Genomic DNA, 144,179 nt, shown 5'->3' on the forward strand with positions numbered 1-144,179 from the left:
GGTGAATGCGAAGATTGTTGCCACGTGACTCGCCCTCAGAAGAGGTCAGAGTTCCCACGATAGGTGCATGATCAGACGGTCCCTGAGGCATATAATAGGGGCATTAATAATGCTGGGTGGCACTAATGGGGGCATTATTAATGCTGGGTGGCACTAATAGGGGCATTACAATTACTGGGGGGCATTAAAATTATTGGGAGCCACAGTATGACAGCGACTTAACACCCTGTGTTAATCCACGCCCCCCACAGCCATACCCCCTTTGGGGTATGACTTAACTTGGCCAGTATTTTTTGTTGGGAAAGGTGGCAATCCTACGTGTACCCCACAATGGTGCCATTACCCACTACAGGACCGCCACATGCAGGATTGCGTCCTGGTGGCGGCCCTGTTATTCCTCCTGGACGCGCCGGGGCGTCATCTCGCGAGACGCGAGATTTCCTGTGAACGTGCGCACACAGGCGCGCGCGTTCACAGGAACTGCAGGTAAACTAGCTGATCTACAGCCTGCCATCGGCGATCGTTCGCTGGCAGGCTGTAGATGCGATTTTTTTAACCCCTAACAGGTATATTAGACGCTTTTTTGATAACAGCGACTAATATACCTGCTACCTGTTCCTCTGGTGGTCCCTTTTGCTTGGATCGACCGCCAGAGGACACAGGCAGCTCTGTAAAGTAGCACCAAACACCACTACACTACACCCCCCCGTCACTTATTAACCCCTTATTAACCCCCTGATCACCCCATATAGACTCCCTGATCACTCCCCTGTCATTGATCACCCCCTGTCATTGATCACCCCCCTGTAAGGCTCCATTTAGACGTCTGTATGTGTTTTGCGGATCCACGGTGTCCGTGTTTTGCGGATCTGCAAAACACATACGGACGTCTGGATGGAGCCTTACAGGGGGTCATCAATGACAGGGGGGTGATCAGGGAGTCTATATGGGGTGATCACCCCCCTGTCATTGATCACCCCCCTGTAAGGCTCCATTCAGACGTCCATATGTGTTTTGCGGATCCGTGGATCCGCAAAACACGGACACCGCGGATCTGCGAAACACATACGGACGTCTGAATGGAGCCTTACAGGGGGGTGATCAATGACAGGGGGGTGATCACCCCATATAGACTCCCTGATCACCCCCCTGTCATTGATCACCCCCCTGTAAGGCTCCATTCAGACGTCCGTATGTGTTTTGCAGATCCGTGGATCCGCAAAACACGGACACCGTGGATCCGCAAAACACGGACACCGCGGATCCGCAAAACACGGACACCGCGGATCCGCAAAACACGGACACCGCAATGTGCTTTCCACATTTTGCGGATCCGCACATTGCCAGAACTATATAGAAAATGCCTTTTCTTGTCCGCAATTGCGGACAAGAATAGGACATGTTCTATAGGCTCTACAAAAAACGCAGTGTTCACCCGATCACGCCTGATCTTGTGCGCACACTTGCGTTCAGTCCGCCCCACCGCAGTGACAGAATTTTTTTTTTTCGGATCACTGCAAAAACACCGTAAAATCGCTGTGGCGCTATAAAAAGATCACTTTTGAGGGCATGGCGAGTTCATAGAAGATTTTTTTTTTTGGGCACAAGTTAGCGGAAATTGATTTTATTTTATTTTTTTTTTTTTTCTTACAAAGTCTCATTTTCCACTAACTTGTGACAAAAAATAAAATCTCACATGAACCCACCATACCCCTCACGGAATCCAAATGAGTAAAAAATTTTAGACATTTATATTCCAGACTTCTTCTCACGCTTTAGGGCCCCATAAATGCCAGGGCAGTACAAACACCCCACAAATGACCCCATTTCGGAAAGTAGACACCCCAAGGTATTCGCTGAGGGGCATATTGAGTCCATGAAAGATTGAACTTTTTGTCACAAGTTAGCAGAAAGAGAGACTTTGTGAGAAAAAAAAAAATCCCCCCCCAAAAAAAAAAAACTTCTATGAACTCGCCATGCCCCTCACGGAATACCTTGGGGGTGTCTTCTTTCCAAAATGGGGTCACATGTGGGGTATTTATACTGCCCTGGCATTTTAGGGGCCCTAAAGCGTGAGAAGAAGTCTGGAATCCAAATGTCTAAAAATGCCCTCCTAAAAGGAATTTGGGTCCCTTTGCGCACCTAGGCTGCAGAAAAGTGTCACACATGTGGTATCACCGTACTCAGGAGCAGTTGGGCAATGTGTTTTGGGGTGTTTTTTTTACATATACCCATGCTGGGTGAGAGAAATGTCTCTCTATAATGACAACTTTGTATAAAAAAAATGGGAAAAGTTGACTTTTAGAGAGATATTTCTCTCACCCAGCATGGGTATATGGAAAAAGACACCCCAAAACACATTGCCCTACTTCTTCTGAGTACGGCGATACCACATGTGTGACACTTTTTTGCAGCCTAGGTGGGCAAAGGGGCCCAAATTCTAAAGAGCATCTTTAGGATTTCACAGGGCATTTTTAACACATTTGGATTTCAAACTACTTCTCACGCATCAGGGCCCCTAAAATGCCAGGGCAGTATAACTACTCCACAAGTGACCCCATTTTGGAAAGAAGACACCCCAAGGTATTTTGTGATGGGCATAGTGAGTTCATGGAAGTTTTTATTTTTTGTCACAAGTTAGTGGAATATGAGACTTTGTAAGAAAAAAAAATATGAAAAAATCATCATTTTCCGCTAACTTGTGCCAAAAAAAAAAGAAATTTCTAGGAACTCGCCATGCCCCTCACAGAATACCTTGGGGTGTCTTCTTTCCAAAATGGGGTCACTTGTGGGGTATTTATACTGCCCTGGCATTTTAGGGGCCCTAATGTGTGAGAAGTAGTTTGAAATCCAAATGTGTTAAAAATGCCCTGTGAAATCCTAAAGGTGCTCTTTAGAATTTGGGCCCCTTTGCCCACCTAGGCTGCAAAAAAGTGTCACACATGTGGTATCTCCGTACTCAGAAGAAGTAGGACAATGTGTTTTGGGGTGTCTTTTTACATATACCCATGCTGGGTGAGATAAATTTCTCTGTCAAATGACAACTTTGTATAAAAAGAATGGGAAACGTTGTCTTTAGAGAGATAGTTCTCTCACCCAGCATGGGTATATGTAAAAAGACACCCAAAACACATTGCCCTACTTCTTCTGAGTATGGCGATACCACATGTGTGACACTTTTTTGCAGCCTAGGAGGGCAAAGGGGCCAAATATCTAAAGAGCACCTTTAGGATTTCAAAGGGCATTTTTTACACATTTTGATTCCAGACTTCTTCTCACGCATTAGGGCCCCTAAAATGCCAGGGCAGTATAACTACCCCACAAGTGACCCCATTTTGGAAAGAAGACAAGGTATTTTGTGATGTGCATAGTGAGTTCATGGAAGTTTTTATTTTTTGTCACAAGTTAGTGGAATATGAGACTTTGTAAGGAAAAAAAAATCATCATTTTCCGCTAACTTGTGACAAAAAATAAAAAGTTCTATGAACTCACTATGCCCATCAGCGAATACCTTAGGGTGTCTACTTTCTAAATAGGGGTCATTTGTGGGGGTTTTCTACTGTCTGGGCATTGTAGAACTTCAGGAAACATGACAGGTGCTCAGAAAGTCAGAGCTGCTTCAAAATGTGGAAATTCACATTTTTGTACCATAGTTTGTAAACGCTATAACTTTTGTGCAAACCAATAAATATACACTTATTGCATTTTTTTTTATCAAAGACATGTAGAACAATAAATTTAGAGAAAAATTTATATAGAAATGTCGTTTTTTTGGGAAAGTGAAAAATGTCATTTTTTTGCAAAATATTCGGTAAATTTCGATTAATAACAAAAAAAGTTAAAATGTCAGCAGCAATGAAATACCACCAAATGAAAGCTCTATTAGTGAGAAGAAAAGGAGGTGAAAGTAGTGTAGTGCAGAAGTGTAAAAAGTGCTCTGGTCAATGGAGTTGAGGTGGTTAAAAGATCTACAATGTGTCCTGCAAAAAACCTGCTAAAATGATGGAAAAATAAAAAAAGTTATAGCTCTCGGAGTGGGACAATGAAAAAAATTGCTTGGTCGATCATATAGAAAAAAACTGTTTATTTTATATAGGGTAAAGGTCGCGATTTAGAAAAGTATTTTAGTTGCACTTTGTGTTATAAAAAAAATGAAAATGTGAAAAAAACACTTGCTTTCCTAAAAACCACAAAAGGTGCCTGGTCAGCAAGCTGGTTAAAAACCAGTTCCACAAAATCCGCAGCGCATTCAATTTTTCCCCCTCACGTGACCTAAACCTCCAGGGAGCCCATACACTGTACTCTACTACCAACATACAAAGTACTGCTTCCTGTAGACGGGACCCGAGGATCACATGACTACTCAAGGTCAGCTGACTGTAAAGGCTGCGCTTCAACTCACATCCAGCGCACGCCCCATATTAACCCTCTCCTTAGAGGCTTGCAGTACTAATGGCGAACACACGAGACATGCGCACTACTGTTCGCCATCATAAGCATACGTATAGTGTTCGTGCTCGCACTGAACGCTGCTGGAGGCCGCTAGGACCCAGTACTCTCCACAGCAGAGAAGGGGCGGGGCGAGCAGTACAGTCTCTTCCGCTGTAAACAGGAAGTGCTCCGCTGGTGAGGTCCTGGTGCCCGGAGTGCAGTTGGTGCCTGGCCGGAATGGACATTCTGAAGGCTGAGATAGCGCGGAAGAGGAAGCAGCTGGAGGAGAAGCAGCTGGTCGGGGTGAGGCGCTGCCTAGGCGGCCATCATTACAGGCCAATGTGCTGTCAGGTGTCCACTCTGTGATAAGTTCAAGAGTTCAGATGCCCTGCGCCTTCTGTGGGTTCCTGCAGTTATGTGCACTGTAAACATTAGGGGGGGGGGTGTCTTAAAGGGATTGTCACACCTCAAACATTGTGTCAGATAGGTGCTGGTCCGTATCTAGCTCACCGCACATGTTCGGCTGCCCTCAGTTTGTTTCTATGGGAGTGCGGGCTCAGTTTAGTAGCAGAGAATGGAGCGTGGCTGTGCATGCGCAGTGTGCTCTTCATCTAGGATTTGTAGCAGGTAAAATAAGAAAAAAAATTGTTTTCCATCAAACCTCAAAGCAGACCCTCATCACACCCCCAAAGCAGACCCTCATCACACACCCAAATCAGACTCCAAGCTCCATCAGCCTCAGATAAGACCCCCCCCCCCCAGCCTATATCAGCCGCCAATTAAACCCCTCAGCCTCCATTAGCCTCTCCTACCTCTATCAGCCTCAGAGCAGACTCTCCTCCCAGCCTCCATTAGCATTAGATCAGCCACCTATCAGCCTCAGATCGGACCACCCAGTCAGCCTCAGATCGGACCACACCCCATCAGCGTAAGATTAGACATTACACAAAAAAAAGTATGGCATTGCAAATCCACCGCTCGCTGCACTGCTTGTTTCGGGTCTCTTTGTGACCTCATTTTTGACTATAAGATGCCTTGTCACTTGCGTCTTATAGTCTGAAAAATATGGTAAACTTTTTTTTCTTCATATATATATATATATATATATATATATATATATATATATACACACACACACGCACACAGTACAGACCAAAAGTTTGGACACACCTTCTCATTCAAAGAGTTTTCTTTATTTTCATGACTGAAAATTGTAGATTCACACTGAAAGCATCAAAACTATGAATTAACACATGTGGAATTATATACATAACAAAAAAGTGTGAAACAACTGAAAATATGTCATATTCTAGGTTCTTAAAAGTAGCCACCTTTTGCTTTGATTACTGCTTTGCACACTCTTGGCATTCTCTTGATGAGCTTCAAGAGGTAGTCACCTGAAATGGTCTTCCAACAGTCTTAAAAGAGTTCCCAGAGATGCTTAGCACTTGTTGGCCCTTTTGCCTTCACTCTGCAGTCCAGCTCACCCCAAACCATCTCGATTGGGTTCAGGTCCGGTGACTGTGGAGGTCAGGTCATCTGGCGCAGCACCCCATCACTCTCCTTCATGGTAAAATAGCCCTTACACAGCCTGGAGGTGTGTTTGGGGTCATTGTCCTGTTGAAAAATAAATGATGGTCCTAGGGTTGGACGATATCAAAAATATTCAGACGATAACGATATAAAAAAATGTATTGCGGTAACGATATATATCGCGATAAATACCCGTTTTAAAGAAAAAAACACAAGGAGATGTTATACTGTATGGGGGGCCACAAGGAGATGTTATACTGTATGGGGGGCCACAAGGAGATGTTATACTGTATGGGGGGCGGCCACAAGGAGACGTTACACTGTATGGGGGCGGCCACAAGGAGACGTTACATTGTATGGGGGCGGCCACAAGGGGACGTTACACTGTATGGGGGCGGCCACAAGGGGACGTTACACTGTATGGGGGCGGCCACAAGGGGACGTTACACTGTATGGGGGCGGCCACAAGGGGACGTTACAGTATGCTGGCAGCGCAGCCGCAAGGAGACATTACATACAGTATGGGGCTTTTGGGGGGCAGCAGCTGCCCCCATGTCTTATGGACACCTGTGTGACTGTGACTTGCCACCTGCCTGCCACCACCATAATTCCTCCTTGTTCATCATGTCATGGGGGAGGTACTGGAGGGACTCATGATGGCTCACTGCGATTAGCATAGAGGCAGCAGCAGGCAGTGTAATAGGAGCCGACAGTGGAAGCTAGCCCCGCCCCTCCCCGCCCTCCAACCAATCAGAGGCAACGAGCAGTCCAGCACTGGAGACTAAGAGAATCGTCTGAGAGTTTATTAGTTAAAAGAATCGAATGAGTCAGACCAGGCTTCCTGCTCTGCGGCTCCCTGTCTCCTTACAAGTCCGAGGGGGGGAGTGTGTATAGGGTGCATGTAGCAGAGCAGGAAGTCTGGCAGGGACTCGGTGACACAGTCTCTCTGACTCATTCGATTCTTTTAACTAATAAACTCTCAGACGATTCTCTGAGTCCCTGCAATAACTATACATTGTAAGTCCCTCCTGACCTTCGGATCACTGGAGACTGAGCCGACTCTGTCCTGTACTGCGCTGCTCAACTCAGCCTGGGGGCGTCACCTGATTCCGACGTGAGACGTCAGTCGGTGGGCGGAGGCAGCACATTCGGAGCAGGAAGGAGGAGCGGCTGCTAGAAGAAACTGGTAGATAATGATGGGGGAGGGCAGCCGCGGACCCAGTTTTAAAAGCGATGACGTTACGAAATATACCGCGGTATTAAGGAAACAGTGATATCGCCATATCGCCGTTTTTTTAATACCGCGGTATATCGTGATACCGGTATATTGCCCAACCCTAGGTCCAACTAAACGCAAACCGGATGGAATAGCATGCCGCTGCAAGATGCTGTGGTAGCCATGCTGGTTCAGTATGCCTTTAATTTTGAATAAATCCCCAACCGTGTCACCAGCAAAGCCCCCACACCATCACACCTCCTCCTCCATGCTTCACGGTGGGAACCAGGCATGTAGAGTCCATCCGTTCACCTTTTCTGCGTCGCACAAAGACACGGTGGTTGGAACCAAAGATCTCAAATTTGGACTCATCAGACCAAAACACGAATTTCCACTGGTCTAATGTCCATTCCTTGTGTTTTTTAGCCCAAAGAAGTCTCTTCTGCTTGTTGCCTGTCCTTAGCAGTGGTTTCCTAGCAGATATACTACCATGAAGCCCTGATTCACAGTCTCCTCTTAACAGTTGTTCTAGAGATGTGTCTGCTGCTAGAACTCTGTGTGGCATTGACCTGGTCTCTAATCTGAGCTGCTGTTAACCTGCGATTTCTGAGGCTGGTGACTCAGATGAACTTATCCTCCGCAGCAGAGGTGACTCTTGGTCTTCCTTTCCTGGGGCGGTCCGCATGTGAGCCAGTTTCTTTGTAGCGCTTGATGGTTTTTGTGACTGCACTTGGGGACACTTTCAAAGTTTTCCCAATTTTTTGGACTGACTGACCTTCATTTCTTAAAGTAATGATGGCCACTCGTTTTTCTTTACTTAGCTGCTTTTTTTCTTGCCATAATACAAATTCTAACAGTCTATTCAGTAGGACTATCAGCTGTGTATCCACCTGACTTCTCCACAATGCCACTGATGGTCCCAACCCAATTTATAAGGCAAGAAATCCCACTTATTAAACCTGACAGGGCACACCTGTGAAGTGAAAACCATTTCAGGTGACTACCTCTTGAAGCTCATCAAGAGAATGCCAAGAGTGTGCAAAGCAGTAATCAAAGCAAAAGGTGGCTACTTTGAAGAACCTAGAATATGACATATTTTCAGGTGTTTCACACTTTTTTGTTATGTATATAATTCCACATGTGTTAATTCATAGTTTTGATGCCTTCAGTGTGAATCTACAATTTTTATAGTCATGAAAATAAAGAAAACTCTTTGAATGAGAAGGTGTGTCCAAACTTTTGGTCTGTACTGTATGTATATGTGTGTGTAATATATATATATATATATATATATATATATATATATATATATATATATATATATATTAAATTCCATAATCATAACCATAAGTATGGTATTGCTGTAATCGTACAGACCCGCAGGATAAAGGTAATAGGGGTCATTTATCAAAGACCAGTCTTTGATACCCCCTGCTCCACCAGAGGGTGTGTTTAATTTAGGACGAGGCACAGACCTTGTTATAAATCGGGCAGATCCTCGAGCAGTCTGTGCCCCTAAACTTCTCCAGCCCCTAGGTGAGTAGATCTTAGTCTTCATTCACACCAGTAAACAACCTTCACAGAGCAGCTGATAATGGCCGTCTGATATCCTCTGCTGCAAAGGAGGAAGAACGAGGCAGATTTTCTACATAATGATAATAGTGAAAGAGCTGCTGGGCTATTAGACGAAACTTTAAAGGGGTTCTCCAGGAATTTAAAAAATGAAAATACTTATTTTATAATAAATATATTCACAAATACTTTTCATTACTTAGAATGGCGTCTTTTGTCTGGGGAGCAATCATTAGGAGAAATAAAATGGCCGCCTTCCTATCAGTACACACAGAACCTGTACTAATCACACAGGACAAGTTACTTCACAACACTGAGCTTAAGAGCTGCCTCATCCTCCTCTCTGCTCTGCTTCCCCAGAGATTTGGCTAAAGTTCTTATCATCTGTATTCAGGATCATCATCCCTGACGAGCAGAGAGCAGAGATGGGGCAGCTCTTTATCTCAGTGCTGTGAAGTAACTTTGTCCTGCTGTGTGATTAGAACAGGTTCTGTGTGTATTGGTAGGACAGCGGCCATTTTGTTTTCCCCGGTGATTGATCCCCAGACAAAATGGGCCATAATAAATAATGAAAGGTATTTGAGAATATACTTATAATAAATTAATATTTAAGTATTTTCATTTCCTTAATTCCCGGAGAACCCCTTTGAGGGTTCCTGCAAACCATGTATATAACAGAAAATCATTTTTTTTTTTTTGTGCATTTCTGCAAACAAAATGCAATTTGTAATTGTAGATTTTGGTGCGAATTAGATGCGGTTTTGCCGCATATGTGAAAAGGGTGAAATGCACACCTAAAGCCGCAAGCATAATTGACATGCTGCAGATTTCTAACTTCGCACAGAAATCAAATCAGTAAAGTGTACATGAGAATTGTCTATTCTCATACAGTTTGCTGGTACTGTATAACGATTCGGTTTGTCCACACGTAAATCGGCAGGGAAAACCGTGCAGGTACTTGTGAAGTCTTCAGTGTTCACGACGAGGGAAGCAGTTACCCGCTCCTGACACTAATATGGCTGCTTTGTACATGGGACAGCTAGCTGACTGTAGTGACAGGCTGTTTAGCTGTAATGTATTTCTAAGACCATTCCATTATTGCACATTTATTTTTTTAAGAATGTTTTTTTCTTTTATATATTTCAGGAAAGTAAGAAGTATTTCAAGCGCAGTGAACTCGCTGAAAAAGAAAGGGAGGCTTACTTTGAGAGATGTGGCTTCCAGGTATAAATGTCTTGCTTCTGTAAATCCCTTTTTTGTCTTGTCTTTCTGTCCCGTTTTAATATAAGATTTCTCTTTATTCATCCGTCACAACTGTTAGCCTTTAAGTGAGAAGCCAACACAAAAGGTAGGATTTGGGAATGCATGCTTTACTTCCGGGTACATTTTCCAAATGGTTTCCAGTTCTAGTTTACTTTTCTAGAAGGCAAACCATTTTGAAAATGACTGCTGTCGGTAGTGTGCTTTCATTTGGCTTAAGGCGCTGAGCATGTGATGTCTTGATGTGCCTGGCAGCATTTACTTGGACACTGGGTCAACTTAATTCCGCTAGGTCAAGACCATTTCAAGTAAGTTTGTTAGAAAAATGATATTTATAATTTGGCACATTTAAAAAAATCTTACACTTTGACTTACCTGCTAACCACATGGGGTGTGCAGATTGTCGCCCTTTTTTATAGCATGCCATAATACAGTACTTCTTTTAAGACTGCCCCATTTGTCTTCCTTGCTGAGCACCCTGGGTGCCGTTCACATGAATGCTAATGATTTCCACTGTGTTGCTAATTTAAAAAAAAGCCCTTACTTAAGGGTCCATTCACACGTCCACATCCATTCCGCAATTTTGTGGAACAGGTGCGAACCCATTCATTTTCAATGGGGCCGGAATGTGCTGTCCGCATCCGCATTTCCGTTCCGCAAAAAAATAGAACATGTCCTATTGTTGTCTAGATCTGCAAAATACATACAGACGTGTGAATGGACCCTAAAGAGGACCTTTCATGGATTTTTTTTTTTTTTTTTTGTTTCATTAAATACCTTTCCTTGCCGGGTGCTGATGCTGCCACCCTACCTGTTTTTTTTATTTTTTTTATTTATCGTTCCCGCTGTGCCCCCCTGCTGTTTTCCCCACCCAGTATGTTAATACTGAGGATCAGTACAGGGAGGAGGAGATGCCAGGGTTTCTCAATGGGCGTCTCCTTCTCCCTGGCTGTGACGCTCTCCGCTGTGAATGAACTGCCTCACAGCCAGGGAGAAGGAGACGCCCATTGAGAAAACCTGGCGTCTCCTCCTACCTGTACCGATGCTCAGTATTAAAAGGGTTGTCCGGGTTCAGAGCTGAACCCAGACATATCCCCATTTTCTTTTTCACCTACGACAGCACCCCTGGAGAGACCATCTCCTCCTCCGGACAGGAACCAGAACCACCTTTTAAAAGAGGGATCCTCCTCTCTACCTCCAGTTCTGTTTCCTGTCCTAAAGCAGGAGAAAATCTGAACTGCTGTATGCAGTTGTTCTAGAGCTGCGGGAGGCCCTGGCAATTAATGTGGTGAGGAGGGTTACCCCGGGCGGCGTAAGTCTTCATAGGGAGCTGCTGCTAAAGTCTGGGCTCCAGTCTCTGTCCCTCACCTTCTGCTCCCCTTTCCGGAGCCTGGGGAGTTTTGACCTCTCTGGGATTCCTGCGAACCTCTGCGGTCGTGTTTGCATGTTCGGCCACCTGCCCGCGTGTGCAACTACTTCCGGATTCAAGAGGTGGGAGGAAGCCGTCGCTGCGGACCGGAAGGGGAGGGAGCCGGCAGCGCGCGCCGAGGAGAAAAAGCCCAGCCAGCTTACTGCCATGCCGACTAAAGAGCTGTTCGTTTCTCATTCTGGCTGATTGTGCTGTGTGAAAGAATGGAGCAGGTTCAGCGATGCATCGGTACCAGGGTGGGGTAAGAGGAGTCATTCCCCGGCAGATTTTATTTTTAGTATTGCTCATGGGGTCATGTTTATTTGTGCCTAGGTGTCTAAGGAGTCTTCCAGGAAGACTTCCAGAGCTAAAGAAAGGGGGTGTGCTGTCTGTAAAAATAAGCTACCCTCTGCATGGGCTAAACCCCTTTGTCAAGGATGTGTCAGCAAGTTAATGGAGGAGGAAGCTCCATCTTTGATGAGCAGCATTAAGCAGATGATCCAGGATGAGGTCAGAGAGTCGGTTAGTGGATTAATTAAATACCGCCCCAGTACTTCTGCTGCTGCATCTAAAGATCCCCCCTCCTGTGACAGTGATATCCTTTTCCCCCTCTTCTATGACAGAAGAGAGACCGTCTCTTACTCCTCAGGACAGCAAACGGGAACCAGAAACCGCTTTAAAAGAGGGACCACACTCTCCACCTCCAGTTCTGTTTCCTGTCCTAAGGGGACAGGAGGGAGTCGGAAACCGTCAATAGATGGAGTTGCGGCGCCCGACTATTTGAAAGTGTGTAGGAGGGCTTACCCATGCGGCTCAAAGTATAACTGTTGTATTTTTTTTATTTGTATTTTTATTTTTTTTTGGAGTATTGGATTGTGGCGATTAATACCTCCTTGGTGGCCCTATTTCAACTTTTCACTGTGTATTCAATTACCCCTTAATTCCACATTTTTGTTCCCTGTACTGCCTAATTTTACCTGTGCTTAAAATAGGGTTGCTAGGCAGGGTTCGTACGCTACGTGCAAGGTCAGATTACTGACAGCCAGGGACTGTAAGTAAATTATTAAAGCCAGGTCCTCCCCAGCAGATGATAACAGTGCCTGGGCTGTGTGCACTTCTCCCTGTCCCTGCGCTTGGCAGATGCTCCCTCACTCAGCAGAGCTGCACAATGCAGAGTTGAAGCAGCGCAGACCAGGGAAGGGAGATCTGCCATCTGCTCAGTGTATAAATGAAAGCAACATATGGTAAGAGGACCCCTTTGTGCTGCAGAAGATTATCCCTTTAGGGAGAGGGCTGTGGTTACTGACACTTTTGAGGGGCTATTGTTACTGGCTAGTGAGGGCAGGCGCTATTAGCCTCAGGGTGAGGGCAGTGGCGGCCATCTTAACTGAATAGTGAAATTGCAGTTTTATGCAGACTGGTTGCTAAGGGCTGAATCTTATTAAGTCTGGGGTAAGTCAGTCTAATAGTAACTGATTCTGGAATATCTTGTTAGTAACTACATATATGAAAATTGAAATTGGGGTCTAAATGTGACAGTTATCCTTTAAGTCTCATTTAGGAGATGCTGCTAAGTCTGGGTCTCTTTCTCCCTCCTCCCCGCTCCTTCTCTGCCCAGGGGGGTGTTTTTACCTTCCTGACGCTGCGGGCCTCTGCGGCCGTGTCGCATGTCTGGCTGTCAGCACCACGAGTAGCGTGCGCACGGACGCCGAGGCATGGACGGTGACGTACTTCCGGTGCGACAGTGGAGGAAAGCTATCCCTGTAAGCCGGGAGGGGGGAGAGTCGGTGTGCGCTCCCGGATGAGAAAAGCCCAGTTCCTCCATTTGGAAGATCCAGTCTCTGAACATGGAGCAGTCTCAACACGCAGAAGCAACTGAAACCACCAATGATACATTGGTACCGCGGTGGGGTAAGAGGAGTGATCCGCCTATGTGCATGTGGTTGTTTACTCATGGCGGTCATCATCTGTGTCTAAGGAGTCTAGGAAGGTCTCCAGACCTAAGCACAAGGGCTGTGCTATATGTAAAAAGAAACTACCCTCTGCCTGGGCAAAGCCCCTTTGCCAGGCTTGTGTGAGCAAGTTAATGGAGGAGGCGGCTCTGTCTCTGATGGGCAGAATCAAGCAGATGATCCGGGAGGAGGTTAACGAGTCGGTTAGCGGTCTGCTAAAAAGCCGCCCTAGTACCTCTGCAGCTGCATCAAATATCCCGTCTAGCGACAGTGATGTTCTTTCTGGATTAGAGGAAGAGGGAGAATGTTTGTTTGTTTTTCATCAAATGACTCCTCTGATGAGGCAGCCGCTGGGAAGCCCCTTTTTCATACAGAGAACATTAATTCCCTAGTAATGGTTGTGTGAGCTACTATGGATTTAGATGACCAAAAGCCAACGCAGTCTGTTCAGGTCTGGGCCCTAAAAAAAAAAAAAAGTCCTTGATGTACATAAAAATATTCAGGCTGTTATTGCTAAAGAATGTAAAACCCCTGATAGTAAGTATTATTTTTTTTTTCTTCTCTCCTCTGTGAAACGTAAATACCCCTTTGAGGCGGAGGTGACTGCCTCTTGGGATAGAACCCCTAAGCTAAATTCCCCTGTGGCAAAAATAGCTAAAAAAAAATGTGCTTCCGTTTGAGGATATGGGTTCTCTAAAGGACCCAATGGATAGAAGGGCAGACATCTATTTTAAAGAAAAATTGGGAAGCCTCGGTGGCAGCCTTTAGACCAGCTATTGCCGCTACTTCGGTAGCTAGATCCCTTAAGGCATGGACGAAGGAGTTGGAGGATCACATTTAAGGGGGTACCTCTAGGGAGCAGTTGTTATCCTCTTTTCCAACTTTTTATAATGCCCTAGATTTTATGGCGGATGCTTCGGCCGACTCCCTAAGATTATCTGCCAGGGCTTCCGCTTTATCCAATTCTGCCTGTAGAGCTATCTGGTTGAAAAGCTGGAGCGGAGATGCTAGCTCTAAGGCCGAATGCACACAGCCGTGTGTGGTCCGTGATATCCTGGCCTGGCATCCTGCTGAGAGCAGGAGAGCACGGCATCATTGGTTGCTATGACGCTGTGCGCTTCATGCCGCTGCTGCACTACAGTAATACACTCATATGATCTATACGAGAGTATTACTGAAGTGCAGATGCGGCATGAAGCGCACAGCGTCATAGCAACCAATTAATCCGTGCGCTCTTGCTGTCAGCAGGAATCCGGGCCGGGATACCACGGACTGCTCACAGCCGCGTGCATTCGGCCTAAGGCTAAGCTTTGTGGCATTCCGTGTCGAGGGGAATTCTTATTTGGCCCGATCCTCGACGATCTTCTTGAAAAACCCTCTGATAAAAAGAGGGACTTTCCTTCCATCAGTCAGCCACCTAAAAAATCTTTCCGCCCCAAGCTTAACAGGGAAGTTTTCAGGGGAAGAAAAATATCTAGACAACATACAGGAGCGGCAAAAAAGTCAAAGGGGTTTCTTTTTTCCGGGGCAGAGGCCTCAAAAAAGCAGCCCAAATGACGCCATGCCTCCGCTCTAGTGGGTGGTTGTCTGTCTCGCTTTTCAAGTCAGTGGCAAAAAATCTCCAACAGCCCATGGATAAATGCTATTATAAGAGGGTTTAAAATTAAATTTTCATAGGCTTCCAGAAGAATGATTTGTGTTGACAGACCATCGTGCAGACCCCACAAGGCAGGCAGGCAGCCATTATTTCAGAGGTTTATTCCCTATTAGCAAAAAAAGTATTGGAGGTTTCAAAGCAAGAAGAGGCAAGAAGATTTTACTAAACTCTTATTCTTGTGAAAAAGCCGAATGGTTCTTTTCGTACCATAATAAACGTAAAATGTCTGAACCATTTTTTGGTGTACAAAAATTTTCGGATGGAATACATCCGGTCAGCAGTGAACTACCTCTTCCCAGGTTGTTACATGGCCACAGTGGATCTCAGGGATGCTTATAATCATGTTCCTATCCATCCCCACCGCCAAAAGTTTTTGAGAGTAGCAGTTCTCTTAGGGAGCAGAATTATGCATGACCAATTTCAGGCCCTTCCCTTTGGACTGTCTCAGGCCCCAAGGGTTTTTACGAAGATCATTGCAGAGATGATGGCTCATGTGAGAGAGACTGACTTAGTGATAATTCCCTATCTAGACGATTTTCTGCTCCTCGCCCAGTCAGATCACATCTTGGAAGTACAGATTACCTGGTTGAGAGAGGTTCTGGACAAACTAGGATGGGAGATAAACTTAGAAAAGTCCAGTTTGCAACCGAGTCAAAAGTGCACTTTTTGGGGGATGATCTTATATTTAATGTCCCAGAGGTGTCTTTTGCCCTTATTCAAAGCTCTGTTGATCTCATCAAGGGTTCAGAACCTTCTTTCTCGGCAGGTAGTTTCCCTAAGAGAAGCCTTGTCTGTGCTGGGGCTGATGACTACCGCACTTCCAGGAGTGAAATGGGCACAGTACCACTCAAGGCCCCTTTAGATTCTGGAGATTTGGGACAGACGTACTCTCTCTCTGGATTGGGAGTTTCAGCTATCATCCCAGACGTTGCTTTCTCTGGAGTGGTGGATGAATCTTCAAAATCTACAAAAGGGTGTTCCCTGGCACAGAGATGCAATTCTCACTGTGACCACGGATGCCAGCCCCTTTGGTTGGGGAGCCCATGTAGAGTCTCTGCTGCTGCACGGAACCTGGGACTTCGGTTCCTGTACCCAGTCTCAAAATTTCAGAGAACTAAATGCTATCGGATTAGCATTGACTCAGAGTCTTCTGTTAATCAGGGGAAGAAATGTCAGGATCTACTCCGACAATATGACAGCAGTTGCCCATATCAACAAGCAGGGTGGTACCAGAGCTCAAAGTCTGAAGACCCTAAGCCACCAGATTTTCAGGCTAGCGGAGGATTTTCTCTTATCTCTTTCTGCAGTGCATCTAAAAGGGGTAGACAACATAGAAGCAGATTTACTCAGCTGTCATCTTCTATGCCAGAGTGAGTGGTCCCTAGATCAGGGGGTTTTCAACAAAATCTCGGTCTTAAGGGGCGTCCCGGAAAGATCAGGGAAGATTGTGCTACAGTTATAGTTATAGCCCCCTTTTGGCCAAGGAGGGTGTGGTTTTCAGAGCTCTGCAGAATGTCAGGCACCACCCCCAGTTTTCTATGGTCTTCTAGCTCAGGGACCAATCCTTCATCCAGAAGTGGAGAGTCTTAATCTGACTGCCTGGCTTTTGAGAGGGAAATTTTAAAAAGGGGCCTCCCTGATGAGGTCATCACTACTCTGTTGGCTAGTTGTAAGAAGGTAACTTCTGACATTTATTTGAGAATTTGGAGGGCTTTCTGCAGATTTGCCGACAAACCAGTGGATGTTCTGGAGGCTCCAGATATTCCTCTTGTCTTAAATTTCTTACAGAAAGATTGGAGGAAAAAACTTAGACCTAGCACTTTAAAGGTGCAGATCTCAGCCTTAAACGCCCTATTTGAATTTAAATTAGCGGCTCATCCCTAGGTAAAAAGATTCATCATTGCAGTTTCAAAATTATCCCCAGTTTGCAGAAATAGGGTTCCTCTTTGGGATCTAAACTTAGTTCTTTCAGCCCTTACGTCAGATCCTTTTGAGCCGATAACCAGCATTTCCACTAAGATGATCTTCCTAAAGCTGGCCTTTCTCCTAGCTATTACCTCTGCTAGAAGGGTTAGTGAGATGGCTGCTCTTTCCATTGACCAGCCTTACTTAATGATCTTGGAGGATCGGGTGGTTATATCTCCTGATCCTTCCTTTTTGCCAAAAATGTCTTCCTCTTTTCACCGTACCCAAGAGAGAGTTCTTCCCTCCTTCTCTGCTTCTCCAAAAAATAAGAAGGAATCGGAGTTTCATTGTTTAGACGTGAGGAGATGTTTAATTCAATATCTGCAGGTCACACAGCCATGGAAGTCTTTCTCCTGTCTGTTACTTTGCTTTCAGGGTAGTAAGAAGGGCTCCGCTGCAGACTATCGCTAGATGGATCAGGTAGGCTATTTACTTGGCATACTCTTCCAAGCGAGCTGTTCCACCATCGGAATTCAGGGCACACTCTACTAGATCAGTCTCTACTACTTGGGCAGAGAGGGCTTTTGCTTCTATAGAGCAGATTTGTAGGGCTGCCACATGGAGTTCCCTGCATACGTTTTTCAAACATTATAAAGTTCAGCTGCTTTCTAATGAAGGCCTGATATTTGGCCATAAAGTACTTCAGGCCGTTGTCCCACCCTAGATAGATCACGCTTATATCTCCAGGGGTGCTGTCATAGGCGAAGGAGAAATATTGGACTACACTTACCAGTAATTGTTTTTCTCTGAGCCTATGACAGCACCCAGTTAATATACATAGGTTGAGAGTGATCTTATTTGAGATGTTATGTTTTCTTAATTCTTGAGAAAGGATTGGAGGATCCCTCTTTTAAAATGCGGTTCTGTTTCCTGTCCGGAGAAGGAGGCGGTCTCTCCAGGGGTGCTGTCATAGGCTCAAAGAAAAACGATTGCCGGTAAGTGTAATCCGATATTTCACCCAGGCAGGCAGCCCCCCTGACTTGAGCATCGGAGCAGTTCATGCTACGATGCTCTCCTTTGCCCTGTGCTAAATCGCGCAAGGCAAAGGCACTTTCGAGAGTTCTGGTGACATACTGGGCTCTACATGGGGCTGCCAGGCGGAGGCTTCCGCTCAGCAGTTAGCCCGGTGTCGTCACCGGCACTTATGGGCGCGCTTTAGCGCTGCCCTAGCCTGTAAAATGGCTGGGGCAGCGCTAAAGCCCGCCCATCAGAGCGGATGACTTCACCAAACACACTGCTGGACGGAAGCCTCCGCCCGGCAGTGTGTTATTGTAAATAAAAGAGCCCTTGCCCTGCGCGATCCTGTGCAGGGCAAGGGAGAGCATAGGAGCATGAAATGCTCCGATGCTAACATCAGAGGGGCTGTCTGGGTGATATTTTGGGTATGTCTGGGTTCAGCAGGGTGGCAGCATCAGCTGAGGGTACCCGGCATGGAAAGTTTATTTAATTTAAACAAAAAAAAAAAAAAAAATCAATGAAAGGTCCTTTTAAGTGTAGCTGTAATTCAGGGTCAGATAGGAGCTGTCCCAGAGGTGGGACTCGTATCTTCAGAAAGGGGCTCCCAAAGTGAAGGGGAGCACACTGCTCCTGCTAGTAATAAAGGCACCCGTATACAAGGATGCGCTCACTTGTCCACATCTTGAAGAAGAGAATCTGCAGCAACTGCCTTGCATTTTTGTGAGGGCAATAAAGCGAAGTATAATTTCTGGAGTTTTTTCCGCAATCTGCTAAAGGTGGTTTCATCATTGGATGCAATACTGTAACAGAATTATGGAAGAGAATGTACATTTCAACATTTATTTGTTAGTATTGAGATTTGTTATATATACTGTAGCTTGTTTAGCATTTTCATACAACTAGTGACCAAAGCTTCCATCATGGGTTTTGAAGACCATTTTGATCCAATGTATATGCGCGCCATTTTTTCATTTAGTTTTTTTAAATATTGCACAAGATGTAACTAAAATGCTTTTTTTTTTTTTTTTTTTAAGTGTAGGTGTAGAAGCTGTGGTGTGGGTTAGTGGTGGCATCGTGTTTTTTTCTAATTTTGTCTTGTCTTTATTTTATACATTGCCCCAGTTGCAGGAAGAATACATCCTCTGGGGCCCCACTGCAGAGCTGATCTGTGTCAGCTAAGACCAAACAGATTGTACAGTCACCAGGACCAGGGGATCACGTGACCACTGGGACAGGAAAAGGAAGCATCATGGCCGCTTCCTGATCCGTATGTATAGCGCTCTTTAAGCGCTGTACACACAGTGATAGAAAAGGAAGGAACGGTAATAAACCTTCTGTCCATGCAGAGCCTCTGTCGCTGAGAACTGCCTTCCTGCAGCTGCTAACACTGCATGGACGGTCAGAAACCTGCTTGCATTTAAAGTCACCTGGTAATCCGCAAGTGGTTATTTATGTAACTAAAATTTATATAACAGCTTCGATCAGTTCCTAGTGTTGTTAAAAATATTAAGAGCTAAATTTTCTTCTCTTGAACAAGTCCTAACAGAGAGGCAAATGGTTCTGCCGAGCCTTAGCACTGCCATGACTCTGGAACACGGCATACAAAGGTTGAATGATGCAGTGCTATTTTTCAGTCTGCCCAAAATGAAGGAAATAATTTATTCCAAACATAATCCTCTCTTCTGTATTGATGCTCGGTGGTCCTCTATTTTCCTTTGCTTTATATAGTGTCAACCTATGCTGCAGCTCTGTACAGAAGTTATCTTACAGTCACAGCACATATCATTACTAGTGATCTCTAGGTACGAACATGCAAACTGTCTATTCATGCCCTTTCACCCCCAAGCATGTAACATCATCATGGCATATGAAAAAGCCGAGTCACACTGCTGGCCATGTGGGCACTGACTTCAAAGCTGTGCCGTGGTGCAGGGTCGTCCTATTTTTTTCTCGCATGGGGCATAAATTGGTTAAATATATAATGTGAATTATCTTTAATCGTGTGTGCATAGCCACTTTGGCTTTCTCCTAGGTTTCTGTACTGCAACATGTGCAGATTTTCAGATATAAATTCTAAGACTACCTGGAGTTACATGGTACGAGTTAGTATGAGTGAATTTTCAATTTATTTTTACTATTAGGTTCAAAATACAGATGAAGAGGAAAAGCCGTCAACGTCAAACAACCCTGTACTGGACTTAGAGCTGGCGGAAGAGAAATTGCCTATGACTCTGTCTAGGCAGGAGGTGAGCTAGAGTTACACACACAAATTAGAAAGGGTTTTCCGAGATGTAGTGTGTGTGTTTTTTTTTTTTTTTTTTTTTTTTTACACTGATGACTAGCTATCAGGGGTGTAACTAACATAGTGACAGACCATGCGACTACTATGGGGCCTAGGGCAAGAGGCGGCCCAGTCTTAGTTGGGATCATTCTACTGGGGGGTGAAAACTTGGTCAAGACTCTACCCTCTAAAGGGACAACTTTTAGCAAATGAGTGTGTTAAGAAATGGCCCAAGGGTCATGGAAAGGGGTTTATGTGGAGGGGCCTGGTTTGATCCTTGCTATGGGGCCCTTACTTCTCCATGTACGCCACTGCTAGCGATCCTAATTTCACAATAAATTCGGTTCACAGCGACGCCGAATTTCCTCATGCTTCATGTTAGTGAATTGATTTACCCTGAAATAGTGTAAAATGTAAAAAAATTTAAACAAATCATGCCTGATACATTTGCTCGCAATGGGCTGGCCACCGCCATCTTGCTTGAAGATCTCACACAAACTCCCGTGCGCGGTGACATATGACGTCACCACTGGCCATGCGAGATTTCACGCCACATCTTCAAGCGAGATGGTGGCGACCGGCCCATCGCAAGCAAATTGATCAGGTATGTTTTCTTCTTTTTTTTTTTTTTTTTGGACACTTATTTATATCAGATGCCGCGATCATGTATGAACGTGGGTTCTGAGGTGTACAATCACAGGGAATGGCGCAATCGCCGCTCCCCATCATTGCACCCGCTACTTACAAAGAAATGTGTAAAATTTGTCAAAGCGGCCAAAACAAACTTTTGAATAATTCGCTCATCACTACTCTAGATAGGTCATCAGTTTCCAATTGGTGGGGGTCGGACACCTGGGACCTCCGCTGATTAGCTGTTTTGAGAAGGCACCGGCGCTCCTGTGAGTGCCACAGTCTTCTTGCAGCTTACCAAGCATAGTGCCGTACATTGTATAGCAGCTGTGCTTAGTATCGTGCTCAGCCCTGTTCCAGAGGATAGGTCAGCAGTTTAAAAAAATCTTGAAAAACTCCTTTAAATAATCATTTTGTGACTTGAATCTTCTTGTTAGATTGTGTGAACACTGTTCATAGTGGACGAAAGTTAATAGCCCTTAAACTTTCAAGAACTCTAATACTTGATCTAGGGACCTATGAAAGTACCTGGGTTTCCACATCCACAATATTGCTGTAAGGGATTAAGCCTGGCATGTACAGACCAATTTCAAAATTTTTACGTTGATGTGGTTCTCCTATGGAGCTTGTAACCGCTCTCCAACAATAACATTTTGGTTACTTAGTCAGCTGGTTGCGTTCAGCATGGCTGTGGAAAAATCTCCTCTGCTTTTAATAAGGCTACATTCACACAAACGTATTTTGTTTCCGTGCCCGTTCAGTTGTTTTTTTTTGTGGACCATATGCAGTACCATTCTTTTCAATGGGTCCGCAAAAAATGCAGACAGCACACTATATGTGCTATCCGCATCCGTATGTCCGTTCTGTAGCCCCACAAAAAAACCAGAACATGTCCTATTCTGGTCCGTTTTGCGGACAAGGCTAGGCAATGTTACAATGGATCCGCAAAAAACCACGAATGCCATACGGACGCCATTAGTTTTTTTGCAGATCTGCAATTTGTGGACCGCAAAACCCATATGGTCGTGTGAATGTAGCCTGAGCTGCAGCATTTCCCAGGACAGCAGTATCCATAGTTGTCATTTTAGCTATAAGTGCACTGCGAATTTCAAGTGCATTTGCTAACTTGTAAAAGCTTATATTATTGTCTAAAATTAAATAGATGGCAAAATGATTTTTTATTTTTTTCTCCTTTCGAAGTCAAATGGAGTATGAAACATGTTTACATTGTCATCAAACACCATTACAGGTTGTGCTGAACAATTTAGGTCGTATATAATTACACATTTCTGAGTTTACAATTCATCAGTGTGAGTTTAATTTGGAGTTGGCGCCATATAATCACTTTGCTGCCAATACTGTAGAAATTGTATTTTTCGTACCGATAATTGTAGTAGAACATAAGCATTTCAGATCTGCACTTCATCATCGCTGAACGCTAATAAACGCCAATCCGCTGTCATCCTGAATGGTAATCGGATACGCTGAGATTGGATCAGCAGTTCTATAAAATTGCCTCTGTTAATGGGATGCCTTTAATGAAGTTTGAAGGCTCAGAAGTCGTTGGCCTTAGCGCAGAGAACACAGTGGAGTAAAATGAATATTTCTATTCGCCAATTAAAGAGTCCTTAACACCAGTCTGTAACACCATTATATATTTCACATAAAACCAGATGAAATCACTCCCTGGCAGCCGCATTGTTTGTTTTAGCTGGCCATAGCTATTCCTGCTGTTTGAACCTCTCTGCACACTGTGAAGTACGTGTATGTCACAAACGTATGAGAAGTGTATACAGCGACGTGTGGTGGCTGTGTTACACCTGCCGTTGTTGGATAACTAGATTCATAGCTGATTAACCCCTCAGATGCCATGGCTAGACAGGCATTATAACATTTTATAAAAAGAAAAAAGATAAACCTAGTTGGAATTACCATGTCGGTATTAATGTATTGAATTGCGGTAATATTCAAATATAACATCCCAAAATAAAAAGAATGACGAAAAGGTTCTATGCATCCCAAACTGGCCCCTGAAGAAACAGCTCACCCCACCAAAAATAAGCCCCCATGCGGCGGTCTACAAAAAATAAATGGTATGGTGCCAGAATCTGGTGTCACAATGCAATATAAAAAAATAAAATTAAATAAAAAGTTTCTAAAACTATAACGAACTTTAAGAACATGGCAGATTCGTAATTGTACCAGCCCACAGAATATTATCATGTCCTTTTACCACACTGTGTATGTCACAAATGTAATGCCTAAAGTCCTAAGTCCTCATACCTCCATGTCGACAGAAAAATAAAAAAGATATGACTAGGAGGGAACAAATAAAAATATTGACACCAAAATTGGCTTGGTAATTCTAAATGTCTGGATTGGCAGACCAAGCTTATCTAATGTATGGTGAAGGGCGATGCTAGTGTTTTATGTGATCCCATGTTCTCTTTCATAGAATCACTGATTCTATCATAGAAAATGTTGCAGATAATTTCTGATATTTATTATATTCTTGCATTTGTAGCTCCATGTGAACTAGAGTCTGGGCTGTGTTTTAAGTATAAGCAGATTTATGAAGGGATCTAATGTTGGGTTAATGGTTAAGCTCTTTTCTTTTCTCTCTGTGCATTTTAAAATACCATCAATAAAAGTAAAAATTACCATTCAGGAAAGGAGTTCAAAGACTCACTCTTCTGTCTCCGTCACTTTCCCCCTGGATTTGGTTGTATATAGAATAGTGAATTAATTAGAATTTGCAACATGTTCTCTACTCTTTAGCTGTCAGCTAAGCTCTTCTCCTGACCCCTATTGACCGCCATACTTAATGCAGTGTATATACACTGCTCACAAAAAGTTAAAGATATTTGGCTTTTGGGTAATATTTCACGCTACAGTGATATTATATCATGAAAGAAGAGCATTTCAGTAGAAGCATGCAATGGTGATTTCCTCATCTCAAACTATTTATGTAAACAAAAGCCAACAACACTGGTGGGTATACCCCCCCCCCCAAAAAAAAATATGTCTGCCTCAGAAACGTATGTGGCCTTGAGCATCATTTACAGCTTGACAACGACGTCTCATGCGGTTTACAAGTCTACTTATAGTCTGCTAAGGCATGGCATCCCACTCTTCTTGAAGGACGGCCCTCAGGTCCTTGAGGTTCTGGGGTACAGAGTTACGAGCCTCTTCTACATGGCAACTCAGCTGATCCCATAGGTTTTCATTGGGATTCAGGTCTGGAGAAAGTGCAGGCCACACCATTTGAGGTACCCCAGTATCCAGCACCCATTTCCGAATGATGCAACCTCAGTGAGCTTGCGCATTATCATCTATGAAGATCAAATTAGGCCTGTGTAGTTCATGCAGAGGCACAATGACTGGATTAATGATGTTACTCAAATAGTATGGGCTTGTCACTGTACCATTCACCAAGTGTAGGATAATTCTATATTGACTAGGCACACCTGCTCACACTGTAACACCACCAACACCAAAGGCTCCTCTGCTGACAACAGTGGCTGATGCATAATGCTCTCGATGTCTCCAACATCGTTGGCGGCCATCATTTCTACTCAGTATGAATAGACTTTCATCGTCCAGCGTAGATGCTCCCTGGCCCATGCAAGACTATGACACCTGTGCCTGGTTATGTGGTCCGGTACCCTTGCAGGTCATCTAGCACACAGACCATGCTGATGTAAATGGTTTCCAATGGGCTGACATGACACTTGGGTGCATCTCACATCCCTTAGGGCTGTTTCACACGAGCGGATGCCGTGAAAGAGTGCCAAGACCCGATGCAGACTGCAGAGGCACGGAGCATTAACATGACTGATAATGCTCCGTGCCTCTCTGTGACCTCTTTACTACGAAATCACAGTGACAACTTTATCTCACAGAGAGGCACGGAGCATTATCAGTCATGTTAATGCTCCGTGCCTCTGCAGTCTGCATCGGGTCTTGGCACTCTTTCACGGAGCGGATGCCACGCACGGCATCCGCTCGTGTAAAACAGCCCTTATAGTTTCGTTTTTTTATAGGATATGTTTGTATAAAATCAGCACTTAATTTATCCACATAGAAAACAAAATAGATTGAAGTGAAACATGGACTGAAAACAGTGTTGTGCCCTTAGTTTGATTAAAATCAAACGTGATTATGAATGGACATACATTTTTGTTTTGTTAAAGTGGTCTTCCTATTATTAGTAAGGCGTATCCCCTGTTCTCAGTATTTGTACTCCAGCAGTCCCATAGGGTGGATGGAACAGCAGCGTGCATGCATGATCACCGCTCCATTCAAACAGGGAACTCGGGGGGGGGGGGGGGCGGGAACAACTTATATAAATAGCTAATTTGCTCCATAGGTTTGGCATACACATAGGTATAATAAGGAAGTATACCAGCATATATTGTAATTTACTCAGGGTTTTTGAGGCAAACATATACCAAGAATGTCCTTTAGGCATATGTGTGACAGGTTTGTTTGGATACCAGGCAAAAAAAATGTGCCTTATGAGCAGAGATGATTGATGTAAAATGTGAGAGCAGCTGCAAGGAAATCAAACTCCCACTCCTGCTTTCCCAGCCTGTCAGCATGTCTCAAATAACATTCAAAGAGCCTGTATCTATAGGGAGAGAAGAGCAGCAGTAATACCCATCAAGCATTGCCACAGCCTCTCTCCTACGAAGCCTTAAAGGGGTTGTCCTGCCATATATAATGATGACCTATTGCCAGGATAGGTCATCAGTATCAGATCGGCGGGGTCCGACACTCGGGACCCCCTTCGATCGGCTGTTTGACAAGGAGTTGGAACTCCATGTGAGCGCTGCTTCCTGGTCATTACACTATGCGTTGCCCCCTTTGGAGCGGTTGAATAGTGTAATTACAAGCACTTGCTCCATTCACTTGAGTACCTGTCATTACGTTGCACTTCGCATAAAGAGCCGCTCTCCCCTTCAAACAGCTGATGAGCTGGGATGCCGGGTGTCAGACCTCCGGCAATCTTCTGTTGAGGACCTATCCTGATGATAGGTGATCAATGTATTTAACAACTCCTTTAACCTTCCAAAGACAAGTCCTACCAGCATTGCAAGTAATAAAACCCCTGTCGGCAATATGCAGTATGCCCCGAAACCCATTCAGATGTTTCCCAGTACATGCAGATTAATGTAGCAGCCGTTACACAGGTAGTGCTGTTATATCTGTCTTTTATTGTGTAGGTCATACGGAGATTACGAGAGAGAGGTGAACCCATCAGACTGTTTGGGGAAACAGATTACGACTCATTTCAGCGCTTACGAAAGATAGAAATTCTTGCTCCAGAAGTGAATAAGGTACCTTGTGAAAAATGCCTACATGTATTCCCTATCCTATGTGTTTATTGGTGAAATCTGAACAGTTCCGTTTTACTTTTAATTTACAGGGATTAAGGAATGACCTGAAAGCTGCTTTGGATAAGATTGACCAGCAGTATTTTAATGATTTGGTGGCTGGTCAAGAACAATCAGAAGAAGATGCACAGAATGACCTAAAAGTTCATGAGGAAAACACCACAATAGAGGAACTAGAGGCATGTATCTTCCCTCAAAGGGGGTATGGAATTTAAAGGGTCACTAACTTAAAAAAAAAAATATTTTGATATGTCTCTATGACACATCATGAGTTTAGATCAGTCTGAAGGCTGAGATCCCCACTGATCTGTAGAATGAGGGGGAAAAGCATGTGCATCTCTCTGTCTGTCTCTCTCTCTCTCTTCCCTCAGGGAGAGAAGGGCCTATAGGCTTCTATGGTGCCCATATCGTGCGCCAAGGAGAGAGAGCACGCTTTGGCTTTTTAGCTCCTGTTCCTTATGACACTGGGTCTGGGTCCTGAGAGCCTTAATGATCTCTGAGACAGTGCTCTGCCCCTTCGGTTGTGATTGGCTTTGGGGCTTTCCTCAGGGATGTGAGCAGAGTAGTGTACAGACTTGTATACAGATGTCCTTCCTTGCCTTTTGCGTTCCGTACAGCACCCAACAAAGTAACAAAGTTGTTCATCAAAGGCTCTCAAGTGTGACATGTATGTGAGCAATGACAGGCATACTAAAAGCAGTACAGAAGTAAGGATTGCTTAAATAAATAAATAAAAATGTAAAGGCTAAAGCTGCACATAACTGGTATTGTCACAACAGTAATGAACAACACTTTACAATGAACATAGTATTTGGCCATGTCGCCATTTGCGGGTACAGCAGCTCCACTCCCATTCACTTTTTATATTGATTACCTATCCAATGTATAGGTCACCAATATGCTAGTGCAGAAAGATCTCTTTTCGGTGCTTTGACACAGGTGTTTTCTGGTGTTTTTCTGCACTTTTGCATTTTAGTTTTTTGCACCTGCTAAGAATAGGTCATCAGTATTAAGATCTCAGAAAACCCTTTAAAGCAGTAGGTTGTATGTACCTCAAAATGGTGCAAATGAAGACTGCAATAACTAAGGCCCCATAAATAAAAGGAAAACAATTATGCTTTTTGGAATACACTGACACAAAATAAAAAGTTATTGTGCAAAAGTAGTAAAACCTAAAAAAAAACCTAGATACAGTGACCTCGGAATACAATATTTTCAGCATACAGTTGTCTTTGGTAGCAGCCCTGTGTTGGTTGTCTAGTAGTTGCTCTTTACAGTACAGGGCAGTACTGATACTATATGTTCTGTACTGCCCTCTATCTGTGCCAGCCTGAGCTGCTCCTATGGATGTCAGGTAAAGGCGACTCCAATGTATTATTCTGGCACACTGTATAAGATACTGAAGCTCCTGTTCTCATCCTAGAAAGTGATTTACAACTTTCGGCATCTATTCCTGACTGCTGTCATTTTAATATCATTTTTTGTAATGTGTAGGGGCAGTGATGCTCTAAAGTGGCCCATTTTGAGCCTTAGTGACGCTCCTATGTCTTGTGTTACATAACAGGGGAGACGTGCTCAACACTAAATGTTATCTGATCAGAAGACAGAGGAGCGTTGCTAAGGATTAAAAGAGGCCACTTTGGGGCTATTTTCTAATAGAAATGTGCAATTTCAGTAATTAAAGTACCGTATTTTTAGTCGTATAAGACTCGCTCCCCCCCCCCCCCCCAAAAGTAGGGGGAAAATAGCAGTGCGTCTTATACGGCGAATGCTGCTGATTTTTCAATGATACACCTGCCGCGATGCCGCGCGGCGGGTGTATCCGCTGTGAGGGAGGAGGGGCTGGGGGCCGGCATCTGCTTTTATAATGACAGCGGGGCCCGTGCAGTGACTGTATTCTACTACACGGGCCCCGCTCACTGTATAATCGTATCTCTAATAGTAAATTGTTATGCATATAATCGCATAATGAGCGCTGTGTATTACTTACAACTACAAGCGCTCGCCGCTCGGTAGGTAGCAGAGAGGAGGGAGGAGGCAGACCGGGAGGACGGGCGTTGGCAGTGTGAGTCATACGTCACGCGCCTGCGCCGCCCACTTTATGAATGAAGCAGGCGGCGTGGGCGCATGACGTATGACTCACGCTGCCAGCGCCTGTCCTCCCGGCCTGCCTCCTCCCTCCTCTCTGCTACCCACAGATCCCCCGTCACGGTGTCGCCCACAGATCCCCCGTCACGGTGTCGCCCACAGATCCCCCGTCACGGTGTCGCCCACAGATCCCCCGTCACGGTGTCGCCCACAGATCCCCCGTCACGGTGTCGCCCACAGATCCCCGGGTCCCCACAGATCCCCCGTGACGGTGTCGCCCACAGATCCCCCGTGACGGTGTCGCCCACAGATCCCCCGTGACGGTGTCGCCCACAGATCCCCCGTAACGGTGTCGCCCACAGATCCCCCGTAACGGTGTCGCCCACAGATCCCCCGTGACGGTGTCGCCCACAGATCCCCCGTGACGGTGTCGCCCACAGATCCCCCGTGACGGTGTCGCCCACAGATCCCCCGTGACGGTGTCGCCCACAGATCCCCCGTGACGGTGTCGCCCACAGATCCCCCGTGACGGTGTCCGCCCACAGATCCCCCGTGACGGTGTCGCCCACAGATCCCCCGTGACGGTGTCGCCCACAGATCCCCCGTGACGGTGTCGCCCACAGATCCCCCGTGACGGTGTCGCCCACAGATCCCCCGTGACCGGTGTCGCCCACAGATCCCCCGTGACGGTGTCGCCCACAGATCCCCCGTGACGGTGTCGCCCACAGATCCCCCGGACGGTGTCGCCCACAGATCCCCCGTGACGGTGTCGCCCACAGATCCCCCGTGACGGTGTCGCCCACAGATCCCCCGTGACGGTGTCGCCCACAGATCCCCCGTGACGGTGTCGCCCACAGATCCCCCGTGACGGTGTCGCCCACAGATCCCCCGTGACGGTGTCGCCCACAGATCCCCCGTGACGGTGTCGCCCACAGATCCCCCGTGACGGTGTCGCCCACAGAATCCCCGTGACGGTGTCGCCCACAGATCCCCGTGACGGTGTCGCCCACAGATCCCCCGTGACGGTGTCGCCCACAGATCCCCCGTGACGGGTCGCCCACAGATCCCCCGTGACGGTGTCGCCCACAGATCCCCCGTGACGGTGTCGCCCACAGATCCCCCGTGACGGTGTCGCCCACAGATCCCCCGTGACGGTGTCGCCCACAGATCCCCCGTGACGGTGTCGCCCACAGCTCCCCGTGACGGTGTCGCCCACAGATCCCCCGTGACGGTGTCGCCCACAGATCCCCCGTGACGGTGTCGCCCACAGATCCCCCGTGACGGTGTCGCCCACAGATCCCCCGTGACGGTGTCGCCCACAGATCCCCCGTGACGGTGTCGCCCACAGATCCCCCGTGACGGTGTCGCCCACAGATCCCCCGTGACGGTGTCGCCCACAGATCCCCCGTGACGGTGTCGCCCACAGATCCCCCGTGACGGTGTCGCCCACAGATCCCCCGTGACGGTGTCGCCCACAGATCCCCCGTGACGGTGTCGCCCACAGATCCCCCGTGACGGTGTCGCCCACAGATCCCCCGTGACGGTGTCGCCCACAGATCCCCCGTGACGGTGTCGCCCACAGATCCCCGTGACGGTGTCGCCCACAGATCCCCCGTGACGGTGTCGCCCACAGATCCCCCGTGATCGGTGTCGCCCACAGATCCCCCGTGACGGTGTCGCCCACAGATCCCCCGTGACGGTGTCGCCCACAGATCCCCCGTGACGGTGTCGCCCACAGATCCCCCGTGACGGTGTCGCCCACAGATCCCCCGTGACGGTGTCGCCCCACAGATCCCCCGTGACGGTGTCGCCCACAGATCCCCCGTGACGGTGTCGCCCACAGATCCCCCGTGACGGTGTCGCCCACAGATCCCCCGTGACGGTGTCGCCCACAGATCCCCGTGACGGTGTCGCCCACAGATCCCCCGTGACGGTGTCGCCCACAGATCCCCCGTGACGGTGTCGCCCACAGATCCCCCGTGACGGTGTCGCCCACAGATCCCCCGTGACGGTGTCGCCCACAGATCCCCCGTGACGGTGTCGCCCACAGATCCCCCGTGACGGTGTCGCCCACAGATCCCCGTGACGGTGTCGCCCACAGATCCCCCGTGACGGTGTCGCCCACAGATCCCCCGTGACGGTGTCGCCCACAGATCCCCCGTGACGGTGTCGCCCACAGATCCCCCGTGACGGTGTCCCCCACAGATCCCCCGTGACGGTGTCGCCCACAGATCCCCCGTGACGGTGTCGCCCACAGATCCCCCGTGACGGTGTCGCCCACAGATCCCCCGTTAACGGTGTCGCCCACAGATCCCCCGTGACGGTGTCGCCCACAGATCCCCCGTGACGGTGTCGCCCACAGATCCCCCGTGACGGTGTCGCCCACAGATCCCCCGTGACGGTGTCGCCCACAGATCCCCCGTGACGGTGTCGCCCACAGAATCCCCCGTGACGGTGTCGCCCACAGATCCCCCGTGACGGTGTCGCCCACAGATCCCCCGTGACGGTGTCGCCCACAGATCCCCCGTGACGGTGTCGCCCACAGATCCCCCGTGACGGTGTCGCCCACAGAATCCCCCGTGACGGTGTCGCCCACAGATCCCCCGTGACGGTGTCGCCCACAGATCCCCCGTGACGGTGTTCGCCCACAGATCCCCCGTGACGGTGTCGCCCACAGATCCCCCGTGACGGTGTCGCCCACAGATCCCCCGTGACGGTGTCGCCCACAGATCCCCCGTGACGGTGTCGCCCACAGATCCCCCGTGACGGTGTCGCCCACAGATCCCCCGTGACGGTGTCGCCCACAGATCCCCCGGTGTCGCCCACAGATCCCCCGTGACGGTGTCGCCCACAGATCCCCCGTGACGGTGTCGCCCACAGATCCCCCGTGACGGTGTCGCCCACAGATCCCCCGTGACGGTGTCGCCCACAGATCCCCCGTGACGGTGTCGCCCACAGATCCCCCGTGACGGTGTCGCCCACAGATCCCCCCGTGACGGTGTCGCCCACAGATCCCCCGTGACGGTGTCGCCCACAGATCCCCCGTGACGGTGTCGCCCACAGATCCCCCGTGACGGTGTCGCCCACAGATCCCCCGTGACGGTGTCGCCCACAGATCCCCCGTGACGGTGTCGCCCACAGATCCCCCGTGACGGTGTCGCCCACAGATCCCCCGTGACGGTGTCGCCCACAGATCCCCGGACGTGTCCGCCCCAGATCCCCCGTGACGGTGTCGCCCACAGATCCCCCGTGACGGTGTCGCCCACAGATCCCCCGTGACGGTGTCGCCCACAGATCCCCCGTGACGGTGTCGCCCACAGATCCCCCGTGACGGTGTCGCCCACAGATCCCCCGTGACGGTGTCGCCCACAGATCCCCCGTGACGGTGTCGCCCACAGATCCCCCGTGACGGTGTCGCCCACAGATCCCCCGTGACGGTGTCGCCCACAGATCCCCCGTGACGGTGTCGCCCACAGATCCCCCGTGACGGTGTCGCCCACAGATCCCCCGTGACGGTGTCGCCCACAGATCCCCCGTGACGGTGTCGCCCACAGATCCCCCGTGACGGTGTCGCCCACAGATCCCCCGTGACGGTGTCGCCCACAGATCCCCCGTGACGGTGTCGCCCACAGATCCCCCCGTGACGGTGTCGGCCCACAGATCCCCCGTGACGGTGTCGCCCACAGATCCCCCGTGACGGTGTCGCCCACAGATCCCCCGTGGACGGTGTCGCCCACAGATCCCCCGTGACGGTGTCGCCCACAGAATCCCCCGTGACGTGTGTCGCCCACAGAATCCCCCGTGACGGTGTCGCCCACAGAATCCCCCGTGACGGTGTCGCCCACAGAATCCCCCGTGACGGTGTCGCCCACAGAATCCCCCGTGACGGTGTCGCCCACAGAATCCCCCCGTGACGGTTGTCGCCCACAGAATCCCCCCTGACGGTGTCGCCCACAAGATCCCCCCCCCCACATCCCCCTGCGTGTCCGCCCACGACTCCCCGTGACGGTGTCGCCCACAGACTCCCCCGTGACAGGTGTCGCCCACCGAATCCCCCGTGACGGTGTCGCCCACAGAATCCCCCGTGACGGTGTCGCCCACAGAATCCCCCGTGACGGTGTCGCCCACGAATCCCGTGGACGGTGTCGCCCACAGAATCCCCCGTGACGTGTTTGTCGCCCACAGAATCCCCCGTGACGGTGTCGCCCACAGATCCCCCGTGACGGTGTCGCCCACGATCCCCCGTGACGGTGTCGCCACAGAATCCCCGTGACGGTGTCGCCCACAGATCCCCCGTGACGGTGTCGCCCACGAATCCCCCGTGACGGTGTCGCCCACAGATCCCCCGTGACGGTGTCGCCCACAGATCCCCCTGACGGTGTCGCCCACAGATCCCCCGTGACGGTGTCGCCCACAGATCCCCCGTGACGGTGTCGCCCACAGATCCCCCGTGACGGTGTCGCCCACAGATCCCCCGTGACGGTGTCGCCCACAGATCCCCCGTGACGGTGTCGCCCACAGATCCCCCGTGACGGTGTCGCCCACAGATCCCCCGTGACGGTGTCGCCCACAGATCCCCCTGACGGTGTCGCCCACAGAATCCCCCGTGACGGTGTCGCCCACAGAATCCCCCGTGACGGTGTCGCCCACAGATCCCCCGTGACGGTGTCGCCCACAGATCCCCCGTGACGGTGTCGCCCACAGATCCCCCGTGACGGTGTCGCCCACAGAATCCCCCGTGACGGTGTCGCCCACAGAATCCCCCGTGACGGTGTCGCCCACAGAATCCCCCGTGACGGTGTCGCCCACAGAATCCCACCCCCCCCCCCCCCCCCCCCCGTAACTGTGTCGCCCACAGATCCCCCCCCCCCCCGTAACGGTGTCGCCCACAGATCCCCCCCCCCCGTAACGGTGTCGCCCACAGATCCAATAAATGGGGACAAAACAGAAGCATTTTTCTCCGGTATTGAGATCATATGACGGCTCTCAAAGGGCATCTGTCAGCTGATTTGTACCCATGACACTGGCTGACCTGTTACATGTGCGCTTAGCAGCTGAAGACATCTGTGTTGGTCCCATGTTCATATGTGCCTGCATTGCTGATAAAAATTATGTTTTAATATATGCAAATGAACAATGGTAGCGTTGCAGAAACGGCTGAGCCTCTATGTTTACCGGCAACTGCTGCGCACTCTGCACTGACAAACGTCATGATGCCTGGCCCTGTCATTCAAAGTGCAGGGGGCTCTGAAGTTGGAGAGAGAGCAGAGCCTATAGGTGTATCTGTGATGCCCCTGTTGCTCCTAGAGGCTCATTTGCATATATTAAAACTTCATTTTTCTCAGCAATGCAGGCACATATGAACATGGGACCAACACAGATGCCTTCAGCTGCCAAGGGCACATATAACAGGTCAGCCAGTGTCATAGGGACAAATCTGCTAACAGATGCCCTTTTAAATCGTCTTATCTCTTACCTTGGGATGACATTTTGGGGCCCTGGAACCAATTGCTAGTTTTCCATAGTTATAAACTCAAGTTACAATGGTTTCCACATGCAGTAGTCCAGGAACACATGAATATTGTAACTTGAGGGACCACTGTATTTGATAGTGCTATGATCGCAATGACCCATGTAATCAATAGAAAAATTTTAAAGATCCTCCTGCGCTCCTATTGAATAGATACGTGTCAGTCTACCTTTGTGGGGGAGACTCCGCTGCTAGATGTCTTGAAGGAGCTATTGTTCTCCCTACTAAAAAATTGTTGTATAAAGTAGATATATCACCCATAGGTGATATTTGACATCAGCGCTGATACACAATCGATTCAGCTAGTCCTACTGGGGTGTCACCCCAGTAGGACTAGCTGAATCGATTGTGTATCAGCGCTGATGTCAAATATCACCTATGGGTGATATATCTACTTTATACAACCATGTAATCAATAGTTAACATGTTTTTTTTTTTACCTCCGTGTAAAAACAAATCCCAGAGAACATCAGTTTTTTTTATATTTTTATTTTTTTTATCCCCCAAACTTTATATGTTCCATGCGTCATATCTACCCCAAAATGGTGGTAAATACCTAATATTACTTGCACCGAAAATTTTTTTTTATATATAAATCTTGATTTTAGCTACATCAATTGAAAAATAGATTCTGAGCCCTGAAATTTCCCGACACATCTGTTCAGTATGCCTCTATGAGCACTTATGGGGAAGCCTGCTGCCAGAAAGTTTCAGCACACATTATTTGTATTGGACTTTCTCGCCGAGTTATTGGAACAGAACGAAGAGCTATCGTTCACAGCGTTCAGTACTTATTTTGGATGTATTTCTACATTTCTGTTAATGACTGTCACTCCTGTCATAAGTATCCCGAAAACTGCGGAGTGGCTCTAATTTGCAGATATTAAACTATTTGTACCCTGTAAAAACAGGAGGACTGGAATAGCTTGTTAAAGCGCCTTTGTCATCCGGATCAAACCTATCCTTATAGGCGTATAGCATGGTAGGGTTGATGGCCCTGATTGACCCTCGGTGGTATCGTTGTGGAGAAAAATGAACTTTTAAATCTAAATTTTAAATCATTAACTATTTGAGTACCAGGAGGCGGCTTCCCCCTGCAAACCCTCCCGATCCTCCCCCCCCCCCCCCCCCCCACAGCCCCGCCGCCTATAGATTGAAAGCACTAGCCTGCAGTCTTGACCAGAACGGCCTGTATGCACAATATCTTCGCTCGTCAGGATGAAGCTGAAGATGCGCCGTTCTGAACTAGAGTGCAGTCTAGCGCTGTCAATCTAAAGGCAGGGGGACGTGATGAAAAGCAGAGGGGCGTCATTATGGAGTACCAGGGGTGTTGCTGGAGTGGTGCTCAAACCTCATAAGCCTCCTGGTGCTCGAATAGTTAATTTTCATCATTGTAATTTTTCTCCACAATGATACCACCGACAGACATAAGACAGATATCGTTTTAATCTATATGCCTAGTAGGGTAGGGTTGATCCAGGTGACAAAGACTCTTTAAAGAAAGTATGTCGCCAGCCAGGTAAATTAGGGCCCCTCCAGATAACTCCTAAATATTGAGTCTAAAGCATGCAGGGAAATGTAGACACTTGAGCATCCTTGGCACTTCTGAATTACTTACAGAGGAGACGCAACATTTCCATCACGATTGGCTGCTTTGGGGTTGTCTAGCTTTATTTGGTGCCTTGTATAGATACTCAAGTAAATCTGCAATTATTTCCCTGTGCCCATATATTTTCTAGTAGACTTCAGACACTTTTACACTTGTGGGCTCCCTCTGCATGAATGCATAACATTTTGAAAGAAAAAAAAATGCTTAAAGAATTTTATGGGGGAGTTTTATCTAAACTGGTGTAAGGGAAACTGACTTAGGTGCCCATAGCAACCAATCAGAATCCACCTTTCATTATTCAGAGCTCCTTTATTAAATGAAAGGTGGACTCTGGTTGCTACGGGCAACTACACCAGTTTTCCATTACACCAGTTTTGATAAATCTCCCCTTTTGTGTCTAAAATTGGAACTCAAGCAGAGCCCGAGACGCACAATACCTACTACAAAGTTGAAGCCATGCAAAGTTCATACATGCCACTGTGTCCGCATGCAGACATCTTCACTAAAGGACCAAAAATGTCCACAATCCAGATGCTGGTGAACATTTGAGGCAGAGTCAACAGTGCAGGGGGCGATGATCTGGTATTTGACACCTCTCATATTTGCTTTAGTTTAGAAAAAAATTGACAATGAGAGGGCACAGATTTCATCTCCTTTGTAAAGGGAGCCATATTGTGAATAAACGTTCCTGTATCACCCTCATGGGGCACTGGAAGCCTATACTGGAGAAGAGAAGATAGTGACAGACTCTCACTTGCAGCTTCTCTCCTCCCTGTACCCTAAATATTCCATCTTGCTCTAAGCTTTCTAGCCTTTATATTCTTGTTACATCAGTCATTTAAAGGCATGGAAGTGAATGTGTTAAACCCTAGCTGCCATTTTTATTTATTTATGGCAAAACAGCATTTCTGTCTATAAGGGTCCATTCACACATCCGTAGTGTATTGCGGATTCGCAATACACCCGGCCGGCACCCTCCATAGAACTGCCTATTGTCTGCAATTGCAAGAATAGGACATGTTCTATTTTTTTGCGGAGCCGCGGCCCGGAAGTTCGGGGCTGCGCTCCGGAAATGCGGATGCGGAGAGCACATAGTGTGCTCTCCGCATCCATTCGTGCCCCATTGAGAATGAATGGGTCCGCACCCGTTCCTGATATTGCGGAACGGATGCGGACGTGTGAATGGACCCTAAGGGTCTCCTACTTAGAGGGGTATGGGTTCCATGTCTAGCACCTGCTGCTATCTCACGAACAGGGCACCATTGTAAGCTGCAGTGAATGAATAGCTGGATGTGTATTCGCAGCTGTGGGACTGGAGAGAGCGCTGTGAGGGGATCCTGTTCTTAAGATAGGAGTGGGACCTAGAGTTAGGACCCACACTGGTTGGGCGTTTATGGCATATCCTGTAGCTGTGCCATAAATGCTCAGATGGAACAACCCCTTTAATTCATCCCTCTAGAGATCTGGCTCAGGATGAACAGGCCTCTGGCAGAACAGAAATGTGGGGATTTCATACAAACATCTGGAAAGTAGAAGTTGAATGGCATCCAGAGTGGCTGGAACAGGTGCTTGAAATGAATAGCGTAGTAACCACATTGTGATGTGAGACGGTGTTTGTACCAACTGGAATCATTTTCTTTTTAACTGTTCTAGCTTGGGCTGCAAAGCATTTAAGGATGAAAAATATATAAAAACCTTTTCTATATAGTTCACCTTGCCTTTATCTGGATTTTTTTTACCTGAAATGTTTCTCTGCATTATAGGTTTTGGGAGAGTGTCTGGGACAAGGCGATGACAACAGAGACATGGATATCATTAATAAAGTTCTTAAGGTAATTGTGGCAGGGGGTGGTCATCTGGGCACTTATATTTAGAATACACACCCAATCTACTAACCGGGATATACCACTATGAATGTTATGGAGGTATACCTACTACCTTGAATTGCCCCCAATACAAAAATACTCCACATAAATTTATCAAAAATAAGCTTTATTAAATACATAGACATAAATATAGCGGCAGTCTATACTCCAAAAGAGGACTTAAAGGGCAGGGTCAGTCACCACAAATCCACATATATCAACAATCAAGTAATTACTGTGCACCCCACACTAACTGTAATCGTATAAGAAAGCTCAAAAGGAGCCAATTGGATAACTTAAACATAGTGATATGGGGATAATGTCATTGCAAAGTATATAACTACATATGTATTACAGACCGACTCTGCAAAGTCCTCTTCCCAATGCCGTTTCACCCTTCACCCAAGGCTTCTTCCGAGGATTTTTTCCCCTCTTTTTTGGAGTATCGACTGCTGCTATATTTATGTCTATGTATTTCTTTGTATTGAATAAAGCTTATTTTTGATAAATCTATGTGGAGGTATTTTTGTATTGGGGGCCATTTATATTTAGAGCCTGGGAGAGGGTCTATGTGGGAGAACGCTAAAGGGGTTGTCTAACCTAGGAGCCAACAATCCCACTCTTCCAGCCTGTGCTCCTTAAAAAAACAAAAAACTACCGTCACCTGTCTATGTCCCTGCCAGACCTATGCTGTTTCCAGCCCCTTTCTGGCTCTCAAGGACCAGAAGTGGCTTGCTCTTGTGACCGCTGTGACCAATCACTGGCCTCAGTGGTCACATGTGCTGACGCAATTTTGAGTGTGATGGAGTATTCCTTCCTAAGTAAATGGGGCACTATCCATGTAAAATTTTAAGAATATCTTGTAGTAAGAAGCCTTGTACTATTTCACCTTGCTAATTTTGTTTATTCAGGCACCGCTGTTCTCTACCATCACTAATGCTCTTTGTTTTTAAATGTACCAAGTGACATGATGTCCCCTGCAATGCCACATGAACACAACAGTCAATTCTTGTCTGCCATAGTGCTGTTTTGCCTATAGGTGACATCACATTACATTGCTCTGTGGCCGTAGTCTTGTAACGGTATGGTTCATGTCACTGCGTACAGCTTAAACAAAGATGGGTGGAGAAGATCAGTGCAGAGGCTTGAAGTGAAATTGTTGTGGGGTCAATATTACAAAGTTTCTTTCTGTCTTAATTCTTAAGACTCTTAAATATATTCACCCTTACATGCAGATAATGCAGGGTTGTTTTGCAGAGGTGCAGTTTTTTCATTGTCCACCAGGTGGCTATGTAAACCAACCATTTGTTTTGTTTAGTTTCTCTTAGGAGTCTGGGCCAAAGATCTGAATGCACGAGAAGATTATGTTAAGCGGAGTGTGCACGGTAAACTTGCAAGTGCCACACAGAAGCAGACGGAGTCCTATTTAAAACCACTGTTCAGAAAATTGCGTAAAAAGGTGAAGACCTCTAACAAATGCACATAACAGCCTGTTTCTTCTCTTTTTAACCCTTTCATTCATAGTACATAATCAGCAGGACTCAGACAATTCCTACATTGTATTCCCAGAACAGCTTTTCACTTTTTAAAGTGTAACTGCCGTTTCATTTTTTTTATACCCTAATGGTATTGTACACCCTGCTGTATAAATGCTTTTGTGCTTTATAATTTAATCTTATTCAGTTTCACCTCATAATAACACCCAGAAATGTGTGTCACTTTCACATTGAGCAGGCCTCTTCTTACAGCGTTCTCATGTGCAGGCCATCTCCCCTCTGATATAAACAAGAGAACTGGGAGGAGGTGCACAGCCCTGAGTGCCTGGGGTTGGCCAGAAAGTGGAGGGCCGAGGGCTGCTTTAGATGCTGCTACAGTTGCAGGAAAAAGTATGTGAACCCTTTGGAATGATATGGATTTCTGCACAAATTGGTCATAAAATGTGATCTGATCTTCATCTAAGTCACAACAATAGACAATCACAGTCTGCTTGAACTAATAACACACACAGAATTAAATGTTACCATGTTTTTATTGAACACACAATGTCAATATTCACAGTGCAGGTGGAAAAAGTATGTGAACCCCTAGACTAATGACATCTCCAAGAGTTAATTGGCGTGAGGTGTCAGCCAACTATAGTCCAATCAATGATGAGATTGGAGGTGTTGGTTACAGCTGCCCTGCCCTATAAAAAACACACTAGTTCTGGGTTTGCTTTTCACAAGAAGCATTGCCTGATGTGAATGATGCCTCGCACAAAAGAGCTCTCAGAAGACCTACAATTAAGAATTGTTGACTTGCATAAAGCTGGAAAGGGTTATAAAAGTATCTCCAAAAGCCTTGCTGTTCATCAGTCCACGGTAAGACAAATTGTCTATAAATGGAGAAAGTTCAGCACTGCCGCTACTCTCTCTAGGAGTGGCCGTCCTGTAAAGATGACTGCAAGAGCACAGCGCAGACTGCTCAATGAGATGAAGAAGAATCCTAGCTAAAGACTTACAAAAGAATCTGGCATATGCTAACATCCCTGTTGGCGAATCTACAATACGTAAAACACTAAACAAGAATGGATTTCATGGGAGGATACCACAGATGAAGCCACTGCTGTCCGAAATAAATATTGCTGCACGTTTACAGTTTGCACAAGAGCACCTGGATGTTCCACAGCAGCACTGGCAAAATATTCTGTGGACAGATGAAACCAAAGTTGAGTTGTTTGGAAGAAACACGCAAAAATTAGCGACTTTTTCACTCCATTATTCTGACTTGAGCTAATGATAAATCTGGCCCCATGTGTGCAGAAAAAGAGGCACAGCACACCACAGTTGGGATGAGGTTTTGATGTTAAAGTATGGTGGTGGGGGTATCATGGTTTGGGGCTGCTTTGCTGCGTCAGGGCCTGGACAGATTGATATCATCGGAGGAAAAATGAATTCCCAAGTTTATCAAGACATTTTGTAGGAGAACTTGAGCTTCAGCTGGTGGACAGATGGTCTTAACAGAAGATGGGTGTTGCAACAGGACAACGACCCAAAGCATAGAAGTAAATCAACAACAGAATGGCTTAAACAGAAGAAAATACGCCTTCTGGAGTGGCCCAGTCAGAGTCCTGACCTCAACCCGATTGAGATGCTGTGGCAGGACCTCAAGAAAGCTATTTCACACCAGATATCCCAAGAATATTGCTGAACTGAAACAGTTCTGTAAAGAGGAATGGTCAAGAATTACTCCTGACCGTTGTGCACGTCTGATCTGCAACTACAGGAAACATTTGGTTGAAGTTATTGCTGCCAAAGGAGGTTCAACCAGTTATTAAATCCAAGGGTTCACATACTTTTTTCCACCTGCACTGTGAATGTTTACATGGTGTGTTCAATAAAAACATGGTAACATTTAATTCCTTGTGTGTTTATTAGTTTAAGCAGACTGTGATTGTCTATTGTTGTGACTTAGATGATCAGATCACATTTTATGACCAATTTGTGCAGAAATTCCAAAGGGTTCACATACTTTTTCTTGCAATTGTATCTCCTGAATGGCAGCAGCTAGAAACTGGTCTTGTTTGAAAGCTGACAAGACCAGAATGACAGCATTAGTCCAAGCCATAGAGGAGAAATCACTGTTAGAAATCGAGTCTAGAATGATCGCGGGTAAAACCTGCTTTTTCTTTTACTTTCACTTTAAGCTGCATTCACTGCTTCCCGATTTCTATCAATGATATCTTCCCCTATACTGAACATATTGCTGTCATTCTAGTATTGTCTGAAAGCTTGGAATGTCAGCTTTCAGACTTTACAAGCCCATATATCTATAGAGATATGAGCAGCCACCCCCACTCCCTGTCAGTGTGAAGTAGAATGATGGAGCAGCTGCAGAGCTGACAGGAGGAGAGTCAAATAGTAAAAAAAATAATAATAATATGGAAATGTGACATTATCATCAGTGTAGTGACCCACATAATAAAATTACATTTACCACACAGTAAACACCGTAAAAAAAAAAAAAAAAAAATACACAAAATAATGTGAAAATTGTAGTTTTTCTTTCCCCCTAAAAATAAAATAATGAAATTTATTTCATACACTATACAGTTGCGTCCATATATATTTGAACAGAGACAACATTTTTCTAATTTTTGTTCTGTACATTACGGATTTTGAACAAAACAATTCAGATGCAGTTGAAGTTCAGACTTTCAGGTTTAATTCAGTGGGTTAAACAAAATGATTGTATAAAAATGTGAGGAACTAACGCATTTTTTAACCGCCTCTGGACCGCCTAACGCAGATGTGCGGTCCGGAGGCGGCAGCCCTGCGCACAGTGACGCATATACGCGTCATCTCGCGAGGGCCGAGATTTCCTGTGAACGCGCACGCTAACAGGAACAGAAGGTAAGCGAGTGAATCTCCAGCCTGCCAGCGGCGATCGCTCGCTGGCAGGCTGGAGATGTGATTTTTTTTAAACCCCTAACAGGTATATTAGACGCTGTTTTGATAACAGCGTCTAATATACCTGCTACCTGGTCCTCTGGTGGTCCCTTTTGTTTGGATCGACCACCAGAGGACACGGGCAGCTCAGTAAAGTCGCACCAAACACCACACTACACTACACCCCCCCCCCCCCCCCCCCCCGGCACTTATGAACCCCTGATCACCCCATATAAACTCCTTGATCACCCCCCTGTCAGGCTCCGTTCAGACGTCCGTATGATTTTTACGGATCCACGGATACATGGATCGGAGCCGCAAAACACATACGGACGTCTGAATGGAGCCTTACAGGGGGGTGATCAATGACAGGCGGGTGATCACCCATATAGATTCCCTGATCACCCCCTGTCAGGCTCCATTCAGACGTCCGTATGATTTTTACGGATCCATGGATCGGATCCGCAAAACACATGCGGACGTCTGAATGGAGCCTTACAGGGGGGTGATCAATGACAGGGGGTGATCAGGGAGTGTATATGGGTGATCACCCCTCTGTCATTGATCACCCCCCTGTAAGGCTCTATTCAGACGTCCGCATGTGTTTTGCGGATCTGATCCATGTATCCATGGATCCGTAAAAATCATACGGACGTCTGAATGGAGCCTTACAGGGGGTGATCAATGACAGGGGGGTGATCACCCATATACACTCCCTGATCACCCCCCTGTCATTGATCACCCCCTTGTAAGGCTCCATTCAGACGTCCGTATGATTTTTACGGATACATGGATCGGATCCGCAAAACACGTGCAGACGTCTGAATAGAGCCTTACAGGGGGGTGATCAATGACAGAGGGGTGATCACCCATATACACTCCCTGATCACCCCCTGTCATTGATCACCCCCCTGTAAGGCCCCATTCAGACGTCCGCATGTTTTTTTGCGGATCCGATCCATGGATCCGTAAAAATCATACGGACGTCTGAATGGAGCCTTACAGGGGGGTGATCACCCATATACACTCCCTTATCACGCCCTGTCATTGATCACCCCCCTGTAAGGCCCCATTCAGACGTCCGCATGTGTTTTGCGGATCCGATCCATGTATCGGATCCGTAAAAATCATACGGACGTCTAAATGGAGACTTACCAGGGGGGTGATCAATGACAGGGGGGTGATCAGGGAGTCTATATGGGTGATCACCCCCCTGTCATTGATCACCCCCCCCCCCCCCCCCCCCCCTGTAAGGCTCCATTCAGACATTTTTTTGGCCCAAGTTAGCGGAAATATATTTTTTTGTTTGTTTGTTTTTTCTTACTAAGTCTCATATTCCACTAACTTGTGTCAAAAAATAAAATCTCACATGCACTCACCATACCCCTCACGGAATCCAAATGCGTAAACATTTTTAGACATTTATATTCCAGACTTCTTCTCACGCTTTAGGGCCCCTAAAAAGCCAGGGCAGTATAAATACCCCACATGTGACCCCATTTCGGAAAGAAGACACCCCAAGGTATTCGCTGAGGGGCATATTGAGTCCATGAAAGATTGAAATTTTTGTCCTAAGTTAGCGGAAAGTGAGACTTTGTGAGAAAAAAACAAAAAAAATCAATTACCGCTAACTTATGCAAAAAAAAAAAATTCTAGGAACTCGCCATGCCCCTCATTGAATACCTTGGGATGTCTTCTTTCCAAAGTGGGGTCACATGTGGGGTATTTATACTGCCCTGGCTTTTTAGGGGCCCGAAAGTGTGAGAAGAAGTCTGGGATCCAAATGTCTAAAAATGCCCTCCTAAAAGGAATTTGGGCACCTTTGCGCATCTAGGCTGCAAAAAAGTGTCACACATCTGGTATCGCCGTACTCAGGAGAAGTTGGGGAATGTGTTTTGGGGTGTCATTTTACATATAACCATGCTGGGTGAGAAAAATATCTTGGTAAAATGCCAACTTTGTATAAAAAAATGGGAAAAGTTGTCTTTTGCCAAGATATTTCTCTCACCCAGCATGGGTATATGTAAAATGACACCCCAAAACACATTCCCCAACATCTCCTGAGTACGGCGATACCAGATGTGTGACACTTTTTTGCAGCCAAGGTGGGCAAAGGGGCACACATTCCAAAGTGCACCTTTCGGATTTCGCAGGCCATTTTTTACACATTTTGATTGCAAGGTACTTCTCACACATTTGGGCCCCTAAATTGCCAGGGCAGTATAACTACACCACAAGTGACCCCATTTTGGAAAGAAGACACCCCAAGGTATTCCGTGAGGGGCACGGCGAGTTCCTAGAATTTTTTTTATTTTTTGTCGCAAGTTAGTGGAATATGAGACTTTGTAAGAAAAAAAAAAATTAAAATCATCATTTTCCGCTAACTTGTGACAAAAAATAAAAAGTTCTATGAACTCACTATGCCCATCAGCGAATACCTTAGGGTGTCTACTTTCCGAAATGGGGTCATTTGTGGGGTTTTTCTACTGTCTGGGCATTGTAGAACCTCAGGAAACATGACAGGTGCTCAGAAAGTCAGAGCTGCTTCAAAAAGCGGAAATTCACATTTTTGTACCATAGTTTGTAAACGCTATAACTTTTACCCAAACCATTTTTTTTTTTTTTGCCCAAACATTTTTTTTTTTTTATCAAAGACATGTAGAACAATAAATTTAGCGAAAAATTTATATATGGATGTCGTTTTTTTTTTTTTTGCAAAATTTTACAGCTGAAAGTGAAAATTTTAATTTTTTTGCAAAAAAATCGTTAAATTTCGATTAATAACAAAAAAAGTAAAAATGTCAGCAGCAATAAAATACCACCAAATGAAAGCTCTATTAGTGAGAAGAAAAGGAGGTAAAATTCATTTGGGTGGTAAGTTGCATGTCCGAGCGATAAACGGTGAAAGGAGTGTAGTGCAGAAGTGTAAAAAGTGGCCTGGTCATGAAGGGGGTTTTAGCTAGCGGGGTTGAAGTGGTTAAACTCAATCTCTTCATGTCGGGCTCAAAAGTAATTGGACAAATTAAATTGTAAATAAAATGTTATATTCTCATACTTGGTTGAAAACCCTTTGTTGGCAATGACTGTCTGAATTCTTGAACTCATGAACATCACCAGACGCTGTGTTTCCTCCTTGTTAATGCTCTGCCAGGCCTTTACTGCAGCGATTTTCAGTTGCTCTTTGTTTGTGGGCCTTTCTGTCTGAAGTTTAGTCTTTAACAAGTGAATTGTATGCTCTATTAGGTTCAGATCAGGTGACTGACTTGGTCATTCAAGAATATTCCACTTCTTTGCTTTAATATACTCCTGGTTTGCTTTGGCTTTAAATCTTGGGTCATTGTTTATCTGTATCTTGAAACGCCGACCAATTAGTTTGGCTGCATTTGGCTAGATTTAAGCACGTAGTATGTCTTTGAAAACCCCAGAATTCATCCGGCTGCTTCTGTCCTGTCACATCATCAAAACACTAGGGACCCAGTGCCACTGGCAGCCATGCAGGCCCAAGCCATCACACTGCCTCCGCCGTGTTTTACAGATGATGTGGTATGCTTTGGATCATGAGCTGTACCATGCCTTCTCCATACTTTTTTTCTTTTCATCATTCTGGTAGAGGTTGTTCTTGGTTGCATCTGTCCAAAGATGTTCTTCCAGAAGTGGGCTGGTTTTTAAAGATGTGTGTGTTGTTCACTTGGTTGGCTGTTGCAAAAGGGGTTTCTCTTCACCATGGTAATTTTCTGCGATCATCCACCACTGTTGTCTTCCGTGGGCGTCCAGGTCTTTTTCCATTGGCTTGTTTCACCTGCATGAAGAGCTCCTTTGACCGCATGTTTACTTCTCAGCAAAATCTTCAAAAACACCACAAATCAACTCCAGGCCTTTTATGTGCTTAATTGAGAATGAAATAATGAAGGAATTGCCCACAACGGCCCATGAAACAGCCTTTAAGTCAATTGTCCAATTACTTTTGGTCCCTTTAAAAACAGGGTGCCATAAGCAAAGGAGCTGAAACTCCTAAACCCTTCATCCAATTTTAATGTGGATACCCTCAAATGAAAGCTAAAAGTCTGGACTTTATGTCTATGTCTATTATATAACTATAACTTGAATATGTTTTAGTAAACGAGTAATAAAAACTAAAAATGTGCCAGTGTCCAAATATATATGGACCTAACTGTATATACCCCAAAATGGTTCCTAAAAGCCCTTTTTAATGTGACTTTTAAGAGGATAAAACAAATGGCAACTGATTTCATCTAATTGCAGGGCTTGTCTCTGGTTAGCTGTATGTGAGAGGATACACACTGCTGTGGGGGAGGTTATCTGCATTCTGATTGGTCTTGTCTGTCTCTGGTTATCTGGATGTGAGATACACACTGCTCTGGGGTAGTGGGGGAAGTTATCTGCATTCGGATTGGTTCTGCTAGTTCATGTGAGGAGAGCAATGGGTTATGGGAAGTGAGGGAAATACAGGACAAATTCATTGTTTCTGGGCAGCTGCCCTGAAATTATAATTTTGGTGTATGCTATCGCCCAATGATTGACCATTTGCTCGCTATTTGGGTGCTACACAGGACAGTTTTCAGAAATGAGTGTGCTCCGATTGATAATCCATGTAAGGCCTCTTTCACACTTGCGTTGTCCGGATCCGGCGTGTACTCCACTTGCTGGAATTACACGCCGGATCCGGAAAAACGCAAGTGAACTGAAAGCATTTGAAGACGGATCTGTCTTCAAAATGCGTTCAGTGTTACTATGGCAGCCAGGATGCTATTAAAGTCCTGGTTGCCATAGTAGTAGTGGGGAGCTGGGGAGCAGTATACTTACAGTCCGTGCGGCTCCCAGGGCGCTCCAGAACAACGTCAGAGCGCCCCGTGCGCATGGATGACGTGCCATGCGATCACGTCATCCAGGCGCGTGGGGCGCCCTGACGTCACTCTGAAGCGCCCCGGGAGCCGCACGGACTGTAAGTATACTGCTCCCCCGCTCCCCGCTACACTTTACCATGGCTGCCAGGACTTTAGCATCCCGGCAGCCATGGTAACCATTCAGAAAAAGCTAAATGTCGGATCCGGCAATGCGCCGAAACAACATTTAACTTAAGTCCGGATTCGGATCAATGCCCTGTTAATGGGCATTCATTCCGGATCCGGCCTTGCGGCAAGTGTTCAGGATTTTTGGCCGGAGCAAAAAGCGCAGCATGCTGCGGTATTTTCTCCGGCCAAAAAACGTTCCGGTCCTGAACTGAAGACATCCTGATGCATCCTGAACGGATTTCTCTCCATTCAGAATGCATTAGGATAAAACTGATCAGGATTCTTCCGGCATAGAGCCCCGACGACGGAAATCTATGCCGGAAGAAAAGAACGCAAGTGTGAAAGAGCCCTAAGGGTGGTTTCACACATGTGTTTTTCTGTACTGTTGCATTATTTTTGGTGCAGTTTTGTGCAGATCTGAAATGTAAGACGTGTGTTGTGGTGTTTTTTTTTTTCTTTCTGACTTCTTTTCAAAAACATGTGTGGTAGCTCTTGGCATTTTTTCTGTTGTTTCCACATCACCCTCTCTATAGGGGAAAAATTACCATGAAGAAAACGCTGTTGGTAAGGCACACTGTTTGCAAAAAAAAACAACAAAAAAATGCAAATGGACAGAAATACTGCTTGGGGCTCATGCACACAACTGTATGTATTTTGCGGTCCGCCAAAAATACGGATGACATCCGCGTGCATTCTGTATTTTGCGGAATGGAACAGCTGGCCCCTAATAAAACCGTACTATCCTTGTCCGTACTGCAGACAATAATAGGACATGCTCTATTTTTGGGCCATATGGAAACGGAATGCACACAGAGTAACTTCCGTTTTTTTTGTTGACCCATTAAAATGAATGGTTATGCATATGATCCAAAAAAATAATAAAAAAACGGAACGGACATGGAAATAAAATACGTTTGTGTGCATAAGCCCTTATTGCTGCCATTTTGACATTCCCAAAAAAAGCCTATAAAAATTTGTGTCTTTAAAAAAATAAAAATCCTGAAAGATCAAAACCGCCACCCATATAGGAATCCTAAAGGGGCCTTTACTTTTCAGTGAATCCTAGGAAGATCTATACGAAGATGTATGCGCAGTACACTTCTTTTTTCTGCATGACTTACTGTAATATAATTGACTATTATTTGAAGGGAGTAAATAATTACTGCATCAGGTAGATGGAATAATTGATACTCCTATCATAGCATATTATATTGCAAACGTACCAGTCATTTTTGAATATAACAGTAGTTTTTCAGCTAGACTTAATATTAAATGAGAAAAATATTAGATCATGGAGAAAAAGACTATATGCGTTTTGATAAAGATACATAAGCCTACTTGTAATGTCAAGGTGGCGTCTATTGATTGGGTCCCTACTCTCATTTGGCACAAATGGCATGAGGATTTACTATCCATATCTATTTCTCCAAAGTCTAGTATTAAAAAGGGATTAAATGCATAACCAAAGCATATGGCTTTTATACTAGAAGTAACTGCCAGTGATAGGAAGCCAAAGAACAGAAGATGGTATAATAGCAGACTTGGCAGCTTCCTTTTGACATGAAAAGTAGCTCTATTTTCCATATTCATATGTCATTTATAGGAAAAGGCCAACTAATAATATGAAACCTAGATTGTCAAATCTATGCAAAAAAAAACTAAATGTATGACCGGAGGGCTGAGATCCTCTTTAAATAGGGTCTACTTTGAGCGTGTCAAACCGCTCATATCACGATTTAGCACCAGTCACCGCCGGGCCCTTGCATGTGCACTGCTCTGCCCACTATGGGCGGAGGCACTGATGTTAAGTGCACGGGCCTGGCGGTGAGATCTAAACCAGGGGAGGAGGGCGGGCTAAATCCAAGTCAGATTTGCATTTCTTTATAAAGTGTTTCTTTTCCATTTGTGGACATGTGAAAGACACAATACGGGTACTATTTTTATGTTGGGTAACTGCTAAATGGTGATATGAGCGGTCTAAAACACTCAGAGTAGCTGACAGACTCCCTTTAAAGGCAGGCAGTGCAATAATGCAAACAATTTTTGCCATTTAGGCGTTTGCCATTCAAAAGCTATCGCAGCTGAGCAATCTGCAGGTACGGTAAGTGTCAGCGTAGGGTGAGTGAGCAGATTGATATATAGTTTGTGGATAAAGATTCTGTATAACTGGTCCTAATATACATATAGAGTATACGTCCAGAGAAGGAAGCCCGTCACGGAGCAGTTCCACCCCTTGGACACCTAAGATCAGAATGAGCAGGGATTTAATTGAATCAGTGACAAGTTATACTGAACTCCACTCATCTATGTATCAGTCTGCTCCGCTCCTTCTGACTGGCCTCACAGCTAATATAGAAAAGACTAGTTTGAGTGTGCATTTTTATTTTGTGTTAGGGCTCTTTCACACCTGCGTTATAGTCTTCCGGCATAGAGTTCCGTCGTCGGGGCTCTATGCCGGAAGAATACTGATCAGGATTTTCCTAATGCATTCTGAATGGACAGTCCGTCCTTCAGGATGTCTTCCGTTCCGGAACGGAACGTTTTTTGGCCGCAGCAAATAGCGCAGCATGCTGCGCAGCATGCTGCGCTTTTTGCTCCGGCCAAAAATCCGGAACACTTGCCGCAAGGCCGGATCCGGAATGAATGCCCATTGAAAGGCATTGATCCGGATCCGGCCTTAAGCTAAACGTCGTTTCGGCGCATTGCCGGATGCGACGTTTAGCTTTTTCTCAATGGTTACCATGGCTGCCGGGACGCTAAAGTCCTGGCAGCCATGGTAAACTGTAGTGGGGAGCGGGGAGCAGCATACTTACCATCCGTGCGGCTCCCGGGGCGCTCCACAGTGACGTCAGGGCGCCCCAGGCGCATGGATGACATGATCGCATGGATCACATGATCCATGCGCATGGGGCGCTCTGACGTCACTCTGGAGCGCCCCGGGAGCCGCGCGGACTGTAAGTATGCTGCTCCCCCGCTCCCCACTACTACTATGGCAACCAGGACTTTAATAGCGTCCTGGGTGCCATAGTAACACTGAAAGCATTTTGAAGACGGATCCGTCTTCAAATGCTTTCAGTACACTTGTGTTTTTCCGGATCCGGCGTGTAATTCCGGCAAGTGGAGTACACGCCGGATCCGGACAACGCAAGTGTGAAAGAGGCCTTAGTTGTCCTGACACCAAGCCAAAATTATTTACAGGCTGGAATGTGTTCACTGCCGCTCCGTTCTTGCTGCGTCCAGTCTACTGTGGACTGGAAGTGTGATCTACTGCGCCACTGCAGCCATTCACTGTCCCTGAACGACAAATGACCACTGAGCCTCTCTCCTGGACAAGTCACTGCTGGGGCCCGTTAAATACTGCAGCAGTGCACATGACGACACCCTTCTGGACCACAGTGGACCAGAAGCAGTGGGAATGGGACCCTCAGCGGTGGAACAGAGTGGCAGTGAATAGGCGAGCTAGTTTCTTTATTTTAAACACATTCCAGCCCTTAAAGGGAACCTGTCACCGGGATTTTGTGTATAGAGCTGAGGACATGGGTTGCTAGATGGCCGCTAGCACATCCGTAATACCCAGTCCCCATAGCCCTGTGTGCTTTTATTGTGTAAAAAAAAAACGATTTGATACATATGCAAATTAACCTGAGATGAGTCCTGTCCCTGACTCATCTCACGTACAGGACTCATCTCAGGTTAATTTGCATATGTATGAAATCGTTTTTTTTACACAATAAAAGCACACAGAGCTATGGGGACTGGGTATTGCGGATGTGCTAGCGGCCATCTAGCAACCCATGTCCTCAGCTCTATACACAAAATCCAGGTGACAGGTTCCCTTTAATTTCATTTTAATGATTTTGCACACTAGATACTGCTATGTAGGGCCTTAGGATGACTGTGGTTTCCAATTTTAGGATGTGTTACTTAGGGTTCAGAATGAAAGGCATTGTAAGAAGGAATGACTATGAGGGACTTTCCTCCAGGAAGCAGCATTTTGCCTCGTCAGCAGCTGTTGACTATTGCTTTTTTTTCTCCTTCAGCTTGTAAAACAAATGTGGGCAGATAGAAACATGTTAGCTGCTTACAGACCAACATATTCTACTTTCCCACAGTATAATAGAATAATGACAGACCGTCTAGTGCTGAGCTCTTATCCACTGTCAAATCTGTCACTTTGCTCATGGCCTCTTACACTGTACTGTCACTTCACTTTCTCAATTGTCGTGAACTGTCCTTGATGCTTTTGCACGTTTTTGTCAATCCAGAACCTTCCTGCCGACATTAAAGAGTCAATCACGGATATTATCAAATTTATGCTGCAAAGAGAATATGTGAAGGTAAGTAAATCAGAATTCATATACAAACCTTGTGCCACCTTTTATTTTCCTTTTTTAATCGAGTACTTTGGTTTGTCACATTAGGATACAGAAACTGTGTCGGACTGCGGTGCCTAGGGCCCACCAGTAAAATTTATTTTAGCGGCCCACCATACGCATACATTTAAATATAATAAATAATCTAACAAGTTTTATTTATTTTTATGAACATAGGCTGATTGAGGTGCTGTACATTAAATATATGTATGTAGTGCGGTAAGTCTACTGTGTTATGTGCAACTTGTGCAGGGGGTGGGAGACTAGGGGCCGACCGGGGGAATTCACCTGTGCCCCCTTGGGCCAGTCTGAGCCTGTACAGAAAGAAGAAATAAAGAACCTCTAGCAAGGGGAGTAATATACAGATATTGTAGTATTAACAAAGAAAAACTGTAGTAAGCAGTATAACTTTCCAAAAGCCACTGCAATAAGCCCCATCTTTCAGAAACCCCTATTAAACACAGGGCCTCTTTCAGACACAGGGAAATGTTTAAGAGAACACTTAAAGGGAACCTGTCAACGGGATTTTGGGTATAGAGCTGAGGACATGGGTTGCTAGATGGCCGCTAGCACATCCGCAATATCCAGTCCCCATAGCTCTGTGTGCTTTTATTGTGTAAAAAAACCCGATTTGATACATATGCAAATTAACCTAAGATGAGTCAGAGCTTGAAAATATGACTCTTATCTGGTCACACAAGTAAGATATGACTCTTATGTTAATTTGCATAAAAGGCGGAAAGTACAAAAATGCATAATACTTATTGAATTCGTCTGCAAATGAAATTAAAAGTGTAATTTATATGTTTAGGGTAACACAATGAACATTTAGAAACACTCAGTGAGGGTAGCATAGTAGAGGTGACATGTTCCCTTTAAACATTTATGACGTATAACAGCAATCATACCATTGCAGAGCATAACCCTCCGCCAAATATTCCTCCTCCAAATCCTTCAGGTCACTCCAGCAAAAACCCCACCCCCCTCGCAATCACTGGATCCTCAGAGACACCAAGGTTTTGCGGACCACACAACCGACAATCTCCTAGGAAATGCCTTTGCACTTGCGGACAAGAATAGGATGTGTTCTATTTTTTTGCGGAACAGAAGTGCGGATCCGAAAATAAGAATGCGGACAGCATATTCCGGCCCCATTGAAAATGAATGGGCCCGCGCCTGTTCTGCAAAATTGCGGAACGGATGCGGACCCATTTTGCAGACGTGTGAATGGACCCTATACCAGCTGTTTGTTGGCTTAGTTTGAGACAGAATTTATTCCAGAATTGTGGCTTAATTTTGGTGTAAAATGTAAATTTCCCCCCTTCTCCTGTTACAATTTGTACCACTTTTTATAGAGATTCTAGTCACAGACACATTAGTAAATTAGCCAACATGTAACATCTGGGTGCGGCGGGGTGTTTTTGCACTAAAAAAGACACTGTTGGTTGCAGTGTGTATGTAGCCTCAGTGGTATACAAAGGTATGTACTCTGCAAGAGCTTATCTGAAGCCTAGCTTTTGTGGCTGAGGGGTCATGTAGCAATTGTTAGAAGGAAATGCCAAGAACAACAAGGTGCTTGGGAAGTATTGTAAGAAGGCCGCACTAATCTGCAGCTTTTGTAGTAATGTTATTTTTGGAGCAGAAGAAAGCTTGTTTGTGTTTCTGCTTTCAAACCAAGTTTGGATTGGGAATCATTTGAGAATCTAAAGCCTTGACCAAACGTTTTGAGACTAACACAAATTTTGGTGGTCACATAGTGTTTTTGGATCTTTTTGTCCAATGTTTTTTTAACTTGTATTGACAAATCCATCAAATTTAGGCAAAGGCTCAATTTCCAGTGTTGACCCTTCTTTTTCAAGACTTCAGCATTTCGCCCTGGCATGCTGGATATCAGCTTCTGGTAGAAAAATCACAGAAAATAATGCACTATCTATGCCATTTACATTCTGCTGTCCTGAATGTAGATGCCCAACGGCATAGGTAGGTTTAGCGTAGGACCTGACTGACTGAGACCACCTTGCCGTAGGCGGGCACAGATGTGTTTTGATCAAAATATATTGGCTGAGAGTCTCAGATGGTATTATATCAGTGAGGGCTTAGTCAATATATAATGTTTGCGTCTATTGTGTTAGTGCATTATATTCAGTGATTTTTCTTTTAGAAGTGTGCATACGCATATTCATTTATCACATTGTACAGGATGTTTCTGTGATTTTTGACTATATCAGCTTCCGGGCCAAATCCTGATGATAGTAGCCTATTCTTGCCTAATCAGTGCTTGGAATTTATCACAATTAATGTGTTTTTGTTTGTCCACACGCTTTTTAAGGGCTGACCACAGGTTCTCAATGGGATTGAGGCCATGGATCCAAAATATTAATGTTTTGTTTACTGTTACTGAGCCATTTAGTTATCACTTGTGACATGGTGCTCCATCATGCTGGAAAAAGCATTGTTTATCACCATATTCCTCCTAGATCGTTGTGAGGCTGCTCTTGGAGGAGGTTTTGATACTATTATTTATGTTCCCAACAGTCTGAAGGAGCTTTATCAGATAAAATAACTTTTTACCTCAGTCCTCTGCAGTCCATTCCCTGTACTTCCTGTAGAATGTTTTTCTGTCCTTCATGTTTTTTCCTGGCACGAAGTGCCTTTGCTGCTCTTCTTGATGGCCTGGTGTCACCCAAAAGCCTTCACCTCACTGTGAATGCAGATGCACTAACATGCCTGCTGCTGTTCCTAAGTAAGCTCTCCACTGGTGTTGACCGGATCCTATAGCTGAATCCACTTTAGGAGATAGTCACTGACACTTAATGGACTTTCTTGGGTGCCCAGGAGCCTTCTCATAGCAATTGAGCCTCTATCCTTGAAGTTCTTGATGCACCTAAATCAACCATTTATTGGATCAATCTTACAAGCAGCAATGTACTTGCCTGTAAAGCCCTTTTGATGCAAATCAATGATGACTGCACATGTTTCCATGGAGGTAACTGGTTAACAGAAGAAGACAATGATTTTAAGCACCCCCACCCCTTTTAAAGTAACCAGTCTGCTCTATTAATAATTCAGCATGACAGAGCGATATCACCTACCTTGTCAAAGTTAACACTTTCTCCTGAACTAATGATAAGATCACTGAACTAATGCTAGCAGTTCACTTTGTGGCGGGACTGAAAAACTGTGGAAATAGGGTTTTTGTAATTAAGTAAATTTTCGTGGCACGGAATTACTTTGCAACTTATTGCAACTTTTCTGGTCATCTAATGCAAATTGCTACCATAAAAACTGAAGCAGCAAACTTTGTGAAAACCAAAATTTGTGTTGTCTCAAACCTTTTGGCCATGACTGTAATTGTATATGTTTATGATACTTTTACTAGGGATGCTCAGGTTAGCAATTTATTTTTCCAGGCCAATGATCATTATCTCCAGATGGCAATTGGGAATGCCCCATGGCCCATTGGTGTGACTATGGTTGGTATTCATGCCCGTACAGGCCGTGAAAAGATTTTCTCCAAGCATGTGGCACATGTGCTGAATGATGAAACACAGAGGAAATACATACAGGTAAGAAACATCTCTTTGACAAAATTGGACTTATAAAATCGTTTTATGTGTGTTGTTATATATGATGAATATATATAATAATTGGTTAAAGGGCTTCTGTCACCCCAGTAAACCTTATTTTTTTTTTTTTTTTTTGCTTACTTATAATCCCTACACTGCGATTTATGGCTACATGATCAAATTAATCATTTTGGTCCTGTAGATTTAGTTTAAAACAAGCTTTTAAAATATGCTAATTACCTTGCTACCAGCAAGCAGGGCGGCTACTTGCTGGTAGCAGCCGTATCCTCCGATCGTAAAGACGCCCCCTCCACATTGTGATTGACAGGGCCAGGGAACGGGATCGTTCTCCGCTGGCCCCGCCTGTTTGCATTTAAAATCTTGCGCCTGCGCCGTGGCCATACCTGTCTTCAATTGGCGCAGGCGCACTGAGAGGCGGCCGCTCGCTCGGCCGCTCTATCCTCAATGCGCTTGCGCCGATGACGTCACATCTACACCCGGCGCAGGCGCATTGAGGATGGAGCGGCCGCCTCTCAGTGCGCCTGCGCCAATTGAAGACAGGTACGGCCGCGGCGCAGGCGCAAGATTTTAAATGCAAACAGGCAGGGCCAGCAGAGAACGATCCCGTTCCCTGGCCCTGTCAATCACACAGCGGAGGGGGCGTCTTTACGATCGGAGGATGCGGCTGCTACCAGCAAGTAGCCGCCCTGCTTGCTGGTAGCAAGGTAATTAGCATATTTTAAAAGCTTGTTTTAAACTAAATCTACAGGACCAAAATGATTAATTTGATCATGTAGCCATAAATCGCAGTGTAGGGATTATAAGTAAGCAAAAAAAAAAAAAAAGGTTTAGTGGGGTGACAGAAGCCCTTTAAGGGCTCATTCAGACGGCCGTATGTTTTGTGCCATTCATTTTAATGGTACCACAAAAGATGCGGACAGCACACCTAGTCATGCGGAGAACTTGCTTTTATAGCTATACTTAGTATTTGCCACTCCAGTCAATTGGCATTACTGGCGACCTCTAATGGTAGTTTCTAATCCTTATGATATCTGGGATTGTGGCGTGTTACATGGTCGAAAATGACACTTCTTTCCAATAATACATGATGTCTATTTTCTTTTCTTTTCCATTTAGGGGTTGAAGAGACTAATGACCGTTTGTCAGAAACATTTTTCAACGGACCCGTCAAAGTGTGTAGAATACAATGCATTGTGAATGTGTCTATGAAGCTTGTATTCACAACTACAGTTATCACCTATTTTTTCTATTGGAAAGATTTGTTAAATTATTAAAATTATTATACATTTTAATGAAAGAAAATGGACTTTTATGAATGGTAAAATGTCTTTAATTTTAAATGTGTTTTCCGATGGTGGTGGGGTAAATAGTACTTTTGTGTGTTATAAAGAAGCTTCCAAGTCAGGCCCTCTTAAATATTACCTAGATATGGACCCGAGTAACAGAATTTGCACCTACAATACACGAGGGTGCTGCTTCAACTTCTCTCTTCTGTAAAGTACACATAGGCAAGCTACTCGTAACTCTTGTGGTTGTATGAGGGCCAGTGGTTCGTACATTACGTTCCTGTCCCTTTCCTTTGCTGCTAATGGAGGAAAATTTAGACTGAACTCTTCAGGTGGGAAATTTCACTTGAATCTAGTTAGAAGTTGGTATATGTACTCACTTGGGAAAGGGGGAAGTTGTTGCATAATCTCCTCAGGATCCAATTCCACAGATCTTCATATAAACAGTAAGTTATCTTCTGTAACTCAAGAATCTTACTGTCATTAAATTTTTTTTTCTTTTTAAGAAAAATCATGATTTTGCTGTCAAAGTAAACCAACAGATAGTTGGCATAGAGGTAGACAAATGTGTCTATCCCTGCAGTAGCCTGAGCCACTGTGATAAATCAGTTGAGGGTCTAGATGCCATCTATGAGTTTAGTAAATCTGCCCCAATATATGTATTTTTGGATGAAGCTGAATATTCTTTTTAAGATATGGTTTAATATAAGCTCTAAAGTGTACTTGTTAACTTTCATTTTACTAAAACCTAAACTACATGTAATAAAAAGCATATTTGTAATCTACTTTTAAAATTTTCCTAGTAAAATAGGCACTTGACGTTCAGATGCTTATTGCGCTTTGCAGTCTGTACACTAGGGATGGAGAGAACTTTTTTTTTTTTTTTACAAATTTTATTACAATTCCGATATGGATTCCGTTACCACGGACCATAATGGAATCCTATGACGGAATGCATAACTAAATGCCTTTAAGAGGCATTCTGTCGTGATAGAAGTCTATGGGCCACATAATGTATCCATCTGGTTTCCGTTATGCAGGAGTCCTGTCCTGCATATCGTAAACCAGACGGATCCATTATGCAGCCCATAGACTTCTATTATGACGGAATGCCTCTTAAAGGCATTCAGTTATGGCCTGTGGTAACGGAATTGTAATAAAACTCGAACTTGTGAAACACAAGTTTGCGCAGTCCTACTATACACCACTGTGTACTGGAGTATAGATTTGTCCACTGAGTGCTGTACAGGCCTAAGCACGTCACCCTCCTGCCTGTACCAGTGCTGCCCCACTAAAGCCTGGCATAGATGTTCTATGTCAGGCTTTAGTGGGGCAGCACTGGTACAGGCAGGAGGGCGATGTCTTATGTGAGCTCCTGCCCTGCACATTGGCACAGGCTATTACCGGAAAGGAGCGAGCATAAGACATCGCTCTCCTACTTGTAGCCTGTTCTGCTAAAGCCTGACATAGCACATGTATGCCGGGCTTTAGGAAAGCCGCGCTTGTACAGGCAGAGGACCGTTGCGCCAGCCTATACAGCGCTCAGTGCGGCCCCAGGGAAATCCGTACTCCAGTACACAGCGGACTAGAAAACAAAAACAAAAGAAACTGGAGTATATTATAAATCTGCATTTTCTCTCAAGTACTTTAGGTTTTAATAAAGCGAAGGTAAAAGTTTAGGTACACTTTGCTACTATGTCATTTTTTTTTTTACCTTACTTGTACCCATCCCTAATTATACAACATTTTCTTCTAGGAAGTATACCTTTTTATACTGTTTGTGGATTTTGGCCAGATTGGAAAATCCTCAGAGTGTAAGGTACTAGGTTCCTGTATATCATCTATAAGAAAGCATTTGTAAAAAGATTACACTTTTGAAATGCTTTGTACAGTTCAGTCTGCTCAACTGCTATGGTTGCAGTATCTAATATTCTACTGTTAGATACTCCAGATGTTCACATACTTTTCAGGCAGATTATAAATCTACATTTTAATAACAATCACTTGTCAACCTTGCTGGGACATTGAAACAACACAGGCCCATGTTTTATAGATGAATAATCTTCTGGATTAATCAGCTTTGTGCGTTTTTTTTTTTTTTTTTTTTTTGCTTTTCTTTGTGGCACAGGCAGTAAGATAAACTCCACTATAATGTACAGTGGAATGTCTATCCCCATATTAATTCACAGGAGGACATTATGGGTTTGTAGAAACTTAAAGGGAAGGGAAAGGGACCTGTTTCTCACGGCATCTGTATGTAATTGTTTGCAGCTGCTCAATGCGAGATCCAGCACTTCTCCCAGGAGAGAAGCACGAGGAACTGTTATGGTAACTGGATTTCATCACAGACTGTATCCCTCTAGTGTAGCCACTTGGCTATACCACTGCCTGGACCTTTAAGTGAACTGATGAATGTATAAGCTTATAATTAGTTTATCTGCTACAAGACGTTTCTGGCCTCCATATATTGTTTTGTAAAGTCTTATCACATTTTTAAGTTGAAAGAACGGATAGAACAGACATGTCAGTTTAACACATTCATTTAATTTATAAAAGTAAAGCATACTGAGCTGATTTAGTTGTTATCAAAGATTAGTCTAACTTAAATAGTAGAGGAAGGGGTTATATTTAATGTGATAATTTGAATAGAAGCATCACTTTTACATGGTAAGCTTTGCTAACAGAAAAAAAAACTATATTTATTTATTTTTTAAATCAACCATAATTTTGTGTAATATATATCATATCATTCTGGCCACTAGAGGTCAGGCCAGCAAGAAATGGAGTCTAAACTAAGCCAGTGATTCTCCCTTTCAGTCTGCTGTAAATAATGGACAATGTCTAATTACGCAGACACAGAGCTGAAAACCATCCACCTTGTGGTTAATGCCCATTAGGTTATATTAACAGGTGACTCACAAAGTGACAAACATTCAGGTATCGCTGACTAACAATTTAACATGACATGCATGAAATAAAAAATGTATTTTTTTTAAAAGGCTTTTTTCAGGTGTTGGTTGTTATGATTGTTTGGGATACCTTAATTCTACAGACCAGTTGGGATCCCTTGAGTCAGACCCCCACCTTCACTCACTGCCTTTTTTTTTTTTTTTGTGGGGCTATGGAACGGATATACGAATGCGGATAGTACATGGTGTGCTCTCCGATTTTTTTTTTTTGTAGATCCATTAAAGTGAATGGGTCCACATCCTATCCGCAAAAAAAAACATAACTGACACAGAAACAAAATACGTTTGTGTGCATGAGGCCTTATCCAAATTTTCAGATGTCGCAAATGAAATGCAGTACATTGAAAAACTGGCAAATTAAGGCTCTTTCAGAATGTGTAGGAGCCTGTTGGCGATATGTGATGCAAAGATTTCCTGATGTATACCTGTGATGGAAGCCACGTCACCCATAGGGTCCCATTGGAGACAAGCATACTGAAAGGCATTATTCACATGTCAGTGTTTTAGTCAGTGATTTTGAGCAAGAACTAGGTGCGGCTCTAAACACAGACTTGGCGCAGATCTTTCCCTTATACCTTATGTCTGTGGCGGCACCAATCCTGCGTTTGGCTCACAATCACTGATGTAAATCACTGAGGTGTGAATGAGACTTCATATTTTTATTTTTTGCTGTGGTACTGCATATAGGTAAGCACCGTCTCCCTTGCTTTCTTATACAGTTTACAAAAGGGTATGTAGACCCATTCCACCCCATTGAAGACTAAAAGGACACTTATGACCTTCATTAAAGTACCACATGGATACTTTTAATATATATGGCAGGATAAAACACTGTGTGTACAGAGCATAACATCGTTTTTTTTTTTTTTTTTTTATCCATTAACAGACCATAAACCAGAGAAAACTATTCCAGAGAACTGAAGAGAATCCTTCCTAGTTGCATGTGACTTGCTATTATCACCATGTACTTTTTATTTATTTTTTTGCTAAAGTGTAGGGCAAGTGATAAGTAACAATTTTGCAATAGACTTTATTTAGCCAAAACGTTTATTTTTGGTAGAAAACTGGGGCTGAAATGGCCCTTAACGTTCAAAAAAGCGTTGCTAAGGGCCATCCGTCTCCAACTAGAAAAGACGGGCTGTGCAGCCAGATGCTGTGCTTCTGCCTCCCGTGCTTCCCTGGGAGACAGAAGGCTGGGCACAGGAGTCTTAGGAGTTAAAATTACATTTATATTCCCCATTTCTAATGCTCCGTTACATTCACTGACCTGCAATCCCTGTGATGATAATTCATGAAGCAGCTGCACTGTGTGCAGTGAGCCGGCGGTCTGAAATAGACCAACTTTTAATATTTCAAAACAAATCCCCCTTTTTCACTCATGCGATCACCACTGTGTTTTATTTAACAACTCAAACAAAACCAAAATTTAACGAAACCCAGTCCGGATCTTCGAGATCACCTAATTGGATAATCGTAACGCCCACCTTAAGAAAACTGCTTAACACACCCTCACTAGTTCCAGTATACTACTATAAGCCACTGAGAAAGGAGCAGTAATAGGCTCCGAAACGCGTTTGGTAAAAGGAACTCGAGGGTTATACAAGTCAAAATTATTTGAAATATTGTTTTTCCACAAGACCAAAGAGCTAAACGCTAAAAGCCAATCGCAATCCGACACTCCAAACGTGAACTTCTGCCCTGAAATTAAGGACTAATCACAACCACCGCCAGGAGTGACGTGTTGCCCCGCCTTGTCACGCCACGACAAACACAACTGACCACATGGGACGCCTCGTAGCTCCTTGCAGGGCAAAGAAACAGATCGAACTAATGGAACCGCACACAGTGGAGCGGTAAAGTACCAAAAATGCAACATTCTAACCGATTCAAAGCAGAACTAACTGTACTATTTTTACATTTATTTTTACTCTATAACTTTTTATTGCAGCTTTTATATGACTACCATAAGACTGCTATACGAATTCTACTACCAGGCCAACCACCTTTAGGAAACATTCGAAGCATACTACCTCAAAAAGCCAAAGTGTGTGTGTGTATGTGTATATATATATATATATATATATATATATGTGTATATATTTTATTATTACTGAAGTTCAGTTATACTCAGCACTTAATTGATACTCATTCAAGATTTGTCACTACATGTATCCGGCATAAGTCTATGTACTCAGCACTATATTAAGCACTAGACACTTTATTCAGCGTATACACGCCAAATCTGGCACTGTATGTATTCAGCTTAAGTTTACCTTCTCTATATCTATGTACTCAGCCTATCTATGTACCCAGCACTAAATTGAGCACTTGCCACTATGTATTTGATGTATTCAGCGAAGGTGAATATGACATATAATTGCAACTAAACACTATATTCCCATACATCCCAGCCAAATATCCGTCCTAAAACAGTCATCCAACACATAAAGAAGACTCCCCACACCAACATTTTCTACCAATTTTTAATAGTAATAAAATAGTGTATTTTTATATATATCACCGTCTCTGTATTCATTCCGTCCAGCAACATATGAGAGTGTGCCTTTTATACCTATCTACTTACATTTAACGGCTTTTGGGTGTGCCGATGATAGAGCACCTCATTCCATAATACTAGACTGGTGAGCCACTGCATAAAAATATCTATTTGACAAGTCATTACACACCCAACAGTTTAAGCTCCCAATTTAGTAAACATGGACATTTGGAGCTGCATGGAAGACAAATGTAGAAAAATAGAACTCTATACATTTGATGAACAAACTACCAATGACCCGTCAACTAGTACCACATTCTCTAGTTATTTAAATGTGTTTGTATATGATAAATTGCTACACAAGAAACTGAAGCATAAGTGGGAGATTAAAACTCTAACAATATTTAGAAAGAGGATATACACCTAAGGGCTTAACCTAACAAAAGATCCAGCACAAGATCTATATAGTAAAGAGTTTAAGGAAGAATGGGATACTTTTTTGAAAACCCAATCATGCACACTGGTACAACTAATAATTAAAAGATGTACACAAATGTTAGAAGAAATTATAACCCAAATTGAAAAACTAAAATAAACATTAGATAAAGCTCCAAAAGATGATGTATACATGAAATGGCAAGATAGAATCTGTAAAGGACTAGACTTATTAGAACAGGAAATAATCTATAAAAAGATGGGAAAAAATAAAATATAACAAACAAAACGAACACACCATACATCAATCAGAATTGAGAGATAATACTATAGAGAATCCCCCACAGAAAGGAAGAAACCTCAAGAAAGAAAAAGAAAGGGAACAAGAAGACAAAAAAGAGAATCGAAACCCAAATAACTCACCCCCACGATACAACATCACAACCACAAACCGATATGAAACACACTATCTTCCGCCCATTTTTTAGACCAAACTCCCCCACATCACAAAATGAGACAAAAAAAAAACACGCCCACGAACACGAACTTTGGGGAAAAGACACAATCAAGATTACATACCCACCCTCGAATACTATCTGAGACAAAGACACAACACATATGTGGAACATACAAGGGATCGCCCATCAAGATATCAACAACAAAAATCCACATACGAGAGACATCACCAAATAAATTATCCACCACAACAAACTTGGATTCCACCCAAACCATACTCCCACCAAAGAAGAGAAAGATACGAAGAGGAGGTCAAAGAAAACCACCTAGTCAGACAACACAAAAGATAGAACAGGTAGACATAATTATAAATGTAAGTCAAATTTTCCTATTGACAGATCAAAAAAATCTACTAAACAAAGGATTAAAATTCGCACCGACAACCAATTTAAATAAGTTTGCCACTTACATAGGCTTAGAGAAATATATCAGAAAACTATGCCTAAAGAAATACTTCTTAAAAAAAAACAATTAACATCCAAACTCAAGAGAACACTGAATATACAGTCGTGGCCAAAAGTTTTGAGAATGACACAAATATTAGTTTTCACAAAGTTTGCTGCTAAACTGCTTTTAGATCTTAGTTTCAGTTGTTTCTGTGATGTAGTGAAATATAATTACATGCACTTCATACGTTTCAAAGGCTTTTATCGACAATTACATGACATTTATGCAAAGAGTCAGTATTTGCAGTGTTGGCCCTTCTTTTTCAGGACCTCTGCAATGCGACTGGGCATGCTCTCAATCAACTTCTGGGCCAATTCCTGACTGATAGCAACCCATTCTTTCATAATCACTTCTTGGAGTTTGTCAGAATTAGTGGGTTTTTGTTTGTCCACCCACCTCTTGAGGATTGACCACAAATTCTCAATAGGATTAAGATCTGGGAAGTTTCCAGGCCATGGACCCAAAATGTCAGCGTTTTGGTTCCCGAGCCACTTAGTTATCACTTTTGCCTTATGGCACAGTGCTCCATCGTGCTGGAAAATGCATTGTTCTTCACCAAACTGTTGTTGGATTGTTGGAAGGTGTTTTCGTACCATTCTTTATTCATGGCTGTGTTTTTGGGCAAAATTGTGAGTGAGCCCACTCCCTTGTATAAGAAGCAACCCCACACATGAATGGTCTCAGGATGCTTTACTGTTGGCATGACACAGGACTGATGGTAGCGCTCACCTTTTCTTCTCCGGACAAGCCTTTTTCCTGATGCCCCAAACAATCGGAAAGAGGCTTCATCGGAGAATATGACTTTGCCCTAGTCCTCAGCAGTCCATTCACCATATTTTCTGCAGAAGATCAATCTGTCCCTGATGGGTTTTTTTGGAGAGAAGTGGCTTCTTTGCTGCCCTACTTGACACCAGGCCATCTTCCAAAAGTCTTCGCCTCACTGTGCCTGCAGATGCGCTCACACCTGCCTGCTGCCATTCCTGAGCAAGCTCTACACTGGTGGCACTCCGATCCTGCAGCTGAATCCTCTTTAGGAGACGATCCTGGCGCTTGCTGGACTTTCTTGGATGCCCTGAAGCCTTCTTAACAAGAATTGAACCTCTTTCCTTGAAGTTCTTGATGATCCTATAAATTGTTGATTGAGGTGCATTCTTAGTAGCCACAATATCCTTGCCTGTGAAGCCATTTTTATGCAACGCAATGATGGCTGCACGCGTTTCTTTGCAGGTCACCATGGTTAACAATGGAAGAACAATGATTTCAAGCATCACCCTCCTTTTAACAGGTCAAGTCTGCCATTTTAACCCAATCAGTCTGACATAATGATCTCCAGCCTTGTGCTCGTCAACATTCTCACCTGAGTTAACAAGACGATTACTGAAATGATCTCAGCAGGTCCTTTAATGGCGGCAATGAAATGCAGTGGAAAGTTTTTTTGGGGATTAAGTTAATTTTCATGGCAAAGAAGGACTGCAATTTATCTGATCACTCTTCATAACATTCTGGAGTATATGCAAATTGCTATTATAAAAACTTAAGCAGCAACCTTTCCAATATTTATGTAATTCTCAAAACTTTTGGCCACGACTGTACACATACTGAATTAAAAAACAAATCAAAAAAATTCCAGAAAAGACAAGAAATGAGTCAAGAAATCTCAGTATTTCTCAAAAGTGTAGAATTAGACATTAGAAAACTAAAAAAACATCCAACCACCAATAACCTACAAAAGAAAGAGAAAAAAAAGCCATGAAACAATTAGAAGAGATGGAAGAAATCACAATAAGGCCGGCTGACAAAGGATGAGCTATAGTTATATTAGACTCCAACATGTACAACCATGAATGTAGACGCCAACTTTCGGACCATGAGACATACCGAAAATGAGAAGTTAACCCAACTGAAGAATATCATAAAAAACTAAGACTTTTGCAATACAGGACAAGATAAAGGAATTTTATTTGAAAAGGAATATAAACTCAAAAAAGTGTACCAGCTTTCTATTGCATACCAAAAATCCATAAGAACCCAACCATACCACCAGAAAGACCAATCATTTCAGGAATAGGTTCAATAACATCCAATTTGTCTCAATACATTGATAAGATATTACAACCATTTGTCAAACCTATTCCTTCCTACATAAAAGACACCACCAATATCATCACCATACTCGTAACACTGGAATATCAACAAAATTGGACCTTAGGCACATTAGATGTGAATTCACTTTATACCCTTATAGACCACGAACAAGCCATCAACGTACACCTAACAAACAATAACCAACTGAAAGAGGAACAAATTGACTTTATCATTACTGGTGTTCATTACATACTTACACACAACTATTTTGTATTTCAATCAGATTACTATTTACAAACAAGAGGGACTGCCATGGGCACCAGATTTGCCCCTAGCTATGCCAACATCTTCATGTCCCAATGGGAAGAAGATGTTGTGCAACCATTTATGGGGGGGGCAGTCTGGTGCTCTGGAAACGTTACATAGATGACATCATATTCATTTGGCAGGACACCAAAACAGCCCTACAATCCTTTCTGGAGAACATAAATATAAATAACCTAAACCTACAATTTTCAAACAAAATCACTAAAACACAAATAGAATTTCTCGAGCTATTCAAATTAATGACAAAAAACTTACATGCAGTACGTATCAAAAGCCCATTATGAAAAACAGTCACATTCTTTTTTCCAGCTGCCATCTCCCAAGATGGTTAACAAACATCCCCACAAGTGAGTTCATATGCGTTTTTATGACCAGCACTCAGCTACTACATATCCCATTAATTACAATGAAATAAAGGTTTAAAAATTTACTGCAAGATGATATAACTGCATATAACATCCAAAACATGAAAACGCATGAGAACCGCACTTAAAACACACCTGCGTTTTTCATGACAAGCATCTAGAAAATCAATTTGCAAAAAATTGCAAACATACATGCCGAAAAAATTAGAAAGGAACCATCATCCACGTATTCCCACGGTCTACCATTTAAATAAGACCGAACAACTCCAAATGCCCAAGATACAACCTTCAACTGAGACATTAAGGGAAACACAACATTGCTTTCGAACAGGCTAATTTTTTAATTTTTAATGTTCTGAAATAGACCAACTTTTAATATTTCAAAACAAGTCCCCTTTTTTCACTCATGCGATCACCACTGCGTTTTATTTAACAACTCACACAAAACCAAAATTTAACAAAAACCCAGTCCGGATCTTCGAGATCACCTAATTGGATAATCGTAACGCCCACCTTAAGAAAACTGCTTAAATCACCCTCACTAGTTCCAGTATACTACTATAAGCCACTGAGAAAGGAGCAGTAATAGGCTCCGAAACGCATTTGGTAAAAGGAACTCGAGGGTTATACAAGTCAAAATTATTCGAAATATTGTTTTTCCGCAAGACCAAAGAGCTAAACGCTTAAAGCCAATCGCAGTCCGACACTCCAAAAGTGAACTTCCGCCCTGAAATTAAGTACGAATCACAACCACCGCCAGGAGTGACGTGTTGCCCCACCTTGTCACGTGGGACGCCACGACAAACGCACAATGGACCACGTGGGACGCCTCGTAGGTCCTTGCAGGGCAAAGATAAAGATCGAACGAACAGAACAGCACACAGCAGAGCGGTAATGTACCAAAGATTCAACATTGTAACAGATTCAAAGCGAAACTAATTGTACTATTTCTACATTTATTTTTGCTCTAACTTTTTAGCTATGGGATTTTATGCGACTTTTATATGACTACCTTAAGACTGCTATACGAATTCTACTACCAGGCCAACCACCTTTAGGAAACATTTGAAGCATACTACTTCAAAAAGCATATATATATATATATATATATAATATATATACACACATATTATTACTGAAGTTCAGTTATTCTCAGCACTTAATTGATACTCATTCAAGATTTGTCACTACTGTACATGTATCCGGCATAAGTCTATGTACTCAGCACTATATTAAGCACTAGACACTTTATTCAGCGTATACACGCCAAATCTGGCGCTGTATGTATTCAGCTTAAGTTTACCTTCTCTATATCTATGTACTCAGCCTATCTATCTACCCAGCACTAAATTGAGCACTTGGCACTTTATGTATTTGATGTATTCAGCGAAGGTAAACATAACATATAATTGCAACTAAACACTATATTCCCATACATCCCAGCCAGATATCCGTCCTAAATCTTAATACAGTCATCCAACACATAAAGAAGACTCCCCACCCCATCAACATTTCCTACCAATTTTTAATATATAAAAATACACAATTTTAGTACTATCACTGTCTCTGTATTCATTCCGTGCAGCAACATATGAGAGTGTGCCTTTCATACCTATCTACAAGTATTAAAAAGTGAAAGTCTGATTTATGATTATTATTCTGTCCCATTACTTTTGGTCCCTTAACAAGTGGGAGGCACATACGCAAACTGTTGTAATTCCTGCACCGTTCACCTGATTTGGATGTAAATACCCTCAAATTAAAGCTGACAGTCTGCAGTTAAAGCACATCATGTTTGTTTCATTTCAAATCCATTGTGGTGGTGTATAGAGACAAAAATGTTAGAATTGTGTCGAAGTCCCAATATTTATGGACCTGGCTGTATAAGTGTAGTAGAGTAATAGAAAAATAAAAAGACCCAACAATTAGGACATGCATGCCGCTCATTCTGAGTAATTAAATCATTAATTAAAAGGGGTGTGAGCAAAATACTAGCAGTTAGGAGTCAAATTGGTGAAATCAACGGGTGTCAATTTTGGCCCTTATTTAAAGTGGGAGGATGGCAAATGTTGCACATGTTGGTTTTTAGCCCATTTAATTCTGAAATACTGGGAAACATGAGTCCTTCCTGACATTGTTCTGATGAATAACATAATTTGATTAAAAAGTTGATTGAAGAGGGAAAACAGAGAAGTGTAGCAAATTTTAGGATGCTCATCTAAAATGATCTCAAATTTCTTGAAGTGGCAACCAAAACCTGAAAGACACAGAGTGAATCGTGGAACTACTGTTTAAATGGATCGTAGAATGGCCAAAATGGCAGAGGGTTATCCAATGATCATTTCCAGAAAGATCAAAGATCTGAAGTTAACAGTGAGTACTGCTATAATCAAAAGAGGATTAAGCAACGCCAATTTACCACCAAGAACTCCCTGCAAAGTCCTGTTGGGAAAAAAAAAAACATGTCTTGAATCGGTGAAAATAGCCATTTCAGACGATCCCTGAGGGCTGAATTCATGATATGTGGATATTTCTCAAAGCATGGTGTTGGGCCCATATATCGCATACAAGGGATTGTGGATTTGTTTGATTATATCAAAATACTTTAGATAATGTTGCCCTATGCCAAAGAAGAAATACACTTGAAATGTATATTTCTACCCGACAGTGACCTGAAACACACCAGCAAGCGAACAGCATCTTGGTTACAGACACATTGGATTGAGGTAATAGAGTGGCCAGCCCAATCCCCTCACCTCAATCCCATAGAGAACTTGTAGTCCAATCATCTAAGGTGCCAGAAGTTGGTCGACTCTAAGCTTTCCTATACAGTTTACAAAAGGGTATGTAGACACATTCCACTCCATTTGAATACCAATGGAAATTTGTTATTATAATGATTTCATGATTTATTAGCTTTTTTAAGCGTTGTCACTTAAGCAAATGGCATTTATTATGTAGATAAAGTTGAAAGGGTTATCCAGCAAATCATAATGACCTATTATCAGATCAAGCGGAGGTCTAATTCCCGGTATCCCTGCCGATCAGCTGTTTCAGGGAGTCGCCGTGCTCCCCAGAGCACTCCAAGCACTCTGCAGTACATTGTATAGTGGCTGTGCCTGGTATTGAAGCTCAGCCTCATTCACTTTTACGGGGCTGAGCAGCAACTAGGCCATGTGGACGTGGTCACAGCAGGAACAGTGGACAGTTTTAAAAAGGGTTTAGATAACGTCTTTAAGTAAATGACATTAATGCTTATGAAAACGTGTAGAAATCTGAGTCTCACTGCCTTTCTGGGATTTGCACCCCCACCTATCCTTGGTTGAACTTGATGGACTTAGTTACATAGTAAATACGGTTGAAAAAAGACGTGTCCAATGTACGTTGACGTCACATGGCATAGAAAGAGGCTGTGGCTCTCTTGGAGTGCCTGACCTCTTCTAACAGTGATGGACCTACCCTTTAAACTTTTTTTTTTTTTTTTTAACACTGCTATAAGTAGGACAGCTTATCTGTGGAGTTTTCCTGACTGGGGTAAAGGTGAGTACTTTTAAACTGTCTATGTGTGCATATCATAGTGATGAATACACAGCATAAATACACAATTATGTGCTAAGTTCTATTAGTAAGCATGTGTGTCATTGCCTTGTTTAGTAACACACATTACAAGCCGCAACGTGACATCTGTTCTGTCTGCTAGAGCCATCTACAAGTGCCATGTGCTCGGGGGATAATGGGTTGATAATTATTAATACAGCACATTCTTCACTTCCAGGATAATTGCGTTATAGTATCAAGCTGCAACTTTTCTGGCACACACCCTAAACATTCATTTGGTTCCATAAATGTAACTGTCTGCTTTAAACGTAGAGTTGATAATAAACTGGGTATCATGAGGTACTGCTTTCCTATCCTCATAGCTCACATACAGAACACCTGCATGCTTATTGTGTAGTAACTACACCGTCCCTCCTTACTAGATTAACTATAATATAGCATAATGTACTGATTCAATTCATGCCAATTTATGCATTGGTAGATCTCAGTTCATACTTCCTCATTGTATTTGGTCACGGGTGCACAGTCCTGTCTTACAGCCCTCTGTGTATGTCTGGGGCCTTTCTCACTGTCAGCACTGCTCTGGCACTGGAAAAACTTATCTTCCTTCACTCTCCATGAGTTGAAATGTCTCTTGAGAGATGCCTAGAGCAAGCATACGGAAAACTGTTTCCGCATCGCCAGTAAATGCCGGACAGGTGGTGCCTGAGAAGGTACCGCTAGAAGTGTTACAATAACAGTGGGTTGCTGCATTTGTACCACAGGTTCTTCCTGCAGCATCAGCACTGTTGCCTTATTGTTGACTTCCTACAGCAAAGTCCTCCTATCTGGTGGAAACTCATTAGGTGTGTGAAAATATCCCCCTCCAACTAGGACTACTTTGCATTGCTAAAGCTTGGGCAATACCAAGGTTTACCCATGTACACTTAGGCAAGAGGTTCCCAACCAGGGTTCCCTGGAATACTGGTGTTTCTTGAGCTCTGATCTGGGGTCCCTCAGAACACAGCAACACCATTAGGCTACTTTCACACTAGCGTTTTTTGCAAATCCATCATGGATCAGCAAAAACGCTTCCGTTAAAATAATACAACCGCATGCATCCGTCATGAACGGATCCGGTTGTATTATGTCTCATATAGCCATGACGGATCCATCTGTTTTAGAACAAGAATTCATTATGTCTCTCTTATCCTTTGCACTCAAGAACAATTATTTCCTCTTTGAGGATCAATTTTACTTCCAGACCTCCAAGACAGCTATGGGCTGTAATGTGGCACCTACCTTTTGCGGTTCTATACATGAATCATTTTGAGAACCATTTTGTATACACCAATGAGTTGTTCTGCAAATACGTGAAATGTTGGTACAGATATATCAATGATATCTTCTGTATTTGGCAGGGTCCATCAGAAGATCTGTATACATTCCACAGAACCATTGACTCAGCCACAGACTCCATCTCTCTCTCTCCATGGCTTGCAGCGATACTGAGATTTCTTTTCTGGACGTTCTACTCAAGGTAAGAAACAACACATTACACACAGATCTTTATACCAAACCAACAGATAGGAACAGCCTTCTAAGGCACAATTCATTTCACCCCCCAGGACTCATCCGCTCTCTGCCCTGTTCACAACTCATGAGAGTCAAACGCATTGTATCTGATCCAGATATCGCCAATTCCCGACTATTAGAAATGTCCAATAAATGCCTCAACAGAGGTTTCCCACAACACGTTTTAGAAGACCATATTGAGAGAATGACCCATCTTTCCAGAACTGATATACTCAAACCTAGACCTCCTAAACTTGACCACCCACAGACACGTATCCCATGCGTTACCACATTTTCTCACCCAAGCCATGATATTAAACGGATCATATACAAACATTGGTCCACATTATCAGATCATTTTCCCAATATATTTCAAGAGAAACCTCTAATGTCATACAAGAGGGCAAAAACATCAAAGACAGAATTGTGCGATCCGACCTCCAACAAGGTACATAGCATTCAAAGCACAATTACTGGCTCTGCCATTAAAGGAACATACCCTTGCCTTTCTTGCGCACTATGTGGTAACGTCACAAAAGGCCCTACCTTTACACATCCATCTACTGGAAAGACATACAACATCAATGGACACTATTCCTGCCATTCTAACTATGTAGTTTACCTAATCAAATGTTCATGTGGCCTAGGATACGTCGGCGAAACAATTCAAAAAGTCAAAGAACGCATATCCCAACACAAATCTAACAAACGCACTGTCAAGTTAGAAGCTCCCTTGGTACAACATTTCACAACACACAACCATGCAGTCAGTCAACTCCGATTCCAGGTTATTGACTGGATGCCCCCTCTAAGACGAGGTGGTAATCGTGAGCTGCAATTACAGGAGAGACAGATGTCGTGGATCCGACGTCTCAACACCCTTGAACCCAATGGTCTTAATAAAGATTATGTTCTAGATCAGTGTTTTCCAACCAGTGTGCCTCCAGCTGTTGCAAAACTACAACTCCCAGCATGCCTGGACAGCCTTTGGCTGTGCGGGCATGCTGGGAGTTGTAGTTTTGCAACAGCTGGAGGCACACTGGTTGGGAAACACTGTTCTAGATTATTGAATAAATTCATCCTCTTCTTCCATGCTAATATTTTTTCCTTATATTTTATTCTAGGGCCAGAGTCGTCTAATAACGGGTGGCGACACCCGTGAAGCACGCCCTAGCCTGTTGGGTTTGTATACCCGGCCCTGAAGTTGATGTATGTCTCAATTGATGTCTGTGTTTACACTATAACCATGTTGAATAACCAGATGAAGTATATCACTGAGGTCTTATTATTCTGATATATACTCATATGACTTCACAATTTTCTTCTAAGGCCTGACATACATATTCACCTACTCTTTACTAGGGCTATTGTGCATACAAATACATATATATCTACGCGCAGAATTGCGCTTTAGCGCCACCTAACCCGCGCGGCCATATACCTGTTGTGATCACAGTGCCTTGATGGAACTAACACAATCCATGTAGCCACACACTATTGTCTTTATAGCATGGTGCCCTCATACCATGGTAGTCACCTATTCTATATATTACATAATGTTGCGCCCCCTAGGCTGTGCGGCCACAAATTAATAATCCCGTTCTATATTCTCATTGCAATAAAGTTATTCCCCATTTAGGCTATGCTAGATATGCAATCCTTTGTTTACCATGCAATTCTTTCAATCATACGAATATATGCATATTACTCTCCAGCATATGATTAATTTTCCCTATTCTAAGATGGCCGCCGTCTGTCCTCCGGCTCTTGTGCGCATGCGCGCGGACACAGACCTAATCACACGGCACTTGACATTATTTGGTAATGACTATTTAAAGAGCGGACAGGCGTGCTTCCATCATGCCGGCAATCCATAATCTTATGTGCGTACAACTAGGTAAGCTACTTCTACTTTTCCCTGCACAAAGCAGACAGTGACTTTCCTCTTGGCCTTTCCTTTACTACTATTTGCATGGCTCCCCCTTTCTAAGACGGCCTCTCATTTTCATTTTCTTTCATTCATCTCTAATAGGGTAGGAAGGCTCTGCCTCTCCCTAGAGATAGAGATATATATATATATACACGGTGCATTTAGTGTATATATTTAGTGCCCTTGCCTCTATATTACCACCTTCTTTCACTCCATTTGTTGTACATTTTTACCTAGTGGTCCTGCTTGTTCTGATGTTTGATGCATTTGATGTATTTAATGCTGATGAATGTTCTCTTTAATATAATCCTTGGTATTATGAACTTATACAGCCAGATTTAAGTGTTTTTATCCCATGGAGTACATGGGATCAATTATTTCATTAGAATCATGTATCTAAGGCCTCTTTCACACTTGCGTTGTCCGGATCCGGCGTGTACTCCACTTGCCGGAATTACACGCCTGATCCGGAAAAACGCAAGTGTACTGAAAGCATTTGAAGACGTATCCGTCTTCAAAATGCTTTCAGTGTTACTATGGCACCCAGGACGCTATCAAAGTCCTGGTTGCCATAGTAGGAGCGGTATACTTACAGTCCGCGCGGCTCCCGGGGCACTCCAGAGTGACGTCAGAGGCACTCCAGAGTGACGTCAGAGGCACTCCAGAGTGACGTCAGAGGCACTCCAGAGTGACGTCAGAGGCACTCCAGAGTGACGTCAGAGTGCCCCATGCGCATGGATGACGTGCCATGCGATCACGTCATCCATGCGCCTGGGGCGCCCTGACGTCACTCTGGAGCGCCCCGGGAGCCGCACGGACGGTAAGTATACTGCTCCCCCGCTCCCCACTACACTTTACCATGGCTGCCGGGACTTTAGCGTCCCGGCAGCCATGGTAACCACTCTAAAAAAGCTAAACGTCGTTTAGCTTAAGGCCGGATCCGGATCAATGCCTTTCAATGGGCATTAATTCCGGATCCGGCCTTGCGGCAAGTCTTCAGTTTTTTTGGTCGGAACAAAAAGCGCAGCATGCTGCGCTATTTTCTCCGGCCAAAAAACGTTCCGTTCCGGAACTGAAGACATCCTGATGCATCCTGAACGGATTTCACTCCATTCAGAATGCATTAGGATAATCCTGATCAGGATTCTTCCGGCATAGAGCCCCGACGACGGAACTCTATGCCGGAAGACCATAACGCAGGTGTGAAAGAGCCCTTTATTAATTTTTTCATGAGAATCTTGCATCATAATATTACTAATTTATTTATTTTTTCATAGGAACCATGTATTATATAAATTATGTACCTACATAGGTCTTTCCTTCCTGGTTTTTGTTTCTTTGTATCACAAAATCATGTATCTCATGAATCATGTATTTACACGTTTGTTTATTATTTTTTCTCATCAGCCTGATGAAAGGCATGCTTTTTGCCCGAAACGTTGTTTCAGTTTCAAAAAGGACCACTATGTCCGGCTAATACAAATAAAAATCAATTAACCAAAATCTGGAGTGGTGTCTAAATTGTTGAATATTTACATGTTCCAAGAGGTGGAGCCAGGAACATACCAAGACGTGCACCCAAATCAGTCAGTAAAGATAGAGTGCTGTGATCACTACGAGATTCCAATACTAAGGATCCATCATTAACACCATTGAAAGTTAATGGGGGACGGATCCGTTTTCTATTGTGTCAGAGGACTCGTCTTGCTCCGCACCACATCGTGGACAGAAAAATGCTGCTTGCAGCGTTATTCTGTCCGCGATGGGAGCTCAACCAAACAGAACGGAATGCATTCTGGTGCATTCCGTTTCGTTTAGTTCAATTTTATCCCCATTGACAATTAATCCGTAAGGCAGATCGCATACATTTTCTCTTTCAGATGCCTTGGTCAAATGTGACCACAGCATCTGCACAGTCCGGAAGTGGAAGTCGCGCACTTCTGCTCCGGTAACAGCGTTCCCCAGCTGAGATCGGGGAAACTGTTACACTGCTCTAATAGGCTGAAGCCTCAAGCAGGCTTCAGAGCCTATTAGATGACTATACCAATACAGGCCACTAGGAGGCAGCATTGTATTTGTATAGTGCAAATGAAGTCTTCATTGATGGCTATATGGCCATCAATGAAGACAATGGGCAATCTAATTGCCCGTTATTGTCACCCAAATATAAAAAAAATAAAAGTTCAAATCACCCCCCTTTCCTTAAAATAAAAAAACTTAAACAATAAAAAAAAAATAAACATCATGGGCATTGCTGCATGCGAAAATGTCCATACAAATAAAATATAACAATATTAATGGCATACAGCAAATGACGTAATGGGAAAAAAATAAATACAGACAATTTGCAATTTTTTGTCACTTCAACTACCCAATAATTTTTTTGTCACTTCAACTACCCAATAATTTTTTTTTATAAAAAGTGATCAAAAAGTAGCTCACACTTCAAATTGGTATCACTGAAAAGAACAGATCGTCCTGCAAAAAATGAGCCCTCACACAGCCCCTGTACACATAACTACCAAAAAGTTATAGGGGTCAGAATATGGTTATAAACATTTTTTTTTCCCTCAAAGGTTTTAATTATTTTTTTTCAGTGTTAAAACACAAGAAAAAGTATACAAGTGTGGTATTGTTGTAACCATACTGACCTGGAGAATTAAGATAACAGGTCAATTTTACTGCATAGTGTACAGTGTAAAAAAAATAAAAATAAAAACCTTTATCAGAATTGTGTTTTCTCCCAATTGTACCCCATTTGGAATTTTTACCTGTTTCCAAAATAAGCCCTCATAAGGCTATGTGAATGGAAAAATAAAAAAGTTAGGACTATGGGAAAGCGTGGAGTAAAAAGTGAAAACACAAAAATGGAAAATATCAGGGTCCTTAAAGGGTTAAATGCCACCTCCGATGTCCATGTGCCAGATGAACGTCCCAATTGAAACCTGAACCTGAGTTCTGGAAATTAGTTTTTTACAGTACAAATTAATTTATGAAGTTATTACTCGAAGTCTTGCGAGACTTCGCAAAGCAATAACTTCGGCTCATCAGAGCTAATACACTTTAATACTGTACGGAGCTCCTACTCCGTACAGTATTGGAGCGAAGTTTTATGCAAATCGACCCTACCCACATACCGACTTCACCACTCCTCTATTTTTGGATACTGGTGAGGGCAGTGTAAAAATGCCAATTGTGACTAGATTTAGCCACAATGGTAATTACAAAGTAGCAAAATTGGGTTTTGTGATTTTTATTTATGTCAGAAGCACAGTGTAAGGAAATGTTAAATCTCCCTCACTGTATGACAAAATGGCAAAAAAAAACCACAAAAATGTGGCAAACAAAAAGAAACACCAAGTGCCAAATTTATGCTTGGGGACCCTTAAAACTGCCATGAAAACTGCAGCAAAATGCTGTGCATAATTTCAGTCTAAATATATTAGTAGGAATGGCTACATTATTCCAGTATTTCCCAACCAGCGTGCCTCCAGCTGTTGCAAAACTACAACTCCCAGCATGCCCAGACAGGCTTTGGCTGTGCGTGCATGCTGGGATTCGTAGTTTTGTAACAGCTGGAGGCACACTGGTTGGGAAACACTGCATTATTCAATGTCCAAGTCAACAGCCCAATCTGAACCCATCTGAGGTATGTAAGGGGACTTGAATCAGGATGTGTGTAGAAGAAAATTTGTATAAGAGGAGTGCAAAAACATTATTTATGTCTGTTAGCTATACAAAATGCCTGCTAGAGGTTGTTTCTGCCAAAAAGGAACTTTTAAGAGAAGGAAATATCAATTTTTTTATTTAGTAATTTGTCATAAAGTCAGTTTACTGTTTTTTGTTTAGTTACAGTACCTGTGTCCTTGTGTACTGCTTGAAAGATTGAATATTGAAATGGGCACATGTTTAAAATTAAAAACGTTATGTCCGATGTCTTTTTTCACAATACTGTTCCTAATTCCAGCATATTAGTTTTCTATTTCTGTGGAAGCTAGGTAATATAAGATGAAATATCAGGGCACTGCATTATCTGTGGTTCCTTATGTTTTTGATGACTCCAGGCAGGCTGGAATTTATTGACTCTTTGTTTGTTTCCATGGGTTCACATCCTCGCACTGACTGTGTATTGTAATATGCCACCTTATTTTGGTGCTGCATTAAAATTATTATAGAAAATGGAAAACATTTTTGAAAATATAAAGACTCAAAAGTAATTTTGAAAATGGGTTTGATTATTTATATGTGAAACACTTCCAGACATTGCGTTAGTGAATAAAACAGATCAGCGTGAGATTAGTACGGGTCAAGCTATCACATAACTCAAATAAACCTTTGGGGCATAACCTGTAAATGAACATAAATACATGAAAAGTATATGTGAACATACAAATCATTTCTTGATAACCTCTAGTTGTTTTGTCTACAGAACTCCCCATATAGGATTATGTTATATAAAAGAGGGAGGTCTTCACTCCAGAATTCTGGCTTCAAACGATTTATGCCTCACTTGCACCATAATTTAGCAACTCTTTGCATTTTTACAACACTCACTCCAGTTTTGAAATATGGGTGGGAAAGTGGGCGTGGTTGGCTATGTTTATGTGAGTCACTCCAGAATTATCACTGAGACTATTTCTAAGTCACAAAAAAGTTGCAATCTCACTCCAGTAGGGTGGTGGAGGAGGAAAACTGGAGTAGCTTCTCTAGACAAAAGTATGAAGTTTAAGGATAAGACAAATTTATTCTCCAAATTTAGTACTCCAACACAGCAAAACTGGCTTCAAATAGTGCCCTCATGATAAATCCCCCCTACCCCCATAACCTTGCATTCCATCTTTTATCTGAATTCATAAATGTCTGGAATATACAGTTGTGTTCAAAATAATAGTGTGTTAAAATAATGAACAAAGCTCAAAATCCTTCTATTTCCATACCCACAAATGCATTGGGAACACTACACATTCTATTCCAAATCAAAACATGAAGAAAAATATATAAAATTTGTGTTGTTCCTTTAAATAAAATTGAAGAAAAGTGAATATTAGACTGTTAAAAAAAAAATAGCAGTGTTTGTATTCTTCTTTACAAACTCAAACATTCACTATATAAACCAAAAAATGTTTGAAGATTTAGCTTTTCTTTGAATCACTTAACTAATATTTAGTTAACCGCTGTTTCTGAGAACTGCTGGACATCTGTGTTGCATGTAGTAAACCAACTTCTGGCACCTGTGAATAGGTTTTCCAGCCCAGGATGATTGGACTACATTCCACAGTTCTTCTCTATTTCTTGGTTTTGCCTCAGAAACTGCATTTTTGATGTCACCCCACAAGTTTTCTATTGGATTAAGATTTGGGGATTGGGCTGACCACTCCATAACGTCAATCTTGTTGGTCTGGAACCAAGATGTTGCACGTTTACCGGTGTGTTTGGCGCCATGTCTTGTTGGAACACCCATTTCAAGGGCATTTCCTCTTCAGTATAAGATAGCATGACCTCTTCAAGTATTCTGATGTATTTCAACTGATCCATGATCCCTGGTATGCGATAAATAGGCCCAACACCGTAGTATGAGAAAAATCCCCATATCATGATACTTGTGCCACCATGATTCACTGTCTTCACAGTGTACTGTGGCTTGAATTCGGTGTTTGGGGGTCGTCTGACAAACTGTCTCCGGCCACTAGACCCCAAAAAGAACAATCTTAATTTCATAAGTCTCAAAATGTCTCTTTAGGCCGGTCAATGGGCTCTTTGGCAAATTGTAACCTCTTCAGCATGTATTTTTTTTTCAACAGTGGGACTTTGCGGGGGCCTCTTGCAGATAGCTTGGCTTCACAAAGGCGACTTCTAATTGTAACAGTACTCACAGGTAACTTTAGATCTTCCTGGAGCTGATTGTTGGCTGAGTCCTTGCCATTTTGGCTATTCTTCTATTTGAATGGTAGTTTTTCGCTTTCTTCCACGTCTTTCAGGTTTTGGTTGCCATTTTAAAGCATTTGCGACCATTTTAGCTGAGCAGCCTATCATTTTCTGCACTTCTTTATATGTTTTCCCCCCTCCAATCTTTTTAATCATGGTATGCTGTTCTTCTGAACAATATCTGGAACTACCCATTTTCTTCAGAATTTCTGTGAGAAATGCACGGTAACCAGCATGTACAACATTTGCTGCCTTCCTTCTTTAAATAAGGGCAATAATTCCCACCTGTTTTTCAAAGAATGAATGACCTCACTAATTGAACTCCACACTGCTATTATTTTGAACATGCCCCTTTCAATTAGTGATTCAATTACACAGAATCAGCAGCATGCATGCCATGACTGTTGGGTCTGTTGGATTTCTATTACTCTACTACACCTGCTAGTAAATTATTTGCCATGTAGAAATATAATTTCTACCAAAAACAGTGATTGATCAGGTTAGTGATGTCTGACTGCTATTATTGTGAACACAACTGTATGTAACACATTCACAGAGATGTTCTGTACCTAAATGTACATAGTGAAGACAGAGATCATTAGTAAATAATTCCGGTGTCCACATCTCATTTTTAGCTTACACTGGAAGTGTATATTAGTAGTAATCCCTAACATATACTGTACTATACTATATATAGCTTGTAGAAGAGATCTCAGCACACCAGGGATGTGAAAGAAAAGTAGGAGATTTATTCCTCTGTGTTCATAAAAACACAACATTTCATTTCCCTCCTGGAGCTTTTTTCAAGCATACCCTTTGAGGTGGGAGCTGAAACATTGCGCTTTTATAAATACAGAGGAATTAATGTACTACTTTTTTTCACATCCGTGGAGTACTGTGATCCCTTTTACATGCTGGACCATTTGATCAATGTCTGGATTGCGTGCTCCGTACTTTGAATACTTCAATACCTAGTGATGCTGTCTTCTATCTATCTATCTGCCTACACAGCGCAGCATACATGTCTTTTCGTAGTAGTCCACCTCATCCTAAAAGGATGTTGTTAGGGTCATGGGGACCTAAGGTCACCTTTATTGTATGCATCGGCAGCTTTCCCGGTGTATATGCTGAATACATTTAAACAAATTGTGAACATACAGCAGTTTAAAGGGGTTGTCCGAGTTATGGGGAATATATATATATATATATATATATATATATATCTACAGTACAGACCAAAAGTTTGGACACACCTTCTCATTCAAAGAGTTTTCTTTATTTTCATGACTATGAAAATTGTAGATTCACACTGAAGGCATCACAACTATGAATGAACACATGTGGAATTATATACCTAACAAAAAAGTGTGAAACAACTGAAAATATGTAATATTCTAGGTTCTTCAAAGTAGCCACCTTTTGCTTTGATTACTGCTTTGCACACTCTTGGCATTCTCTTGATGAGCTTCAAGAGGTAGTCACCTGAAATGGTCTTCCAACAGTCTTGAAGGAGTTCCCAGAGATGCTTAGCACTTGTTGGCCCTTTTGCCTTCACTCTGCGGTCCAGCTCACCCCAAACCATCTCGATTGGGTTCAGGTCCGGTGACTGTGGAGGCCAGGTCATCTGGCGCAGCACCCCATCACTCTCCTTCATGGTCAAATAGCCCTTACACTGCCTGGAGGTGTGTTTGGGGTCATTGTCCTGTTGAAAAATAAATGATGGTCCAACTAAACGCAAACCGGATGGAATAGCATGCCGCTGCAAGATGCTGTGGTAGCCATGCTGGTTCAGTATGCCTTCAATTTTGAATAAATCCCCAACAGTGTCACCAGCAAAGCACCCCCACACCATCACACCTCCTCCTCCATGCTTCACGGTGGGAACCAGGCATGTAGAGTCCATCCGTTCACCTTTTCTGCATCGCACAAAGACACGGTGGTTGGAACCAAAGATCTCAAATTTGGACTAATCAGACCAAAGCGCAGATTTCCACTGGTCTACTGCTGTGTATCCAACTGACTTCTCCACAACGCAACTGATGGTCCCAAGCCCATTTATAAGGCAAGAAATCCCACTTATTAAACCTGACAGGGCACACCTGTGAAGTGAAAACCATTTCAGGTGACTACCTCTTGAAGCTCATCAAGAGAATGCCAAGAGTGTGCAAAGCAGTAATCAAAGCAAAAGGTGGCTACTTTGAAGAACCTAGAATATGACATATTTTCAGTTGTTTCACACTTTTCTGTTAGGTATATAATTCCACATGTGTTAATTCATAGTTTTGATGCCTTCAGTGTGAATCTACAAATTTTCATAGTCATGAAAATAAAGAAAACTCTGTGAATGAGAAGGTGTGTCCAAACTTTTGGTCTGTACTGTATATATATATATATATATATAGCACTGTAAATCTGATGGGCAGCAATATATAACTAAGCTAACAAAGTTTTAGGCAAAAAAAAAAAAGTGTTTCCTAATTTTCCTAGTTCTCTTCTGGCCCTTTGTTTACCTGCAATAACAAGAATCTCTACCCCTCCCCCAACCCTGCAAAGGGAGTGAATGCAAGTGCTGCCCTGAGTGACATGTCTGCCTGCTGGGAGACTCAGCAGCATGTTGTATTTGTAGGACTACAAGTCCCAGCTGTACAATGACACTGCTGATACACACAGGATCTTCCCCCTACCTGTTTTTGTGCAATGCTCTGCAGAACTCCTCTGTCAGCTCCTGTGCCCAGCATTTGTCTCCCCACTGCCTGCAGCTACTTAGCAGAAGGGGTTAATGGTTTTCCTCAAGAATCCAGGGAGAGAGCAATAAGCAGTGCAGGGGGCGTGGCCAGCACAGAGATCACAGGTCATGTGACCCTCAGTGACATCTGAGAAAGGAGCAACTGGAGATAAAGTGAATTATAAAGTCCTTATATTTGCCTAGTTAGAAACATACAAAGAACCAAAATATAACTCAGACAACCCTTTTGATGTTTTCATTGTGTCTTGAGATGTGGAAACTACTTTTCCGTCCCTCCTCTGTAACTATAATTTGTTTTATAAATGTATAGGGCCACGTGATTTGATGAAGTTTTTCAGTATACTTTATAAGTCTACTTTCACACTTGCGTTCGGGGCGCCGCTTGTGAGTTCCGTTTGAAGGCTCTCACAAGCGGCCCCGAACGCCTCTGTCCAGCCCTAATGCATTCTGAGTGGATGCGGATCTGCTCAGAATGCATCAGTCTGGCAGCGTTTGGCCTCCGCTCAGCAGGCGGACACCCGAATGCTGCTTGCAGCGTTCGGATGTCCGCCTGGCCGTGCGGAGGCAAACGGATCCGTCCAGACTTACAATGTAAGTCAATGGGGACGGATCCGTTTGAATATGACACAGTATGGCTCAATTTTCAAACGGATCCGTCCCCCATTGACTTTCAATGTAAAGTCAAAATGGATCAGTTTGCACTATCATGAACAAAAAAATGGTAATGCAAACGGATCCGTTCTGAACGGATCTAAGCGTTTGCATTATAGGTGCAGATCCGTCTGTGCAGATACCAGACGGATCCGCACCTAAACGCAGGTGTGAAAGTAGCCTTAGCCAATTCAGCCTCCTTGTCTGATAAAATTAGTCCTGAACGCAACCCCTATGGTCTCAGCAACTGGCTATTGCTAAGGAAAGTCAGTATCCGTTGCTTAGTAGATGATGAATACAGCTCTAGTAGAGGCTGCTGCTGGTCCGAAGTGTGATATTCCTGATACTTCAGTGCATCTGTTTTTTCTACAATGGATCGTCCCGCCGCTATGCCGGTTTCTGATTAATGCTTGCGACTGTGTCCGATTCTAAAACCCAATCACCAACACCTCTGCTCTTACCCATTCCCAGCCTACTACTTAGTTATAATGCCAGAAAGGGCAGAGAACAGTGGAAGAGTATAGGGAAGCAGAAGTACGCTATTCCTTGTGAAGATATAGTGGCTTACTTACCAGGTGACTGCTATGAGGCTGGAGGGCACGGCCCTTAAGCACGTCTTCTGTTTCTCTTATAAAATCCACAGCATTTTCCAGCAGCTGCCACTAGGAGAAGCTCAGTGCATAGAGAGTTTTACAGCTGCCATTAAGTTCAGTGGTAAGTGTATAAATTCCTATGTACTGCACTCCCCCTAGTCCTGGCTGCATGCAACCAGTTATGTGATATACTATATGAAGGGAGACACTAAACCAGGGATGCGCAACCTGTGGCCCTCCAGCTGTTGTAAAACTACAACTCCCACAGTGCCCTGCTGTAGGCTGTCTTTGCATGCTGGGAGTTGTAGTTTTGCAACAGCTGGAGGGCCGCAGGTTAAGCATCCCTGCACTAAACTATATTGGGGAGGAAATTGATAAGAGTATTATGCATTTATAAGCAATATGGTGTTCAGAAAGAGCACTATATTTATTTATGAAGCACCTGTTCCACTTTTTCTGATATAGAAGTCAGGTAAAGTGGTTGAGAAGGAGCATGACTTTTTAATGAAAAATTTCCTCCATGTAAAACAAAAAAAAACAACATAATTTATCATACAACCTTAAGTTTTGCTATGGGGTTTAGCTATAAGATCTGTTTACACCCCTGTGAAGATACCAATATATAGTGCTGTACTTACCTAGGGGAACCACATTTATTTGCTACAAGCACATGACTAGATGTTTTTTTAGGAAAGTCATGACCATCAGTTTCAGGATGTTATGTAGCTGTTATGTGGATAAACTCTCAATATGTCAATAGGTACTAACTTTTCACACAACTTTGCATACATCAATAGTACAAGCAACCACAAGAAACTTTGTAATAGGTCTTATAAGTGAGACATGTCTAGTTCTCATTTTATCAACTGTTAACTCTTTCCCCCCCCCCTTTTCACTCTGCAAAATGTCTTAAACCCCCACAAGGATGGATCAGCTTAACAGAAGGACCAGGGGGGAGGAAGGGGAAGTGAGCAGGAGCTCAATGACACACACACACAGGCAAAAAGACTGCACAGCTAAATAGAACGTTTAGATCTCAGCAGAAGTGCTTTTTATTCACAACTATGTAGTACTTCTCTGTAATGTTCTCCATGATACTGAGACTGCTCTGAGTAAGAGAAGGTTAGGAAGTAGGTTCTCCTCTACTTTTTGTGTGTAGTGAATTGCACGCAGGTCTAGACCAGTGATAGGCAAACTGCGGCTCTCCAGCTGTTGCAGAACTACAACTCCCAGCATGCAAAGACTGCCTACAGCTTTCAGCCTACAGCAGGGCATGATGTGAGTTGTAGTTGTGGAACAGATGGAGAGCCGTAGTTTGCCTATCACTGGTCTAGACCATCAGGTCTAGGAGAACTGAAAACTAGACATTCTGTATGCACAGATGAAAACTGCTTAAAACACATCAGATACAATTCATATAATGACCAGAACTAATGTTATCCCTCATGTTTATACTCTACTACCGAGTAATGCAAAGACTGTTGAAAGGTTAGGTACGCTTTCAGTGACAACTTGCAGACTGTGTGCTGCTTTATTACATGTAATTTTTAACTTGATTCTGTAGTTATTTAAAGGGACATTTAGCATCCAGAATAAACCATTTGATTTTAAAAATGCTTTATTAAGGAAGTGTCAACAACACTGTTTTGCAAAATGTAAAGGTACTATACAAATTCTTAATACAAAAAGAATAAATTAATGACAGAATTCTTTTGAAAAATTCTGCAACTTTTCTACAACATACATATTTTCATTGATTACAGTTGAACAGAATAAAAAAAAAGGAATTTTACATGCTCTAGAATGTTGTTTAGGCGCAACCTAAATTATTTAACCCCTTAAAGAGAGTCAGTGGACGAGTGGCATCACCCGCTCTGTTGTCTTCTAAGGGGTGAAGCTAAAGTTAATTTTTTTTGCACAACTTGTATTAAAACTATTGACATTAATAAATGTAAAACTTTACACCTAGTTGACTAAGCAGTAACTGGTCATCTTGGTAGCACCTGAAAAAAGAGGTTTGCTATTTTTCCGAACTAAAACTAATACTGGGTGAAAAAAATAAAAATAAAATTATATATGGGTTACTATTTTCCAACACTCAACTGCTCATAAGAAAAAATAACTTGCCTTACAGCATAGTATACACCAGGTAGTCTGGTTGTATAAATCAATAGCCCCATTGTAATTATCCAGTAGTATGCTAAGGTTACACAGGAGAGAACGACAAAAGGGATGCAGAACTGCTTGTGTACAATAATACTTGTGAGTTAGGAAATGTTGGGGGGAAAAAAGGGCTTATAGCATAGTGACAATGTAGTGTACAACCTGAGGAGTTGCTTGGTTCGTACAACCCTCTTTACACTGTAGGCATTCCAGAGGTTTGCTAAAGCTACAAGTACCATAATAATTTATACAGCACCCAAAGAAACCAAAAGATGCTAGTGGTCCTCTAGATGTAAAAGCAGCTCTAGACAATGGACCTCCCCTACTTAACATGCCCAATAAGTCAAATGGAAAAGTAGCATTTAGCAGACAACCCATTATGTCTGTTCCAGCAGAGGAGCAGGCTAATGGAGTTACCATATCCAGCATTTATGCTGGAAACTCACTGCATCCCATTATAGTGAATGGGGATCCGGCTGTGCCTGGCTATGCCAGATATTGTAACTCTGTCAGTCCTCTGTCGAAACAGACTAATGGCGTTACTAACACAGATGTTAACCTACTGACTATTGCTGTAAAACTAGACAGCAGATGGATTTCTAGCATGTGAGTTAACCAAGTTATTGTTCCCAAACAAAGGATGGTTTGCAAGTCATTCAATAGGATCACTGAGAGGAAGTCTACTGTGCATAGGCAATGAGAAAGCGGTAATTTTTTAAACTCGATATTTTACTTTTTTTATTTATTTCTTCAGTACTAGGCCATTGGTAATTAAATAGAAATTATTGTGTTTCTGCAGCAGTAATCTCAGAGAGAATAGTTCTCAATAGGAGAGGAGCGTTTGTCTGCAAGGTAATCTTCATTAAAATAGTAGGTGGTGGATTGGAATGACTGATTGGTTGATAGGTCTAGATTAATCTGCCCACGGAGAAGCACTGCATTCATTAGAATAACGTGAGAAGTTCAGACCACCCACACGACTGGGATCGCAAAGAGAGGCATGGTGCGTCTACACGTCAACCCTCGTCTGACAAAGAGTGTTAAGTGGGACCCTCTGCTAAAAAGTGCCTTAAAAAAAAATGATATCCTAATAAAAATAAAATAAATCCATCTATTATTTATGGATTTGTCCTTTAAAGTGTGCCCAGTACTCAAAGATATTCAAGCTATTTCAGTTGCTCACGCGTTATAGTTTATAATTCTTTAATAACTACTTATTACTAACCATACATCCCAACAATGTTGCATGGATATTCAAGTGTGAAGTAAAGGGGACATTTATCAAGACTGGTTTTTCCATATGCCAGTCTTGAGCTTCCTGTGTTGGAGTAAGATGTGCCTTTTAATAAATTAGTTGCATCTCTGGCAGTCCGTGCGCCAGAAAAAAGTCAAGAGCAGTCGACTTATATTAAATCTGGTGGGTGTTGAGAAGCTTGGTCCCTTTTCTTGCCAGTTTAGAAAAGTCGCAAATTATGGCACAAATAACGTTTGTGCCGTAATTGGCATAAAAGCTTCAGTAAATGTCCCAAGTGTTTACCAGTTAGTATTTTATTAAAATCACCACCGCCATTCAATATCATTATAGAGGAAAGATTTCCAAAACTTGCCCATATATTACAAAATTTAAAGATCTGATGTGGTCAAAATTTCCATCATCTGAATGATTTCACTAGTCATTTTTCTTAATTTTCCAGCAGGCTCCTACTTTCGGTCATGGTATGGGTGTTGACTTACCGGTAATTTTATTTTTATTTCTTTTTCTGCCCAAACCACTGTTGAATCATAAAAGAGAAGTATTAGATCTGTTGTCATCTTGCATTTTTCATGCAAGTTTCCATGAAGGTTGGAATGGATCAATAGGGGAGCATCTTAAAATATTCGGTAATATTTCTACCACTTGATTTCATTTCTGTTTCCTACTAAATATACGTGTTTGTGTCAAAAATCTATCTAAAAAGTGGTGCAAGTTGGTGCAACTTGGCGCACTAAAATTTAGGCCAGTCTTTGTTTTGCCCTAACTGCCAGAGGATGTGCCTAATTTATAAAGATGGTGCATACTATGGCAGTCTGGGCACCAAAATGTCTTAAAAAAAATTGCCACAAAGAAAGATAAATGTGTCAGGCCCACTGACCCCGCTTCTGCCACACCGCCCTCATTTGAGAAAGTGGTGAGGTCAGCGTAAAGCTACAAACATGGTGTTTGCAAGTCTTTTGCGCCACAAAAGTAGCATGGGGAATGATTAATTCCACTCAGAGTTTCAATAGCTTTGCAGAGCAGGGCCTAAGATGCACCTTTTTGAACCAAAATTGCACCATAATTCTGTTGTAAAAATTGGTCTCAAAGTAAGCCAACTAATAGTCAATGTGTCCCTAACGTGGAGAGGGGTGAAAGCTGCTGCTAGACACCTCTGGTGGCAGCTTTTCTCCAATGAGAACTAAAGGATCAGATATGTTTAAATCCATGAGCCAATCCTTTGTTGTCCCCCCACCTTCCCTGAAATTTGCTGTTAGGAGAAAGCTGAGACACCCCATACATATTAGATGGCCATTCCCCTTATGCCTGTTTTGGGTGTAGAAAAGCCAAAACTTTTCTAGTCAGTCTGCATTTCTAAAATTTTTTATTATTTACACCAGAAACGGACGTAGATAATGACTGAGCTACTTAGACTTCATTCCAGCATATGGGGAGCCAGAGGGGGCAGGTCATTTATAACAAGGCCTATGCCTCATCTTAAATTGCATACCTCCTCTGGCAGCGCAGGTCCCATTAAGGCCACACACTGGCCAGGGATAAAACAAACAGAAAATGTGATGTGAACCCAAGGGTCACTGAGATATCCAGGTACCTCCAGGTTCAGTCTATGTTTGTATGGGGGTTTCATTGAGGTTCATAGATTTTTATTGTCTAGTGTAATATTGTATGGGTAGGTTACTTGTTTTTTTAAATTAATCTGGGCTAAGATTACAGGTACTATATAAATCGCTGTAATATCCTAACAATTGATACACTAACCTGTACCAAACTGATGGAAAAGCAGCATAGGCGCATCCATCCATGTCTGATATTGGGATGAGCATCTACATTTTACTTCTGTCCTCGTCACTGTTAGAGTGCTGTCTACTACAGTGTTAATGAACTCCAGTTCTCAGGGCCCACCTCGCGGTCATTTTTTCAGGATTTTTTTTAGTATTCAGCATGTGATAATAGTGTCAATGCATCAAGACTTACCACAGGTATTCATTCTGAGGGATATTCTTAAATCCTGACCAGCAGTGGGCCCTGAGGCCAAGAGTTGAGGAACACTGGTCTACTAGATTAGGCCAAGTTTTCCATGTCTTATGATCCCTTCCAGAAATGGCACAGAGGCTGTTATAAAACACTTATAGCACCGGACAGCAATATGAAAGGTGCTTTTTTTTCCCATGTTAAGGGCACTTTCACTGTGCAATGTGCGTTCACCTAGGTGAATATTGCTGACACATATGTTGCATGGGAGCATATAAATGGTGGTCTGGTGGCTACAATTAATGTAAAGTGAATAATGAATGAAGAGTTTGGTTATGATGAATATAATAAAGGTTGTACCGATGATCTACTGAGCTGCTAACCTGAACTCTATAGGCAGCGTCGATATATTCAGCATGTGGTGACTGTATATGTGCACACATTCGTTCAGGATGTTTGGCATTGGGAACCACATGGTGCACAAGCATTTTCCTGGAATTCTGTACCAGGAAATATCTGCACCATTATTCTTGTTAAAATGAATTGTGATTTATAATGCCAACGCCTGAGCAGTAGTGCCAGCCTATGTAAACGCTTCATGTATTCACCGATTTCTAGTGCATCGTCTGGAGATGATACGGTCTACTACTATTTGTAGTAAAAGTTTGGGACAATTAAATGTAATATATTTTTGCAGCAAATAATACTAGACCATATTTCCATGCTACCAACGCACCTGTCAGTCTTTATGAACGGATTCTAAAGCAGTACACTCGTACATGCAGTAATTGGAGCTTTCGTGTGTCTCACCTAATTGTTTTCTGGCAGCAGATCATATTTCACATGGTCACCTAAATCATAGTTTGCCAGCAGCGGATCGTGCCATCTACACAAACACATGTTCAATGAAATCAGGTGATGGACAAAAGACTTTCCTGGAAATTTTCTTTCAAAGATCTTTTGTCCAATTAGCAGACAAAATTTCAAACATGGCCGACTTCTTTGCAGGCGACAATGGTCTATCATCAGTCGGTTGAAATTTTAAATTTTGATCATCTTTAGACTCCATTCAGACATCCGTATGAATTGTCCGGATCTATTCCGCATAATTCATTTTCTATGGGACCACGGCTCCAAAGTTCCGGTCTGCGGCTCCGCAAAAAAATAGAACATGTCCTATTCTTGTCCGCAATAGTGGACAAGAATAGGCATTTTCTATCATAGTGCCAGCCATCCACAAAACACGTACCGACTTGTGAATGGACCCTTATACTAAGGTGTATGGCCATCTTTACAAGTCTAAGAGGTAAACTGCTGTAATTGTGTTAATTGATCGGCTTGAGTAGCATTTTATATATGTTAATATTGTAATGTCATCCCCAGATTTCTAGCAGTACATACCGGTATATGAACTAACTGGTCTACATGTTAAAGTGAGAACATCCCCATGAATACACAACTGGTCGATCACAGTTGGTAGTCATTTTTTTTCCTAGTTGCAAAGTAAAATATTTTCAGTACTATTATATGGTAAATGTAACTGCGTAATTAGCCTCATGGAATAGTAATATTAATACAATGGTATGCTTTAACTATAAACCAATGACATAAAAAAGTGTGTGCAACACATTGCTATGTGTCATGTCAGCACCAGTGGCATGGACAGGTTAAGGACTATGTAGCAGTTAATTAGCAACCCTCCTGTTTTATCTTTGGTTAGAATTGAACTGAACACAATTTTTCGGACAATTAGCCAGTTTTGTATACTTATAAAAAAATAATAAAAAAAAATAAAGGAAATAATAACATGGATGTAGAAAAATTTAATATCACCCCTTGATTAAAATAACCAAGGCAAAATAAAGAGTTCTTTTTACTAGTGCTCTGTTAGCCTAAACATGAGATCTTCATCTTGTTAGAGTTTCACTTCCGTATAATGATATTAATAGTGATTAAGCAGTGATGATCCCCAACCAGTACAAAATGACTCCAGTGGAGTATGAAAGCAAGTCCTTCACAGTTTGTCAATTTACACCGATAAGGAGGCACCCAATAGTCAGTAGTAGCAACATGGGCCTCCAGGGAGTGCTGTACGTACAAGGAGCAGGGGCTTCAATAATTTTCCTCACAGGTTTTTCAAATGAAAAGTGCTTGTAGCTGAAGCTGGTGTGGGATGGTAGTGCATCTGGGTAAGGCAAATGAGAGGCAGTGAGGTGATCTCCAAATGGCATTGCGATTATAGGTTCACACAAGAGTCCCAGGCTTGGCTTTTTCTTGTCCGTACCACTGGACGTCAGCTAATTCTGAATATAGGGCAGCGTCTAGGTAGCAACTGTCATGGTATGGCCTGAAAAATAAAAACATAATAATGTGAGATCCAGTGATCCTTAAAAGGATTTTCCGGGAAAATAAAATTACTGAAAATATTTAAATATTTATTTATTTGTTATAAATATATTCCTAAACACGGTTCATTAGTTATAATTGCTTGCTTTGTCTGGGGAGCAATCATCAGGGGAAAAATAAAATGGCCACTGTCCCATTAGTACACACAAAACCTGTCCTAATCACACAGCAGGACAAGTTACTTAAGACACTGAGCTAAAGAGCTGCCTCATCCTCCTCTCTGCTTGTCGGAGATTATGATCCTAAATACAGTTTAATATGATCTTCAGCTGAATCTCTGTAGGAATGGAGTTCATGAGAAGACGAAGTACAGAGGATGGACAGAAGTGGTAATGGATACTGCATACAAGTGCTGCTGCTCATTAGCCACATACCCTCCTCTCAGTATTAAATGTCTCCTCATGAACTCTATTCCTACTGAGATTCAGCTGAATATCATATTAAACTATATTCCGGATCATAAATGAGTATGAGGCAGCTCTTCAGCTCAGTGTTATGAAGTAACTTGTCCTCCTGTGTGGTTAGGACAGATTGTGTGCACTAATCAGACGGAGACCATTTTATTTCTCCTAATGATTGCTCCATAGACAAAATAAGTAATTATAACTAATCAAAGATATTTCGGAATATATTTATAATAAAAGTAATATTTATGTATTTAAATTTTCTTAATTCCCGCAGGACCCCTTTAAAAGAAAAAAAATGTACGTATACCAAACAGCAAGGAATAAAAGCAATGGTTCAGGCTGGCCCTATCCCCGATTGGCAGCTTAAACCGATGCAGTAGAACCACATTTAGAATTTTAGTATTCCATATTAAAAAACAATTTTTACCCTTTTGCCCTGTACAATAACCAGTAAAGGCTGAATGATAGAGATGAGCAAAATTCAATTTGGGTTTGATTAGGGTCTAAATCAATTCTACCTTTATTGAAAGTGCTCCAATTGGCCTCGACATTTGTGTATGAGACAGAGGTCTCCTGGAACTCATATTCCCGATCTCAATTTGGATCCACCTCAAACGTTTACAAAATTCTGGTTGAATCTGATTAATTGACAAATCGATTTGCTCATCTCTACTGAATATATAAAATAGGACTATGAAGCAATGTATCCTAAATGGCCAGTACAATAATTCAATATATTTATATATTTTATTTTTATTTATTACTAAACTTTTATGATCTTACATGGAAACACTAATAATCATTTCTCATAATGAAAAACATTTACTCATTTGGTTTTAAAGGAGACAGAACCAGAGTACAATGGACTACACTGAAGTATTGCGATCATGCAGAACTTTATGACGGATATGGATTTCCATGCACAGTGTGACCAGATCATATGTTCTTTGTACAATACCTCTATTCATCAGTACTTTGGTGACTTGAAGACTCAGACCCATCCTGAGTGGGTGAGTTTTCTGTTGTGTCTCTGAGCACATGAAAGCAGCAGAAGGAATAAAGTAGAGACAGAGTGAAGCAGACATTATTTAGTAACATGTTAGCAGAGGTAGGAAAGGAAACGTATAGTATCTTACAGTATTAGTATTTCAAAGACTGAAACCTCTTTGCAATTTTTTTTTAAAGTAATAATGTTTGGTGATAAGTGATATAAACAGATGACAAACCATGATCGATCTTAAAAAAAAAAAAAAAAAAACATTGACATGGCTTAACCCGGCCATACGTTCATTTTGGTGGAACTGGCTGACCATCTATTATGAAGACCACCTGACTGTCCCCCTAATGGCAGGTGGTGGATTTCAACCTCTTAGCTTTTGTGGTCTTGGAGAGATGAGCCGCAAACAGAATGTCTTAGTCTGCTGACCATTTATATAGGAAGGTTGGGAAGGATAGCGTCTGGCCAAACTAGCCAGCCAGCCTTTTTCCAGCTCACACATTTTTTGAGTCCAATTTTGCTAGCTATACTAAAAGATGTAGACCTGTACTGAACAACAGGAAATATTTTGAATATTAATATTCTGTCAATTTGACTTTTTGCTAAGAAATTTCCACAGTTCATCAGTCCAACAGCATTACTTATGAGGGGTTTACTGGGTAATGCTAATGGGAGAGGTCATTTTTCCCTTGGGCCTCTCCAGCTGTTGTTCTTCCTCCCCTGCATGAAAAGCTGCACATGGCGTTGTCAGAGTTCATCCTATTTGTGCAGACAAAATGACAGCCAGCTGAAGAATCCCGAAGAGGAAAGGACCATGGATGAGCACCATATATATGAAAAATTATAAGGGTGGGAGACTGATGCAAAAATAAATCCATAACATTGTAGATATAATGCCACCATAAATCTTAGCATATACTGTACACAATACAAGAAGTGTTACAGTTATTAATAAATAATGGTATGAATGCTCACTTATTCACCCTCTGTCTACTACTGCATTTGAGAAGACAAAATGACAGATTTATACATAGGTAAATATACACAGTACATTCACTGTACCTCCACTTAATACAGGCTTGGACTGGTCCACAGGGGGAACAGGTGAATCCCCCAAGAGGCTCCTAAGTAAGGGTGGGCCCCTCAATCCAACACCCTTTGCACAAGTGGCACATGGCACAGTACATAGGAAGAGGCAGTTTACAGAGTCTTAAGCAGCCTGTGTGTCCATATAAAAAACTGGGTAGATTATTATTGAACAGAGTACCAAGTTTATTACTATAGATGCATCGGCTGGCGGAGAAGACTTTTAGGCACAAAGGCATGCCAAACAGTATCCTCTTTGCCTTGGGATTCACTTTGAAGTCCCTGTAGGGACCCTATTAGCAATCATCTTAAGCATCCTTCTGCTGTCTGCCTCTGTGTGAGCAGGCAGTCTTTGCATTTAGCTGTGCTTTGGGCCCCCAGAATTAATTTTACTGATGGGCCCTAGACACCCTAGTCCAACACTGATGTTATGGTAAAAATCAAGAAAAATCTATGAAAAGAAATCTCACTGATCTACAAAAATTGGGATTTTTTTTTAACAAAGACAAGTAATCTTACATAATTTTGTAGTGCTGAATATGAAAACAACATTGAAAATTCAAGATTGGTTCCTGTTTGAAAGCTACAAAAATAATGTTAAAAAAAGAGTCGGTTAAAGGGCAGCAAAAGAGAAGCATGGAAGGCTTTCAAAGTTGTGTCAACTAGTTTGTTCGGAAATGTCAGTCAAAAATTTCCATTAGCTTGTAGATGAACTTCTAATGGCATACAAAAAAAATGGACTGCAGAATGTCCCAGAAACCACATAACTTCTATTCTTATTAATTCAGTGACAATCATGGGGAGCTTTTTTCATCAGAATATTGCAGTGATTGAGGAGCCCTGCCATGTTGGCACATTACTGCTCGATGATCAGAAGAGAGGCTCCAGAAATGGAATACAAGAGACAAACATGTCAGATGTACGATAGATGTTGTATTCGAAGCATGGACGTGCATTTTCTTTCTAATAAAAGAAAATCTCATTATATTAAGTTGGGGAGTCTTGATCCGTTGTGCGCCTGGCCGAGATGGATTTATTAAATTAGGTGCATCTCTGGCACTCCGTGTGCCAGAAACCCAAATCTACGCCTGTCAGGGGCTGGTGTACACCTGAGCTATAGCTTACTCCAGTTTCTGGTGTAAGTTATAGTAAATCCAGCAGACCACAGTAGGGGCTGCCATTTCCACTAAGCCCTACCCCTTTTCTCAACACTTTTCTAAGCACAAAAAGTCACAAATTACAGCGCATCCCATAATTTGGGAATTTTTTAACTCCACAATGGAGTAAGTAACTTGATAAATGCTCTCAGTTCTCTTTCCTTTTTATCTCTGTAACTTCCAAACAGGAACCAATTTTGCATTTTCAATGTCATTTTCGTGTTCAGCAACCGGAAATTTCATGAGATTAATTAACCATGTCTCCGTTACAAAATGTGTATTGAACTAGGTCATGAATTAAGAATCCCCTTCCACATTCTGCTCATCCTGACATCCTGGAGGTTCATTTACACACTCATTCATGTAACGGTCTGACAAACAAAACCTATGGAATGCTTTAGAAATTCACTTTGATGTATCAGGTAGGTATGAATGGAATGCTAATCTTTCAGAAGCCTAAGGACTTACCCAGTCTGCCAGGTTAAAATGTGGTGAGGGCTGCTGGGAGGTGTGGCTGTATGATCACTACAAGGCGTTGAACTTCTCGGACCATGGGGTAAGGCAGCTGTGAAAAGCAAAGAAAAAATATAAACTAAATAAAAAAAATGCAACAAATGTCAAAGTATGAAACCAGAGACAGTCTAATAATTGCATTCCATTCTCCAAGATTTCTGTAATGAGCTGCTTTGATCTGGGCCACAGTTTAAGGGTACTTTTAACATAGTCATATTATGAACCACCAGTTTGTTAGCAAAATATACAAATCAGCTGTTCTCCAGAAGGAAGAAAGCTGTCTCTCTATTGCCACCTATATGTAGCTAGCCTGTCTGATCAATAAAAAACCTTGAACTATGACTTATATTAGCCAAACCAGACACCCATCTGTAGACAGCTGTTGTACAGTTCCTGGCCCTCCTCAGCACAGGACAGCTTTCTTTCTTCTGGAGGAGAGATCATTTTCATACTTTTCTTCTCATGGATCACTGCTGTAAGGTTAGTTGCACACTAGAGTTAAAACTATCCAGCAGAGTAACAGCCAGAGTTCATTGTATCCGGTTTAGCCAAAATGGGCTGATGCACCACCAGGTCCTATTGACTTAATTGTTAAGGGTCCTATCAATGGGGGGGGGGTTAATGGTATCTGCTCAATTAAAAGTGGTTGTGTACATTAGACACTCTATTTAATGGAATTGCTCTGATTATGAATGGAAGCAATCTAGAAATAGTTTCCAGTTCCTTACAGCTTCCTTGACAAAAGCCTTAGGTAAACTGTAGAGTGTTTTAGGGCGCACCATGGTCTGTGAAACATCTGCAAGCAACAGACACCAGATGTGTAGAACTTGCTGAAGGAACCTTAAAGACAACATTGGGCAGTTTAAAGTTTCTCTGAATGCCCTGCCCCATTTGTACATCGCTCCTACTGCATCATTTCCAAACAAGACGTAAGAAGGTTTGTACATTTATAACTAGAATGCCCTGTACATTATAAAGCACGTTTGCAACAAGATTCACACAAGATCAGATTCTGCCCAACTGCTAAGAAACCGCCCGAGCTTACATTGACAATAATGCATAACGTACCATAATGTACAAATTATAACACAGGAAAAAAAAAAAAAAGAATGACTTGTCATCCACATTTTTAACCTTGTGTGAAGCTGTACAGTAATTACTTCCAGGATGGGGATTCCATACTTTTAAGACGGTTAAAGAAGACTAGAACCACAAATATCCTTACATCGTTTACTTACACGTTTGAGCAGCCAGAAACACAAGATGGAAATGTGTTGGCTTATAACAATTCTCACTGATTTACAGGCAGCACATCACCCTAACAACATGATCCCTAAGGGTTAATATTATTATGTGCCATAATATAAGATTTTTAATAGCTCTTCTACAGACTGAAAACAGGGTCATTTAGAACGTCAGCTTCCTCTCCCGGGCTATGCACCTTTGTTATTTTTTTGATATACGAGACTCACTGGAAATTCCTATGAGATTAATATCTAAACTACAATTCATTCACTTAATTAAGATTCTGACCTACATGTTTGGCTTTACACATATCCCATACTATTTTCCCAGGAAACTTAAATACCAATTTCCTTGCAGGAAACGCATGCTCTCCTTCAGGTAAAAGGGCACATCTGGCACGCAAGAGTAAAATAGCTTTGGTACACCCTAGACCTAACTACGAGAGGACAATTATTAACAATGAAAATCAGAATAGCGACTGACTAAAGACTAAAATGATACCCCCTCCCCCCCATCTTTCTGAATATTAATCAACTCATACTATACCATTGAGGATTATATATTAATAAAGTATACATTGGTTTAGGCAGATGTGGATTCAGTATTGAGCACAGACTGTTATATACATTATACTTTAGTTGTTCTTTGGCTTGTTTTGTGCTACTATAAAAAATTGGGCTCAAATCCCAGCAGATGGGTATATATGCCATAGCAATAGCTTCTGTGTTTGCTATGGGACCCTTGAAGTGGAAACCCCCAGTTTGGCCTCACTCTGCTTTCCCTTGAGAGATGTCACCCTGTACATGGATTTCCCTCTGCTCAAGTGCGCACACAAGTCAAAGGGGTTTTTAGCCCTTGTATTATCAGCTATGGGGCATCTAAACCTCTATGGCAAATTGCTAGTAATGCACCACAAAGGAGCATTTTACTAATCCTCTGTAACAGAAGGCATAAACTTAGACCAGACAGTCTACTGATGCATGAATTTATGACAGTGGTTCATGCTGGATGATACATTTGGTGCATCTTAAAGGGGTTGTCTCACCTCCAACATTGGTGGCATATCGCTAGTAGGTGCGGGCCCCATCTGTCTCTAAAACAGAGCACCCGAATTAAAGGAGGGTACACTGCGCATCCGTAGCTGTGCTCCATTTATTTCTATGGGAGTGCTGGAGATGGCTGCGTAAGCACTCGGCTATTTGTCGCCGCTCCTATAGATCTGAATGTAGAGCGGTCACACATGCGCGGTGTGCTCCTGTTGACTTTGAGAGCTCCGTTCTAGAGATAGGTGCGCGTCCCACAAATGGGACGCGCAACTGTCTAACATTGGTGGCCATCGATGTTGAAGGTGAAACAACACCTTTAAGGCACTTGTCTAAATGTATAACCATCTTTGGCTGGCTTAGTTTTAGGCAAAATTTTAATGCATCTTCAAGGAGTATTTCAATATTTTACTGTTGATGGGCAATGCTCGTGATAGAACATTAATATCTGACTGGAGGCGGTCTGACACCCCGCCAATCAGCAATTTCATAGTAGCAGTAGGTGTTTCATAGAAGTGAATGAGAGCAGCATACATCCATCTGATTGGTGGGGGGCCCTGACACCCGGGACCCAATGCCAATCAGTTGTTTGAGGATGCACCGGAGCTCCTGTGAGCGCCACACCGGATGTCAGACCCCTACCAATCAGATACTGATGACCTATCCATCAGTATTAAAATATCGGAAAAACCCCTTTAACTCAGCTTAATGTGCCAGAATTCTGGCTAAAAATGCGAACAAAAATTGATGTACATGTCCCACACTACATTTATTGTGTTTTAGGCACTTTATGTATTTCACTCTTCGAGGGGATAAAGCTTAAAGGGGTATCCCAATATTTTACTATTTATAGCCTATCCATCCCATCAGCTGTTTCAGAGTAGTGCTAGAAGTCAGGTCTTGAATTACACCGCTTGGTCCATTGTATAGTAGAGAGGCTGGTAACTGGTCGTCGGTATTAAAATGCCAAAAAACCCTTCACAATCACAGATACATATAAAAAGAGAGGTAATCAGAGCCCTGCTTTTAAATATTTTACAAGAGTACGGAAAACCAGCAAATTCTGTGTATTATCTCCCCCACTGCCAGGGTCCAATGCAACCATGCAAAGAGAATGACTGACCCGACACAAGGGTTGTCATGGCGATATTAGTTATGAAGTTTTACGTTCCGCTTCACATCTAGTTAACATTCATCAGCCGCCTCTAGGCAGTCTTTGAAAAGCACCAGACAGAAATGCACGGCAGGAGCCCCAATTGTAGTGTAATATAATGTGGAAATACATTGCTGGAGTCAGAAATACTGAACAATAACTAGAAGCTCTGTAATTCTAATTGCTAAAAAGCGGCCTCCCTCGGAAGTTCTCATCTTTGATAAATGCTGATTGTGGCCAAAATAGTATCTCAGCGTTTCCAAGAAAATAATCGGGGAATGAAAAAAAATTAAATAGTACCATCTAGATTTCCATATGTGTTCACACTGACACTTGTTTCAGCTCTGTTTCGTTCCTGTTGCTTTTTGACAGCAAGACAATAACAGATTAAGGACAGAAAATTAATAAATAAACCTGACAGATCTCTAGGACAAAGGGATCTGTCAGAATTTGCTGGGAACCACTTGAGAACTGATCAGACTAAGCTGGCATGATGGTTGTGTGAACAGAGCCTAAAGCTGGCCACACACATTAAACCACAGCCAAGCGCAGTCAGCCATTTCTCCTGACCACCATAACCATACACACTCCTTTTGTTTATTTAAATAGGAAGAGTGACTACTGTGGGAACAAAGGATAGGACATGTTAAAATCAGACATATACTTGATACCACTTAACTCTGCGACTGCCATTGGGGTTGTGTGACCGCAAACACATAAGATCACTGACAGATCCAACCGGTACCGAGTGTTTTCCTAAAGGGAATCTGTCATAGTGAAAACCACCACCCAGTGTACCCCATCTCCTTTGCTCACCAATCATCATTCAAGTTGATTGACAAGTTTACTCTGAATTGCAGCAATGGATTGGAGAGAGACAGGTCTGTATGTAATTTGCGGAGGCAGCCCTACCTGGCATTTTGGCCAATTTGCTACTGACTGATTTACAGGCTGACAGATTCCCTTTACGTGTTTACACAGCTACAGAGTTTGTTCATTTCAGCATCCTTACTAATGTCACTAAATACCTCTCAATAAAACCAGCTGACATGGGAAATGTGCACTTGCCAGCTGAATCTAAGAGTTGGTCCAGTCTCACTCAGTGGCCGCATTTCAGAAAAAAAAAAAATTATAATAATGCTTTTGACTGATATGCAAATTAGCCCCTAGGTGCAATGAGGGCGTTTCCCTTGCACGTTGTTGCACCCAGAGGCTCCGCTCACTTCCCTTACAGGTCAAGCCTCCAACACTTTGAATGACAGGGTCAGGCAGTAAAGACAACACCTGGCCCTGAAGTCTCACGCCTCTGCCTTCACTTTAATAAGGGGCGTAGCTATAGAGGAAACAGCAGAAGCTGCTGCTTTGGGGCCTAAACTCAGAAGGGGCCCACGAAGGAGGACTAAAAGATTTTATGGTCAGGGCCCCTCAACAGTATAAAAAAAAAATAATAATGACATATATAGTGACACTGTAGGAAACGGAAGAGCGGCTTCTGGGCTCATCAGAGATCTTGATCTAGCCACAGGAGGGGGGTTGCACAGGAGGAGGGGGTTGCGAAGAAGTTGCTGGATGGGGGGCCCCCCATGTGCTGTAGGGCCCAGTCATTTCTAGTTATGCCACTGACTTCAATGTTTGGTGCAGGCACAGTACAGACAGAAACTAGACCAGTGATGGCTAACCTCCGGCACTCCAGCTGTGGTGAAACTACGACTCCCAGCATGCTCCATTCATTTCTATGGAGTTCTGAGAACTGCCAAGCAAGTGTGAATCTTGGGAGTCGTTTTACCACAGCTGGAGTGACGGAGGTTAGCCATCACAGAACTAGATTAATTTGAATTGCACCTAATGCCCAAATGTAAAATTACTAAACAATCATTGCATTTTCCAGGGCGTAGACTTAAAAAGTCCACAAGTATGGCGTGAACTACAGACTTGCTGTGACAATGCCAGATGACTATTTTTAGTATCTCACAGGTAACAAGTTCCTTGCACTGTACACAGGGGCTTATTGTGGTTATTAAAGGGGCTTTCTGGGATTCCTAAATTGATGGTATAGCCTCAGGATTGCTCATCAGTCTCTGATTGGAGAGGGTCTGACCCCTGCACCCCCACGATCAGCTGTCTGTAGAAGCCGCGACGCTCCTGTGAGCACTGCAGCCCATTCCTACACCAGTGAGATCACATGACCAAATTACAGCTCAGTCCCATTCAGGTGCACTTCCGCTATACAATGTGCAGCGCTGAGCTTGGCAAGCTGGGAGGAGGCTCTGGCCTCTTTGAAGAGCTGATTGGCAGGGACACCAGATGGCCCCCCACCAATGAAATATTGATGACCAATCTTGAGGATAGGTCATCAATATAGGAGTCTCGGATAATCCCTTTAAGGTATGTATGACAGGATGCAGTCACTGCAGGGTTAATAGTATACATTATGTATTATAAAAGGACAGCACAATCCAATACTAAAGAATTTCGATAACATTATTCCGTATGCGTTTACACAATCCTTATTGGACGCAGGGCCGGCGCCACCCATAAGCAAGGTACGCCACCGCATAGAGCGCACTCTTGCTGGAGGCGCCGGCGACGCCTCCTAGCTAATTTATTCACTTCAGTTGCCTCTGTGTAATCTCACACAGGCACACTGGCAGAGGCATCGTCGAGCAAAGTGTGCATGCGCCGTCTTCCAGCGCACCGCGTTCGACAATGCCTCTGCCAGTGCGCCTGTGCGAGATTAGGGCACTTCTCTTTAATTACACAGAGGCAAGTGAAGTGACTAAATTAGATAGGAGGTGGCGTTGGGCGATCTGTGGATGACACTGTTATGGGGGGGAAGATCTGTGGATGGCACTGTTATGAGGGGGGGGGGGATCTGTGGATGGCACTGTTATGAGGGGGGGGGGATCTGTGGATGACATTGTTATGGGGGGGGGAAATCTGTGGATGACACTGTTATGGGGGGGGATCTGTGAATGACACTTGTGGGGGATCTGCCCTCAGCATGGTATGTAGCTGGAGGGAGAAAACGTGGCCTTACCACAATGAAGGGTACAGTCTGTATAAATAGGTGGCCGACAAAAAAGGGGTGGGTCAAAGGGCATGGTCAGTAGGCGGGGTCAATGGGGCGGCAAAATTAGCTTTTGCCTAGGGTGGCAAAAATCCTTGCGCCAGTCCTGATTGGACGTGAACCAGGACACACAAATGATACCCTTCTGCCAAAGCAATGTCATAAAGAAAGAGCTTTTTAAAAAGTTACAATATTTGCAAAGAAACCCTGACGGAATTAATTCATAACAGATTATGATCCGTGTCATAAGAACATCTGCCAAGGAGCTGAACACATCCTGTCTAATTTGCTTGAATGTATAGAGAGTAGACCAAAACTTGGCTTATAAGAATGTCCTCATGTTATCCACTCAGCGAAAAGCAGACCACCCACTTAGGAAAGCTGGTGAAAATCAAAGGCAGATCTCTAGTGAGGAAATCGTACAAATTTCCCACAGTACTACACTGGATATACAAGGCCATCACACCAATAAAAAGACGTTGGCAATGGTATGCAAAGATGCCTCGCCACCTGCTGGTGCTCACATATCACTGGTGTAGCTTAGCTCATGGAAATAAAAGGTCTACGTCCAAGGAATACCTCTGGTTTAAGTCTGGAATTGTAGAATGATACGTTTACTGTGCACTATAATGGTTTCCTAATTACAGGACTTTCGTATTACAAAAGACATGGTCAACCTTTGGGGGTCAGTTACAATAAACTGCCAAAAACAATATTTTAAAATAAATGGCATCAAATGTGTATAAATGTATTTAATCTGTCAGAGGAATATTGACAATTTGGTAATTTTGGGCTTCATTCATGTAACAATTGTAGGCATAAAATTAAGTAGTTGCTATAGCAATCAGGTTTTTATTCAATTAACATATAAATCGCCTTTTCGGCAGCATTCATTCATAGCAGCCCCTAATATTGCATGCATGCAAATCTCGATGGTTGCATGCACGGCTTTAAAGGGAGTCTGTCACCTACAAAATCAGTTTCAAAGTAAACATACCGCCACTAAGGGTAGGTTCCCTGAAACATAACCATACCTTTCTTGTGAAATTCCAGTTCTCTAATCCTGATAAATGCATTTTTTTTTATGTTTTGCAAACAAGATTTTTGGTGCACTTTGAGTGGGCCTCTTCATTAGATGCACCATTGCTCCACCAGTAATGCCACCTAGCACCTCTCACTCTTGTTTGATTGACAGTCCATGACCTTTCAGCTCCAGTAACAAGGACACAAGGGAAACCAGGTGCATCGGACGGGGTGGCCATGCCCATGGTGCACTGAAAACCTTACTTGCATAAAAATAAAAAGTTGCATTTCTTGGGATTAGCAGGCGACAGGCTCCCTTTAAACACACTTCTTCATGAGCAGCCTTCTTCAGTAAATGTATTCACAGAAGTACATGACGATGCGATGCGTCTTACCTGTAGTTGCTTTACACATTGGAGGCATTCTTGTTACCCTGCTGTGTGCCACAAAGGTGCTTTGAGATGTGCTGTATTGAGAGCCACTGTCGGATGAGTTGGAACTAGTATGTGAAAGTCTGTTGTGCTCCTTTTGAGATGAGCTGGACCTGTGGAACCACTGCCGCAGCTCATCAGACACCACAGTCCTGCCTGAGCCCTTATCATGGCCCTCTCTGCCAAGTGACGGAGTCCTTACAATCTGAGAGCGAGAAGGGGTGAGCCTCACAGAGTCCACAGTATCATCCCCGTGCCAGTTCTCCTTATACATCCCTCCTGCAGTATAGGAATTTGACGTCTTGAATTGTGCTTTGACACTGTAGTGTCCCTCTTGGTCGTTTTCTAGACTCCGCACAACAACAGGTGTTGAGCTTCCTTCAATGTACAAAGGATACTCTTTGATCCTATACTGCGATGAAGGTTGGCTCTGGCTATGCAGGTATACCCCATGGTGTCCGTTTCCATTCCTAGCAGCCAGATTGGGCATGCTCCCTGAATTGGAGGATACAAGGTTCCCATTAGACTTGTGTCTATGTCTTTGCCTCTCCCTGGCCTTGGAGGGAGAGTCCTCAGCCAATGTTGAGTAGTTAGGATTTATCTGGGCTGGATAATAGTGCTCAGAACTGGAATGGCTTGTACATGAGGAGCAGTCATCCATAGGATCGGAACCATTACTGCTACGAGTCCTTGGGGTGTAGAAATCTGGACTCCCTGTGTCATTTTCAGAGCCCAAAAGTTTTCCTTGGGATTCCAAGCTGGAACTGCGGTGCCTAAAGTGCTGTGCTAAGCTATGTAGTCTGGTAGGGCTGATGTCCACAGATCTGTAGAAACAATCACAGGAACAAAGACTATCAATCTTTTCTCAAAAATATGCAGTCTCTAATTATTCTGTCATTTAACCCCGCACAGCATTCTTCCCAAGAATGGATAGAATATTCTTGCCAAGCACTGCTAAATCAAGAATGTCACTGCCTTATAAGATGGTAGTGACAGATAGACAGCTATTGATTATAACCTAAAACTCAGATTCTCACCTTCTGTCTCATAGTAAGTTACTGTGCTGCAGAATACAACAATAAGCCAACTGCGTCCTCTGCTTCCTCTACTACTTTAAGCAGAGGGCCACATGATATAACAATGAAATAATATAACAAAGTGCAAGTAATGAATTCTAAAACTCCCACATCATACATTTTGATAACATGATTCAACTTCATTACTTACAAGGTTCTTGATCATTACAATAAGAACGCACTGCAGTAAACAAGCACAGTACAACTCAGCCGTGCCAACATATTTTACAACTGTCTCACTAGATGTACATGTATTTTAATTTACTGGGATGTTACATGACTTCTACATAATAGTACTATGCACTGCACTCTTAAAATTGCATTAAATGTAAGCCAATAGCCTACTGACCTACATAAAGTGTGCTATGCCAGGCTTTAATGAGCGGAGCTGGCAGAGGCAGGAGCAGCGATGTGTGCTCCTGCCTGTACATCGTTCACTGTGGCACTGCAATGGAAGCTGTACACCACTGACATGTCAGCACTACAGATACCAAAGCGCTATAAGCACCTGAACTTGGGGAAAAAATTATATAAGAAATATTAATTTACAATAAGTTTTAATAAAGTATCAGTATAATTAAACTTTTCTTAGGGTACCTTCACACTTGCGGCAGAGAGATCAGGCAAGCAGTTCAGTCGCCGGAACTGCCTGCTGGATCAGGCAAAATGTATGCTAACTGATGGCATTAGTAAGACTGATCAGGATCCTTATCAGTCTTAAAAATGCCTGATCAGTCAGAAAAATGCATTGAAATGCCGGATCCGTCTTTCCGGTGTCATCTGGCAAAACGGATCCGGCATTTATTTTTTTCACCTTTTTTTCAGTCTGCGCATGCGCAGACCGGAAGGACGGATCCGGTATTCTGAATGACGGATCCGGTACTAATACAATCCTATGGCAAAAAATTGCGGATCCGGCATTCAGGCAAGTGTTCAGTTTTTTTCGCCGGAGATAAAACCGTAGCATGCTGCGGTTTTCTCTTTTGCCTGATCAGTGAAAACGACTGAACTGAAGACATCCTGATGCAAACTGAATGGATTACTCTCCATTTTAGAATGCATGGGGATATGCCTGATCAGTTATTTTCCGGTATAGAGCCCCTGTGACGGAACTCTATGCCGAAAAATAAAAACGCAAGTGTGAAAGTACCCTTAGAAAACCGGAAAAACACAATAGAAGACACTGCCATGTTTTCCTGCAAAGTACACAGTACAATCTAGTAGAGTATACACCAGAGAGAATAATAAAAGTAAGATGTGTTACCTGGTAGAATGAACATAATGCGGGCTTCGTATTCGTAAGTCTGGGGTGGATGGCATGCTGGACTGAGAATTCCAGTGTGGGAGGGTTCGGATGGGACTATTCTGCAGAGAGTTACTCCCACCTGCTTCTGAACAGCTACCTGTGCTAGGAAACCTTTTGTGGTTGCTGCAATGGAAATATAACATTAACTACGTTGGCATCTGTAACATCTGTATCACCTACAAGACTAGAAAGAACAAAGGGATGAATGACAACCTACAACGGATACATCTTTAATGAAATGTGAAAAAAGGACATGAAGGTTTTACAAAATCCTAGTGTGGTTGCCACCTAGGATTATTGACAACCTGGACATGTGTAGAACATCTGTAGATACATAAGGGTACGTACAAAAAACACCGTTTATAAGGGTCACATAATGTAAAATCTGGGCTAAATATTATGCATGACCTTTATAACCAAATATCCATTTATAACAATCATTATCAGACACATAGAAATGTACATTTTTCAGAAAATATTAAATTTACAAAAACATTCCATCAACACTCAGCAGACAAGGATAACCAACATGATCATAAAATGATCTGCATATCTGGTTAAGAAGCCTGTAGTCAAGCAGAGTAGAGGTTACCTGGAATGGCGTTGTGATGATTTTTTCTTCAGTTTCTCATAGGGTTCATCTAAGGAAGATTCACTCCACATTTTGGGTTTTATGGGTGATTTGTCATAGTCATTTCTCTGGTAGTGCAACTGTCTTAGACCATCCAGTGACTGTGGAGGGTGTGGTCTGGCATGTGACGGAGGTCTTGGTGGTAGGCCTTTATGAGGGGACTGCATAGGAGACATGATGCTGGGGGCCTGAGAATCTTCTGGAAATGGCAAACAAGAGATATTCAGAAGCGTAGCAAGATTTCACCTAAATGCTGCTGAATTATCTGTAGCCAAGGTATGGTTACAGTCACACTTGCGTTCATTCTTTTACTCTTTGATATCCATAATAGTGCAGCAGGCTGTACCATTTTATCCAGTTAAAACTAAAAACCTGACAGACTCCTCAAGTCAATGACTGTTGTAACAATTTGAAGCCATGACTCGAGTGTGAACAAAGCCTTGCTTACTAAGCATAATGAAGTACCATAATTAAAACCAACCAAACATGTAATATATCCACTGCAGTTATGAAATATCCACAACATACAAATCTAAGGAAGTATAAGATGTGACTGGAAGGTCCCACAAACAAGTCTTAACTGCCTGCATATGCCTATTTGCTGACTGCATTGTTTCTTCTATAAACAGGGCAAATTTGCTCCAGTACACAAAAGGGGTGGAATACTCCATCTATAAAAAGGTTGTTAACATGTCATCATGCCTGGCCCTGTCAATCAGAATGAAGACTGTGTGGCAGTTGAGAGAGAGAACAGATCCTCTAGGTGTAAGGGCAACACTCCCATTGCTCCTAGAGGCTCCTTTGCATATTAAAACATACATTTTCTCAGGGATGTAGACATGTATGAACATGGGACCAACACAGATGCCTTCAGCTAGTTTCATAGGTACAAATCTGTTCACAGACGCCCTTCAAAGTGAGACGGTTTTGTCAGTAAAGTATGTATTTTAAGGCACAATAGGATTACAACCTAAAAACACTATTGATACACCCAATTGCTCTCTATTGTACAATACATACCATCCTCAAGAACAAGAGCATCAGAAAGTGAGCTGTCTTCACTGCCGAGGTTAGCTTCTGTAAGGAAAATAAGCCATGAGAAAGACAAAGTCAATGAACTTGTCCAACGTGCTCTACCACTCTTTTTATCCAACACATACAATAGTTTTGTTATTGCCCACTTACTGTGACTTTTTTTACTTCTTATGTTGGGGTATTAGATAACAAATGCACAATTATTAAATTAGTAGATTATTGCACTCACCATCTATGATTAAGGATGCCCTCTGTGTAGGCTTTTTCCCAAACTTGATGCGATAGTCATTAATGGAGTTTTCGATCTCCTGTAGTTTCTTTAGTGCATTAAGGTATGAGGTCTTTCTCTGCTTTTTCAGCTTTTTGCTTACGTGAGGATCACTGGCCAGTCGGCGAGCTGCCTCAGTAATCTGGGACTGAATAGCAAATTCTCTTTCAAGACGTTCCAGCTCGACTTCCTAAAACAATATTTCAAATATTACTCACTGTGCACAGGAGTTCATTCTTGGATCTGGTACCAAGATGCCACAGCTTCTATCTCATAAATGAGATTTAAAACATTTGAATACACTTTACGTTTCAAGAGGCCTTTCTATCTTATGTGAATTCATTTAGTGAAATTACCACCCTGTAAGCTGAACTATACTTAGACCGCTTGCACATTCATCCATCAGTCCAAGTAATGTAACCACAACTCTCATGAGTCACACATGGTTTCCTTCATCTCCGTAAATGAAATAGGGATAAAAGCCCTTTTAATTTCAGGTTATGTTCAAAAGCATCACAGAATATATCACATATACTGGAAAATACCTTAAGCAATTTTTTTTCTTATTAACTCGTTAATCATCACGCGAGACAAAAAACATTGCATTTTTGTAGCCTTTTAAAGGGAACCCGTCATGTTGTGCACGGTGTCTGACCTACAGGTAGCATGTTGTAGAGTAGGAGGAGCCGATTACTGTAGATTGATATATAGTTTTGTGGAAAGAGCTGAAGTATAACATTTTATTGACTTGAATTTTTGCTAATTGCAGGCCTTGGAGTCCAGTGGGCGGTCCTACTCAGTGACTGACAAATATAGTGATAGAAGTCAATCACTGATTATAACTGCCCACTGGACTCCTAAGAATAGGAAACTCATATGAATAAAATACAAGTTATGCTGCATCTTTTTAGACAATCCAGTATATCAATCTGCTTACTGAAAGGGGCTGTCCCATCTCGGCCTTTCATGGTTGAGATAGGAATAAGCCAAAGTAAGGGCCCGAGCAGGGTAGGGTGGCGGAGTTATGAAAATCGCCAAGTGGCCGATGCTGTGGATCCATGAGAGGATCCTGGTTTCCATATGTAAAAAAAAAAAAAAAAAAAAAAGGCGTGATTTTTCATTATCAAAAATGAAAGTTATTTGAGTGGAATGAACCACCTGAATAGTAGTGAAAAGCTTTGTAGGTGAACAAGAAAATGTGCTCTGTAATAAAAGTATGGTTTGGGCATTTGCCTACAGTCCCTGGACACATGCATCTAGATATGCAAAGATCCTCAAATAACCTACCCATATATAAGGGTATCTGCACATGGGGCAAATTTTGTTATAGAAACTTCAGCAACTAAAAATCCGTCAACTGAAAGAGGCTGCCGCCAAAACTTCCCCATTCAGATGAATATTGATTTTCAGTTGCAGCTATTTATGCAGCACAATTGGCTGAATGTGAAGGCACCTTAATAAAGCTTTCACTCACTCCAATTTTGAAAATTGGTGAAGTAACCATGCCAAGCTAAATCAAGCCAAATTTATCAACTGCAAATTTTGACTCCAGTAATGGGGCGGTAGAAAGTAGAGTAACATTTAAAGACAAAAGTGTTAGACTTGTAGATGCAACACATTTATCAAACATTTTGCAGCATTTGTTAAATTCGTCCCAAATTATGGGAAGACTCCTACAAAACTGACCTTAAAAATTCCTACCATGATAAATTCCCCCCTAAACTTTCTGCCGTTTTGTATAACATTTCTAAGCTGAAATGTATTAGGGACATAGGTAAATCCTTGTTCTATCTGCAATCTGTCTTGCCTTTAGATAAATCTGATTAAATGGTATGATGCTCAGGAAACCAAACAATAGCAAAGATGTCTGGAGGCTCATAAGTCACTCCAGACAATGGTCTTCTTGCAAATTCCTGTCCTAAAAGCCGCTTTAGTTGTTTTTCCAGTCGTGGTTCAGTTCATTGACCCAGGGACTAGTGGAAGGAGGAGATAGGAAACCAGCACAAAGCAGATCTCCATATGACTAAATCTCATGGAAGCAAAGGAAGCCATGGTTTACATATTATAGACTATAAGGTGAATTTGTACAAAAAAGTTCTGTTGCTTCTATTCTGAATCACAGGCTACTTTTTGTTGAAGCAGCATTGCTACAGAATGACTCAGTGCCAAGAACATGGGGCTAGCATCTGATTTAGTGGGTGGCTGACAAAAGACAAACTATGCTTCACGCTACAATACTAAATCCTCCTAGCTGGTAACATGAGACAATCACAGCTGTGTTACAGCAAACCATAACCTGGCACTGAGTGTCCTCAGACCTAATACAAAACCCACCCATGACATGAATATATACACATCCTGTGGGACATTCCTAAACTTTACAGTCTCCTCTTTTTGGTATATGGGCACAACCATCTATAAATTAATACTGATCCACAGTATGTTGACCCAAGCGAGAACCTCATTAGATCACAAATAAGTGAGCATTAGGAGAACCACAATCCACCTCGAGATGCAGTGTAGACAGCAGGTAACTTAGAGAATCATCTATAATACAATATATTTGAGCCTTAAATAATTTGTATTTGTACATATATTGCATCTATAGAAATAAAAATGACCATTCATTTCTATGGGGCTGTGCATATGAGCGGTGATTTTCACGCATCACTTGTGCGTTGCGTGAAAAATCACAGCGTGCTCTATATTGTGCATTTTTCACGCAACGAGGCCCATGGTCCATGTGATGAGTGCAGTGATGTCACCAAAGGTCCTTTTCCTCCCAGGTCCTCAAAGAAGAAGAATAAAGACGAGGCGGGCAGCGCGACCAAGTGGATGAGGAGAGTTTTTTTTTTTTAACCCCTCCATCCCTAATTTACTTAGCATTCTGTATTAAGAATGCTATTATTTTCCCTTATAACCATGTTATAAGGGAAAATAATAAAATTTACACAGCATCTAACCCAAACCCGAACTTCTGTGAAGAAGTCCGGGTTCAGGTCTGGGTACCAAACATGCCGATTTTTCTCACGCGCGTGCAAAACGCATTAAAATGCTTTGCACTCGCGGGGAAAAAATCACGCATTTTCCCGCAACGCACCCACATCTTTTCCCACATGTCACCCGCAACGCCTGTGTGAAAGAGGCCTAACCCTTCCTTTATAGTACTGCTATCCTTCTATATGCCAAAAGGGGCTGCGGGCCCCCTTAGACACCATTCTAGAAATGCATTATAGGTGGGCAGAATGGACTGGACTCACCTCCCCTTTTGCAAGTAGTTTTTGTTCATCCAGCTTAAATGCCGTCCCTATTCGTCGTCTAACTGCAGGCGGCTCTTCTCCTGGATCTAACGGGTATTCTCTTGGCAGCTTGCCTGTAAGTTCCTATAATGAAAATATTAAATCAATATTAATGAGTACCCCAGGCAATGGTTCTTATAATGAGTATTTCATACAATATTATAACCTTCATCCATCAGCTATTACATATGTATTATTGAATAGTCGGCTGGTCAATGGAAGAACTGAACTAAAAGTGATTATCTATGTTCACAAAGCTGTAGCTAGGCATTTCTTTAACTGGGAAATGATTACCTTCAATGTGGGTGGTTGACATCCCCACATGCAGGGCACATGCCCACCAACCCTCACTGACTGTGCTCCCGATATCCACCTTGTTGACTAATCTGAAAAGTCACCTTCAAACTGCATTGTCCCGGAGGGGGACGTCTACAACTATTGTGCTAGCTATTTATTTGGATTCCAAAAATGATAATGCAGGGAAAGAAATGTAGTTATTAATAGTGATAATAATAATTAACTTGTTTGGGTTTGTTATGGTGTCATTGCATTATACCAAACACATCAGACTGTAGACCCATGAACAAATGGATTGATAACCAATGCTTGATCATTTCCAGAATAACACAATTTGTACACTATAGGATTTACAGATATATTTTTTCTATCCGAACTGTGAACTGTTCTAAACAATAAATGTGAACCTCAAGCATCAAAAATAAAAACTCTACTAGAATAACGAATACACCTTTTCTGTAACTCTTAATACACAGGTTTAATTGGCAACACAATCCCTTTAGACAAGGCCTTGTCGCTCTTCATCAACTGCATTTGCTTAGCTTTCCTCCCACACTTCCAAAGCATTCTCGCAGGAAATAATTATGATTCCTTACATTCCTTGCAGGGTGAAGGAGGATGAGAGCAAGTTTAACAAACACTAAATAATTAAGTAGGTGATTCACTGGTTTTACCCAATCTGAACCAAGGCAGTTTCCAGATCCTGACTCCTAAAATCACTGTAATGTTTTTACACCATGTAATTTCCTATATAGTGTGCTGTTCACCAGCCTGAGTCACCTTAACACCTATATAAAAGTAGTTCCTTACACAGATGCTTTCATGTCCACATTTACTACATTCACATCAAAAGCATAGTCATATATGCCACTTATAACTATGTTGGTTGAAAGTGTTTTCCAGGTCCAGGTCATCAATATTAGATGCGTGGGGGCCATTGCTCACCACCTCCAGAAGTTTGACGGTGTTGCAGTGCCTGCGCAAGCGCTTTGACTTCATGATTTTTACATGGGGTAGTCTACCTGCACTTTGTCTACTAATTGTAGAAGCAGTTTTGAGGATATTGCAGTTTTGTTCTATTTAAGTGAAAGGGACGAAGCTGCAATATTCTGTACCACCAATAGTGTGCAAGTAGATAGACTCAGGTAGACAAAGAAGGGTGCTGAGAGTTGGACCCCCACTGATCAGATAAACTGAAGATAAGCCATCACCCGGAAAACACCTTTAATTTTTTTTTTTTTTCTAGGAGGGGTGCAACTATGAAGCCTAACCACCATACCTGTTATTTCAACACATGCCTACTTATCAGGGTTGTTTCAGTAAGGGTATGTTCACATCTGCATTGGAGGCTCCATTCGGGACCTCCAACATAGATGTCATCAAAAACAACGAAGAGAAAAGTCCTCCACGCAGAAGGTTTTTCTCTGCTAAAAAGTAGACTCCAGAATGGAAACCAAACATACCCCATTATAGTCAATGGGATCTATTCAACTTTGTTCGGGTAGTTATGTGCCAAATCCAGCACTTCCCTAATATTTGCTGTTCTGCTCCTATAATTGACCAGAATAATTGAGAATAGACAGCACAAGTGTTTAAGATGACTAAAGGTCCCTTTACACGGGACGACCATCCAGCTGAATGTCGGGAAGGAAGCGTTCCTTCCCAACAATCTGCTGATCGCTAGCGGAGCAGACCAGTGTATTTACATGCAGCAATCTCCTCCAGAGTATGGGAAGGAGCGATCACTAATGCCATCGCTCATCCCCATACTGTCTCATTGTTTGACGGCAGCAGATCGTGTTTACACAGCACGATCTGCCAATGGGAAATGATGATCTTTTGTGCTGCACAAGCAATCCAATTCACTTGTTCATCGGGTAATCAGCAGCGCATTTACACTGCAAGATCAGCACTAACAAGCGTTACAAAAATTGTCGGCCTGTGTAAAGGGTCCTTAAAGGGTTTCTGTCACCAGTAATACCTAAATTAAACTGGCTGACATTAGCGATGTGCTAATGTTAGCTAAACCTAACTAGCCTATTCCTACTTTTATCTATGACCCAGTTACTCCATAAATGTAACTTTTATAATATGCAAATTAGCATCTAGGAGCAGGGCGGGGGGGGGGGGGGGGGGTGTTGCTCCTGCTCCTAGAGGCTCCGTTCTCCCACCTCTGTCACCTCCCTCCAAGTCTTGATTGACAGGGCCAGGCAGCGCTCGCATCCTCCTGCCGGCCCTGAGTGCATGGTAAATCTCGTGCCTGTGCCGTGCAGTATTCAGCGCAGGCGCAGTAAGGAAGTTGGCAGCCAGTGAGCGTCCTTCCTTCACTATGCCTGCGCTGAATACTGCACGGCACAGGCGCAGGATTTACCAAGCACTCAGGGCCAGCAGGAGGATTCGAACGCTGCCTGGGCCTGTCAATCAAGACTTGGAGGGAGGTAACGGAAGTCGGAGAACGGAGCCTCTAGGAGCAGGAGCAATGCCCCTCCCCCTGCTCCTAGAGGCCAATTTCTATATTGTAAAATTTACATTTATGGAGTAACGGGGGCATGGATAAAACTAGGAATAGGCTAGTTAGGTTCAGCTGTGTCACGAGGGGATTTATCAAGGGACTAGGTTGACCTAACATAATTAAATTTATTGGTAAATACACAGCTTCTAAAGGAGTGCAGATCTCAATGTGCATTTACACTGTGATTTTTAGCAAGATCTGTGTAAACCCAACCAAATGTAACAATAATCACTTCATGGTAGACTGTATGGTGAGCAATCAGTTCATGAGAATTGGGCCTTATGTAACTTGCCATTTTACAGAAACAAGAACCCTTAGAGAAATAGTAGACCAATGATGGCGAACCTTACAGACCGAGTGCCCAAACTGCAACATAAATCCACTTATTTATCGCAAAGTGCCAACACAGCAATTTACCTTGAATACTACAGTCCAATATAGAATATCCTCCATGTACTTTATCATTTATCTACAATATCCTGCCTACATTCAGTGCGCTGCCTGTGCTGTTCATGGTGCGCCCTGCGCTAATGACTGACAGGAGAAGTCTAAGGCATATTGGTACACCATAGAATTTTTCCAGGGTGTGGGTGCCCACAGAGAGGGCTCTGAGTGCCGCCTCTGGCACCCGTGCCATAGGTTCGCCATCACTGTAGTAGAGGAACCTTGTAGCTCCTAAACAGAATCTGTACCAGGGCTTGTCACATACAATGGCATTGTACTAATGATAGTTATATAGCTCTGCTAATGTCGCCATTGTCTATGTAGTCTATGTGGCAAAAAGGTCTTCGGGTTCTCAAACACTAGGGCTTTGGTGTGACTACAGCATCTGCACCTTCTATAGCTATACCATTAAACATACATGAAAGAAATAATATCTAGATACAGATTATAAAGGACTGTGGCATAACTATATAATATGACTGTAAGCGTCAGTTATATCTATTGTAATAAAAAAAAAGACAAAAGGCACAATATGGAAAACCTCATCTGAATTGAAGAAGAATGAGCTTTGACCAACTCTCCCCCATACAACCCAACCAAAATACAAGACAGGAAGAGATGCTTGCTCAGTACCGCTTCACGTAGACAGAGTTTCTTCAGCTCCTCCAGTCGCTGCCGTAGAGTCTCCTCCAGAGCTTCCTGCCGGGATTTCAGTGCAGCCAGCATGTCTTTCTTGGCAGACTGTGAGCTGTCGGACTCCTGGGAACCTGTCAACAAATAAATGATTTCACTACAACCAGCTGACAACAGCCTGTACATCTGGAGCATTCATTGAGAAACCTACAGCTTCTCATGTGTACACTATGTGGGATACAGCATAGCGGACAAGATTCTCCTGGCATGGTCATATACAGAAAGCACCTGGTGTATGATTTATGGCAGTTTTAACACTTCCTCCTGTATCATGGGGTGGGAATAACAAGTTACTTAATTAAAAAACTATATAAAAGTAACAACTGGAAAAAATGATACATAATAGGCATATACTGTATTTACTTTATTGAGGCGTATTAGCGCTACCACCACCAGCGTTCAGTTATTACATTATATTTATATATTTTTCAGTGGGTCTTAGCATATCTGTTGTTGCTAGTTTTGCTATTAGGGCTTATTCACATGTTCATTTCCATTTTGGGAACACATAAAAACGCAGACTCTTTTGCATCCACAATGGCCCAAGTTCAGGATGTGTCTTGGTGTTTTCTCTCCATGGTTGGATATTATTATTTTTACTAAATTTTTATCATTATTCTACGCACTCGATCAGTGAAAAATGGACAGAACATGGGTGCCATCTGTGTGCAGTTCATAGTATTCACAGAAACATTGAATAGAACAGGTGCATTATGTTCGCAAAACAGACCAAAGTAGCGCACGCTGCTGTTATTTTACCGCAACGTAGAAAACAAAACAGACAGCTGAATACACATATAGAATTCAATGGATCCATGTGCTGTCTGTATTCTCCATGTACATCATTGGTAAATAAGCTGCAAAGAAAGGGGGAAGGTGGCGCACTCTAGGAATACTAGTAAAGTAGGTGCACGCCTCATGGGGGATTGGTCAACTTCACCCCACACATAAAGTCAGTTATAGAGAATGGAGGCAGCACTCTGTGGATATACTAGAGCCAAATGTCCAATTTATTACCAGATGGGGCGTTTCGGCTATAGAGCCTTTTTTCAAGTAAGCATTCAGCCTCAGAGAGGCATGAGTGTCCACTGTTTCATTGCAAATGGAGAACACATAAGAATGTTAACCCTTATCCCGTGTATAGGTTATTGTAATGGGACAACACCTTTAAGAATGATTTAAGAAAAATACCAAATCCAAGCCTATAAAATGTTCTGAGGATTCTTGAGAAACAACAGGTGTCTGCATCCATACAGGGTGCAAGCTCTTACATGTTCATGGAGATGAATTTAAGGCCTTCAGAGCAACCACACCAAAGCATCTGATGAATGTAAAAGTGTAAGCATTTTTTCTTTGAAACAATATACAGAAAGGTCATCACAAGGTAGCTCTCCATACTTCATATTAACCGAATACTTGTCATGTTGTAACATGCAAGAGCCGCAAGCCCGAGGAACATCCTGTTCACTTTCACTGCTCGTGCCCACGCCTGTCTGGTTGCAATCATCTATAATGGTGCTGGTGTAATCAGTATAAACACTACCATGCTTTGGGCACCTGTGAGGAGAGCTACTTACATACACTAGATCTGGAAATAATGAAGACTGCCGTGGATACAGCAAGCTGTGGCATAGGTCCAGTCAGGCCGTGGTCATCATTTAAGGGGGTTTCTGGATTATATATCCTCAGAATACATCAATATAGATCAGTGGGGGTTCGACACCCCCATGATTAGCTATTCCTTGCTGTTGCTGGATCTCCTCAGAATACATCAATATAGATCAGTGGGGGTTCGACACCCCCATGATTAGCTATTCCTTGCTGTTGCTGGATCTAACACTTTGAACTGACCCAGAAACATAGCTTTGTCCTTAGTGCATTGGACATGCTCATATGCTGTACATCAACTCCCATTCAACTGAATGCTGCCATAACCAGGCTCGGCCACTACACGTTGAACTTAGTGGTGCTTCCAGCTCGGTTTCAAATGTTAGTTCCAGGGCCTTAAGCTGGCCATACACATATCTTTGTTGGCTGACCCACTAATGTGTGTGGGGAGCTTCTGACTCTGCCCTGACAGGTGTTGAAGGAAACAAGGATCTGGTGAAATTAATATGATTTGGGCGAAAACCGTTGAGCCGACGACTATTGAATATGTATGGCCAGCTTTAGAGTGCAGGAAACAACTGATCAGTGAAGTGCCAGGTATTGAACTCCCACCAATCTGATATTGATAAACCCTTATCCCGTGTATAGGGATAGCTCAAAAAAGTCATTAACCTAGAAAATCCCGAATAGTTGTAGAGACTCATAAATAATTAGCAGATTCTTGACGTCCAGTTAGACAAGGCGATAATTGCCTGAGCAATGATTCATAAGAAGAATTGTTCTCGATTACTGGCCAGCGACAGAAGTGGTAAACTGCACTTCCGTCATTAGTTGTTAGCCTAAACACATCCTACAATTGAACGATAATTTGCTTGTTTGCCAATAATCGCATTTTTGATACGGACCTAAAAATCATCATTGGTCAGCAGCACATTCTCTCAATATACACAGGCATCTGCCTGTTGCTTGGAAAAGAAGCATTTAAGAGAAGGAAAAACTAAAGACCGCATAAATAATTCTACACTAAAAAGCAGCCATACTTTTCAACTTCTCACCAACATAACTATGGTAAGTTAGCAAGAAATAAGTGACAGAGAGAAAGGGACCTAAATTCAGTCCACACTATAGTAAAACTAAAATATACAATTGCCTACAAATTGCATAAATCCACAGCAAAATGACATCTCTTATAAAAGGTCTATATATAAAAAATTAAAAAAAAGCTAACACAGCTCAACAATGTGGCCCAAAGCATTCCCAAAATAACCCTACTATCTAATCAATGTAAACATGTTCTGGGATGCACATGGAAATATCAAAGTGATAAAACTACATTTCATTAATAGTACGAACAGAAGAAAGGAGCAAGTTCCCACTGGTTCATAACCTTCTAGATCATCTGGTCTTCTGCCAAGTTCTCCAGACATCTGTTAAGTCCACACCACCATATCATCACTTGCAGATATACAAGTGCTACAACTCAAACCAATGCCAGAATGAGCTATTTATTGCATAGAAATCTGTCACCAATTGAAACCTGGACAAATTGAGTGGAGACATAACATTGTGGAGATTATCTCCAAAAGATGAGAAAAACAAGAACTGTGATTTCATGTCATCACTTTGTTTAGCTGCTGGTTATTTTGGGACCTGTTTTAATAGGCTAATCTAAAGAGTATTCAACACTTGAGCAAAATGACAGTGCACACGAATATCAAAATGATCATGTGCCTAGTCACAACAGTCTCCACATGGCACCATTATTTTGGAACCCACAGGCCAAAGCTTACTTTATTTGTCAGCTATATGCTAAAAGAAAAACTCAAAGTCCTTCCCAATAGTTCCCCATTAGACATTTTTCCTATTTAGTGGTAAAATCCACTTACTTTCTATTGTTGCCATGTTTTCTCTCATAGACATCTCTATTAGGAAGATCATGTTGATAGCCATCTTGTGGTAGATGAGACATGACTCACCAGTTACCACACAGGATGAATCAGGCAGACAGGATTATCTGTGCCAGCATCATTTTTTGGAAAACTTAACTGCCTCTAGCAAAGTGATCACCATATAAAAAAAACACTACATAGAGTTGGTGGTCACCTTGTTGTCCATGTGGTCTGTTGGTATAGAATGCCTTCATAAGTGCATAGTCTCATAGTAAAAATAATGTCCAAAATACAGCATCACTTAACTAATACATCATGTCTAGATTGGTTTAACTTAGTTTTTTTGTATGACAAGGGACATCCTCTACATATAGAGGAAAGAAGGCCTGAACTAATCCTTTCCCTGGCACATGCACAGAAGAGGTGGATTCAGGAGTGTGTGCATGTGCCAGGGACAATAGTTCTAACTCCATCCACAAAACCTCAATAATGTCCCCATCCATTGACCAGACCAGACCAGAAACCTGGTAAAAGATGTGACTTCAGTAGGAGCAAAATTTTCAGAAGAGGAGCATTACCTGACTGGGTTCCTGAGCAGTAGATCCACACAATCTCAAGATACTAAGTATAGCTGAAACCTTTTACCACAGTCAAGATATGAGTAAATACGGAGGGTTTACGGTGCCTGCTGGGTCCGAAAAAACCCTTTAACAGTAATGCAGCAATAGAACTAATTACTGAGACACAGCCAGATGCAAAACATTCTGTGTGGTAGTCAGTACAACATCACTGTTTCTTATTATAATAGGAAGCATTGTCTTGAAAACCTGGGAAACACGGAAGCCCCATATCAGGGGAACCAGAACAATCACTCATTTCACCAAGCACAAAGAAGTCAGTCTTATGGGTCTAGTTCTCAGCAAAATAAGCGAATATAAAGATCCACAATAACTATTAAGTACATACAGAAAAAAGGTTGACAGCTATCCAGCACCAGGCAGTGTCTAGCTGTTACAATACAAACGCTTGGGGGAGAGGGGGTGGGGGTGTGAAAGCAGGTATGAGATGACAGAACTCCCTTCAACAGCAACCCTAGCTGGAAAAATATCTCAGATGCAGACATGCTGGAGTATTTCTGAACACCAGATAGGATATCCTAATAGATCAGACCAGACAATGGGTTCTGTCTTTGGGAGACCCTCGGGAGCTCATCACAGGATACACACGTGCTCACATCCGGCTTGATGAGCTCTGCTCAGTGACAGAGATGCAGTAAATCCACTTCCAATTGCAAGCATTAGCTGAGAATACGTTTATCATAGTCTCAAGGGACTTTTACTGGTCTGGAGACAATCAGGTATAGGACTCTCTACCAGCAATGTTAGATTTCCCTCAGATTAATCTTTTTAAAAAACTTTATACATACAAATATATACTCTATATGGATATACTTCCTGAGTAATTAGAGCTGTATATTATCTTGTTTGTGCAATATAAATTGTTAATCAGAGTTGAAATCTGAAATAGTTTTAACTGTAAATGGTTAAATCTACTGGTTCTCAGCCACCATTATCCCAGAACCCAGTCTGAGCATTTGCACCAAATTATATAATATGCCATATTGCTACCCATCAGTGATAACCGCATGTGCTGGCTACACTTGTTTTGTAGTGGGCCATTTGGCTGTAATTTGGATGTGTCACACGTCTGTTCCACTTCAGATTAAGGCAGGAAGGGAAACATCTGTGTTTAAACACAAATGGTCAGAGCTGACAGACATATGCACAAATCATGTCCGACACAGAATTCCTATTTATACAATTGTATCACAGATTTCAGCTTGATGGTGGCAGAAGGAAAAAAAAAAAGGGTTTGTAGTAACAATCGTAAAAGCACATCTAACAATTGGTGGAAATGTCTAGTGTGGCGAAAAACAGCAGTGAACTTTCAAAACAAAAACAGGTCGGCACACCCGAATTTACGGTTTAAAGGGATAGATCCATGAATAACTACATGAAAATGGATGATAAGGCGGCACGACTGGTACTATGTGGGGCTGAAGTGGCGGAAAGCAGTGACAAGTCCGACTTGGCAATGTTTGAGCCAAGTTTATAAACAATGGCTTCTATGAGATATAGTCTTCTTCAACCTTACACGTTGAGCAGGTTTTATATGTAAGGATGTCATGTTGAAAATCTTTTTTGGGGAAAGTGGTAATAAAAGTCAACTTATCAGAGGACACAGACAAATACAGTAAACCTGCTTAAAATACTGTACATTACTTTGTAGGCAAAGAGGTATCTCACAAGAAAGAGAACCATCTTACCAGAACCACCTATTGAAAGATGGTTCTTTTTTCTTGGGAGATACCTATTTGCATATTCAGTTCCCATGTAGCATTGCCAATAAGTCTCCATACCCTGGAGTACTTCCAGTAAGTCTCCATACAGGACTGGTCACCACCCTGCCTAAGTCACTTCCAAGGCATCACACTGAGCCAGACAGAATCCTACTCCACACTAATGAGGGGCAAGCACCCTGAAATAACAGTCTATGGATGGATATATGGCCTGGCTATATTCCCTTGTGAAATCGCAAGGCTTGTTGGTAAAATCGGCCCTTGACTCATAGGGAGCCACTTCCAATAGGTGGCGCGGGCGACATGGTTCTCTTTCTTGGGAAATAACTATTTTCATGTTGGTTTCCCATGGACCATTGCCAATAAATCTCCATAGAGGACTGGTCTCTTTAAGAAGATTACTTTGGAAAATTGAAACTGATGACCCATGTGCTACAAAGCAGCAATGCTAATCACTTACCCAACAGTCCACCGAAGGTATGTCACAAATGTGGTACAGTATTAAACGCTCAGTTAACGCTCAGCTATCCAAAAGATGGCGCTCTTACCTGATGACAACAGGCTTCCACTGCTTCCACTGATGATTTTCCCTTTACTTCCCATATTTGCAAGTTTTGAAGTCTTCAAGGTTCCAGTCTCTGTTAGGTCTATAGCAATCTCACTCAGGCTTCTTGCAGCATGTATTTTGGACTGTTGGATAAGATATCATATCCTATTATTACTGTAGCTCTTGTTTGAACATGACATTTTTTTCTTAATGTATTACACAAAAATGTCAGTTTCTAAAGGATTATGACAAATCACGTGCAATACAACCAGTAACTGTGGAAAAACTGCATGAACATGCCCGGGCAGACCTAGTTATAAATGCAGGCCCAACTGTAACTCTCAGCAGATTTTTCAAGGTAAGTACGGTCTCATGAAAAAAGTCTTATTAATATGATATAATAAAGATAGGTTTGGTTTAAGATTAAAGGGGCTCACCCAAAAACCACATTTGTGACTTCTAGGACTCATATGGTCACGAGAATGGGTGTCCCAAGTTTCCGGTTGAATGAAGCAGTAGTCACTCATTAACTAACTATTGGATAGCCAGAGATAGCTGAGTACAGAGTTTGGCTGTCTCCATTAGTCCTATAGACAGTGACTGGAGTAGAAGAAGTGCGTATGTGTGACTCCCTTGGTTCAAACTGGAGACTTGGACCTATGTTCTCATAATCAGTGGGGAGCAAAGTTGTCAGACCTCCAGCAATCATACATTGACCATCTATCTTTGGATAATTGAGAACTGTTGTTTGTGAGACAACATATTTAAGTCTAATTACCACTACCTTGGCCTTTGCTCAGAACCATAGTCATCTTTGAAGGCCTAGGGGCTCATGCACATGGCTGCAGTTTTGGCCCGCATCCGATCCACATTTTTTTGCGGACGCGTTCATCTCAATGAGGCTGCAAAAGATGCAGACAGCTCTCGGACGGTATATCCGTGTTCATCAGCCCTAAATCTGAGGTCAGTGTGGTTGCTAGGACATGCTGCTGGACAATCTCATTAAAAAACAAATCTGGATTAGCACTGCTGACAGAATAGAAAGTGAAAAAAGCTAGGAACTGTTACATTCCCCATTTCAGCCTGCTTTATTAATATAATTTTTTTCTAAAATGAGCTAAAACTAAAAAAAGTGTTCCTATGAATTTTTTGGGCCCCGAGACATGATCTCCAGTACTGCAGTGGGAAGATTTGAGTGTGTAGTGTGGAGATGAGATGTGAATGCAGCACTCTAGCGAAAACAGTGATTGCTTATAGAGAGCTGATATCAGGAGAGGACTTGTGAAAAATGAGGAAGTACAGTAAATGGAAGAGTTTCCCGCTTCATGACATTTGCTATACACCCACATGCCATCAGTGTGATGAATTGCTCAAGAGTGAACTAGTCACATCTCTGACATTTCATCACTCCCCATACCCGTTTTTCAAAGAAATGCCTGCAAGCAGATCTGAAATCTTTGAAGTGGTTCTTGGTCAAAACCCAGGCCTCAAATTCTAAGGCACCCACACAGATCCTATCATTCAATAGGGCCAATGTTTCCTATGATTTCTGGAACTTATTAAACTGCTCTGGATAGATTTATCCAAATCATACAACATGTTGTAACTTGAGACACAACATATACTGTGTTACTCTATTGTAAAAAATGATTTTAAAAAAATGTTGGCAAGTATGCAATAGTTCTTAAAGGGGTATTCTGGTTTCATGATATGTATGACCTATCCTGAGGACAGGTCATCAGTATCAGATTGGTGGAGGTCCAATTCTCAGAATCCCTGCTGATCACCTGTTTGAAGAGGCTAGTGTGAGAACTGTGTCCTAGTCAATGTTTATTGCACATGTCCACATTGTAGTGGTGGCGCGGGGTTAATTACATTGCACCACCACTACCGTATAGTACCGGCGTGCAGACTGAAGAGGACATCGCTCTCATATTAGTGCTGCTGATTGGCAGTGGTCCACAGCGTTGGACCTGCACCAACTGGAAATTGATGTCCTATCCTGAGGATAGGTCATCAATTTCATGAAACCGGAATACCCCTTTAACTGCCGTACAGGACTTCTGCTTCTCAGCTATCTGAGTAGTCATTATACAACACACAAAAGTGATGTCCCACATTCATTCTACTAACTACTTTAAATGGATCTGATGAGGATCCACAAGGCCTTACTCATCAGACCAATATCTGCTGGACATGCCTATTTCAGCTGCCCAAATGATGTGTGTTAGGGCCAGAGGTGCACCTAGCCTTTCTGCTGCCTGAGGTGAAAACTGAAAGGGTTCCCCCACTCCCCAAAGCCAATTTCTTAACCTAACCACTTCTCTTCAGCCCATGGCCCTTTGGCTGCTTCCCTCTTGCCCCTAACTGGTGCTGCCTGAGGCGATCGCCTCACTTGGGCTCATTGGTGGTGGACCCCTGGTTGGGCCCCAAAACTGTCTCCTAATGTTGGAATATGTTGGAAAAAGAAGCTACAGTATCTAATGTAATGACCAAACTTACTCAGTATAAATTAAAAACAAGACAATGGGGCAGATTTATGAAACCATGGTTAGTCTAATGGAACATGGGCATCATACCAGTCGATTTAAAGGGGTCCTGTCAGCATGAAAATGCAAAATAATCTGCAGGTAGCATTTTATAGAGTAGGGGGGAGTTGAGCGGATTAATATATAGTTTAGTAGGAAAGATAAAGTAAAACCTACATTTCATACATTAAAATTTCTGCATATTCTAGGCTTTGAAGTCCAGCAGGCGGTCCTATCAGTGACTGACAGATATCTCTGTATACACAGTCATAGAGGGAAGGCTGTCAATCACTGATAGGACCGGCTGCTTCACTGGAAAGTCCAGAACAAGGAGGAACTTAAATGTATAAAATACAAGTTATTCTGAATCTTTCCCCATAAAACTACATCAATCTGCTCAGCTCCTGCTGCTCTATAACACGCTGCCTGCAGCTCAGACACTATGCTCAATGTGACTGGTTCCATTTAAAGAGACATCCATCCATGTGCCAGCACAAAATATGTCAGCTAGGTGTGTGTACAGTAAATAAAATAGGAACGGTTCCACTTTTCTTAAAATGCTTTACATTACAGTTCCATTATTAAGCGATGTGAAGTATTTTATTTGACATTTCCAGTACAGGACAGACAAGTAGCAGTAAGTGGCAGCTTGACATAACTGGGATAGTTCAGTGATTGAGGGTCGGCTCTAGCTCCTAGCACTGCTATTTTATTGGGAGAGAATGTACAGGTCCTTCTCAAAAAATTAGCATATTGTGATAAAGTTCATTATTTTCTGTAATGTACTGATAAACATTAGACTTTCATATATTTTAGATTCATTACACACCAACTGAAGTAGTTCAAGCCTTTTATTGTTTTAATATTGATGATTTTGGCATACAGCTCATGAAAACCCAAATTTCCTATCTCAAAAAATTAGCATATCATGAAAAGGTTCTCTAAACGAGCTATTAACCTAATCATCTGAATCAACTAATTAACTCTAAACACCTGCAAAAGATTCCTGAGGCTTTTAAAAACTCCCAGCCTGGTTCATTACTCAAAACCGCAATCATGGGTAAGACTGCCGACCTGACTGCTGTCCAGAAGGCCATCATTGACACCCTCAAGCAAGAGGGTAAGACACAGAAAGAAATTTCTGAACGAATAGGCTGTTCCCAGAGTGCTGTATCAAGGCACCTCAGTGGGAAGTCTGTGGGAAGGAAAAAGTGTGGCAGAAAACGCTGCACAATGAGAAGAGGTGACCGGACGCTGAGGAAGATTGTGGAGAAGGACCGATTCCAGACCTTGGGGGACCTGCGGAAGCAGTGGACTGAGTCTGGAGTAGAAACATCCAGAGCCACCGTGTACAGGCGTGTGCAGGAAATGGGCTACAGGTGCCGCATTCCCCAGGTCAAGCCACTTTTGAACCAGAAACAGCGGCAGAAGCGCCTGACCTGGGCTACAGAGAAGCAGCACTGGACTGTTGCTCAGTGGTCCAAAGTACTTTTTTCGGATGAAAGCAAATTTTGCATGTCATTCGGAAATCAAGGTGCCAGAGTCTGGAGGAAGACTGGGGAGAGGGAAATGCCAAAATGCCTGAAGTCCAGTGTCAAGTACCCACAGTCAGTGATGGTCTGGGGTGCCATGTCAGCTGCTGGTGTTGGTCCACTGCGTTTTATCAAGGGCAGGGTCAATGCAGCTAGCTATCAGGAGATTTTGGAGCACTTCATGCTTCCATCTGCTGAAAAGCTTTATGGAGATGAAGATTTCATTTTTCAGCACGACCTGGCACCTGCTCACAGCGCCAAAACCACTGGTAAATGGTTTACTGACCATGGTATTACTGTGCTCAATTGGCCTGCCAACTCTCCTGACCTGAACCCCATAGAGAATCTGTGGGATATTGGGAAGAGAAAGTTGAGAGACGCAAGACCCAACACTCTGGATGAGCTTAAGGCCGCTATCGAAGCATCCTGGGCCTCCATAACACCTCAGCAGTGCCACAGGCTGATTGCCTCCATGTCACGCTGCATTGAAGCTGTCATTTCTGCAAAAGGATTCCCGACCAAGTATTGAGTGCATAACTGAACATAATTATTTGAAGGTTGACTTTTTTTGTATTAAAAACACTTTTATTTTATTGGTCGGATGAAATATGCTAATTTTTTGAGATAGGAAATTTGGGTTTTCATGAGCTGTATGCCAAAATCATCAATATTAAAACAATAAAAGGTTTGAACTACTTCAGTTGGTGTGTAATGAATCTAAAATATATGAAAGTCTAATGTTTATCAGTACATTACAGAAAATAATGAACTTTATCACAATATGCTAATTTTTTGAGAAGGACCTGTATGTGACTTCCAGCATACATGTGCTGGTGGTATAGTCATCGATCAATATATATATATATATATATATATATATATATATATATATATATATATATATATATATATAGCCATTAGAATTTAGTAGGGAAAATTATTCCATAAAGTATGTTCCCATGAGGCCAGGACATGAACAGGAAATATTTAGAAGAACCATACCATACACTAATCCAATGGAATGATATTGACTGGATGTTAATGGATGCCACCATCTCAGAAGACTGATTCATACTTGACCTTGTGTTCCTCACATGACATCATGGCTCCTAGACAGGAAACCTAATCAGCCCCTCTATAAACCACGGCACGAGGCACTTACCTTGCTTTGTTTCCTATCCAGATAGAACTGGTGTTGGCTAATGGCCATAGCCCAGATGGACTTTATGAGAGCAGTACATGCGTACCACGTGTGCACAGCAATCCCGCCATGTCCAAATGTCCTCCTGGTAACAGATGCCCTGCACATAGAGAAATGAGCTGTGATTTCCCCCGGACACATCAGAAAGACATGAGCGCAGGACGTATGAATCAGCTTGCATCCTGCAGCCCATGACAGGCAAGTAATCAGATGTCTCCCTGGCTGCCATTAACCCCTGTTCATCGGAGAAACTGGTGGCATCAGGTTCATGTAACCACAAGAAAATCTTAATCAATAAAACATTCTACATTCCCCTACTACAAGACTAACTGGTTGTAATTAGGAGCAGAAATGTAAATTATACTACCTACAAAAGGACCTGTCACCTCTCTTGACACATCTGTTTAAGTAACTACTTCCATTCCCCATAAAATGACAATTCTGGAGCATCTATGTTGTGTCATTCCTCTAGACTTCCTGCTAAAAAATTAATGAATATGGGTGTAACCATTCTCATTATGAAAAGAAGTGTGTCCCTGCACGTTCTACAACTGACCGGACCGTATCAGACTGTGCAGTGACACACCTTCATTCATACGTTTCTAATAGGAATAATAGAGGAACTACACTAAATAGAGTCATAACATGCTCCAGAATTGCCATTTTGACACGGAAGACAATTATTTACTAAAAGACGTGCCAGGAGTGGTGACAGGTTGTCTCCGATTCTTTATAATGGCATCATTGTGGAATACACTCCAGCACTCAATGCCCCATGATATGTGCGCTGACTGTCAGCTGCCTGGAAACGGTCAAGATTTGCTGTCAGCACTAACATAAGACAGTATTCACATTGTTCCATGCAGACAAGTTAGAGATTGGAGTATTTAGCAAGCAAAAACAGTTCCATGTGGCTCGGGAGACATGTGACGGATCATGTGTATATACAATATAACGCTGGCCTGGTACGAGCACCAATCAGGTGCAGGCAGCTTTTGTGCCTATTATTCGTGAAGAACTACAAGTTCCAGCATTCCTCAGCCGATATTTCCACAGTACACATGAGCATTCCTGTCAGGAGAAGCTGGGTCCTGTTACACCAATTAGACTGGTCTTACTAAAGGCTGTCTAACCTGATGTAGATGGAACCGGTTATTGTAGACAGCTCGTACATATGACAGGACCTAACAAATTTGGCAAAAGGTGGAAACAGCGGAAAAATTTGTAAAGGCGCCAGCCTCGGGGTGAAAATGAAACCAGGTGAGGGATTTGTGTACTGCTGTATAAAGAATACGCCGGGCCAGACATGACTCCGCATAAGAAGGAGCTACAGCTACGCAGCCCAGTGTGACCGTCAGCTATTGTCAATGGAAACCTGGCAGAGGTCCATACTGACAGTTAAATCTAATAGCGTTTTATTCCAAATATCTATTCATTCAGCTCTGGTTAATATGGCTCTGTTCACACTGGAATCATGGCTCCATTCCATTGGGCTCCTGTTGCCCATGTTGGGTTTGAATTCTGCAGTCTTTTGTGCTAGTCTACTAAGAAACGGACACCTGATTGCTACATACAGTAGAAGTCCATGGTATACTTTTAACATTTAGCCCATGATGCCAGTTTTAACAGATTCATTAATTGTACAGAGCAAAGGGGGTGACCCATGACAGGAAGACACTCTGGGGGACATTTATTAAACTGGTGTAGAGTAGAACTGGTTTAGTTGCCCATAGCAACCAATCAGATTCCACCTTTCATTTTTCACAGCTTCTTTTAAAAATGAAAGGTGGAATCTGATTGGTTTCTCTCTAACACTAAGCCAGTTCTACTTTACACCAGTTTTATAAATCTCCCCCTCTGCCTCCCCAAGCGCCATGTTAGGCCTATTATAAGGCTACATGCGCATGTGGCGGCTTAGGCTACTTTCACACTCGCGTTTGGTGCGGATCCGTCATGGATCTGCACCCGTTCAGAACGGATCTGTTTGTATTATCTTTAACATAGCCAAGATGGATCCATCTTGAACACCATTGAAAGTCAATGGAGGACAGATCCGTTTTCTAGTGTGCCAGATTGTGTCATAGAAAACTGATCCATCCCCATTGACTTACATTGTGTGTCAGGACCCGTTTGGCTCAGTTCCATCAGACGGACACCAAAACGCTGCAAGCAGTGTCCGCCTCCAAAGCGGAGGGAGACTGAACGGAGGCAAACTGATTCATTCTGAGCGGATCCTTTTCCATTCAGAATGCATTAGGGCAAGACTGATCCGTTTTGGACCGCTTGTGAGAGCCCTGAACGGATCTCGCAAATGGAAAGCCAAAACGCCAGTGTGAAAGTAGCCTTACGTGCATAATAAAGTACCAGGAAAGTGCCTGACATTGGACAAACCTCATTTTGCTTTTTCATTCCATGCAAAAAAATTGATTTTTAAAACTGCAGCATATAAACTCCTTGGGAGAAATTTATCAAACTGGTGTAAAGTAGAACTGGCTTAGTTTCCCATAGCAACCAATCAGATTCCATCTTTCATTTTACAAAGGAGCTGTGAAAAATGAAAGATGGAATCTGATTGGTTGCTATGGGCAATTAAGCCAGTTCTACTTTACACCAGTTTGATAAATGACCCCCTTTGTGTGGTTCTTTTGTGCTGATTTCACCCTTTTCGATGCAAAGATGAGACCTGCAGCAAAACGCATCAAATACGCACCAGGAAATACAAGTAACACATGCGGTTTTTGGTGCAGCTTTGATGCGAAGACACAAAGAATGCAGCACGGGAATTTGTGCAGAATCTCCGCCAGACAACCTTCAACAGTGTGCCTTACACTGGCAGGTAGATACCCATCTGTACAGTGCCCTGCATTTAGTACAGACTTCGTACTGTGCCAACACCATAGAATAAGGTTGCTCTCACACGTTGCGGAATTTTACGCAAAATAAAGACATCCTCTATGTTAGCCTATGGGGATGAAAAGTGTAAATTCCTGCGTTTTAATTAATTTTATATTAATTCTGCAACGGTACAAAACGCAACAAATGTTTTTCCTTCCTCCATTCATTTCAGCGGAGATGTAATCCGCACAGAAATCCACAACATCATTTACAAACAAGCACCCACCATCCTATGACGTTGCGGAAAAACGCAACAACAAAAAAAATCTACTTTTTAAAATTCGCACCTGCGGATTTTGCTGTGGAAAATTCTGCAATGTGTGAGAGAACCCTAACACAGTCTGTGTATTCTGCACCTGCTCTATACAAAACGAGTAGGGAGCCAATACTCACAAGTGTGAATGAGGCCTAAGACAGTGGAAGGACCAGCTACTGTCAGCCCATATTATGGACTACTGTCTACTGCCTGGAACTTACAGCATCATAATCCGTATGACACTGTGTGGTTAGGTCAGAAAACATGTCCATAACATGGGCGCTAAAATGCGCATAAGAAACTGGTCTTGGAGTGTATTAGCACGAGGCACGGAGGCAGATTTGTTGAGTGAAATTTCTGTGATTGAAAATCTGTCCCGTGTATGGATTTTTGTTCTGCAGCATGCACTTGGATTTCTGCAAGTCCCATTCCGATGAATGGAACAGCTGCAGAAACAAATCTGCCATGTGTGGACATTCTCTTAGGACTGGAGTGTGGGGACAGTCCAACACTGCTGCCAAAACGGAATTTTCCCAGAATAAGGCTACATGCACACGAACGTTGTTTGTTTCCGTGTCCATTCCGTTTTTGGTTTTTTTGTGGATAGGATGCGGACGCATTCATTTCAATGGGTCCGCAAAAAGTCTGCATCAGTATGTCCGTTCCATAGCCCCGCAAAAAAAAATGAAATAGAACATGTCTTATTCTTGTCTGTTTTAGGCATTGTTACAATGGATCCGCAAAAAAAATAAAAAAAAATAAACATGGATGGCATACGGATGTCATCCTTTTTTTTTTGCCAACCGCAAAACACATACGGTCGTGTGCATGTAGCCTAAAAAGAAGATTCACTTGGGAACTGTGTGTGCGATGTGCCAGTACCCCAGCCTGGTTTACTGGGCTGTCACTGATAGAGTAGAAGGATATTCAGTAGTATACGATCCCACTAAAGCAGTTTTATGCCTAGAGCAGGGATTAGCAACCTCCGGCACGCCATCGTTTCAGGAACTACAACTCCCAGATTGCTTCATTCACTTCTGAACTGCCAAACATGTTTGTATGCTGGGAGTTGTAGTTTCACAGCAGCTGGAGTGCCGAAGGTTGCTGATCCCTGGCCTAGAAACTGGGGCTAACATTTTGCTTTCTTTGGAAGCAGCAGTGGCTACAAAGACAAGCAGGTCTATGCAGGACAGTCGCACATCCACCGCATGTAATCACACCTCAGAATCCAGATTTACTAACTTAGTATAAAAAGTAAGAATTGCATAATAAATTACCCTGACAGTCATAAAATGGGTGTTAAGTGACAGCTAATAAAGTGCTAAAAGTCGGTGGTGGATCCCTGGGTCTATGAATATAAAGTCACTTTTACTCCAGGAGCAGAGGTTACGTGCTCTGTAGTCCACACTAAGGCTCCTGCACACCACTTTGTTTGCTATAGTAAACTAGGTCAATTATTAGCACATTCCTGTGACAAGTACCAGAATACCACAAAATCACACTGCATATACCAGTCACTACTGCAACTATCTTACCAACGCAGAATCCTCAGTCATGCAAAAAACAAACAAACAACATAAAAACCTAAATGCTTAAGACAGAGAAGAAAGTGCAACTTACCTGCGAGGATCATGAACTTCTACTGAAAACTTCTTTTCTCTGAAGTAGAGGTTTTCCAATTGTCTCCATTGAAAGATCTAGACAAGAGCACAGCTGGAATCAGTCACCATCTACAATCAGAACGATCCCCCAAAAAATCACAGCTCCTCCAAGACTCCTCAGACACCCGCTTTGTATCCTTGAAGTAGCAGAGCGCACTGTTATCTGTTGGTTCCTTTTGTGTAATTTGCAACTCCTAGAGTCTTGATTTCCCTACACGCCTGGAGTAAGAACTGGCAGGAGGGGGGAAAAGAAGTCCTGGGAGCAAGCAGTAGCCATCTGTGAGAGCAGCTTCCTCCTTTCACAGTGGTGGAATGGCAAGGAATTCAAATTCCCCTGCCTCCCATTGGAACAGCCACTTCCTGCCCACTAAATGTGTAATAGTCCCTGACAAGCACTCTAGCTTGAAACAGCTTCTAAAAACCCAGCAGAGGGTGGGGGCGAGGGCTGACCTTAATTCAAGGCAAGGCAACATGAGATAACAATGTGAGCTTGTAAAAGCCTCTCGAAATGTTCACCCAGCACAGCTTTTTCTCAAGATGCTGGTAGAAAGCAAGCAGGGAAAGGGCTGGGGGCAAAAGTTTATAGCTGGTAGGTTAATGTGACCCTGAAAAATGTAGTTCATGTATTTAGGCAGGTAACACATGATAGTACGGCAATCACTTTCCCCCCAGTATATTAAACAAATAATCGTCCTGATCGTTGCCCACTATAAGTTCATAAAAAGTTCAGCGTTGATCTAAATGGATTGTGCCTCCATAATGATTGGCGTTGTGGGTGGTGCTCATAAATATACATACCCCTCATATTGAAATTAATCTTTACAATGTGTTGGCTATAAGGAAAAGCGAAGAATGAGGATGTTGCTGCCAGGGAGAACTTCTCCAAAATAATGGGGGTCATTTACTAACTGCTCTACGCCAGTTTATGGCATATGAAAAGTCAGAAGGCCCAATTTTGCGCTGTCCTCAACACTTTTGAGTGGTGAGGGAGTGTCTGGGGTATATCGGGCGCTGGAGCCGTTATGAACCCATCTGTTATGAGCTCATACCATTCTTTTCATTAGGATGGTGTTTATCCTGATGGAGACCAGTGCGGTCTCATAATGCGATGTAATGTAATTCTTGTACCTCCTGAAGTTATTGGAACCTCTTGGAGTCTTTTCATCCAGCAGAGCTGCCAGAAGTGATGTTTCATTGTTTATATACTCTTAAGCAGTGATGGTCAGTTCACAGTGTTCGCCAGTGAACACATGCAGGCTGCCATCTTTAGTAAGGTAGACTCACCCGTCCGGCGATGCACAGGTAAGCCCTTACCTGTGCCTGTGCCGGTCTGAAATCAAATGCAGTCACCGGGAGCAGGCAGTTCCGAGAACAGCCTGATGAAGGCCCCTGGCGGCTGTTCTCGGAACTGCCTGCTCCCGGTGACTGCATTTGATTTCAGACCGGCTCCCGGCACAGGTAAGTGCTTACCTGTGCATCGCCGGACGGGTGAGTCTACCTTACTAAAGATGGCAGCCCGCATGTGTTCGCTGGCGTACACTGCGAACTGACCATCACTGCTCTTAAGGGCTCATGCATTCGACTGTATCATTTTTGCGGTCTGCAAATCATGGATCTGCAAAACATCAATACCATGCCACCATTTTTTTTTTACCTCCTGCAGAAATGTCTTATTCTTGTCCAACAAAATAGACAAGTATAGGACATGTTCTATCTTTTTTGTGGAGCCGTGGAATGGACATATGGATGCAGATTGCACTCAGTGTGCTGTTTGCATGTTTTGCGGCGCCACTGAAATGAAGAGTCCGCTTATGATCCACAAAAAAGGAGTGTGGCTCGGTGGGAGGAGCAGGGTCCCTGCGGGCCACCAGATTTACTATAATTTATGCCAGAAACTGGCTCAGGTCTACACCAACCCCTTGATTTGAGTTTCTGGTGCATCTGCCTCTTAATAAATTAGCTGCATCTCACTCCATCGAACAGGAAATCAAGACTAAAATAGGAAAGCCAGTCTTGATAAATCTGCCCCTATATGTTCAGAGATATTGGGAGGTTAACACTAAGAGGTGAGTAGGCTCATTTAATGGGGAGCAGTACAATGGAGTCCATTCCCCGGGGTCTGGTCACTAGGAGATTGCCCTATGCCAGGCATGGCCAACCTGCGGCTCTCTAGCTGTTGTAAAACTACAACTCCCACCATGCCCTGCTGTAGGCTGTTAGCTGTAGACTGTCCGGGCATGATGAGAGTTGTAGTTTTGCAACAGCTGGAGAACCTCAGGTTGGCCATCCCTGCCCTATGCTGTGCTGTTTCCTCATTTTTCAATACAGTTTTAATAACGTATCATTGACATTTCTATATACAAATACAGCATATATGATAAGATCAGAATCCTCCTGCTGCTGATTGATGGAGACAATATTAGTAGATTGTCATAACACAGAATGGTTACCCTGGTATCTCGCTATCTCTTCCTGTTATTGTCGCAACAGTAGGTGTCGAGACACAGCGAGCGGGACCCACCGTTCAGGGCACGGCGAACAATCCATTTCCTGTTTAGTCAACAGCATTAATGCACATAAGGACCAAGTCAAGCTAGATGGGAGACAAAGGGGATACTTTTACCAAGTCCACTTTGGTCCATGTTTACTAAGCAGAGCTTATGGGATGAGTAGTAGAGTCATTGAACAGTTAAAAGCCTCTGATGGAATTCAGTCCATTTGTGTTGGGGTTCCTTCACACATGGCAGATTTATTGTACAAATTTTTGCAAGTGAAAATCAGTCAGGCCGGATTCACTTGAGCATAATCTGGATTATTTTTCCGCCTTTATTACTCCCCTGTGTTACTGCCTGAGTGGCCCTAGGAAACTATGATGCTGAGAGTTTAGGCCAGTTAAACCCGCAGTCAGGCCATAATACATGGGAGTTACATGGACAGAAAATACGTCCAGATTATTCTTGTGTGAATGCTGCCTTACATTCAGCTGAATGGAGTCACTTTGGCGGCATGGATTTCTGCAAGCCCTATTCAGATAAATGGAACAGCTTTTCAGTTGCAGAAATTTCTGCTAAAAAGTCTGCTACATGTAGGACAATCTTTTCAGGTACTGTGGAAAGCTGGGTGGCAATGCTTAAGGGCGGCTCATACACATGGCCAGTGTTGGCCAGTGCCCGTATTGCAGACCGCAAAAAGCGATCTGTGGCCGTTTGTGCACCACATCACTTGAATGGGTCCGCAACCCGGAAGGTGTGATACAGAATGGAGGCACAGAATTTTTGCGGTAAGGACCGCCGGATGCGGATCGCAGATCCCATTCAACTGAATAGGTCCATGTCCGCAGACGGTGGACACACGGACGGTGCCCATGCATTGCGGACTGCAATTTGCGGTCCACAGCCCGGGCAAGGCCGGCACACAGTCGGGTTCATGAGCCTTAATACAGACACAGTTATGGTTGCTTACAACTATGGAAATCTAGCAACAAGAAAGCTTCTAACCAAGGAAACAGAATATTAATAAAAGAAAAAAAATTGTCAAGGAGTTTGTCCCTGATGAAATGTACACTTCTCCTCCTTGAACTTGTGCATCCACTAAAAATAGTGGTGAGATGTTCTACTCCCAGTACGTAAGTATTGGATCAGTAAACGTTCTGCACATGGTTACATTGTAATTCTAAAAAAGCAGGACAAAGTCAGGCTGACAGGTGGATCTGGAAGCGGTTCAGATTCTTCTGACTTGAAGGCAAGCAGAACGTCAACTGACTGTTTTTAAAATGCCACAACAAGCTGAACGCGGAAGATTTGTGCCAGCTTGAAAATCTAGTCTACAGATGAATTCTGTAGGTTAAAACTTATATTATAAGCCTCCCTATTTCTCACATGGTCACAGTAACATATGCAGGAAATATTATATACTACACAGTTAATCGTGTCATAGGCAGATCATCCAAGTGACATTAGAAGCAGATAAACTGAGGGAGGGGTACATGAACCACTGTTGAACTAATCACTATCACACACTAGCATCATAACGTCAGAAGCCACAAGACTGTGAGAAATCCATTGCAAGGCACATCAGAATGGTGATGGATGGACACAGGGGATTGCCATGGGTCCATCAAGGTTCTCTCCAGGTTTTGGTCACATACTATCAAAAGTGAGAGAAAACCTGAAAGCAGCTCTGTTCACATCTATGTTAAAGGCTCCATTCCAAGCCTCCATTGCAGATTCCATCATATGAGTAAAAAATAGTGCAGCACAAGGAGCTATATTTTCTGGTAAAATGAAGGACACCATTATGGATCCTGAATTACCCCATTATAAGTCAATGGGGGCCATCAATGTCCCTCATTTGTCACAGCTGGAATTACATTTTTCTGCTTCTATGACTGAACAAGAAAGTGAAATTCCTAACACAGATGTGTTGTCAGCATAACACAGACATGCCTACATTATCAGACTATCTGGAACACTCAGAAAAAAGGGGAGACCTCCCATTCTCCTGGAGGCTTTTTCCACGCACTGCAAGGGCCGTGCTGATAGACCTGATAGATGTCATCCTTAGTCGGAACTTTGGGATTTGATGAAACCTGAGTATAGAAATCAATGACACTATGTTGGGGGGTACCTGGGAGTGTGGTCTTGGGTAGGCCAAATGTCTTCCCATAGTGTCTCCCTGACAGAATTTCTCAGAAAGTATATGTAAGCTATATTTCAGATGCCACTGCCAATGAAGTGGATGTCCAGAATCAGGTATACCTAATGTATTCTAAACTTCTGCAAAGACAGAACTTAAAATTTGTTGCTACTCTGGTTAATCGAGCATGCATTGGGCAATATGAATGAAGACAAGTGTGGCCAAACCCTGGAGGTGTAGGTAAAAACCTACTCTTCAAACCTGCTTTTAAAAAAGAAAAACCTGAAGGTTAATATGGGCTATGCCTCTAGTTCTTGTCTAGTGTCCATAGGTGTACTAGTTAAATACATTTAGAAAACGCGTATCGGTTGAAAAAGACTCAGTAGAGTCGAAACATCGCTCTGTAATGATGCTTTTGGTTAATAAACATATCACATTGCATTGAACTGAAGGAGTGCTGCAGATCTTTTTTGGATATATATACGGTATACATGTATACACTGTAAATCTATGTTTGCCTTGTGTGAAATTTCCTTGTAGATATTTCATTGTACTACTGTATAACATAATGCATAGACATAGTGAAGAAAGCCATAGGAGAACCAATGGGGAAATCAAAAGGCGAGCATTCTGACGGCCCCTGTCTGTGAGTAAGCTATGGAGGTACACGTTCATTCCCAAAATTAATTAGAGGGGGACTTTTATAAATACTGGTTTCTACAACCTGTTCTCAGACGACCTCAGGGTTGGTCATAGGCACAGTTGTATGGAGAACTGTAATTTATGGAGTTTCTTTTTGGTTGCTATGATCAACAACATTTGTTAAAAATTTTTACTCATTTTTAGCAAATCTGTTTTTTTTATTCTATTCTTTTTATTTTATTTTATTTTTAGAAAACTAATGGTGTCCAAACCATACTAACCACATATATGTGAACAGATTATAGAAAATACAACCCAATCAGTGCAGAGTAACTGGAGAACGCAAACTAGTCTAGTGGAGAAGTTCCTAAAAGTATTTTGTAATTACATTTAATTCCCAGAAACAACTGGCCAAATTCTTCAGCTCGACTTCAGTTCCAGCCTTGGGGCTTGTCATGACACACCTTGTGATAATGGATTTCTACCCCTGGGAGACCGGAGCAGTTCTGTACAAAAAGGTATGCAGATTCTTCCAGGGAAAACTGCAAGAATTCCTAACCCTGGGAGCCTGGGCAGAACTGGGGAGTTCCAGTCCCCTGGGGAAAGACGGTTTGGCTCTAATTACAATTCCACATGAGCCGTGTGCCAGTCACATCATTCTAGATGTCCAGGGGCTGCTCATTAGGAGTAGTATGATTGGTTCTAAGGGTATGGCTACTCAGTCAGGTTTCTAGATGCAGTTTTGGAAGCCAAAATCAGGAGTGAATAATAACAGGAGAGAAAGTATAAAGGACAGATCTGACCTCCTCTTTTCTGAATTCAGTAATGGTTTTGGCTTCCAAAACTGCATGGAGAAACCCAACTGTGTGGCCGTACCCTAATTCTATATATTAGCACGTTATTAACTTCCCACATCTTGCAAAGCTTCCAGGCCATCTACTGAGAAGCAAGTTTCTCAAGAAAAATGTGATTTTATCTATTCTAATTCTATATATTAGCTCATTTTTAACTTCCCACATCTTGCAAAGCTTCCATGTCGTCTTCTGAGAAGCAAGTTTCTCAAGACAAATGCGATTTTATCTATCTTTCACAATGTAACAATATAAACACACCGCAGAGTTCTGTATATAGGAAATGAATACATACTGCAAGTGAATATATGCAGAAAAAGACAATGCCCATATATGAGAAAGCACTGTAGGAGGCAGAATAACTTTACCACCCATCAGTTTATGGTATGAATGACAAGATCCAGATACAGCGCTGCTTGGATGCCAGGATAAGAGACGGTCTGACTCAAAGTTAGTCATTATATCCACAGGCAATGAGCTTCTGCGGCGTCTATTGATTAGTACAGTAAATACCATACACTATTAACTCAGTGATTTCACTCCCATGCCAATGCTTATACCAACGTATTAAAAAACAAACAAACCGGTTTTCTGTACAGCTCCATTGGGAGTCATTATTAAGACTGCTGTAAACACACACCTATTGCGCTGACATTAACAATTGAGTTTGGAGGGGAGCGGCATGAGTCAATGTAGAGATGTAGTTCTCAGGCTTTGAGGATGAAAGTAGAAAAGCTTTATGAACTCGGCTGGTGCACAGTTTACACTCTGACTCAATACTGCACAGCAGGCATACGCCAACAGGGCATACGTCACTGTCTGCTAGTCTGGAGTCCAGATAGAAATATTCCCTTTATAGCAATATGGATGCGGTGGTCCATACACATGAGATATTTGGCTGACAGCTATCACCCCCAACCTAAACATAAACTTGTATAATTGGCTTGGCTCAGAGTTCATCTTTATTTCAAGGGAAAAGGGAACAAGTTGCTGCCAGACCTCTCTGGTAGCAGCTTATCTACCAGCAGAACAAATGGATTGGGCATGTAAAAAGCCAATATGACCAATCCTGAATCCCCCTGACATCTGCCTTTAGGGGGAGATGTTAGATTATTGATGGATCCACCAGGATTGGAACGGATCTGCTGATACTAACCTGATGGAAGAAGCAGCCTTACACATGAATCACACAATAGATCCATTCACTATATAGACATAATATTCAACACAATGGTTTCTTTTCTATAGCAATGCTTATAGCTATATCATTAAAAACACAGAACCTGTTCTCTGCGCAGCCCTATTGGGAGTTACTATTAAGACAACTAATACACACCTAGCCTGCCTACATCAACAGTCAAGTTCTGTGGGGAGAAGTGGGGATTCATTTAGCTGCGCAGTTGTCGGGGTTTGAGGTTGAAGGTATATAAACCTTATATATTTATAGAGAGAGCTTCTCCCACCTCTCCCCGCCAACCTTAAAGGCTGAGGTGGGGGACGGGAGAGAGCTCCCCTCTTCAATATTCTGGACTCAAACTATATGTCCGGTGTATTCTTTGATCACGTCTATTGGCCAAACTGCGGATCTGTCCCCATACTGTACTGTACTTACATGTATCACCATAGTCTAATCATCTACTTTTAAGGGAGTCTGTCACCTTCTTTACACATATTTAACTGCCCTGTAGGTGATATAAACAGTTATCAGATTGTACTTTTTTTTTCTGTTTTCTGTGTATCTGATGTTGAAAAAACGAAGCTTGATAATATATGCTAATGTCTTGCACGTGTCCAGGGGCGTTCCCCACTCAGGCAAGTGCCCATGCCCTCCAGACACTGCCATTGATCTCTCCTCCCATATTTCACTGTGAGACAACCCAGTGTCCGTACATCACTGACTCCGTACAATGCCCACTATGGCTGGCTGCATCAGTGAACTGACTTCACATGCCTGTGCCTAGCAGTAGAGCGAGCAGAGTCAGTGATGTAAGTGAAATATGGGAGGAGAGATTAATGGCAGTGTCCGGAGGGCATGGGCACTTGTCTCAGTGGGGAACGCCCCTGGACATGTGCAAGACATTAGCATATATCATCAAGCTTTGATTTTCAACTTCGGATACACAGAAGACAGAAAGAAAGATACGATCTGTTAACTGTTTATATCACCTACAGGGCAATAATGACAGGATAATATGTGTAAAGTAGGAGAATGACTCCCTTTAAGTTATATCTCACACCAGTTTGAAACTCTTCTATAGCTTTTCTCTCTTACTTTATTTTGCTATTTTTATCTTTGTTGAATGGAAATCTAATATCTTGCAGCTTTCTAGGTCTTTTTGGTAAGTGGATACATTGAATATTATCTCCAATATTCTAAAACGTGTTGTATTATGCTTGTATTTAATTTTAAATTGATTCTAGTGATTCTTGTTCTCCCTGGATGGTGCTATTCCATGTAACTAGTAAAATGGATTTCTGCATGTAATGATACATACATACATGCAGTACAGAGAATTCTGTGCTATGATTATAATCTAGAATTCTGGTCTTTAAGTAATATATATTCAAGCAGGAAATACTATTTCATATCCCAACACGATGTAAGAAATGTTAGGAACATAGTTCAGGTCCTAGTCGGAATGTCTTTGTGTATTTTATTTCCTGGTGGTCCAGCCTATTGTTCTCCCCAGACATTAATCACTCCGCTCTGAGCCCACATAGACATGCAATAAATGATGTGGTCTCAGCCCACTACTTATTAAATTCCACCCAAATCATGCAAATGTCTCAAAATAATAATAAAGGAAATAAATAACGTGTGTCCAGTGAGACATTGATATCCTGTTTAGTTGCCAAAGTCGGTCTCCCTTTGTAATCTGGCCTGCTAATGTAACCAAGATGTTCCCTTCAATGAAGGCCTCATCTATCAAACCACATACTGTCTGAGGGCTAGCATTGATTTGTTAATTCAGCGGCAGATGCAAATCCTGACACGAGCCTGACCCTTTTATTCAGAAAACCAATTCCTTTGCTTTTACCTTGTTTTTTTTTAAACCCAATCTGTTTGGTGGAAACCAATAGCGTGTCATCTGACATGTCTTAAGATATGCATGCAATTTTTCAAGATATTGGAGCAATCTGCTCACGTGTATTATCAACTAAGTAAACCGCCTCCCTCAGAGGCCAATGGTTTTCTAGCTGTGACATACAAGTACAAAGTATAATTTACAGCCTTTCTGTCATCTCCACCAAACCATCTTACATTCCACATGGAAAGTCAGTGAGCTTGAGAGCTCCAGGGTATCTTCTGTTTATTTCTAGCGGAGTCACAACCAGCAGAACCAGTGGATTAGTGGAACTAGAGAGTTGCAATCTGACAGTATGCCCATTGACTTTCATGGACAAACGTATATGTAAAGAGTATCATCAGGTTCCCACCGTCCCCTCTTCTAATGGGAATGTATACATGATAGCCAATCTCAACTGTATAGGCATACAATTACATAAATCTGTCTATACATTAAGACAATTTCAAACACTCCCACAGAACAGAACCTGTATCTTCTATGCAAATATATGAGTAACAGTAACAATTTCACAATCTAAAAAATGGATGTGCATACATAATATTTTTTGAAATTTTCTAAAATGTCATTCATGTGCTATGAAATATTCTGCAACAAAATCCACACATAACTTGACACTTGGTATGGATTTGAAATCTACAGCATGCCAATATAATACATCTTGTGGATATCTGCTGTGGATTTCAGTTCTAGGGGAAAACCTGTGGGAGCATTTCGGCAACAAAAGCCACGGTATTAGGTGTAGATTTTTGGAATACCAGCAGATACGTCATCACTACAGTTTATAATACATGTGGCCGTTCCCTCAGTCAGCACCTCCTAACGCAGGAAATACATGTGCAGTTTCTAATCTGAAAACCAGCGTGTCCAGAGGAAACCCTGGCAAACAGGGTGAGAACTTCAAGTAGATGTTCCTCCTATGGGATTTGACCTTGTGGTCTCAGTGCTGTAAGGCAGCAGTGGTAGCCAATGTCCTCATTTCAATGCAACTAATGTGTTTATTTCCTCCTACACTATGAGCTTCAATGTTAAAAGCAGAATTCTCTAAGAGTATGTATGTTACTTGTCTGCGACCGTCTGCCTCCGCTAACACCCAACATGGAAGTCTGCCACTGACGCTCTGTTTATCCTTCCAAATAATTAAGAGCTGCTGCAAGAATAACTGTTTATGAGAGTACAGCTTGTACAGTTCAGGACGGTCAGCGACAGGCAAACCACCCACACTTCTATTTCCGAAGAAAGAAAACTTGTCAGGTCAAATCTGAATACAGAGATATCTTTCAAACCTTTACAAAGGACTGAAAACATGTTTGATTTATTGCATTTTTCATTTTGCAAACTGCCATATTGTGCCAGCACTCTGCTCTGTTCAGAGGCGGTGTCACTGAGAAGAAAACTCCTTGTGGTTTACTACGGCTTTCGCCCTGATTTCTGCTGACTAGCTCCAAAACAAGGAGATCTCCTTTTAATGTATTTTCACACAGGGCAGGTTTGTTGCAAGCTAAAGATGGGCAAATTTCTTGAAATTTGTTTCAGGTCCAATACTAAGGTATCGGTCAAAAATGTGATTCGGGTCCAAATCAATTTTACTTGACTCAAAAGTGCTCCAACTGACACTACGACACTAAGGTCTCCTGGGACTCAAATTTTTCTCTTATCTCTCTTTTTTTTTTAACAATTTTTTTTACAATTTTTCTCCCCCTCCATTGCAATGATAGCAATAGAAAATAATGGTGACGCTTACATCTAAAGCTATGAGTAAACGCATGGCTGACAGTCTCTGCACTGTCGGATTTGTTATGCTTTAAAAAATTAAAAACATTACAGATATTGTTCCTTAATTGCACACTTACAAATGTTAGAAAAATTGCAAATATAGGCCCAATTAAACCTCCCCTGGCTGCAACCACACTATACACTAGTATTAATACACTAAAATAAGATTATCTGTGCACTTATAAATAGTAGAAAAATTGCAACACTCAGTATACTAACTACTCCTATCTTGTCCCTAATGATAAAACCTTTCTACCTAGTAATTCAGTTTACCTAAATAAATGTATTTTCTTCACAGCCCCCATACTGTACCTGTAAGACCCTATAATAGCTGGCTTGTGTCTAATTGTTGTCTGTCAGAGACATGACAGACACGTCATTTACGTGGATGAGCTCACAATGGCGTCTGTGCTTCACAGCTATCATACAGCCAATATCCCCTCTTCTGATTGTCAGTCAGGCTGACTTCATAGCATTATGGGCAAGCCTGCCGACTGTGGTCCTGCCTGGGACCATGTGATCCTGAGTCTTCATTCTCCCTGCCCTGTTTCCCTTCCACAGAATCTTTTTAATGTAAAATGGCGGGTGCTATTTTGCGTATATCTTCTGAAGCAAATTGCCAAAACTTCTGATTCGTTTGGAAGAAGACCTTTTTGTGAAATTTGTGATGAATCTGATTCTTTTAGAATCCATTAGCTAATGTCTATTGCAGATGTTTCTGTGACTGGAAATCTATTCCATATCTCTGAATTGGTGAAACTTGCATGTTTTTTTGGACAGTTCATTCAGCTGTATAAGACAGTTGCAGATATTTCTACAACAAATGCATTGTGTGAACACGTCCTATTAGGGATCTGCAAGTCTATGATGTTCTTTCAATGAGGTTTCTGGTTAGATTACAGTCTGTATGGTGATTCTGGTAGTAGAATATTGATGTGATCTGTGAGGGTCTGACTCCTGACACCCACAGCAATCAGCTGTTTGAAGAGGCCCCAGCTCTCCGGCGAGCGCTGTGGCCTCTTCCTACGTGACGTCATGTTCATCGGTGACATGGCCTAGTTGCAGCTCAGTCCCATTCAAGTGAATAGGCCTGGGCTGTTATACAATGTATGGTGTCTTGCTTGGTTCGCTGTGAGGAGGCATCCGTACTCCTCGGAGATCTGCTGCCTTTTCAGGCAGCTTATCAGCAGGGGTGGCAGGAGTCGGACCCCCACCGAATGGATATTGATGACCTATCCTGAGGATAGGTAATCAATATTGAACTGGAAAACCTCTTAAATAAACTCTAATGGGTTCATTTATCAAACTGGTGTAAAGTAGAACTGGCTTAGTTGCCCATAGCAACCAATCAGATTCCACCTTTTATTTTTGACAGCTCCTTTGGAAAATGAAAGGTGGAGTCTAATTAGTTGCTTTGGGCACCTAAGCCAGTTCTACTTTACACCAGTTTGATAAATGACCCCATATGTTCTAATATACAAGTTCTGCTCTTTTTTCCTTTGCCACACCACAGTGATTCTAAAAAATGTTGCAGATATACCAGGAATTATAAAATAATTAAAATATTATTTTAGAACATAGAAGACTCAGATTAAAATGACTCTGTTAAACACTACAAGTGGAACCGTAAATTATTCTTTGTAAAGTGGTTTCCTATTGCAATTACTCATTAGACAGTCATTCAGACTCCCTAATGAATAATTCTGTACTGTGTTCACTTGACAGGGGCTGGATATTTTTAGGCCTTTGACTATAAAAAGCTACTGTTGAACATGGAAGAAAGCAGGACTGTATTAAGAGTTAATGCTGCCCTAGGCACTTTACTGCTGCCCCCTCCATTAATGTGCATACCACCGTAACATACACACAGGTTTGTGCTGTGCTGCTTTGGTGTCCCAGAATTATGCTATGCTGTCTAACCTCCCAGGTTTTGCATGGATGGCCCGTGTCTGCCGCTTCCCCACTGCCATGAGCGGGCATGGGTGCCATGTCAGTTACCTTTTTCTCCCTACTGTGCCAGCGATCCAAACCGACTCGTCCTCTGCCCACCTGCAGTGGGTATGGCTACTGGCGTCCCATGTACTGGATGCAGGCCATGACTTGTCTTTAGGAGTGCGTGTTCACTCTGTCTGTTAAAGGGCCAGCACATATCTCCATCGTCACCAGCCAATTGTTGTCAACCTATGGGTGTTTTAGGATCCTTCCCCAGTGGGAATGTGTCTGAGCTTTAGGTTGTCTAGTTCTATTGAACAATTTAGGTGTGTTTTTCTGCTGTCTGCCCATGTACTGACCTCTGCCTGTTTAAACAACTTTGACCCTTCACTGCCAGTCCTGACTTTAGCCTGTTTACCATATTGACCCTTGATGCCTGCCCTGACCTCAGACTTGTTTTAAAGATTTGCACGAACGCTGCTGGCCCTGACCTCTGCCTATTCCCCGATTGCAAGTATTGCCTTGCACCAGTGTCTTTTGACCAGTGGGTCAGCTGCTAACTACACTGGGACTATTCTAAAAGGCACACCCTAGTGGCTCCCCTACAGCAAAGGCCAGATCAATGTATAGGGTTTAAAAGGTGAACACC

At 42.8% G+C, this 144,179-nt stretch overlaps 2 protein-coding genes across 8 annotated transcripts in view; one reads left to right on the forward strand and one right to left on the reverse strand.

The window, feature by feature from the left end:
- The first annotated feature begins 4,578 nt into the window (after positions 1–4,578).
- PRPF18 (pre-mRNA processing factor 18) lies at positions 4,579–56,067 on the forward strand. Of its 2 annotated transcripts, XM_044276757.1 has the most exons (11): positions 4,579–4,734; positions 9,899–9,976; positions 10,074–10,100; positions 20,093–20,197; positions 26,088–26,201; positions 26,291–26,437; positions 37,249–37,317; positions 38,669–38,809; positions 51,076–51,147; positions 54,594–54,749; positions 55,887–56,067. In XM_044276757.1, the coding sequence occupies exons 1-11, from the start codon at positions 4,669–4,671 to the stop codon at positions 55,965–55,967; spliced, it is 1,056 nt and encodes a 351-aa protein (XP_044132692.1). In that variant the 5' UTR covers positions 4,579–4,668; the 3' UTR covers positions 55,968–56,067. The 2 variants fall into 2 exon arrangements, with proteins under 2 accessions (XP_044132692.1, XP_044132693.1); XM_044276758.1 differs by lacking the exon at positions 10,074–10,100.
- Positions 56,068–84,254: 28,187 nt separating this feature from the next.
- The window catches only part of FRMD4A (FERM domain containing 4A), a 307,366-nt gene continuing 247,441 nt past the window's right edge, over positions 84,255–144,179 (reverse strand). For 4 of the 6 annotated variants that reach the window (XM_044280099.1, XM_044280097.1, XM_044280098.1 and 1 more), the window contains exons 12-23: positions 130,568–130,644; positions 125,758–125,896; positions 120,537–120,678; positions 114,073–114,206; positions 110,148–110,270; positions 106,849–107,077; positions 106,605–106,661; positions 105,546–105,783; positions 104,912–105,076; positions 102,536–103,395; positions 94,565–94,661; positions 84,255–90,390 (exon numbers count right to left, since the gene is read on the reverse strand). In XM_044280099.1, coding sequence (XP_044136034.1) covers positions 90,288–90,390; positions 94,565–94,661; positions 102,536–103,395; positions 104,912–105,076; positions 105,546–105,783; positions 106,605–106,661; positions 106,849–107,077; positions 110,148–110,270; positions 114,073–114,206; positions 120,537–120,678; positions 125,758–125,896; positions 130,568–130,644 — 2,364 coding nt within the window. In that variant the 3' untranslated portion in view covers positions 84,255–90,287. Of the gene's footprint in view, positions 90,391–91,816; positions 91,887–94,564; positions 94,662–102,535; positions 103,396–104,911; positions 105,077–105,545; positions 105,784–106,604; positions 106,662–106,848; positions 107,078–110,147; positions 110,271–114,072; positions 114,207–120,536; positions 120,679–125,757; positions 125,897–130,567; positions 130,645–144,179 lie in introns of those variants that run through there. The other 2 variants (XM_044280103.1, XM_044280101.1) reach the window with 1 other exon arrangement.

Source organism: Bufo gargarizans, chromosome 2 (genome assembly GCF_014858855.1).
Source record: "Bufo gargarizans isolate SCDJY-AF-19 chromosome 2, ASM1485885v1, whole genome shotgun sequence".
Classification (NCBI taxonomy): Eukaryota; Metazoa; Chordata; class Amphibia; order Anura; family Bufonidae; genus Bufo; species Bufo gargarizans.

Excerpts from the sequence above, each read along its gene's own strand:
- PRPF18 (XM_044276757.1), top strand. The coding sequence starts at position 4,669 with ATGGACATTCTGAAGGCTGAGATAGCGCGGAAGAGGAAGCAGCTGGAG. Across the intron at positions 26,202-26,290 it reads TTGCTCCAGAAGTGAATAAG|GGATTAAGGAATGACCTGAA; the intron begins GTACCTTGTGAA and ends TTTAATTTACAG. Across the intron at positions 37,318-38,668 it reads TCATTAATAAAGTTCTTAAG|TTTCTCTTAGGAGTCTGGGC; the intron begins GTAATTGTGGCA and ends TGTTTTGTTTAG.